The following is a 144,179-nucleotide window of genomic DNA, read 5'->3' on the forward strand; positions in this document are numbered from 1 at the left end:
AAACAACAACAGTGAATGCCTTGGAACTATTAATTCTAATTCCGGATTCCAGGAAAACAGAATCTCATTAACCCAACTTGGATCAACTGTGACTAGGGAGGAGTAAAATGAAGACAAGGAGGGTCATGGGTGGGCAGCCACCTCCAAAAGTATGTTACAACCAGGGTTGTTCTGGCATGGTATAAAGGGTGGCTTTCAGGAGGTGATAATAAAACCTGGACATTTCTGAAAGTTAATTTGACAGGCTTTGCTGCTTGCTCTTGTAGCTGAGAGTTTCCTGTAACAAATTGGGCAAGGGGGCTGAGATTTTGCTTTGGAAACCAATGTATTCATTTACAACTGGATGTGAAAACTGCCCTGGAAGGATTATGTTCTATCTGGCTTCTCATGGTTTTTAGATAATTGTAGACTTGTTACAGAGATATAACCCAACTTCCACTTCCTCAATTCATTAAAAAGGAAACTGAAGATCAGAGAGATTAAAGGATTACTAAACTTCTCTTTTTAATTAAATTATATTTTAAACCATAATCCCTCATCCAAATTGTACAGATCCTTTTTGGAATGGTTTTAGAAAAGAACCTTAGTGATTAGAACTCTACTTGACAGATTGGATTAATCCTCAGATCGTCAAGTGAATTGAGATTAAGCTAAATTATATATTCTCACTATATCTTAAAATAACTAATTTTCTCCCCAAAAGAACATGCATTTAAGCTGACAGTCTCTTGGTTCTGATTCTGCAGATGTCTCCAGTTTGAACATATGGTGATTGTACTTACCACCTGTGCTGAAATTCTTGCAAACACTGGGGATTTGAGACCAAATGTCAGCCCCAAGTTTGATATTTATTGGCTTCAGTAACTCTTTCTCATAACCTTCTCTCAACCTTAAAATAGTTTGAGATTATTATATTTCTCTGAATGTTAGTAAAAATGTGATTACCTTGTGGAGAACAGTATTTGAGCACTTGTGGTGACTTGTTTCAATTCTAGAATGTTATACTTTTCTTTGTCATTTTGGGTCTTTCTAAGTCACTAACTCCTTTTGTAATATATTATAATAATTTTTTTGTATTTTGTTATTTTCATTTTTATCATTTCATCATCTTATGTGAGTTTAAAGTCATTTGCAAATATAAAAAGAGTAAAAGATTCTCCTTAGGCTCCAACGCATTTAACTTTTAGTGCTGAAATACTTTTATGCTGTTCTTATTTTATTGCACCTATTAATATTTATGTATAGTTAAATTCCCTTATAATATTTTCCAAGAGACCAAGCTTTAATAGTATAGGCAGAACAATGTGAAACGTATCATACAGTGAATATTGAGGCAATTTACAATAGTTTGCCTGCAAGTAAGACACTTCTTAGCATAATATATCAGAACAAAATATGTCTCATATTCCATAGACTTGAAATGGCCACTGAAGCAGGTTTGAAAAAAAATGTTTATAAGCTTTAAAAAGGAGAGTGGAATGGAATTAATAGAATCAGGGGCTGAAACAGTGTACATTGACTTGATGTTTGTAGGCTGATTTTGGTCAGATGTTAAAAATATTTATATCTGATCAAAGTGGTATGTGTAGATACATTCCAATTAGTTGATTTTTGGTTCTTCTTTCATAAATGCGGAACATGAATTATAGACACATTAAGCAGCTTGAGCAAGGTCATTTAGCAGTGACCTGCCAAAAGAACTAATGGAAAGAACAAAGCATTACATCCTACTTCGTAGCTCTGTCTTAAATATTTGTACCACTGTAGGCAAATGACTTGCATTAGGTTGGCCCCTTCTAGAAACTCAGTAAACACTTGATCGACTGAGATACTCAGCCTCAGTTTTCTCATCTTTAAAATTGGAATGATAAAATCTACCCATATAATGGGGACAGGTTAGGACTTACGTGAAGATACTTGAAAAAGTTTAATGAGACAGCAAATAGCCATTATTTAGAAATTTAGAATTCTAGTTCCAGAGCTCACTTCCCATATTGCTTAACAAACGGAACATAAAGCAAGAGAAGCTGTGCCCACTTATGGTTAGTCAATATGTGATTGTAGAAGAATACTGAAAACACTAGAAAAATTATGGAAGAAGAAGAGAGACCATGTAGAAAAAGCCAACCTTGGGAAGAGCAGATGGTGATGTGAGCTAAGACTGACAAAATGCAAGGGTGATGCCCTCTCTACAGTGAAAGTCAGGAGATAACACTGCCCCTTTGCTTTTGATCCTCTGTGGCACTCTACTTTGCTTTCTGCCTTCAACTTGAACTAATTTATAAAGCAAGCCATCCATCATTCCAGCGAAGCTGTGGGTTCATTGGTCGGTTAGAGTTCTGTCTTCATATCTCATTGCCAGCATATGGTCTATGGTGAGTAACCCTTCTATTATTTGCACAGCTGTTGAGTAATATTACGTTAAAACATTACATGGACAATTATGTTCAATTATATAAAATGAATCTATTTTACCTAATGCTTATTCTCCAGGGTTTGTGCATCTTTAGTTACAGAAGTTTAGTACAGAGTGGCAGATGGCACAACACAGTGTTTGTCAGCTAATAAATTTAAATGTCATGGCATTCTACATTTTTTAGCATGTATATATCTATATACAGTATTTCAGTCAAATGCCTAAGCTCACTTTTGAGGTAGAGGAACAATTGTGTTAAACTTCATTCATCTATAACCTTCTTTTGTGTGATGATGTGAGTTTTGGGCTGGAGGGCAAGTGGCATTAAGCCAAAACATTTTCTCCTTCCACTTTGGCCTGTTGCTGTTCCCCAAGGACAACACCTGTCAGAAGCACTTCTGTGACATTGTCCTCTGGCCTTTCTCTAATATTGCTTTTCCAGTCTCTGTTCTTGCCAGGTGATACTGGCACTGCTGTCACATTTTCTCCCTCAGCCCAGTGATTCTAGCAAACTCTTCAGTGGAACACTAGTAGCATTGTATATTTAATTTGCATCTTGTCCCTTTTCAAATCTTCTTCTTATTCCGTTGGTTCAAGCTTTTGTTGGCAAGGCAGGTATTTATATTTGACTTGCAGACTAGGAGTCTGGTACAGTTGTTCCCTCTCTCACAGAGAATGTAGGTTGCCTCTTTTCCAGTCCTTCCCTCTTGCCTTCTTCCTTGAAAGGAAATATCTCTCCGTATAGGCTACATTGCTGGGAACTTGTTCTTCTTTGCTTTCAATCTCTTTTAAAACTGGCTGGCCAATGGGACTCATACTTTGTTTCTTTGAGACTAAGGGTTCACCTTTTACCTGGATCTGAAGACTTCCATGGGATCATCATGCTATAGAAATAATCCTGCTTCCTTCTTTCAGATTTGGCAAATTCCTTTCCATCCCTGACCACATGGCTGCGATCTTTATGAACTCATGTTGCCTTTGAAGTGCACCAGAGGATCCCAGTAAAACTCAGGTTGTGCACTGTAATCAATAGTAACATGCGAAACCTCAGCTGTTTCCGGAAGTCTATACTGTCCTGAAAGTCTATCTCTGTTCTCTCTCTACCTTTAAGATCCTCCACTGAGAAACTTCATTGTGAAATTGCTTTATATGAAGAAGTTCACCCTATCCCTTTCTCTCTTTTAAGCAACATTACCTGTTCTGTTTGATGGATTATAAACAGAGTTCCATTGACAGGAGGCAGGACAATGGAATGATTAAGAGCCCAGACCTTGGGGTATGGGTTTGAAGTCTAGTTCTGTCACATGTTAGTCTAAATTTGGTCAAATTTTTCCCCTTTGGAGCCTCAGTTTTCTCATTTGTAGAACGGGGATCGTAAATTATACCTTAGAGAAACATTGCGGAAATTAAATAAGCTAAATCATTTACAGCACATACCATGGTGAGTGACACAGGGTAAACAATCAATGAAGAGTAGCTATTATGATGATTGGGATGGAATTAATTTTGAAATCAGAAATTATTCATTTAGTAAATCATTATTAAGCTAATAATAACTAACATTTATTGAGCAAGGATGTGACCCTACTCTTTTTTTTTTTTTTTTTTTTTGAGACGGAGTCTCGCTCTGTCTCCCAGGCTGGAGTGCAGTGACACGATCTCAGCTCACTGCAAGCTCCGCCTCCCGGATTCACACCGTTCTCTTGCCTCAGCTTCCCGAGTAGCTGGGACTACAGGCACCCACCACCACGCCTGGCTAATTTTTTGTATTTTTAGTAGAGATGGGGTTTCACCGTGTTAGCCAGGATGGTCTCGATCTCCTGACCTCGTGATCCACCCGCCTCGGCCTCCCAAAGTGCTGGGATTACAGGCGTGAGCCACTGTGTCTGGCCGTGACCCCATTCTTATATGTTTATGTTTGTCTCTGGAGTTTATGTTCTAGAATTTCTGCAGTTACCTTGGAGTTCATGGATTTCTTGCACATGCACCCAGCTCTGTGGGAAAGGGACGACCACTGGCCCCCAATTAAAATGTGGCTCCATCACTAACTCTTGCGTGCCTTTAGACAACTCATTTATCTCTCTATGCTTTGGTTTCCTTATTTGCTAATGGTGACCATAACATCTCCCGTTTAGTGAGATAATAAAGGTGAAATTGAAATCGTACTCCAAAGAGATAAAGCAACCAATGTCTAGTAGAAATTCCTGAGCTTGCAGGATGGTAGATTACAAAAAAACAGAAACAACTTGATGAAACCCTGAAACTCCCTCTGCTTATAAGATAACAAAACTGGCTAAAATCAGTTGGAACCAATAAGACCAAATGAAGTCTGTGCAGACCAAGCGTGCCAACTTCACAGCCCAAATTTCTGCTGCATATTTCATATTAACTCTTCCCAAGTCTGTACACGGAACTCATAAGGAGGCATGAAGAAATAATGGCAGATGCTTAGGGACTTTCCAGACCTCCCCTTTCTTTCAACCAATCGCCTACTAATGCCAGAATCCACCCCTTAAACCTTTCTACTAAAATTATTGCCTTAAAGCCAGCACAGGGAGACAGATTTGAGCTGGACACCTGTTTCCTCATTAGTCAGCTTGCAATAAAAAGCTTTTCATTTTTCAAAAACGCAGTGTCATTTCCTTACTTCTGAATATATACTCAGGAGTGGAATTGCTGGATTGTAAAGTAGCTCTATTTTTAGTTTTTTTTGTTGTTGTTGAGGAACCTGCAAACTGTTCTCCATAGTGGCTGTATTAATCTACATTCCCACCAGTGTATGAGAGTTTTCTTTTTTCCACATCCTTGTCAGCATTTGTTTTTGTCTGACTTTTGCATAAAAGCCATTCTAACTGGAGTGAGATGATATTTCATTGTAGTTTTGATTTGCATTTCTCTGATGATCAATGATGTTGAACACCTTTTTGTATGCTTGTTTGCCATTCGTGTGTCTTCTTTTGAGAAATATCTATTCAGATATTTTGCCAGTTTTTTAATCTAATTGTTAGATTTTTTTTTTCTTATAGAGTTGTTTGAATTCCTTATATATTCTGGTCATTAATCTTTTGTCAGATGGGTAGTTTGCAAATAGTTTCTCCCATTGCGGAGGTTGTCTCTTCATTTTATTATTTCCTTTGCTGTGCAGACTCCTTTAAACTTGATGTGATCTCATTTGTCCATTTTTGCTTGGTTATCTGGTCTTGTGGGGTATTACTCAAGAAATATTTGCCTAGTCCAATGTTCTGGAGAGTTTTACCAATGTTTTATTTTAGTAGTTTCACAGATTTAGGTCTTAGATGTAAGTCTTAAATCCATTTTTATTTAATTTTTGTATATGGTGAGAGATAGTGGACTAGTTTCATTCTTTTGCGTATGGCTATCCAGTTTTCCCAGCACCATTAATTGAAGAGAATGTCCTTTACACAATGTATGTTCTTGGCACCTTTAACAAAAATGAGTTCACTGTGGATGTATAGATTTATCTCTGGGTTCTCATTCTGTTCCACTGATTGTGTGTCTGTTTTTATGCTGCTACCATGCTGTTTTGATTACTATAGTTCTGTAGTATGATTTAAAGTCAGGCGATGTGGTTCCTCCAGGTTTATTCTTTTTACTCACAATAGCTTTGGCTATTTTGGATCTTTTGTGGTTCCGTATAAATTTTAGGATTTTTTTTCTATTTCTGTGAAGAACATCATTGGTATTTTGATTAAAATTGCATTAAATCTGTAGATTGTTTTGGGTAGTATGGACATTTTAACAATTTTTATTCTAATCCTTGAACATGGACTATCTTTTTATTGTTTTCTGTCTTCTTCATTTTCTTGCATCAAAGTTTTATCTTTTTTATGGTAGAGATCTTTCTTTCTTTGATTAATTCCTAGGTCTTTTATTTTATTTGTAGCTATTGTAAATGGAATTACTTTTTTGGTTTATTTTTAAGATTGTTTGCTGTTGGCATACAGAAATGCTCTGATTTTTGTATGTTGATTTTGTATGCTTCAACTTTACTGAATTTGCTTATCAGTTCTAATAGCTTTTTGGTGGAGTCCTTGGGATTTTCCAAATATAAGATTGCATCATCTGCAAACAAGGGTAATTTGACTTCTTCCTTTCCAATGTGGATGCCCTTTATATCTTTCTCTTGTCTGATTGCTCTACCTAGGACTTTCAGTACTATGTCAAATAACAGTGGTGAAAGTGGACATCCCTGTCATGGTCCCGATCTTAGAGGAAAGGCTTTCAGCTTTTCCCCATCCAGTAGGATGCTAGCTATGGGTCTGTTGTATATGGCTGTTATTATGTTGAGGTACATTTCTTCTGTACTCAGTTTTTGAGGGTTTTTTTTTTAATCATAAAGGGATGTTGAATTTTGTGAAATGCTTTTTCAGCATAAATTGAAATGATCATATGATTTTTGTCCTTCATTCTGTTGATATGATGTAATAAATGTATTTGCTTATATGTTAAACCATCCTTGCATCCCAGGGATAAATCCCACTTGGGCATGATTAATTATCTCTTTAATATGTTGTTGAATTCAATTTGCTAATATTTTGTTGAGGATTTTAATGTCAATATTCACCAGGCCTATTGGCCTATACTTTTCTTTTTTAGATGTATCTTTGGTTTCAGTATCAGGGTAATACTAGCCTCACAGAATGAGTTTGGAAATATTCCCTCTTCCTCTATCTTATGGAAGAGTTTGAGTAGGATTGGTATTAGTTCTTAGATGTTTGATATAATTTAGCATTGAGGCCATTGGCTCTCTGGCTTTTTATTGCTGGAAAATTTTTATTAAAGCTTCAATCTTGTTACTTGTTATTAGTCTGTTCAGGTTTTAGATTTTTTCATGGTTCAATCTTGGTAGGTTATATGTCTAGGAATTTACTCATTTCTTTTTGATTTTCCAATTTACTGGCATATAGTAGCCATTAATTATCATTTGAATTTCCACAGTATCAATTGTAGTATCTCCTTTTTCATCTCTGGTTTTGTTTAGTTGAGTATTCTTTTTTATTAGTCTGGCTAAAGATTTGTCAATTTTGTTTATCTTTTCAAAAAAACAATTTTTCATTTCATCAATCTTTTGTGTCATTTTCTTCATTTTATACCAAGGCTACATCCAACTGTATTGCGTTTATTTTCTTGTATAGGATAGGTAAGGACTAGAAAAATAAAAATATAAACTTTTTGAGAGTGATGGAAATGTAGGTGGTTTTGTTGTTTATCTTTTTAATGTTTTTGCGTATAATGTCTTTGCAACCAGACCCTTGTTTTGGGCGATGCTATGGAGGAAGTGGTGATTGATTGTGTGAATAAAGGCTTTTAGTGTTTCTTATTTTCTGACTGGGGCAACTTAAATGAGATATTGTTTATTCTGTTCAGTAACTTTTTGCTCTTTTCTTTTGCAGGAGGCTGGAGTAAGTTATTAGGGTGAATTGCAGAGATTTAGATTCAAAAATCTCTTAGAAAGCCAAGAAAATATTTCTGTTTCAATACAGTTACAGCAAAAAGACACCAAATGTGGATCAATGGGCAAGGAAAATTGTTGTTTTCCTTGGAGATGACAATGAGAATAACAGGTGTGTTGACTGTCAGCTTTATCTGGCGATAGTGTCATGACTGATGACATGATGGTATGTGTGACCTTGAATATTCTCAGAATGCACTGAGAGTGAAGGTGTCACTGATTCGACATAAGTGGAAATTCTGGAGATTTTGCAAATTGTAATTATCCCAGTTAGTCAAGGGCCATGGTCAGATATGTCTCTGAACTAAAAGAATGTACCAGCTTAGGGACAAGAGGACTTGATTTTAATGAACCTTTCTAAGAATGGCAGGTTCCTAGTCCAACCAGGAAGTTGTCAAAAGTGGAAACAACTGGCAGGAGAGGAGGTAAGAGAAGCTGCCCTGGCGGCTGCAGGTCAGCACTGCTCACCTTTGCTTAAGCAGGTATGTGAATAGACGTGGTTGACCTATGATTTGGGTGTCATGGGTCTCAGGCCCCTCAGTGTGGGGTGAGGGAAAGCATGGAGGGAAGGAATGGTGGTGTTGCAGTTATTGTATTTTCTAATATGCTTGAGGCAGCACAGAACCTACAGAGAGCCCAGGGCCTAATGTCTTTGAGCTGTTCTTCCAGGGACCCCTGTGTCAGAAATTCTTACCTGTCCACAGTCTGCACTATACAGTGCTAAAAACAGAAATACAGGGATACATTTATTTTAGTGGATTCCTTTCCCTTTATAATGCTTCACTGTGACCATTAAGGAAAAAAGAGGAGGGGAAATTTGAGACTATCTAGTTATAACACCTTCACTTTTTAATGAGAATTTCTCTCTCTCCACACCCTCTTTGTTTTTCATTTCTTCTTGTCTTTTTTTTAAAATCAGAAAATAAAGTCATTCTGATGAAAAAAGAAATAGAAGCTCTTACAGCGTTGCTTTGTGAACAGAGAACGGTTCTTAGACAAACCAGTCCCTAACTCCTGGCCCAGCGGCTGCTTGCATCTGGCCAGGCCTTGCTGCCAGCCTGACAGTCACCAGTAGGAACTGGCATCTCTAGTTATGTTTTCTGACTTAGATAGGCAGAGGTTTAATGTAGTGGAATATGATTCGGCCAGGGTTTTGGACAGAATGAGACTGTGGAGATCTGTATTATTTGAGGATGAAGGACAATAGAGGCAGAAGAGACAGGAAATGGCCCAGGGAAAAGAAGGAGTGAGAGAGAATTGGGAGTGTGGTGAATGGGGGTGAGGGTGCCAAGGCATTGGCCTCTACTGGGAGCATAAAAGACTGAAATATTGACAGCTCAGGTACTGGGAAAATGGAACTGGAAGTGATAAACAAATGTTTATCAGAAAGACTGTGGCCCAGGCAGTCTGGCTCATGATCCTGTAGACTCCCTCTCTTGATCTGAGGTCCTGGGAACTGGGGTTCCTTTAGGATGCTTGCTGATGTACACTGGTTTTCAAAGTAGGAGACATTTCGGAAATAGGACCAGGTCTCCTTTAAGGGAAATCAATCTCTCCTCTTTTTCCTTTCTTCTTTTTGATTCTTAACCTCTCCCCATTTGTTCTTCTGATAGAAACAATCGCAGATGGGATGAAGATCAACTGTAGGCAGGGAGCCAGAGTGAATGCAGGGGAGAGGAGTGGACCTTCTGTGGGAAATGTGGAGCCAGGAAACATGGACCATATGTGTCTGGATTTCCATATCCTGAGTGAGGCCATTGAATCCTGAAAAGGATGAGAGCCCTGGAAAACCTGGGGGAGTGAAAGGAAGCCAAAGGGGAGGCTTTTTAAAGCAAAGGGGATGGAGATGGCTATTGGCACAGTGTAGTGGTTGGCTCTGGGAAGCCAGTTTTGATAGTCAGTGAGAGAAAGCAGTGTGCATTCAGGAAATGAGAGCAGTTCATGGTGCTTTGCACGAAAGCCCTTGTATGTCCTGAGAAAGCACTTAGACTTTATCTGAGAGTCAGAGTGGACCACTCTGGCATCAGTTAGCTCAATGAGGCAGGCAATGGATTGAGATGCTTAGGATAGAGGTATAGGAAAGCCAGAGTCAGAGAATGCTGTTAGGAGGATTAGCAGGAAACCATGCAAGAAATACAAAGGCCATAACCTGAAGCAGAAACAGAATGGAGAGGCAGGTGGTGAAGGGGAAAGGAGGCTCAGGGTTTATCCCAAGATGAAGAGAGGGAAACTTGGGTTTCGTGCTCCCTCTGGGATAAACATTTTCTCCAAAATAATTGATTCATAAGAGACTAAAAGGTATTAAATAAATAAATGTTATCTCTCTTTCCAAACTAAAGTTCTAGACAAGCTGGAGAATAGACAAGGAAGAAGAGAAGAATCCAGAAGGAAGGGCTGTCATTTCTAAACAAAACCTGAGGGCAATAAAACCCTCCTTGGGCTATGGCCACTGCCAGGAGAGGTTTGGGTCAGTGGTGTTTCACTAACGCCCCTTCCCTTAATCTCCTGGGTGAGATCTAAGACTGGAGCACTGAGATGAGTTTTTATGAAAGCTGGAGGGAAACAAAGGGGAAATAAACATATGGTAGCATGTAATCAGAGAGTCTGACTTATAAGAGATGACTGCCTGCTAAGGACACAGAATCAGTCACCTCAACTCCACAATGTCCAGATTTGAGAGAGAAAGATCCTGAGGAAAAAAGTAGTCAGTCCTGAAGACAACAATGACCTGTCCTCTAGCAATCAGCTCATCTTAGTTCTTGACATGCAGAATAACAACTTCCTGCTGGGGTGACTAGATGGATAGATGGATGCACGGGATCTACAGGATTTCCTTATTTTTAATTTTTTGGCCCTTTTGCAACTTACCTCAAATTCAAGGAAGCCTCAAATCCCAGGGAATGTGTCACCTCAGGAGGAGGGAGACAATTGGATGTGATATTTTCCAATGTTTCAGTGACTGGCATCAATTCTAGAGAGTAATTTCTAGAATCACTTTGATAGTTTAGTGTTTAGCGAGGCTAAACTAGAGATAAATGACTAAAGGTGAGTAGAGGGAATTCCACTGGTACCGGTGGGGTAGGCTGTGATGTGATCCAATTTATATATAGGACAGATGGTACAATGGGGATATGGATTTGGAACAGCAAAAGCTGAAACACTGGTCCTGCCTTTCTCTGATTTATATCTGAACCCCTATCTCCCCAGAGCTCAGCTGGGATACACAGAGAAAGTCTCTGACTTGCAGAGAAACAAACTCATTCCTGGCAGGGACTGGGTTCTCTCCAGGATATAGACCTAGTACACCAAGGGAATGATGTTTATTTTCCCTTCTCACCAGCAGGGGCACAGAGGGAACAGCTTTAAATCCAGATGGCCAGGACTGTGCTGGAAAGAAGGGACCAATAGCAAGCCATAAAAAGTAATACAGAGCTTTTTTTTTTTTTCTTCTTCTTAGTCCAATCTGTCCTTTGGACACTTGTGTAGCACTAACAACAACAATAGCTTTTAATAATTATTCTCTTAATTTGTTCAATGCTTTTTATATGTAATATCTCATAGAATTTTTACAATAATCTATAAGAAAGGCATTACCATCCCAATTTCATGCTTGATGAGTCAAGGTTAGAGAGGTTCAGTAAGTTGTTCAAGGTCACTCAGCTAATAACTGCCAAAGTTGTTCGAATCTCCAGTCAGTCTGACGTGGCGTCCTTGTTATTTGACCCAGTGCATTGCTGTCCCTCTTTTAGCCATTTTTGTCGCTGCCTCTCTTGGTCATTTATGACTCTGAAGGACCTGAATGTCAGAAGGAGAGAAGTACAGAAACAGCTCAGGGACAGCAAAAGCCCCTCTGTGCACTCAGATGATCCTGCATCCACTTCTGTGACATCGTCTGCAGATCTGCTCAGATGTTTCTCAGGGGAGCCCGAGACCCCAGAGAATGTCTCCAGCCTTGCAACTGGAATGGGAAGGGCATAGAAGTGCAGCTCTTCGTAAGGAATGAGTGAATCAACCATCAGATGTTGCTGCTGACTATAAGGACAATCAAGAAGCCATCATGCACATATTTGACGAAATTTTGTGGGGTATAGGGGTTTCTCTCTAGTCTAGACATCAGAAATACACTGACAGGGCAGATTTTGGTTTACTATAGAAAAGTAATTTCTAAGACCTGGAGTTGTCTATGGAAAAAATGGGCTGCCTCTCTTTCAATGTCTGTCAGGCATATTAGAAAGATGATTCCTGTTGTAAGAGTTTGGGCAAATGGCTTCCAAGATCCCTCCTAATATTAAAATTCTAGTATCTAAAGCTTTTGAAAACTGTATTTCAGGCCCCATCTGGCTAAATTTGTTGATGAATAAGTGAATAGGAATTTATACTTGAAGGCAGATCTGTATTTTAGATACTCTACCAGATTTGTTGATTGAATAAATGAATGACAAGCTAGACCCTGAGGTTCTCCACATGTGTGTACACCACATTCTCCTCATCCTCTCCCATGTTCCATGATCCCACTTCCAAAAGGCAGGGCTGAGACTCCCTTGCTCAGCACCACCCTGCAGGCCCTCAGGGCACAGATATCCTCAGGAATTCACACTGACTGTGAGGAGAAGATCAAAGTGAAAGGGCTAGGGAAGTCTGGCAGCTCTGGTGGGGTGCGGTTTTCATCTCCTTGGGGCAGAAGAGAGAGCAGCCTCTGGGTGACACAGCCTGACTGATGCTTGGGAGGAATAGGTTTGGGCAGAGCCATGTGCATGACAGGGAGAGGTGGAGACTGGGGATGAGGTCAGGATCTTATTGTCCTTGGAGGTAATGTCTGTGGTTCTGGAAAGCTCTTTACAGAAATCTTTCTCTCCCCAGCTTCCCAGGGGCTCAAAATCTTTTCATGGAGAAAAAGCCTTTCATCGTAAGATGAAACTCAAGAGTGTCAAACGCAAATGACTCTTGATCGTCATCTAAGCTAGAGTGAAGTGGAACCTCTCTGAGGTAGCTTATTGAGGTGAGAAATGGGGGAAAAGGTGGGAAGATTCTGCACTACTGAAAGGAGGCACTGTGGGGGAGGGAAGGGGCTCCCAGAGGACCAGAGCCCCAAGACATCTGAGGACTAATTTTTCTCTTACAGTTTTTCCTCAGCTAGAGGGAGAGGGTGATTGAGAAATGTCCCATTGGTCTAATGATAGAAGGTTGAATTTAAATAATGCTTCAAACCCTTTGACCCAGTCAACCATGCCTGGGATATTTTGGGCAATCCTGAAGCATCTCCTGAGGGATTTTTGAGAGCACAGTACCCAGAGGGTACCTTCAATGGTGTGGCAGATGACTGTCTCTGCTCCTGCCTCTCCTCATCGGAGCAGCTTTTAGCTCTCAGCCAGAGGCACCTTCCTCATGGGCACCTCTGGTGGACACAGAGCACCCACCATGGACCGACAGTGGCTTTGTGCCACCCCTCACAAAGCAAGTTTTAAAAGCTTTGTCTTGCAAGAAATTTTAATTTCCTTGGAAAATAGAAATGTCTGGTAACAAGTGTTTTTCATAACAACTTTCTGCTTTTTACAAAGTGGAGTCACAATTTTGGTTTGCATAGATATGAAAACTCTAGGCATGAAAGAAAACTTGATTATGCATTTAACCAAATGCTTTCACTAGTTGTAATTTTGGTTCCCACATGCATTTATCCCAGTTTAAGCCTATTACGTCTGGCCAAGGAACCTCTAAGGCTCCCTACTGCTTTCAGCTTGAGGCTATTAGTTTCTCTGATTAGTTGAAATTCATGTAGAATTTCACTACATTTCACTACTCCACTGATTCTCACCCCTGTGAGTCAGAAGTTTCCACTGTCTCCTTCACACTGCACTTCTGCATTCTGGTCGGCTTTTTCCCTTTTCAGGAATATCATCCTTTCCTTTTTTTTGCTATCCACATTATTCTCATTCCTCTCCTGCCAGAGGTGTCTCCCTGTCCCAGAAGTCTGCCCCGTTTGTATCATCCCTTCCCATTGCTTCCTTCTCTTCCTAGAGCACTTGCAGTTTTCACCACTCAACTGAGCTTCACTTTTTTCCTGAAAATCCTGGTTTGTGTGTCCTTATTTGAGTGGAACGAGAGTACTTCTTGCCTGGAGCTGGACTTAGTAGGCATATATGTTGTTTTCTTAAAGTGGGGGAAAATCCATTAGTCTAACTCTTATCTACCCTTCCACCTCCTAATTCATAAAGATGTGAGTGAATATCTGAGTGGTAAATTTGAGAAGAGCAAATTGGGTGCAGCTAGCCCTGCTCTTTTGTTCCCTCTTCTCTTTGGAAGGCTGCAGAAAATATTAATTCTCCACTCTTCCTCCAAGAGGAAGTCTCCAGTTCTCTTAGGAGAAGTGTGCAAATCTGCCTGATGTGATGTCTGACTTTCAGGCATATATGTTCTTGCTCACTAAGCCACATCTTTCAATCTAACCATAATCTGCCATTCCTTTGTTTTATTTTTCAGTTTATTCAGTGTTTGCGTGAGGAAAAAAGGTGGTGTTTGTTGGGAATGCTAAAACAAGGAAGTGACGGTCTTGGCAGAGGTCAGTTGATGCAGGAGGCATCCATCACCCATAGTGCATGGCAATGGCCCTGTATGCCTGCTGCATCTCATTTTACTTTGAACAGGCTAAATCTCAGCATAAGACCACTCCAAAACAGACTCTTGACTCCCAGAGGGGGTCATCTGGTAGGCAGAGTTTTTGGTTTGCATCCATCTGGATGCTCAGTATTCCAGCCAAAGAAGGTATCTTGGTTTTGGCACTGTAAACGTTTAGATTTCCTCCTGATGAAAAGTGTCCAAGAGATGCAGATGCTTGGAGATGCTGCTGCTGGAACCCAAGATGGGCCTAGATCAGTGGGAGATGCTGGTTTTGTTGTTTACCACAGCTGGAGGCCCCATTGTCTAGCCCACTTGAACCCTATGGTCAACTTTGAGTGAGAAACAGAGACCAGGATCAGGTTTCACATGATTCAGAATATAAATTTTAGATTAAGTGTTCCCTCAGTCAACAGCCTTCCCTGACTATTTGTATTGTCACCAGCACATAGACTTGTAAAGTTATAAGAGAAGATCAAGAACCATCTACCAGAGTTGAGATATTGCCATTAGGCTGATAAGAGATTTACTGGGTTTGGAATTAGAGGCCAATAACAAAGCAACAACAACTCAAGACTTTTCATAAAGTCTTAATTTGTTCTAAAGAGATTTAGGTATTAGGTGGATCAAAGAGCAAAAATAGTTAAAGGACGCATTGTTAAACTTCAATCCCTCCTCTATCTCAGGCAGGGTATTAGATTGAATGATGCAGACCTGCAGATGACTGGGAAAACCTGCTACCCAGGTTCTGGCAGATTCCCAGCTGACAGGTGGGAGTGTAATATAGAGTATCAGACATGGTTCTTTTAAGAGTTTGCATGGACATACCACATTTAGGTTTAGGCACACTTAGGATAGGGGACATGGGATTGTGCTCAAGAAGTGAAATAAAGTGGCTTTCAGAGAAAGTTTTGCATTTACAATCTCACTTTATAGCTCCATATGTCTCCTGCACTCCAGGTTTGCATACCCAGATCTCTTCACAGGTGGCTTAGGATGACCAAGTCATCCCATTTGGCCTGGGATTTTCCCAGTTTTAGCACTGCAAGTCTGGCATCCTGGTAAACCTCTCAGTGCTGGGCAAGCTAGGATAGCTGGTGACTCTATAATGTGACATATTAATGGGTGGTCATGAGATGTTTGTTGAGTGGTTAGGGCATGTGGGTAAGTACTGCGACACCAGTGCAAGTGTCATGTGGAGGAAAAAACACATGCTTCAGCCTGAGGTAGACTTGGGTAAAAATTCTCACCCTGACTTCCTGTGTAACTTTCAATAAGTTATTGATCTTCTCTGAAAGATAATGTGTATACAGTATCTGAGATAGAATATTAATATCAGCTGCTCAATTAATGGTAGGTGTCACGTGACTTGAGACATAACAGTGATAATAAGGAGAAGATTGTGATCAGTTGCTCCTGATTCATATGGAGGTACACAGAGACATAGAAAAGTCTGGTATGAGACCAAGGACCCTTTTGAGGTCTTGATGTCTAGTGTGGTTTTATGACCTGAGTCTTATGAGGAAATGCGGATTCAGAAGTATCTCTGTATTGCTTTTCATGCCACTGTGGAGACACTTAGGAGAAAAGAAAGCAGGATTCTCTCTACTCTTCCAATCTCATCCTTTCTGAGATTTTGTTTTCTAGGGGTTCATGCCACCTGATGGTGAGCTAGCATTTGGTGCTGTGTGGAAGGAAGGTGATTGGCTTATGCTATGGAGGACATAGTTTCACAGGCTTGAAGAATATCAGAGACTGGAGGGGCCTTGGAGTGTATCTAGGTCAATCCCTTCATTTTATGTGTGAGCAAACTGGGTAGGACTTGGAAATAAAGTGACTTGTCCAATATTATTCAATGAATTAGTGGAGAGCTAGGGCCAGAATTGAGGTCTCTTGATAACTAGTGAGAATATTCTCCATCATATGGGCAGCCTTTCCTCAGCCACATCTTCCTTTACCTTTGCTCTTGTTCGTAGCAACTTATGGACTCAAACTGAAAGTCTGAGTTGAACTTCCTTTATCTTTGCTCTTGTTCACAGCACCTTTCAGTTTGCTTTCTATTTCTGCGTAACAACTTTCCACAAACTTAGTGGCTTAAAACATCACACATTTATTATCTTGGTTTTTGTGGATCAAAAATTTTTGCACAGATTAGCTTGATCTTCTGCTCAGGGTCTCCCAAGGCTGTAATCAAGATGTTGAATGGAATGATCAAATCAGACAAATTAGCATATCTATCACTTCAAATATTTACCATTTCTTTTTGGTGAGAACATTTAAAACCCTCCTTTTCAGGTATTTGAAATATATAATACATTTTTATTAACTATTCAAAACATCACATTGTACCCCATAAATATATACAACTATTTGTTAATTAACAATGAAATAAAATGTAAAAAATGATATAGGATGATGTGTGTTCCTTTCTGAAACTCAGGGCCCTCTTTCAAGTTCGTGTGCTGGTTAGCCGAGTTCCTTGTGATTAGAGGACTAAGGTCTTTCTCCTCCTTGTTGTCAGGTGGAAGCTTTTCTTAGCACGTAGAGGCCATTCACAGTTACTTACCATGTGGCCCTCTCACAACATGGCCACTTCTTCAAAGCCAGTGGGAGAATCTCTCCCTTTAGGAAGCGATCTATCCCTCTTTTTAAAGGCTTTCACCTGATTAAGTCAGGCCTGCCTAAGATGATCTCCATTTTGATTAATTCATTATGGCCAAATGATTTGAGAACTTATTTACATCTGCAAAATCTCTTCACCTTTGCCAAATAATATAACCTAATCATGATAATGATATTCTATCAAATTCACAGATTCTGCCCAAACTCAAGATGAGAATTACACACATAAGTTATATATACCAGTAGGTAGAAATCTTCAAGGCCATTTTAGAATTCTCCCTACCACAGATTTCCTAAGATATCATGGCTTAATACTCAAAGAATTAAGTGTTGCTGTTTTAATCATTTTCAGAATCCTTGAAGGAGAACTAGGATTACAGTTACTGTTCTTTAGGCTTAAAATGAGCTTCAATCAAGAGGAGGAAGGAAAATTGCTTAAGTCAGACTCGACAGCTAAAGGTAAAAAATGCCTAGATTCTTTAAAACTTTAGTTTAAAAGCACTCTGGTGTTCAGCTCAGCTAAAGGAAAGGATGCTTTGTTACAGAATACAATGACAGCTCTGGAAAATAGCAGCCTCTATAGCTTCTGACACCAGGAACACAGATGTAGGAGGGGAAACAATTTTGTAAAAAGCTACCTTATTTGGAAAAAGTCTTGGTTTAAGTAAAAAAAAAAGGGGGGTGTGGGGTAGGGGGCTGAGCTTTGTATGTTTGGAAATGAATAGAAGCAGATGTTCTTCAGCAGACCCACCTAGTGTATGTATGACCAGGGTAAGAGGATTGCATTGCACTGTTTTTTGGTTTCTTTTGTTTTTTGTTTTTTCCTAGATAGGGCTGAAAATATATAATTCGGATGGATTTTTAGCTTAACTGTTTACCTTCCTTTTCTTCCATTTCCTTTACTCCAAATTATCTGGGTTTTTTTTTGTTTGTTTGTTTGTTTTGTTTTTTTTTGTTTTTTTTTTTTTTTTGCTTTTTACTAGTAGCTGGTGCAAAAATAAAATGATAATCTTGTACTTTATTAAAAACAGAAATAAACACACAACCACTACTGCCATCATTTAAGAATCTTTCCAAATATAGTGTCTTTGTTCTGTCTCTCTCTGTGTGTGTGTGTGTGTGCGTGTGTGTGTTTGTTTGTATGTGCATTTAATGGTTATAATATCAGCTATTTCTGCAATTTCATTGGCAAGATTTATCCCACAATAGGGTCACCCTGTCAAACTGAGGGATTATAGAATTTTTCTAGACCTAAAATTATAACTATTCAGCCTAGAAAACATAACCTATTGATTTCCTCTGCTCTTATGGGCTCACTACAGTAGCTAGTGTTTATTATGCCAGTTTGAGAGACTAGGAAAAACTAGAATTTCCCTTTAAATATCTGGGGCTCAGAGTTTCTGGAAGACCAAACATTCTTTTTTTTTTTTTCCACACAATGTTTTTGAACCTTGAATATGCAAAAGGATCTCCTGAGTTTTTGTTGAAAATGTAGAATGAGTAGATCTCTCTGGTGCACAATAATCTACTTTTTAAATAAGCTTTCTGGAAATACTTACTCAGGAAGTCCACACTTAGAGAAATATGATGAGTAACATAGTTTAAGGGTGCAGGGTAATTTTTTTTTTTTTTTAAGGACAAAAAGTTCAAGAAGGGCACTCATACTTGTAAACTTTTTGTAAATGCTGTATTTCATCATGAGGACCCGGATACACATTATTATTGAATCAGTGGTGGAATCAGCCACCATTGCCCATGCTGTTGTTTTTAGATATGTGCTCCTTTTTGCCCCATAAACTCCACACACAAATGCTGAATTTATATTCTCAGATTCCTTTGTGACACTCAGCTCTAAAGCCTTCTTCTAATAACGTTTGGCCTTCTGCATTTTCATCTTTCCCATGCTTTCGCTTACCTTCTTTTTTTGTTGGTCAAAGAGAGCTGACTGGTGTTCTGGAAAGTCCACTTGTTTAAAGAACAAGGGACTTCCTTCTAGCATTCTAAACATTTTCTTTCTTTAGGTTAGGGTCAGAAGCAAGGGCACCAACTGATGTCTTTAGCTTCTGCTAAGGGGATTTTTTTTTCCTTTCTGTAGAAGTGCTAAAGCATGCCCAGGGCCCTACTTTAAAAAATCTCTTTCTTTGTCCTTCTACTATTTTGATCAGATTGTCTGCATCCTGGAATCAAGTGCTCTAGGAATCCATGAACTAAAGTTAGACTGCATGTCCATAAAGTGAAAGGAAACCCCCCAAAACTTATTCATGCCTTCTGCTGACAATCCTTTTTGAAAAGCATTAATTCTTTAAGTAAGGCAAATGGTGTGTTATGAAGTGTATTGCCTTTTCAGTCTCTTCTTTGGAGGTCTTACCCACTCTGCCGACTTCAGTTGATTCATGTGGAAGCTTCCCAAACCTATATAGCAGTGGCCGTGACGTATCTTCTCAACTTCATCCCACATTTCTCTTTGACTATTGGCCATTTCCACTGGTCCAACATGCCTTAGTTGAGAACTTCAACAATAAGAAAACAAACTTATTATCCGCCTTTACGCAAGCCAGTGGCAAACCAGCCTCCTTCTCTACTTCTGTTCCTCATTCTCAACTCCCAAGCTGGGAAAGGTGAAATCATATTTTATTCCTCATTCTTCCGTAATTCTACAAACGGTCACTCTCAAGGTTCTATTTTCATTTCCAACAACTTTTATATACACCTCTTCTTTTCTATTTCAACTTCCTAACTCAAGCTCTTAGAATTTGAAATATTTTAAAAAGACCCTTAACATCAATTTTTATACATTAATAACTTGCTGACACAGATGTGCAAACTCACACACAATAGAGAAAACTGGATATTATTTAGCACTTGGGAAAATAAATTTTCTTGAGATTTTGATAGATTAAAAAAATTCTGGATTTCAAGTTTTACACATAGGAATTACCGATTTTACTGTTCATAACATAGTAAGTATTTCCACATTTTGGAAAGTCTCTCCTGTTGATAACCTAGGCTGAAGGTAGTTTAGCTCTCAGAGGACTCTAGTGAACACCAGTTTTCTGTTTCATACTTTACTGCTCTGTGCAAGCCAACCACAGTCGCTCCCAATCCCCTAGAGGTCCCTACCCTGGATCAGAGCCTTCAGATCTCCATTCAGGAGGAAGAGCAAAGTGAGACTGTTTTTAGAATCTCCTGGGAAGGCTTGCAGAGGCAGGTATCAACTGGCAATCAACCACTGGCCACCAGGGGACAAGAGCACAGAAAACCCGCAGAAACTGCATCATCTTAAACATGTGAAATCAGATATTAGTTGGGGTCCTATAACTTTTCAGATTTGAATTAAATTGCCTTCAGTCTACCAACACCATAGACTGTGGAAGTCTGAAGGCCTCCTTTGAATTTCTGTTATATCTCAAGGGGTATCTGTTTTGCTGACCTCATGGCTGTTTTCCTTTATGGCTCTGGCTTCTTTGTACACTACTTCTGTCCTGTTCTACCTGGGAACCCTGCTCCCCCTTCCAATTTTACCACGTAAACTCATACAAGTGACAACAAGTTGACTAGAATTGATGGAAAGTTTTGGTTGGTTTTGATGCATTATATAGCTTTTTGCCCTTATACTGAGTTCCTGTTTTCTTTACCTGGCCCACCTTTGCCCACCATAGCCTGCCTCCTAAATTGCTGTTAGGAGCTACAAACTCCTTCTTTTGTTTTACAGTTTTCTCCTTCCCTCTAAGCCTCAGTGCCAGCCAACCCTCAGTTCTTAGATTGTGTAGGGAGAGGTGGGAGGGCAGAGAGGGGGCCAGGGTTTATTTCCTACCCCAAGCACTTAAAGTGTTTTTTTCAAGGCTTCTTCTTTCCTTGACATTAATTATAGAGTTAGCTATTAAGATTAAAACATTTTCTGAGTTGCTAAATGCAAATACCACATATACATCCGAATAGATATATACATATATGTACAAAATACATACACATATGTAAAGGATATTCTATATAGAAAATTTTAAAATTATATATTTCTCTCTTACACACACACACACACACACACACACACACACACCATGTAGGAAATACACCAAAATGTTAACAATGGTCATCTGAGTAATGGGATTATGGCTAATATTTACATTTGTACTCATCCTTTACTGTAATTTTAACATCTAGATATGTATTATTTAATCATATAAAAAGCCATACAATATAATGGTAAGGATGCAGTGAGGTATCCCAAAGCCCACCTAGGGTCACAGAGTTCACTGCCCCAGTAGGCAGCAGAGGGGAGGCCTCATGCTTGCCTTGTGACTGTGGGACATCATTTCTATTCTCTGAGCTGTTGGGGACAGAGAACAGATCATTGAATTTGTAAGGATGGAGGTCACTGGTGACCTTGAAAAAGCTATTGCAATGCAGTGGTGCGGACAAGTCTGATTTTCAAATGGGTTTATTTATATTGTCTTCAAGAAATACTTGACATAATCTTCTAAAGAGATAAGTCACTTCAAAACCTTGAGAATGCAGAACATCTCTTTACTTTTCTGGATGTGGAAATTATAATGTGATCCACTGAGAGGTATGGGGGGCAGAATGGGCTTCTGGTAGATTTTTAAGTTAATTGTAATTTTTTCTCTAGGGAAGGCATATTGTAAGTTCCTTTGTTGTTCCTGATATTGAATGTATTTCTGCACCCTGCCCCCATCATTGATAAAGAAGTCTTACCTAGGAACTGGCTCAGGGAGTTGTTTTGGCTTTTGGAATATCCTTCACTATTTCTTATGTGTGTCTTCTTGTGACGAGGGGACCTACATTCAGGAGTGCCAACTAGGTGTAACAGTATATTTGTGGTATTGAGAACACAAGGTTTGACTTCAGACAGATGTGGAACTGAATTCCAAGATGATCATTTATTGGATGTCATTTTGGGAAATGTCACTGAGCTTTCCATAACATCACATGCAACTGCTAGTCTGAGGCATTTTTGTCATAATGTTATCTTTATCAGGCAGCTTTCTCACAATTTAAGGGAAAGCAGACTCATCTATATCAGGTAAAAATCACATATGGCTGGGTGCGGTGGCTCACGCCTGTAATCCCAGCACTTTGGGAGGCTAAGGTGGGCAGATCACCTGAGGTCGGGAGTTTGAGACCAGCCTGGCCAACATGGTAAAACCCCATCTCTACTAAAAATACAAAAACTAGCCAGGTGTGGTGGCGGGCACCGGTAATCTCAGCTACTTGGGAGGCTGAGGCAGGAGAACTGCTTGAACCCAGGAGGCAGAGGTTGCAGTGAGCTGAGACTGTGCCACTGCACTCCAGCCTGGGCAGCAGAGTGAGACTCCATCTCAAAAAACAAAACGAAACGAAATGAAATGAAATGAAACGAAACGAAACCAAACCAAACAAAACGAACAAACAAACAACAACAAAAAACAACAAAAACTACATATTGGGCCATTGTCTTCCCCCTCTGATAGAGGCAGAAGCTGACACATGACATGGTGTTCACTCTGCAAATGGGAGCCAACATGATGCATATCAACTTGAACAGGAATACCCATGGGGGCCTGCAGAAGATGCCATCAGGAGTCAACAAGAAAGTGTATATTTCCAATTTTGTCTTTCCCATTTCACACTGTCTCAAAACTTAGGCCCTAGAGATAAAGCATCTCGTTAGGCAGAGTACTATAAAGAAAGTATGTTAAAGATGGTCCAGTTGTTGATCCTCATGTAGGGAACAGAATCCCAAAGCGAGCAACTTCATTCTTTGATGCAAAAGCAGAGACCCAAAGACAACACTGCTGCAAACATTACTCGGTTACTAAGGGAAAACCAGTAGGTGGTGCTGCTGCTCCGTGTGTTCATTCTGAGGTCCTCAAGTGCGCATGCAGAAGAAACTTGCTTTTCAAATGGCGAAGTGTTTTAATGATGCTGATGCAAAGGTCTGCTAAAAAAAGTAGCCCCTGATGGTGTCAGTTAAAAGTAAGCTTTTCTTGGAAGGGGCTTAGCTCATTTGACCTCGGAAACTGAAGGCTTTGCTCTACCAAAGAGAACAAAAATCAGAGGGAGATTTGCAAAGAGCAGAGCTTTCAATTCCCCCATAGAGAAAATGAGGTTAGTGGTCTGGAGACAGCAAGCAAAAACAGCACAACTAAAGATATTAGCCCCATAGAGCCCTGAGGTTAATGTGGATGATAAAAGCCGAACTACATACTAATTTGGTTTGTTAACTTATTACATCCTTGAGAGAAATTCTCCCCCCCCGCCCCCGCCCCAGACAGGATGAAGAATTCCCTTGAGCAACAGAGGTTTTTGTACTAGGAGATTAAGTAGCATAGAAAATTACAGCCCTGCATTTGTGCCATTTGAGTTAAGGTGGTGTCAGCATTCCTATTTTAAGCCATTATTTTCAAGGATGTGAGTTTGCCTGGTACATACAGATTCAGCCCCAGAATCACACATACAGAACATGTGTTGTCTGAGTGGGCTGACACAGACAATCAAAACCACTGCAGGAGAAATGGGTCATTGGAGTTGACTCACTCTCATTCTTAAACAAAAAAAGACAATAGAAGTAAGCTTACAATTCACTGCCAAAATATGTAATGAGTTAAAAAAAATGTTGCAAGAAGATTTGTAGCGTAAAGACTTAGTGCTCATGCATGACAACCAAATTGAAAAAACACGCTCTTAATAGCTTTTAATGATTACTTGGGCCAATGGTCTGTGAACTGAGATAGATCTCCATGAAACTGTAAGAGGCCCTAAAGAGTGTCTGGGTAATAAATACATATTATTTTCCAAATTGGTTAGCACATGGAGATGAGCATTACTCTGAAAGGCCAGCAGGCTGGGTTGTACAATAACTTAGCCAAAATGTCTGACTGGATATATAGCCTCCCATTTTCTCTATGTGTGCCCATTGCAGTCATAAGGGAAGGAAGGTAATAAACACTTGGAGAGGTATTTTATGGTTCACACTCTATATTTGCTTACTTACTCCTACAATTATCCCTGTGTAGTAGGAATTACTGTTCCTATTTTAGAGGTGAGAAAACTGAGGCTTCATGAGATGAAGCAACTTTCCTTGGGGAATCAGATTGGTGAATGCCTGGGATTTGAGCTAAGGGTTATCCAGTCTGAAAACCATGACATTTCCATTACAATAGATTACATATTTGTGCCTTAGAAAATATTTCATTTCTTTTCAATTCATATTTGCTTTTGACAAGGCTAATCTCAGTTTTCTTACCTGTAGAATAAGGATAACATTATCAGCCTCACAGGGTTGTGACAATGACTTAGTATAGGGCCTAACACACAGAAAACACTCTACTAATGCTGCCCAACATTACTGAGGGGGCATTCAGCAAAAAATGAAAAACAAGGGCATAGTAAACAATGAGCTTTGATTGTAACTACACCTTGTAGCATTTAAGGGAATTGTGCCACAGAAGTGTTAGTTTCCTCATTTTCTCAGATTCATGATGCAAAGAGTAGAGTACATACATTGATTTTCCAGCCAATATGTAGACAAAGACCAAGAAAGAAAACAGGCATGGAAAATTGCATGTCAATACTTAGAGAAACAAGGTGATTGCAGTAATTGAGCAGAACCAGAAGAAGTCACATGTGTGATTATCAGCTGCCCTTAGGATATTGGTACTGGTCTTGTCTTCACAGTCATCGAATAGACTAGGTGGGACCGTGTAGATAGGATACCTTCGTCTCAAATCAATAGGGTCCATTTTAAATGGACATACACATACAATGAAGTGGTTTTAGAGAAACAAACACCATACCAGGGGTTTTTACAGTAAGTGTATATGCAACAGTGGTTCAGCCTTCTACAAGGCCCAATATGGGTATCCTGATGCCAGGGGGCCCCTCAGGCTTTTGTGATTTGGAGGTCACATAGATGTTTTGAGGACAAAGAGTTCCCTACTGGGGGAATTGGATTGGCTGTCTTGAAGGAGGTAGCATTTTGTGAGGCAAATAGCTAGGTAGAAGAGCAGAGAAGGTGGTGGGTGTGGGTTGGGGGTAGGGCCAGGGAGGGCAAAAGAAGAATACTGAAAAGAGAGAGAGGCACATGTGTTGTTAAGTGGAAGTAGAGAATGAAAAATAGCCCAAAAAAGAGTCTGATGAGGTCTTATGTTTTTAGATGAATCATGCCTGAGAATTTTTTGCCCAATGGTTTCAAACTCACATGTACCACAAACACACACGTGCACATCACGAGCTTTAAAGAGAGAGATCATTGAGAAAGGAACTGCCTTTTGGTGCCTGATACTGTGCTAAATGCTGCTTCACTCATTCGCTAAACTAATCCTATTACATGCATGTTGCATTTTTCCATATTAAGCATGAGGAAACTGACTCTCAGCCTTAGGTTGCATAGCTTATAAGAGGCAGAACAAAGGTTTAAACTTGCCTTAAACTTTTGTTTTTCTAACTAGGTCAATGCTGAGTTTTTGTTGTGGTGCAAGATCTTGGTAGGAGCACCTTTTTCTGAAGTTGGTTGTGAGAATAAAAATGGACAAGATTGCATAAAGCCCCTTGAACAGGGACTTGTACATAATAAATGCTTAGGAAGTGTGATTTTATCTTCACCATCTCATTGAACAGTCAGAATGTATGTAGCCTAATGCCTCTCAGTCAATTACTAAGCTGGGTTTGATTCAAACCCTTGTAGTATACTTTGGAAGAAAAAGTTTTTGTAGGAGAAAAACTTTAATTTTATGAAATAGCCTCTAAGAGACCCGGAGAGGTTGCTGAGAATTGAGTTCTGTTTCATTACAAATAAAAACAATAGAAGCTGCTTGACAAGGCAGGGTAATCAATTCCAGGTGACTGTCAGGAGTTGTATTTACTGGGAAGCAATCTAGAAGCACAGCAATATTGAAACACCATGTGAATTGCGTTGTTCCTTAATGGTTTTGGCCCTCTGGATACAGGCAGATGTGTGGGATGTGGGCTTCTTTAAATTATATTATTTTACCTCCTGGGGGATTTCAATTTATCTTCAAGAGCTCATCTACAATACCACACAGGTTGTTGCTGGTAGAACGTGTGTCTTTGGAGGGGTCGGTGGTAAGATTTGGAATAAGGAAGCATCTCCTGTTTAATGCAAAGAAACCAGTGATACTAAGTAGAGAACTGTGCAAATTAACACCATCCAGGTTAATAAGGCTGTTGTTGACAGAGTTTAGAATTACTTCTGCAATTATAGTGCCCAAGGAAATCTATATGTTGTGGTCTCAATGAGGATACACCAAATAGTGATGAAGATTCTTTGCTTTTCTATAAAAAGGAGGGCTTTATTTTCTCCATTTTAAGATAAAGGAGTGGAGTGATATAACCTGAACCAAGTGGATACTTCATCTAGCCTCACCTGCAGAAGTCTATTTGTAGAATACCCAGGTAACACCATTGTTTTCCCAGTAGATTCAACCAAATGTTGGCACATTCCTTGCCATGGAAGGAAGGCGACTCATTTATTCCAAGGTTCTGTGCCTTGCATTCAATATTTGTTGTTCAATGGTCACTATAGCTGCATTTTACAGAGTAGAAAATCAAGGTAGAGAAAAATCAACATGCTCAGAGTCATGGCCCATGAGTGGAGGGGTTTGTATCAGGATGTACTTGGCTGCTCACCTTCAGGGGAGGTGTGCATAAGCTCTAGATTGTAAAATCAGGCATAGTGGCACTTTTTGTTCTCTGTTGATTAGTGACTTTTGCAGGGTAGTCATGTAACATCTCAGTGCTGCACCAGTGTCCAGCCCCTGCTATAGGCAATTCATATTACAGTCACAGCTAAGGCTGGCCTAGTTTCTTTTTTCCTCACTCCTAACAGTATATCTTAACAAAGAATTTATTTGAAATGACTTAACTTTTGGAAATAAACATCAAATCAATCACTTCATAAGGAAGCTGCATGCCCCATGCCACTAAAATTACATGAAGTATTTTACTCATGAGATTGAAAAGGTTGGGCCTCTTTGGAGTCATCTTCCCCAGGTGATCTTACCTGAAAGCATCATCCACAGCATCTTCACCTTTTGTGACATGTTCTCAGAGGTGCTTAGATTCCTGGAGACTTTTTGAAGCTAGCTATTCATACCCTTCTTAGTGAAGGAAAGAGAAAAAAATGTAGTTCCTTTTCTCTGGGTGATGCATCTTTACTGTACCTTGTCTGCTCTGTCTTGCTCCTCTGGGCCATGGCAAGAGCTCTTAAGCTGGGGTCCATCATGGGCTTCAAGGGTCAACAAATCCTCAGGAATGGCATGTAAATTTGTATGTATGCACTTCCATATACTATGCACATTGATATGGTTTGGCTCTGTGTTCCCACCCAAATCTTATCTCAAATTTTAATCCCCACATGTCAAGGGAGGGACCTGGTGGGAGGTGATTGGATTATGGGGGCATTTCTCCCATGCTCTTCTTGTGATAGTGAGTTCTCATGAGATCTGATGGTTTAAAAGTGTTTGTCAGTTCCTCCCTTCTCTCTCCTGCTGCCATGTAAGCTGTGCCTTGTTTCCCCTTTGCCTTCCTCCATGATTGTAAGTTTCTTGAGGCCTCTCCAGCCATGCAGAACTTTGAGTCAATTAAACCTCCTTTCTTTACAAATTATCCAGTCTCAGGTAGTATTTTTATAGCAGTTCGAGAATGGACTAATACATGTGTGTTTCTGAAAAAAAGGGTCTATGGTTTTAATCAGATTTTCAAAGAGTTCATATATTCCATGGCAAAGTTACTTTGCATGGCTCTATGAATTTCTTTTGGATGAGCACGTAATTTCTTTTATGCTTTGGGTCTTTTCTTTTCCTAATATTTTATCTTTATTGTATATTCCATATCACTTTTTTTAGATTTCTGTAACACAGTGGTATAATAAGGATGCCTGTCACTGTTTACTTATAAATTTTGGACTCTAAAAACGTGGGAAACTTTTTGTATAGAGTAACTATATTTTTTATTACTTTCCTAAAGTAGAGATTGCATATTGATACCCATAGGTCAACTCATGAATGATGTTTGTAAAATGATTATTTTTAGTTGGGTACTACAGTCAGAAATTAATAGCTCTCACATTAAGATTGTTGGCTTTTCTTCAACATTTGGAAGACCTACCAATGCTGGATTCATATTCCTACATGAAAACACAGGCCAGAGCTGAGTTTGCTCCCCAGTGAGTCAGCCTCTGTCTGATACCAAGGTCACATTTGAGTATTATTATTGCATTTATTTGTTTCCCCTTAAAGTAGAGAAATAATTTTCCGTACCTACAGTTATCTTATTCATTTGCATTCCTCTTCCTGTAGAAATTTAAGTATAGAATCATTGTTCTAAACCCTAAGATCAGAATATTAGAAGAAGAAAGAGGAAAAGGGGAAGTTACTGTGGTCAAAACCCCTGCTGTCCAGGCCAGATCCCCCTTTCCAGGCTGGTTCTCATCCTCCAGGTGCCTTGAGTGTTGGCTGCTAATAGCCCACAGTTCCCCTTCTCATTTCTTCCACTTTGCTAGGACAGTTACTGCCCTTCCTCACCCTGCCACACTCCACAGCCCACAGCCAATGACTGGTGAACCCTGGATGCAAAAGTGAGAGGAACTTTGTTGCACAGTTTTTCTTCCAGTTTCCAGTGGGGTCAGATTAAGCAAAGGCTCCAGCTGATATGGCATCTTTGCTCAGTTGCTCTCCCCTACCCTCCCCTGCTTCCCTGCTCCCTGTATCCTGAGGGCACTCTCCCTAATCAATCACTTGCATGAGAATTCCCACCTTGGGCCCTTTCAGGAAATCTATCCTGGTAAGATGCTGTTTGTTTAGAGGAGACCTTAGGAATGATTGCAATCTTTTAGTTATCAGCTTCCATTTCATGGTGGAACACATGGGAACCAGAATTGGAAACAGAATATTCTAAAATCCTTCGATCATTTCTTTAACAGAATAATTCCTATTTCAGAGATGGCAAGCAAATTTCAACTCTCATCTTAATACTATTTCATTAGTATCTCCTACTTAGAGCACAGTGCTGAGAATGACTCTCAGGTGTGTTTTGTGTCTGGGTCTTAATTTATAAGGGTGACTGAGTGATAGCATGGAAAGGTTGATGCCATTGAAAAAAAAATTAATGTTACTTACAGTTCCTAGAAATGAAAGGTGCAGCTCACTATGGGAGGAACACCAAGTTTTGGTCAGGAAGCAGAAACAGGGGTGCTTAAACCATGGCCTTTACTGGGTTTTTTCCAGGAACGGGAGGCAAGGCAGGGTAAACAATTTAGAATTAGTTAGTATGAATAATTCTAGGGCCTTTGGGCTATTGGAGTGGTCTCTCTAGTTGTCTGGTGCTTGAATGATTTAGGTAAGGGAAATATTGGCTTAGTGTATGAGAGTTAGATAAGGAGGTAGTTGGAGGTAGCAATGCAGGATAACTGGGTTTGTATATAAAAGGCATGCTCTTAGGCAAGTAGTCTTAGGCTCTTTAGAATTTAGCCATGTGTAGGAGTGGAGGTCTCTCCCAGGGGTTTGTAAAGCTCCCAATGTCAGAGCATCAAGAACACAGAAAATAAGGAAATATAGCTAATACAATTGGCCCTGTGATGAATGAATGCCAAATAAACAAATATGAAATCTAAGAAAACACACAACAAGGTGACCTGTAAGTTCAAGGAGAGAGAATGCTATGAGTAGTGAAGAGGTCTACTGGTACTCAGGATGGGACAGAGTGACATGTACATCCTTCCTATCCTGCCCTTTTCATCAAGGCTCGGCTTGGGTGCCACTTTTGGGAACTCTCCCCTGACATGTGAGTCAAGAGTAGATGCTCTTCCTCTGAGCTTCCACAGCAACCTGTAATTATCTATACTGTCATATTTTTCAAATTGCATTTTAACAGTTATTGAGGTGTAACTGACATACATATTTAAATTGGACAATCTGATATGTTCTGACTTGTGAATACACCCGTAAAACCATTAACAATCATGATAATGAACGTATCTATCTCCCCCAAAGTTTCCTTATGCTCTTTGTAATCCCTCTTGACAGTCCTTCCCTGATCCCTATCCAACCTTGGCTTCCTCAAACCACTCATCTGCTTTCTGTCACTATAGACTTGTTAGAATTTTCAAGAGTTTCATATAACCGAAGTTATTTATTTATTTTTTAATTTGGCTTCTTTGATGCAGCATAATTATTTTGATATTTGTCTATATTGTTACATGTATCACTCATTCCTTTTTATTCCTGAGTAGCATCCTATTGTATGGATGTGTATGATTTGTTTATGTATGTATAGAAGTGACTGAGTGACATCATGGAAAGACTAATGTCATTGGGAAAAAAATTTAATGTTACTCGTAGTTCCTAGAAATGAAAGGCATGGCTTGCCACAGGGTCACAGGAGGAATACCCAGTTTTGGACAGGAAGCAGAAGGAGTGAGTGGAGTGGATATTTGTATTGTTAATGGACATTTGTACTGACCATTCTTATTGTTTCCAGTTTTCAGCTATTACAAATAAAGCTGCTGTGAACATTCATGTACAAGTTATGAGAATGAAAAGACAAGTCATAGATGAGAAAATAATTAATTGCAAAGCCTGTATCTGAAAAACAACTTGTATCCAGAATAAATTAAGAGATGCTCATAGCTCAATAAGAGGAAAGCAAACCACCCAGTAAAAAATGGGAAAAAGATTTGAACAGACACTTCACAAAAGAAGATATAAGGATAACAAGCACATGAAAAATTGCTCAATAGGGAACTATCCATGGTCAATAGGGAAAACAAAAATCAAAATGAGATATCACTACGCATTTATTATAAAACAGTTGGAAAGTTTCTTAAGTTAAACACACGCCTGCCATATGATTCAGTTCTACTTCAACATACTTACTCAAACTGAATTTTTATTTCTGATTATTTGGCTGTTTCTTTTATTAGAGTGTTAGTGTAAGAACCTTGTGTTTAGAAACATTGTTTTTTAAATTTTATTTTATTTTATCATATCTCTCTATTTCATGTGCATATTTCTACTTTTAAAGCAAAATAGGCTGGGCACAGTGGCTCACACCTGTAATCCCAGCACTTTGGGAGGCCCAGGTGGGCAGATCATCTGAGGTCAGGAGTTCGAAACCAGCCTGGCTAACATGGCAAAACTCTGTCTCTATTAAAAAAATACGAAAATTAACCAGGCATGGTGGTGCGTGACTATAATCCTGGCTACTTGGGAGTCTGAGACAGGAGAATCGCTTGAACACAGGAGGCAGAGTTTGTAGTGAGTCGAGATTTTGCCACTGCACTCCAGCCTGGGTGACAGAGCAAGGCTCCATCTCAGGGGGAAAAAAAAAAAAAAAAAAGCAAAGTAAGCAGAAGGCCATTAGCCTGGAGTTGTTTCTGATGAACCTTTATGCAAGTAAACTAAAACTTTATGTATTCTTTGTAATGGACTAATTTTGAATTAAGTTTCAACCAATCACAGAAAGTCAATTAGCTGATTGGTTACATAACTAAGGATCTACCATTGAACCACACCCAAGTAAGACAAACGTCTAGCTGTAGCCAGTCAGGTTGTTTATTTACTTTGCTTCCGTGCTCACCCAATGAAAGCCTGCTGCCCATGCTGCTGGCAAGGAGCTCTCTGAACCTCTTCTAGTTTTGAGTGCTGCCTGATTCATAAATCATTCTTTGTTCAAATAAACCGTATTAAATTTACTTTGTCTAAAGTTTTCCCTTTGATACTAACATCAGGTATCATATCTGGAACTTGATAGTTATGCAGTAAATGTAATCCCATAAATGAAAGGTGAACAATAGAAAATATTCCTGAACTTAAGTGTCACTGGAGGAGGATTATCATTTTCAAAAATGAAGGCAAAAACCTAAAACTGCCACCCTTCAGGCTCTGCCATGATTTTCTTTGCATTTCTAGTAAGAGATTTCCTAGGGTCCTATCAAAATGGCTACTGCCAGCTATCTATGTGTACTCTTCCCAAATTATAATGAACATCCTGTAGGTTCATTGCCTCCTTGGTGGCACTTCTTTTTCTTTATCTAGTTTCATGGTTATTTATGTATATGAGACTGTGAGTTATTTAAGGGTAGAATCCAGTTCTTATTTATTTTTGTGTCCCCCACCCAATGTTTTATTTAGCAATTTGTGCATATATTTGCTTAACTAAATATAGTGATTGAATGGATTAAACACAGCTTTATACCTTATATATGATCTTTTACTCTTGGGAAATATGGTAGTCATAAAAGAGGTAGACAAATTTACTATCTTTATTTGTTTTATGAAAGTATTGGTATTACCTCTAGAACTGGACTTTGAAAGATTTCTTCCTGGTCTTCTCCCTCCTCCCATCCTCCCCCATCTAGTAAACCCCAATGTCTGCTGGTTTTTCCTTTGTTCTGATAAGTTCTTACCATTTAGCTCCCACTTACAAGTGAGAACATGCAGTATTTGGTTTTATGTTCTTGCATTAGTTTGCTAAGGTAGATAGATAACTTCCAGCTCCATCCATGTTCCTGCAAAATATGTGATCTCATTCTTTTTTATGGCTGCATAATATTCCATGGTATACATATACCACATTTTCTTTATCCAGTCTGTCATTGATGGACATTTAAATCGACTCCATGTCTTTGCTATTGTGAACAGTGCTGCAATGAACATTCATATGCATGTGTCTTTATGGTAGAATGCTTTATATTCCTCTGGGTATATAACCAGTAATGGGATTGCTGGGTAGAATTGCTGGTAGTTCTGCTATTAGCTCTTTGAGGAATCACCATACTGCTTTCCACAATGGTTGAACTAATTTACACTTACATCATCAGTGTATAAGAAGTTCGCTTTTCTCTATAACCTCACCAGCATCTGTTATTTTTTGACTTTTTAATAATAGCCACTCTCTCTCTGACTGGTGTGAGAAGGTATCTCGTTACAGTTTTGATTTGCATTTCTCTAATAATCAGTAATGTTGAGCTTTTTTCCTTATGCTAGTGTGGCTGCCTGTATGTCTTCTTTTGAGAAGTGTCTGTTTATGTCCTTTGTCCACTTTTTGATGGGGTTAAGTGTTCATTTTTCTCTTGTAAATTTGTTTAAGTTCCTTATAAATGCTGGATATTAGACTTTTGTCACATGCATAGTTTGCAATAATGTTCTCCCCTTCTGTAGGTTATCTGTTTATTCTATTGATAGTTTCTTTTGGCGTGCAGAAGCTCTAAAGTTTCATTAGATCCCATTTGTCAATTTTTGCATTTGTTATGATTGCTTTTGATATCTTCATCATGAAATCTTTTTTCATTCCTTAGGTCCAGGATGGTATTGCCTAGGTTGTCTTCTAGGGTTTTTATAGTTTTGGGTTTTGTACTTCAGCCTTTGATTCATCTTGAGTTGATTTTTGTATATGATGTAAGGAAGGGGTCCAGCTTTAACTTTTTTGCATACGACTAGGCAGTCATCCCAGCACCATTTATTGAATAGGGAGTCTTTTCCCCGTTGCTTTTGTCAGCTTGGTCAAAGATCAGATGTTCATAGATGTGCAGCCTTATTTCTGGGCTCTCTATTCTGTTCCATTGGTCTATGTGCCTGTTTTTGTACAAGTACCATGCTGTTTTAGTCACTGTAGCCTCGTAGTATAGATTGAAGTCAGGCAACATGATTCCTCCAGTCTTTTTCTTTTTTCTTAGAATTGCCTTGGCTATTCCGGCTCTTTTTTGGTTCCAAATAAATGTTAAAATAATTTTTTCTAGTTCTATGAGAATGTCATTGGTAGTTTGATAGAAATAGCATTGAATCTGTAAATTGCTTTGGGCAGTATAGCCATTTTAATGATGTTGAGTCTTCCTTTCCATGAGCATGGGATATTTTTCCATTTGTGTCTTCTCTGATTTCTTTGACTAGTGTTTTGTAATTCTCATTGTAGAGATTTTTCAACTCTCTGGTTAGCTATATTCCTAGGTATTTTGTTTTTTTGTGTGTGGCAATTGTGAATGGATTTGCCATTTTGATTTGGCTCTCAGTTTGTTATTGGTATATAGGAATGCTAGTAACTTTTATACATTGATTTCATATCTGCAACTTTACTGTAGTTGCTTATCAGCTGAAGAAGCTTTTGAGCTAAGACTATGGGGCTTTTTAGATATTGAATCATGTCTGCAAACAGGATAGTTTGACTTCCTCTCTTCCTACTTGGAGATTCTTATTTCTTTCTCTTGCCTGATTGCTCTTGTTAGGACTTCCAATATTATGTTGAATAGAAGTGGTGAGAGAGGGCATCCTTATCTTGCTGGTTTTCATGAGGAATGCTTCCAGCTTTTGTCCACTCAGTATAATGTTGGCTTTGGGTCTGTCATAGATGGCTCTTATTATTTTGAGGTATGTTCATTCAATACCTAGTTTATTGAGAGTTTTTAACCTAAAGGGAAGCCTTTTCTGTATCTATTGAGAAAACCCCGTAGTTTTTGTCTTTAGTTCTGTTTATGTGATGAATCACATTTATTGATTTTCGTATGTTGAGCCAAACTTGCATCCTGGAGATGAAGTCTACTTGATCATGGTGGATTAGCTTTGTGATGTATTGCTGGATTTGGTTTGCAAGTCTTTAGTTGAGGATTTTTGCATCAATGTTCCTCAAGGATATTGGTCTAAAGTTTTCTTTTGTGTGTATGTCTCTGCCAGGTTTTGGTATTAATATGATGATGGCCTCATAGAATGAATTGGGGAGAAGTCCCTCCTCCTCATTTTTTTGGGGAGTAGTTTCTGTAGGAATGGTACCAACCTTTCTTTGTATATCTGGTAGAGTTTGGCTGTGAATCCATCAGGTCCTGGCCTTTTTTTGGTTGGTAGGCTATTTATTATGCATTCAATTTCAGAGTCATTATTGGTCTGTTCAGGGAATCAATTTTTTCTGGCTCAGTCTTCAGAGGGTGTATGTGTCCAGAAGTTTATCCATCACTTCTAAGTTTTCTAGTTTGTTTGCATAGAGATGTTCATAGTAATTTCTGATGGTTGTTTTTATTTCTGTGGGGCCAGTAGTAACATTCCTTTTGTCATTTCTATTTGTTTTTATTTGAATCTTCTGTCTTCTTAATTTGTCTAGCTAGTGGACTATCTATTTTATTTTTCCAAAAAACAATTCCTGGACTTATTGATCTTTTGAATGGTTTTTTTTGGTGTCTCAATTTCCTTAAATTCAGCTCTGATTTTTGTTATTTCTCTTCTTCTGCTAGCTTTAGGGTTGGTTTGTTTTGCTTTTCTAATTCTTCCAGTTGTGAAGTTAGGTTGTTAATTTGAGGTCTAACTTTTTGATGATCCATTTAGTGCTATGAATTTCCCTCTGAACACTGACTTAGCTGTGTCCCAGAGATTTTGGCATGTTATATCTTTGCTCTCATTATTTTCTAAGCACTTCTTGATTTCTGCCTCAATTTCATTGTTTACCCAAAAGTCATTTAGAACCATGTTGTTTAATTTCCATGTAATTGTATGATTTTGAATGATTTTCATTGTATTGACAATGTGATGCAAGAGTGTGTTTGATATGACTTTGGTTCTTTTACATTTGTTGAGGATTGCTTTATGTCCAATTATGTGGTCAATTTTAGAGTATGTGCTATGTGACAATGTCAATGTCTATTCTGTTTTTTGTTTTGGGTGGAGAGTTCTGTAAAGGTCTGTCAGAATATCATTGGACCATTTGATCCAATGCTGAGTTTAGGTCCTCAATATCTGTTAATTTTCTGCCTTGATGATCTGTCTAATATTGCCACTGAAGTGTTGAAGTCTCCTACTATTATTGCATGGGAATCTATTCTCTATGTCTCTTGGTAGGTCTCTAAGAACTGGCTTTATGAATCTGGGTGCTCCTGTGTTGGGTGCATGTATATTTAGGATAGTTAGGTCTTGTTGAATTGAACCCTTTACTGTTATGTAATGCCCTTCCTTATCTTTGATTCTTGTTAGTTTTAAATCTGTTTTTTTCTGAAATTAGGATTGCAACCCTTGCTTTTTTCTGTTTTCCATTTGCTTCATAGATTTTTCTCCATCCCTTTATTTTGAGTCTATGAGTGTCATTACATGTGAGATGGGCCTCTTGAAGACAGCATACCATTGGGTCTTGCTTTCTTATCCAGCTTGCCACTCTGTGCCTTTGAAGTGGGGGCATTTAGCCCATTTGCCAAGGCATTTAGCTCATTTACCAGTTAGCTGTTAGTAACCAGCTAATACACAATGACAAGATCAAATCTATACATATCAATACTAACCTTGATACATGTGGATTTGATCCTGTCATTGTGCTGTTAGCTGGTTACTATGTTGGCTTGTTCATGGAGTTACTTTACAGTGACACTACTCTGTGTGTTTAAGTGTGTTTTTGTATTAGCTGGTAGCAGTCTTTCCTTTCTATGTTTAGTGCTCCTTTCAAGATCTCTTGTAAGACAGGTCTGGTGGTAATGAAGTCCCTCAACATTTGCTTATCTGAAAAGGATCTTATTTCTTCACTTAGGAAGCTTAGTTTGGTTGGATATGAAATTCTTGGTTGAAGATTTTTTTTCTTTGAGAATGTTGAATATAGGCCCCCAATCTCTTCTGTCCTACAGGGTTTCAGCTGAGAGGTTCGCTGTTAGCCCGATGGAGATTCCTTTGTGGGTGACCTGCCCTTTCTCTCCAGCTGCCTTTTACATTCCTTCTATCATTTTGATTTTGGAAAATCAGATGATTATATGTCTTGGGGAATGATCTTCTCGTGTAGAATCTTGCAGGAGTTCCCTGTATTTCCTGAATTTGACTATTGGCTTCTCTAGCAAGGATGGGGAAATGTTCATGGATGATATTCTGAAATAGATTTTCCAAGTTGTTTGCTTTCTCCTCATCCCTTTTAGGGATGCCAATGATTCATAGATTTTTCCTTTTTACATAATTGCATACTTCTTGGAGGTTTCATTCATTCCTTTTTATTCTTTTTTCTTTATTTTTATTTCAGAGAGCTAGTTTTCAAGTTCTAAGATTCTTTCCTCAGCTTAGATATTTTCTGTTGTTAATACTTTTGATTGCATTGCAAAATTTTTGAGTTGTGTTATTCAGCTCTGTCAGACCCATTAAGTTATTTTTATATAGACCGTTTTGTCCTTCAGCTCCTGTATCACTTTATTGTGATTCTTATTTTCCTTGGATTGGGTTTTGTCATCCTCCTGAATCTCAATGATCTTTGTTTCTATCCATATTCTGAATTGTATTTCTGTCATTCCAGCCAGTTCAGCCTGGTTAAAAACTCTTGTTGGAGAACTGGTGCAGTAATTTGATGGACATATGACACTCTGGCCATTTGAGTTACTAGAGTTCTTGCATTGGTTCTTTCTCATTACCACGTGTGGGTGTTCCTTTAACTGCAGCATAGATTGAGTACAGTCAATAGACTTCTTTTTTGGATGTTTTCACTGGGCTGAGGCTTTGTATAGGGTCTTTATTTGAAGCTAACTTCTTGTCTCTGGTTTCAGAGGGGCGTATATTAGTGAGGTATTTTTGGTGTTGAAGCTTTCGGTATGATCCAGCAGGTGACACTTAGGCTTATTGGTCAGTTGGTTGACTCTTGCTTGGTTGTGTGGCTCCCCTGTGTTTCCTTATAGTTGGAGCTGTGTTCCCTCTCAGTGCTCTGAAAGTGTGGGTTCCTTTTCCACTTTAATGCTGGCTATAGTTCACAACATGGCATTCCTGGACTGTCCACTGCAGCTCTGGAATGATCTCAGGGTTTATGTTTCTTCCCCAGCTTAGAGGCAAAAAAAAAAGGGATCTTAATAGTGGTGGTAGCCAAGGGTCATTTGCTTGACTCCTGGGGGTTCTGCCCCCGAGAAATGCAGGTCAGCAATTGCTCAGTACAATCAGACCAAGGTGGAAGGTTTGTGCTGTGAGCCCAAGCCAGGGGTTCCATGTCTGGTGATGAGCTGATGGAGGGGTGTGGGACCCATGGAAGGTGGACTGGCCCCTTTTTCTTGGGTCAACTGCAGCTTGTTGGAGGTGCGGATAAAGCACTTAGGGTCTTTGCTCCTTCGTTTGTCCGAGGGTGGCAAGAGCAGTTCCACTGCAGAGGCAGTGGCCAAGAGACTTTCAGTTGCCTCTGGAGGCTCTGTCCAGGGAGTTGCTGAGGTGGTACTGGCTTGATAGCTCTGGTGGGGGGTGACTGGAGGCCCAACTCTGGAGGACCTGCTAGGTGAGGAAATACGGGAATGGGCACCCATGTAACAGTCTGGCCACTTTTCTGTAGAACTGCTGTGGTATGCTTGGGGTCCGCTCCAATTCCTAGTCACCTCAGATTTTCCAGAACCTGGAGGTGTCACCAGTGACAGCTGCAAAACAGCAAAGATGGCAGCCTATCCCTCCCTCTGGGACAAAGCTCCTTCCTTCTCAGCTTTGTTCCAGGGAAGCACAGACCTGTTGCTGGCTCTATGGCACATTTAGGGAGTGACTGGAGACCCCACTTGGGAGGTCCCACCCAGTGAGGAGGAATGGGATTGGGACCCACTTAAAAAAGCAGTCTGGCCACGTTTTAGTATAACAGCCATGCTGTGCTGGGGGTCCACTTCGGCTCCCTGTCACCTCAGACACTCCGAAGCCCAAAGGCTAGAATGGCTAAGTCACCCAATCAGCAAAGATGGCAGACCACCACTCCCTCTGGGAGCACCATCCCAGCGTTTCAGATCTGTCAGCTAGAGAGCTTGTGTGGGATGGCTGGAGGCTCCAGTTGGGAGGTCCAGCCAAGTGAGGAGGAACAGGATCGGGCATCCACTTAAAGCAGCAGTCTGACCACGTTTTGGTAGAGCAGCTGTGCTGTTCTGGGGGATCCCTTCCATCCCAGGCGGGCTCAGACTCTCCAAAGCCTGAAGGTTGGAATGTCTAAGGTGCCCAAACAGCAAAGATGTTTGCTGCCCCTCCCCCTGGGAGCTCCTTCTTAGGAGGGTGCAATGCCACTACCGGTAGCTGTTTGTGCGTTTTACCTTGTGAGGTGCCATGGAAATGGGGCCTGCAGGCTGTTGCTGCTCAGAACCCTGGAATCAGGCTCTTCCTTAGAAGTATATATAGGAATCTAACCTCCCACTTAGCCAGAGCTGTAGCTACTTTTGCTGGAAGGGCCAGGTATCTAAGGCTCCAGAGTCTCCATGCATGCCTGAGTGGCTGCTCTGCCAAGACTACACATAGATCTGTCTGTCAAACTGAAGACTGAAGGCCCTGGGGGAGTAGGTCCACGAGGAGATCTCCTGACCGAAGGGTTGCAAAGATCTGTGGGAGAAGCGTGGTTTCCTGGGGTCACATATTCACCCACCATTCCCTGGACAGGGGAGGATCCCCTGGCTCCATGTTGCTCCCAGGTGGGCCATTGTCCTGCCTTGCTTTTCTCCATTCTCTGTGGGTCCAGTTGTTTCCTTGATTAACCCCAATGCAAGTACCTGGATGTTTCAGTTTAAGGTGCTGTATTTACTTGCCCCTTCTATTCCTCCCTGTGAGAGCCACACACTAGCTGCTTCTAGTTGGCCATCTTGGCCATTCCCTCCTTGAAAGTTTTGAAGCAAAATATACTAGCTATTTTTCTCTGGTATAAACATTATCTATGTACACTATGGAATATGCAAAAATATGGAAAATGCATGGCTAGTAGGAAAGTATATGTACATGTGGTACAACACCTTTTAGGAGGACAATTTGGTAATCTACCAAAATTTGCTTCCCTTTTTTATCTTGTGTCTGTATTTCTACAAAATCATCCTGTGGAAAAGAAAAAAAAAAGCTTTCCAGGTTTTCTCCCTTTCATTTTTAATCCTGATTATACAAGAGACATTATTTTCATCAGCTTTTTTTCACTTAACAGAAGATGGTTATAAGATAGTCATTTCCTTTTGTTGTTTTAAAGTCTATTACATTTCATTTTTAATGGCTGTATACATGTCTCATGGGGTGGTTCCACAGTACTCTTATTGCTTATTATTTAGTTTCTTTTCATGGGATGGGAATGTGTTATCAATATTGCCTGGCAGATATCTTTGGAATAAAGCTTTTCTTTTATATCAGACTATTTCCTTATTTATGGTATTGTTAATTGCTCTTTAGAAAAATTTCTAAAAAGGCTGTGTCATTTATTGTACCTGTCAAAAATACATGACTGTTTTAAAGCAAATTTAATTGCTTTAAGAAATCCACTGCATTCTGAGTCAATTGCATGATTTTGTGAAGAGATAGGCTAGAACGGAGGCTTATTTTTCAATCCCTGACACCAGCTAAAGATCATCTTCCTGCTATGTGCATTTTATTTTCACTATTTGCTTATTAAATAAAGCAGAAGTTTAAATATAGCAGAAAACTAATGATTCTTTGCTATAGTTGATGTTCTGCAGAAGTTATAAGCACTGATTAAGCATCAAAAGAATCTTGCCATTCTGTGCTCTAATTTTTGCATCAAAGCTTTCATTTGGCATTCAAAACATTCTTAATGATATGAAAGTATGACAAGCAATATCCTGATTAATTTATTTCCTCTAGTTTATGCTTTTTCACTGCTTGTAACATTGCTACCAGAATATCCTGAAAAGCAAAATTGAAAGGATTTAATATCCATCTTACAGTTGAGCAAAAGCTCCAAATATCGAATTCAAGATTTGCCTTCATCCCAGTTACATGGCTTTTCAGGCCCATGATAATAGAAGTCCGACTCTAATAGGGATAAGTAAAATGACTATCATCAATATGGTTTAGGCTTCAAGCTCTGAATAGAAAAAAGAAAATTAAAAAATGCAGTTAATTACAATGTAGTATATATTTCAAAATTGCTAAATGAGTGGATTTTAAATGTCTTTACCACAAAGAAATGATAAATATGTGAGGTGATATATTAATTAGTCTGATTTGCTCATTTCACAATATCCAAATATCATGTCATATCCCATAAATATAATTATTTGTTCTTTAAAATGAAAATAATGTTAAAAAAGACATAAAAAGAAATATAGGAGAAAGTGAAGATCAAGATTTTATCTTTTCATTTGAATATGCTATTGGTTTTTACTTTGTGAAGGGATTAATATTTTCTTTGTTTTTCTGGGGATATCTATCTATCTGGTATGTATCCATCCAGCTATGTATCTATCTATGTATCTATCTATCAATCATTGATAACAGTGCTAGACATCAACTGATTGTCTCTCACCTCTAAATCTACTGCTGTTTGCCCTGTTTTGTGATTTTGGGGCTGGGCCCTATAACATTTCACATTTGAGAGTTGGTTCAGTGTTAGGTTTTGTCACTAGAGAGCCTAGACAGACACTGCAGACATAGCAACAACAACAACAACAACAAAGAGGCTTTTATTGTGTGCTTTTCTCTTCCTCCTTCAGCTGCACATCTGGCAGTGGTGAGTGACCCTCAATCTCCAGTGAGGGACAGAGTGTCTCCAGCATCTCAGTAGGAAGCTTCCTGCAGACCAACCATAATCTATTGGCACCCAAGTGGGAAGCTTTCTATGGGCCAGCTTCAACCCATGACACCCTAGTAAAAGTCACCAACATCCCAATATGTGACCTTCTGTAGACAAGCTCTGGTCCACAGGACCCAGTGAAGTTCTCTGCTATTCAGCAGGTAGCAGTTGTACCCTCTCCAGTGGGGTCAAAATTTCAGCCACTGGTATGAGCTGGTGCTTTCCAAACCTTTAGCTCCTTCTTTGGGTATTCTTTTTTACCTTAGGAGTATAACTGCCCCCAGCATTGGCTGTGAGTGCTTTTTAGTCTACTTAGTAGTTAATCACATTTTACCAGTTAATAATTTTTTTCTATAAAGTTTTCCCCATTCAAATTCCTGATGTGGTTTCTTTTTCTTGACTGGATCATGACTGATTCAATAACAACAGCTATTGGGCTCCTGTTAGGTAGAAGACACTGTGTTAGGTACTAGAGACACAGCAGTAAAGAAGACAGACAAGGTTCCCATCCTCAACACTCCTACAGTTTCCATGTAATAAACAAGTAAAGTGTTAGATATGGTAGAGAAACATTTTTGGGATGAGAATCATGGGTAGGAACAGAAATGTTCTGTGTAAAAAAGTGACACTTCCACCAAAGCTAAAGATCAGAAGAAACTGTTCGGATGAAGAAATAGAGAGAGCATCTCATCAAAGAGAATAGTTTGTCCAAGGACTGGAGTTGGGTCAGACTTGAGAGTGGTGGGTGGGAAGACCTGCAGCATGGAAAGCACACTGCTGAGGGCTGGGAAAAGGGGAGAAACAGGAGCAGGAGGTGGACCTCTGAAGGCACTGACAACTGTGCTCGGGATTCTGGATTTTCCCCAGCATTTGTAAGGGCTGTTGCATCATTGAAGGGTTGTTAGCAAAGGAGGAATATGATCATATGCTTATGTTCTCATAGTTTAGAATGGTGGTTGTTAATCCTGGGTGCACATTTGAAACATCTAGGCTATATAAACAAAACCTTGTTGGTATAGCCTGAATATTGGTGTCCTCCTACCCCCAAATTCATATGTTGGAGCCCAATACCCATTGTGATAGTATTAAGAGGTGAGGGCTTTGGGAAGCAATTAGGTTATGAGAGCTTTACCCTTATAAATGGGATTAGTGCTCTTACAAAAAGATTCCACGGGGATCTTCCTTGTTCCTTCCACCATGTGAGGAGAAGGTAGAAGGTAGAAGGTACCATCTTGAAAGCAGAGAGCATCTGCTGGTACCTTGATCTTGGACTTTATAGCCTCCAGAACTGCAAGCAATAAATCTCTATCATTTATAAATTACCCCATAGCATAAGTTACCAGAGGTATTTTGTTATAGTAGCTAAGCAGACTAGGACCCCAAACCAGTTAAATCAGTCTCTCTGGGAGTGAATACTAGGCATCTATTAAAGTTTTGTCTGTGATTTCAATATACTGGCAAGGTTGAGAACCACTGATCTTGAGAAGTAAAGACATAACAATATGGCATCATGAGGATTAAATGATCAATTTAAAGACAAGTGCATTTGTTAGCTGATGAAAGTTTTCTAGTGTATTACTTAAATTAATCCATAATGCTGCTTCATTATGCCAAAGCCATTTAGAATTTTAAAGGCAGAGATTTGGCATTTTTGCTAATTAGATAGTGGTTAAGGGGAACAAATAATTTTTATCTACATTTCCTCAAATGTTCACTCAAGGCAAGGGTAATGTCATTGGGAAGTTAGACAAATGTCTAAAATTAGGAAAATAAGTGCAGCACAGAGCTTTCTATTGAGTTTTGCTTTAGTTAAAAAACTCAGCTTCAAGTAGTTAAAAAAATTTGCTGAGTAAATGAATGAATGAATGACCTCTTTGTAATTAGATTCCAATTAAACAAAAATAAAGGAGGCATATCTGCTACCCCTTGACTTGATAAAATTAAACATTAATTTCTCATCTGAGATTAACCTCAAGATAAACCATCTTTTAGAGCTGTGTTTGACTAGTTTATGAAAATCTATATTTAGCATAAGGGTGAGGAATACTGGTACCTTTGATTTCACTTTTTTTTTCTGCCACTAAAAACCAAACTCAGTTTGAAAAGAATTTAAGCACTTTCTTTGGCTGTACAGCTGTTTCTGTTGCTTTCTAGCCTGCTGTGCTGACCCCCAAACCACACTGTTTACCTTACTTTAGAGACCGAATCAGATGCATTATCTCTGGAGACCATGCAGGTTAGAGAAAAATCATTAGGTTTTGCATTATAGAAGCATTACAGGAAACAAGGATTAAAATCATAACGTAGCCACAGTAGACTGGCTAATCTCACTCAAATGGGACATGGTTCCTTTGTGCCGATTTTGTAGCGTAACAACGGATGCACAAATGGATTGCTGTCAAGAGAGAATAAATTAATTGATTATCGGGGGTATTTTAGTCAACATGTAATGTGGATGAAACATGAAAATTAATGTTGTTAAAATTCCTGTTCAATATTGAATCCCCTTCTGTGGCACTTATTGTCTATTCTACTTCTTTTGGTTCTCTATTTCTCTAGCAGTTGGTTGCATACTTGTAAATCTTCATGAGAATAAAACCCCTTGAGATTACAGTAACATCATTATGGAATACTTTTCATTTACTCACGTGCCTGGTGAGAAACTAGGCCCAGAGTTGAGATCTTTAGTAAATGTTTTTTGAATTATGTTGGAAAGAGGACTGGATTGATAGGTCTCCATAAAGTAAACATGTGACTAAATTCATGGTATCATAAATTATTGCAATATGCTATAAAACAAAAGGCCACATAATTCCCTGGGGTTTGACTCTATCTTGTTTCATACATACTCAGCTTCCTCATACATATTCTTTAGCTAAATTACTGTACCGTAGGAAGCTATGCTTGATGGTATCTGCATGTTTTTAAAAAGTAGCAATCAAACAAGACCAAATTGTAATGTATGCCATTTGGGTAGTACCTGAAATAAGGCCCAAGAACAATTCTAGTAAGAACAAAAAAAGTAATTGGAGAACGTTATCTTAATGACTGTGAGAATGAGGAAATTTCCCAATTGCTTAATGTAGGCTAAGTCCTTTACAAAGTTTCCCTGGAAATTACAGCTATTTACATATCATTGTCTATACTGAATATTATTCTACTGGAATACAATGCTGGGTTCCTCATTAATCATCCTGTCACTTACATCTGATATTAATAGTCATAATAGAAGAAGGAAGTAGAGGAAAAAACTGGGACATGTAGGTTCTAGCTTTGGCTGAGTTACTGTAACTGTGTGGCCTTGGGAAATTCATTGGCTGTATTTGAAGGAGACACATTCATTCTGATTTTTCAGCCAACACAAAGCATTCTCTTCGGTAAAACCCCTTGTGAATTCAGCTTCAATGTAGACACTTTCTTTAAGAAAGAGAGAGCTCATTATTTTTCTGATATAGCTTATTCTTTTGCTGGACAACTCAAAAGATTAGCAAGATTTTAATTACACTGAACTGAAATCTTCTAACAGGTAACATTCATCTATTGGTGCTAGTCCTTTGGAAGACATAGAAAACATACTCTATGAATGTTAGCCATCATTATCATAACTGTCGTTATAAACTCATACAATATCCTCATCCCTGAAAAAAAATCATCCTTGAAAAGTTAATATAGCCATAGGGGGAAAAAATGTTTGGAGCTAGAAGTCTTCAGTATGCATCCTACCTTCAGTGATTAATCTGCATTGATTCTGAATCTCAATTTTTAAATTTCCCATGCAAGAATTTCTACCTCATAATGATATTCTCTGTAAAATGCTACCATTGCCTTTTTTTCTTCAAATTTTTATTAACATTTTTGCTGTGACAATCCTCTCATCCATTACAACCTCTTCCCCCAATTTAAAGACCTGTAAGGTAAATTCTGAAATGACAGCCCATCACAGCCTACATCATTCTCTGACCTGCACCTGTGTCCCATTCACCTCTCTATGAACATTTATCACACCATGTTGATGTTTATGTCTGTCACTGTCTCTTTGATTAGAGTGTGAGCTTGTTGAGTGAAGACTTTATATTACTGCTTCTTTGCATCAAACGGAATTAGTTTACCTATATTGGAGGATTTAATGTGAAGATCAAATGTGATAGTGCGTGTGAAAAGTAATTTGGAAAAGATGCTGTGTCATGCAAAGTTAAGGTTGAATTATTGCTGTTATAATTTCCTCACTGAATAAAAAGAACTCTCTAAGCAGCTAAAAAACCGTAATGAGGTGGTGAAGAGCAGAAGCATGTTATTTTCAACCGATGTAAGATGAATTTATAAATTTTGTGGTTCTGAAGATAATTTATAGTTGACATAGGATATCACACAAGATTTTGCTAGTTCTTTTCAGTCTTAAAGAATGTAGGATTGCAAGGATCCAGGGTTTCTCTAGAACCATGGAGTTCTGAAGTGTTTCTCTTTCAATTCATTTACAGTCTTAATCGCCTCTAAATCTTTATAGAAGTCATTCTTTTTTGTCAAAGCCAGAGTTTACCTCTTATTTACTGAAATTCACAATACAAGTTCCTTCAGCTCAACATAACACAATTTCTTCTTTTTTCTTAGCTTCAATAAAGGAGAAATATTCTGATCTCTATCCTAAAGAGACAGGTCAGACATTAAATGTATTTTAGGCTTTGTGAACAATAAAGTCTCTGTTGCAACTACTCAACTGGGTGCAAAAGTAGCCAGAGACAATATGTGAACAATTTGGCATGGCTGTGTTCCAATCATGCTTATTCACCAAAGAAGCAACTGGCAAAATTTGACCCACAGGCCATAGTGGGTCCACCCATGACCTAGTACATTGCTACTTAAAGTGCAGTCTGCAGACCCTGAGTATTAGCATCAACTGGGAGCCTGTTAGTAATGCAGAATCTCAGGCTCCACCCCAGACCTACTGATCAGTATCTGCATTTTAACAAGATTTCCAGGTGACTCACATGCATGTGCAAGATTGAGAACTGTGGTGGCAGATGAATAACACAAGGGAGACATCTGGGAGCCTATTGTGTCATGCTCACTGGGGTGGGCTGCCTTCTGGGAATGTAACTTGTGGGCCTTTTTCAGTCTCTTTTTCCTTTGCCAGTTTCCTTCTCCTGGTACATTCTCACCCACTAACCGCATGCTCTGTTCCTGCTGTCAGCTTGCCTTGCCACCTCCTTAGCCAAGCAGCTGCTCATTCCTCAGGTTCTGTGTCCTCAAGGGAGAGCTTTGGGAACTTGTCAGATGGAAAGGATTTGGCTCAATTAAAGCATTGCTGAATACACGACTGCACCTTACATATTTATACAATGCCCCTGTCTACCCACCTCTTTTCTGTACCTATCTCTCCTTTCTAGGGTCAATATAAATGGAAAAGGAAGCTCAAGGTGCACCTCTGCATCCTGCATGTTGTGATACTAAAGGGCCTACAATAATGTTGAACACTTTTCAATAATATAATAATGACAATGACAATGACAAAAAAAAATTCTAAGAGTGCTGGGGGGCAAAGCAATTGAGCTGTTCTTACATTTTCATAAATGGAAGCCGGGGCCTTAATTATGATGTATTTTTCTTCAGGTAAGACTTTTAAGTAATTTGGAAAAGGCAATTATGTAATTTTCCTGCTGTTCTCCCTCCCCCTTCTCTTTTATCCTTCTTTATTAATAGGCATCTATCAGAATGAAGTGGCCTACACACAACTTTGGGTTGATTCAAGAGGGTGCAAATTGATTATTCAGCCTTGTAATCCTATTAAAACAATCCTAGAATAGCCCACTAGGCTGTATGAGGTTTTCTGTGGTAAAAGATGCCCTGTGCTGGCTCCTGCTATCACCAAGTGGCTGCCTGGCCCGTACTTAAACACATCCAGTGGCAGACAACTTATCTACCTGAAGCCTACTGCTTCATATCTACTAGGTCCTCAATAAATATTTATTGAAGGCATGCCCTTTCTTCCAGGGCAGTACTTGATACTTGGTAAGAGACAACTTACTAAAATCTCTCTTTTTATAACTTCAACCGATTTATCTTTCTCTGATCTTGTGAAACCTTATCTTGGGCCCTATATAAAAAGGTAATTGAGAGAAATTGCTACAATTTTCCATGCCTGGCACTATACATTCATTTTCTTAATTAATCTTCACTATAAGTAGTTGCTATTATTACTATTCCTATTTTAAAGATGAGGAAACAGAGCCTTTGAAAGAGAGCAACTCATCTGAAGCTTCACAATCAGAAAGTGGTGGAATGGAGATGTGAATCCAAGCAGTATAACTGGAGGTAAATGCTCTAAATCATTAAATACTATAGGGTTTATAATAAAAATTTAGGGTGTAGAGGGTTCTCCAATGACTAGCATTTCCAGAAACTTGTAAGTATCAGTGGCACAGTGAGTCACGGACTCTTGAGGCCCATGTACAGGAAGCTATTATGCATGGGTCATCAGGAAAGGCATTGAAAGCTGATGCTGACATTCTATTAGTCCCACTCAAGTGCAGCAATGCAAAACTCCTCAATTTGTCAGGGGTCCCATTACAATCAGAAGCTCATCTCTGGTAAACACATAAATGGTGGTAGGTTCCCTGAAGAGTTAACTGGTAGAGTCCCTGTGATCACCTTTCACTTCCTCCTTTATAGTGAGGTCTCCAGGCTTTTCACCAAAACCTCTAATGCAATCCCACAGCAACTGGCTATGCTCCCTGGTGAAGGCAATGCATTAGTAGTGTGAAAAAATTGCAGCTCACAAGTCATTCCTTGAGCAACTGTGCTGACAGCAACAGGCCCCTTCTACTGCCACAGGGACAGGTCTTCTAGAAGAACATCCAATTCCTGAAAATTAGAATAGCCCAGCTCACCTCAAATGCATGAAAATTGACATTCTGTTTGGATTTCTGTGGTCATAAGCCTGAATATTTGTCTGTAGTCTTGCTGTTTCAGGCAGTTACTGAGGCTAATAGAGCTGGGAGAGAAGACTGAATAGCATCTCAGCTACTCTGCAAAATGAAACCTGAAAGAGAGGTGAAAAACTGCACACAATTTTTTCTCTTCCTCTGGGTGATAATGACAACAAATTATTATTTATGGTGGACATCACAAAGTTGCCTTTCTGGATGGTGGGATAAAAGACATTAAATCATTTTATGAAGTTCAAGTGTCATACAAATGCGAGGTTGATGCTATTGTTATCCACCTTGGATTAGGATGGTTACCGCTGGATTGGCTTGTGACAGATAGTGTCTAAGCAAACAGAAATGTCAAAGAAAACACTGTTGGAGAGACCAGAATGTATATGTAAGCTGATAGCATGTTGTGCCTGTAATGGCATGTACGAGCATAATGTTCAAGTATGATTTAAACTCAATTCAAACCAGGCTACTATAACTTGCAGCATCCTTCTTGGGAGACGTACATGTCACTGAAACGGTGTTTTAGTCAATTGGTCTCCTATCGATAGCATCTAACTTACCTAATTTTCCCATATTTCCAGTGCTGTCCAACTACCCTTCTCTTAATACTTACAATTTCAGATGCATTTATTTTCTCAATCGATATTGACAACTACCATGTCCCAGGCACTGGTCTACACATTGGTATAAAGCCAAATAAGATAGGAGTCTCCCCTCAGCATCTAGCAGGATGAAATGGATAAATACATACAGGTAAAAAGGTGTTACAGGTACTTTGAAGATCCCTGTACAATTTATAGTTGGAGAAAGAAGGAAGAAGAGACTAGTTCTATCAGAGAGGGAGTGAGACAGACACAGATTAGCAAGTCTTCAAGCAAGACCTGCTTTGGCCTGGAGGTGGTTATGGCACTATAAGGAAACTTTGAGTATTTCTGATCTGGTTCATTATATCCAACCCAGAGACAACCTTGTTTTCCTTATTTCCAAACATGTGCTGAGCACCTACTTTGTGCTAGAACTATGGATTTTGGAATTTGCAGTCTAACTGGAGGTAGACATATACTTAATTGTATCTACAGAATAGAGGTCCAGTCCAGGAAGAAATTGTGTGGCCTTCACACATGTTTTTGCCTTAGTCTGGAATTCTTTTCCTGAGGCCCCTGGCCACTTCTCCCACTTATGGGACTCACTGCTACCCTGCCTTCATGATGCAGTGGAGTCAGTACTTGTGCAGGTCATAACCTAGTACCTGGAAGGATTGTATTTCCTAGCTGGGTGAGGCCACATAAGTAGTCCTGACCAGGGGGTGTGAGCACAGCAGGGTGTACCACTTTTGGGTGGAGTATTTGAACATTAGTGCCAAATCCTCAGAGTCCTTTTAATCCCTCCGGGTTAGTAATTGGTGTCATTGGAGTTGATGGCTGTTCCATCAGCCTGGGTCCCTGAGTAACCATCACTAGCAGAAGCTCCTGCCAAACTGCATGGGACATCTAGGTGAATAAAAAATAAGGCATAAGTCCCTGAGATTTTGGGCTCTTAGTTAACAGAAAAATTCAGGGTATCCTGAGGATATGCAGTTTTGAGGGGAAGGCCTCCACAGTGCCCTAAATAATTTAGGCCTCTCATCTATATGTGTGCATTGCTCCCAGTGCACACTCTTAAATTTTTTTTAAAAAAACCACATTTTAAACATGTTCGACAGGTTAAGCTATAAAAGGAGATGAATCATACTTGCCTTGTTTATTAACATATCCATGGGGCCTACCACAATGAGTGAGAGACAGAAAACAAATTCTTGTTGAAAGAATAAATCAATGAATCAATGGAAAAATGAACCAGGAATTATTGCATGAAATCAAGTGTTTTTGAAAGGACTGAACTCTTCATGTAAATACTATACTGCTTAAAGCCTAGGGAATGTGTCAGAGACTTCAAAGCATTCCTCCTGCCCTTCCCTGACTGCTATCCCACAGTTTTAAACAAAATCAATGTCAAATAATCCTAATTTCAATAGGACAAGTTGTAGTTTCCAAAAGAATCAGTTATACCAAAACAGCATGGTACTGGTAACAACAACAACAACAACAAAACAGACACATCGACCAATAGAACAAAATAAAGATCTCAGAAATAACACCACACATCTACAACCATCTGATCTTTGACAAACCCCTGACAAAAATAAGCAATGGGGAAAGTTTTTTTAATTAATAAATGGCGCTGGGAAAACTGGCTAGCCACATGCAGAAAATTGAAACTGGACCCCTTCCTTACACCTTATACAAAAATTAACTCAAGATGGATTAAAGACTTAAATATAAAACCCCAAACTATAAAAACCCTACAAGAAAATCTAGGCAATACAATTCAGGACATAGGCATGGGCAAAGATTTCATGATGAAAACGCCAAAAGCGGCCAGATACCATGGCTCATGTCTGTAATCCTAACACTTTGGGAGGCCAAGGCAGGCACATCGCCTGAGGTTAGGAGTTTGAGACCAGCCTGACCAACATGGAGAAACCCTATTTCTATTAAAAATACAAAAAATTAGCTGGGCATGGTGGCACACACCTGTAATCCTAGCTACTCGGGAGGCTGTGGCAGAAGAATCGCTTGAACCCAGCAGGTGGAGGTTGCAGTAAGCCAAGGTCGCACCATTGTACTCCAGCCTGGGCAACAAGAGCGAAACTCCATCTCAAAAAAAAAAAAAAAAAAAGAAAAAAAAGAAAAGAAAATGTCTAAAGCAATGGCAACAAAAGCAAAAATTGACAAACGGGATCTAATTAAACTAAAGAGCTTCTGCACAGCAAAAGAAACTATCATCAGAGTGAACAGACAACTTCCAGGATGGGGGAAAATTTTTGCAATCTACACATCTGGCAAAGGTCTAATATCCAGAATCTACAAGAAGTTCAACAAATTTACAAGAAAAAAACAAGTGACCCCATTAAAAAGTGGGCAAAGGAGGGCAGGTGCAGTGGCTCACGCCTGTAATCCTAGCACTTTGGGAGGTTGAGGCAGGTGGATCACGAGGTCAGGAGATCGAGACCATCCTGGTTAACACAGTGAAACCCCATCTCTACTAAAAATACAAAAAATTAGCCAGACGTGGCAGCATGCACCTGTAGTCCCAGCTACTTGGGATGCTGAGGCAGGAGAATGGCATGAACCCAGGAGGTGGAGCTTGCAGTGAGCCGAGATGGCGCCACTGCACTCCAGCCTGGGGGACAGAGCAAGACTCCATCTAAAAAAAAAAAAAAAAAAGTGGGCAAAAGATATGAACAGACCCTTCTCAAAAGAAGACATTCATGCGGCCAACAAACATGAAAAAAAGCTCAACATCACTGATCATTAGAGAAATGCAGATCATAACCACAATGAGATACCATCTTATGCCAGTCAGAATGGCAATTAATACAAAGTCAAGAAACAACAGATGCTGGCAAGGCTGTGGAGAAATAAGAATGCTTTTCCATTGTTGGTAGGAATGTAAATTAGTTCAACCATTGTGGAAGACAGTGTGGTGATTCCTCAAAGTCCTAGAAACAGAAATACTATTTGACCCAGCAATCCCATTACTGGGTATATATCCAAAGGTATATAAATCATTCTATTGTAAAGATACATGCATGCATATGTTCATTGCAGCACTATTCACAATAGCAATGACATGGAATCAACCCAAATGCCCATCAATGATAGATTGGATAAAGAAAATGTGGGCCTATACAACATGGACTACTATGCAGCCATACAAAGGAATGAGATCATGTCCTTCGCAGGAACATGGATGGTGCTGGAAGCCATTATCCTTAGCAAACTAACACAGGAACAGAAAACCAAACACCGCATGTTTTCACTTGTAAGTGGGAGGTGAACAATGAGAACACATGGACACAGGGAGGAGAACAACACACACTGGGCCTGTCCACGGGGGCGGGGGAAGGGAGAGTATCAGGATAAATAGCTAATGTATGCTGAGCTTAATACCTAGGTGATAGGTTGATAGTGGCAGCAGACCACCAGGGCACATGTTTACCTGTATAACAAACGTGCATATCCTGCACATATGTATCCCATAACTTAAAATAAAATAAAAATTTAAAAACCCATTACAAGATCCATTTAGCAGGAACAAAGATTTTGCCTGAATTGACCTGGAATTTGCTCCATCTCCTTCATCACATTGGAGGAAATACTGCTCCTGGATGTTTGCTTGGACCCACAGTTAGACTGCATGCCTCTGATGTGGACAATAGTCCATAGACTATGGACTACCACATGTCTCTTGAAAACATGTCTTTGATGAAGCTGCTCCCCTCCCTACAAAAATGTAGCAATTAACTAAAGCAGATAAGATTATGTCTTGGAAAGGGAATGAGGTTTACTTCCCTGCCTATATAATTTTTGCCTGTGTGTGTCTCGATCCCAGCTTGGATCTCATCCAGCTCACTCCAGGGAAAACATAGCTGGTATACTCCCATAGTGCTTTAATGAAGTGCCTGCCTGTGTTAAGAAAACATCAAAGTTGCTCCAGCTTCAAAACCAGCTAAATTTTGGAAGCTGCAATTTGAGGGCAGTATGGGAACTCCCTTTAGCTGTCTGGCAAGTGAACTAATGACAAGAGAACAAGGATGACCACAATGTGTGTCCTGTGTATAACTAAGCTCTGAGTCTTCGCACATCTATTTTACACGTGATCCCTTCATTTAGTCTAGAACATGGGAGGTGTAGGAGAGAGACAAGCCAGAAAGACCTTTCACACTGGCTCATGGTCAAATCTGTGTTCCTTGAGGAGGCTAGACGGGCTGGGATATTATGTAAGAAGTGTCATGTGGCCCTTGTCAATCACTTCCACCCTCCTCTCCCCTGTTCTTCTAATGGGCCTCAAGTTGACTTGACAGTCTGTTTTGCCTTGGGTATAAACTTATTTCCAGCTCCCGCACTGAAGCCTGCGGAGCATTTATGCACAGAGCCACTGGCTGTGTGGCTGGAGCAATGGCCTGTGCTCACCGTCACTTCTCTTTGTTATACTTGCTTTCAGTACATTCATCTTGCTGCTAGTTTTTGTTTCCCTGATCATTTGTGATTGCCTGTGTTCTGCCACTGTATGGCTACTCATCCTTATTTTCCAGTGACAAGGACAGGACAGTCTCCTTTGGACAATTAGGGGCAAACAAATATAAATTGCATGATTTATAGACCAAAGTGCCAAAGAGTGAAAAAACACTGTGTAACCTCCATAATGCTAATCTGGAAATACACTCATGAAGTCAGGAAATACAGAAGTTAAGTTGTCCATCTCAATGCTACACCTTGGAAGGAAAATTCTAGGTTGTTTTGGAGAAGATACAATAAAGCTGTGTCAACATGATAGTGAATCCATTTTGGCAAATCTGCAGTATGTGGGGCCAGCTGGTTAAAGGATGATGCCAATGAAGGACATCGGTTCAAATCCTGTGTAGACCTATGTGTTTCTCTGATCAGGGATAGTAGGCTTCCTCCTGAACTTTACTGCTCAGAAAGGAGCTAGTCTTGGGGATGGGGATGGGAAGGAATAAATCAGCATCAGTATTATGATAGTGAACACAGGAATAGTTAAGAATTTCAAGCCATGTTCCTGATCAATATCATTTGGATATATCTCAAACCAGTTTTTTTTTTCTACTCAGTTGATTGGAGAATTCTGTTGAGAGTCAGTTTGTAGTTCCGAGCCTATCCTGTTGAACCACTCAGTCAACAATTCAATTCAAAGAACATTTACTGAGTGTTCTCTGTTTGTAAGCCATCAGAGAGCAAAGGACCAGAATGTCTTATATTTCCATTTATTCTCAACACTTAGAATAATGCTAGGGACACAGGTACTCCATAAATGTGTGATGAACGTAACTGAACTACTACACGGAAAAGGAGGGCTAACACATAGTAAACACCCACTGGGTACCAGGCATGCTAGGCACTGAGTAATCAGTGATGAATGGAACTGTCTCTGCCCTGAGGAGCCTATACTGAAGTCTTTCCTTGTGGATCTTACATGCAGATGATCTGGAAAATTAACCATTGAACTCAGACACTCTCGGGGCAGATTCAGAATTGCTCAAGTTCATGATTAATTAATGGCTTTAAAAAAGCTTACAGCACCTTTTTTGACCATCCCTTTTTTTTGGGGTGGCGGGGGAGGCATATTCTCAATCTTCTGAAAGAAAGAAGAGTATAGGCCTTCAGTATGGACCTAGATATGGCCTGGAAACCTGAAACCTGCATCTCATGTTTTCTTTTTCCTTGATTGATAGTTGGTTTATGTTGGTTCACAGTAAAAAAAAACTCATCAGTCAAGCTGGGTACCTCTTAGGAAGTACTGGCTCCCTGCATTGAGGTTGACTGCTGGGAGCATCTCACAAAACACCATAGGTCATACATGTAGACAATAGCTCTCAGGTCTAATTCCCTATCATCTTATTGAAAACAGAGCTCTTGTAGAAGGCATCTGCGAAACTCTGACTAATACCTTCTTGGAGCTACCACTAGCATCTGTACATCCCTCTCCTATAGAAGCTATTATTGAACAGCAATAATTTATTGCTGTCTCCTTCACTTGGCTGTGAGCTCCTTGAGGATCCAGACTGTTAGCATAGGTGGCCCAGAATCACCTGCAGGGGGAGCTCAGAGCCATAATGCTAGAAGCTGAAGTTTTCCTTGGAAGAAAGCAAACATGGAACTTTGATTTCCACTTTCTCTTTTGGGGTTGCTCCAAGCTTAAAGGAAATTTCTATTTTAATCACATCTTTTGTGCTGCTAATTTGCTGAGATATGCCCAGGAGTTCTCCCTACTCTATCCTTTAAAAAAGTCAAACACGAACCAGAGTAGGTCCTGGGAAAATCATGTATGAAGAGAGGTTCATAGAAGGCCACCAGTTTTAGTGTTGGGGGCACCATTCACATAGAATATAATGTGAATTTTGAACCCTAGAGATGCTTCTGTGAACACTTTCCTCCTCCGTGGTCACTTCTGTGCAAAGGAGCAGCCAATTCTGCAGGCTAAGAGAGGGCATGGGAATTTAGAACCACAGCCTGTGCTATGTTTGCTCCTCCCTGCAGGGTCTTTGAGTGGTGACTGTGCCTCAGGGCTTGGCAGTGGGGACAGTTTGCTGAAAGGATACAATCCAGCCACAATTTACCATCATTTAACTTACAATCATTTCTTTTTTTTTTTTTTTTTAATTTATTTATTATTATTATACTTTAAGTTGTAGGGTACATGTGCATAACATGCAGGTTTGTTACATATGTATACTTGTGCCATGTTGGTGTGCTGTACCCATCAATTCATCATTTACATCAGGTATAACTCCCAATGCAATCCCTCCCCCCTCCCCCCTCCCCCCTCCCCATGATAGGCCCCGGTGTGTGATGTTCCCCTTCCTGAGTCCAAGTGATCTTATTGTTCAATTCCCACCTATGAGTGAGAACATGCGGTGTTTGGTTTTCTGTTCTTGTGATAGTTTGCTAAGAATGATGGTTTCCAGCTGCATCCATGTCCCTACAAAGGACGCAAACTCATCCTTTTTGATGGCTGCATAGTATTCCATGGTGTATATGTGCCACATTTTCTTAATCCAATCTGTCACTGATGGACATTTGGGTTGATTCCAAGTCTTTGCTATTGTGAATAGTGCTGCAATAAACATACGTGTGCATGTGTCTTTATAGCAGCATAATTTATAATCCTTTGGGTATATACCCAGTAATGGGATGGCTGGGTCATATGGTACATCTAGTTCTAGATCCTTGAGGAATCGCCATACTGTTTTCCATAATGGTTGAACTAGTTTACAATCCCACCAACAGTGTAAAAGTGTTCCTATTTCTCCACATCCTCTCCAGCACCTGTTGTTTCCTGACTTTTTAATGATCGCCATTCTAACTGGTGTGAGATGGTATCTCATTGTGGTTTTGATTTGCATTTCTCTGACGGCCAGTGATGATGAGCATTTTTTCATGTGTCTGTTGGCTGTATGAATGTCTTCTTTTGAGAAATGTCTGTTCATATCCTTTGCCCACTTTTTGATGGGGTTGTTTGTTTTTTTCTTGTAAATTTGTTTGAGTTCTTTGTAGGTTCTGGATATTAGCCCTTTGTCAGATGAGTAGATTGCAAAAATTTTCTCCCATTCTGTAGGTTGCCTGTTCACTCTGATGGTAGTTTCTTTTGCTGTGCAAAAGCTCTTTAATTTAATGAGATCCCATTTGTCAATTTTGGCTTTTGCTGCCGTTGCTTTTGGTGTTTTAGACATGAAGTCTTTGCCCATGCCTATGTCCTGAATGGTACTACCTAGGTTTTCCTCTAGGATTTTTATGGTATTAGGTCTAACATTTAAGTCTCTAATCCATCTTGAATTAATTTTCGTATAAGGAGTAAGGAAAGGATCCAGTTTCAGCTTTCTACTTATGGCTAGCCAATTTTCCCAGCACCATTTATTAAATAGGGAATCCTTTCCCCATTTCTTGTTTCTCTCAGGTTTGTCAAAGATCAGATGGCTGTAGATGTGTGGTATTATTTCTGAGGACTCTGTTCTGTTCCATTGGTCTATATCTCTGTTTTGGTACCAGTACCATGCTGTTTTGGTTACTGTAGCCTTGTAGTATAGTTTGAAGTCAGGTAGCGTGATGCCTCCAGCTTTGTTCTTTTGACTTAGGATTGTCTTGGAGATGCGGGCTCTTTTTTGGTTCCATATGAACTTTAAAGCAGTTTTTTCCAATTCTGTGAAGAAACTCATTGGTAGTTTGATGGGGATGGCATTGAATCTATAAATTACCTTGGGCAGTATGGCCATTTTCACAATATTGATTCTTCCTATCCATGAGCATGGTATGTTCTTCCATTTGTTTGTGTCCTCTTTTATTTCACTGAGCAGTGGTTTGTAGTTCTCCTTGAAGAGGTCCTTTACATCCCTTGTAAGTTGGATTCCTAGGTATTTTATTCTCTTTGAAGCAATTGTGAATGGAAGTTCATTCCTGATTTGGCTCTCTGTTTGTCTGTTACTGGTGTATAAGAATGCTTGTGATTTTTGCACATTAATTTTGTATCCTGAGACTTTGCTGAAGTTGCTTATCAGCTTAAGGAGATTTTGGGCTGAGACAATGGGGTTTTCTAAATATATAATCATGTCATCTGCAAACAGGGACAGTTTGACTTCTTCTTTTCCTAACTGAATACCCTTGATTTCTTTCTCTTGCCTAATTGCCCTAGCCAGAACTTCCAACACTATGCTGAATAGGAGTGGTGAGAGAGGGCATCCCTGTCTTGTGCCAGTTTTCAAAGGGAATTTTACCAGTTTTTGCCCATTCAGTATGATATTGGCTGTGGGTTTGTCATAAATAGCTGTTATTATTTTGAGGTACGTTCCATCAATACCGAATTTATTGAGCGTTTTTAGCATGAAGGGCTGTTGAATTTTGTCAAAAGCCTTTTCTGCATCTATTGAGATAATCATGTGGTTCTTGTCTTTGGTTCTGTTTATATGCTGGATTATGTTTATTGATTTGCGAATGTTGAACCAGCCTTGCATCCCAGGGATGAAGCCCACTTGATCATGGTGGATAAGCTTTTTGATGTGTTGCTGAATCCGGTTTGCCAGTATTTTATTGAGGATTTTTGCATCGATGTTCATCAGGGATATTGGTCTAAAATTCTCTTTTTTTGTTGTGTCTCTGCCAGGCTTTGGTATCAGGATGATGTTGGCCTCATAAAATGAGTTAGGGAGGATTCCCTCTTTTTCTGTTGATTGGAATAGTTTCAGAAGGAATGGTACCAACTCCTCCTTGTACCTCTGGTAGAATTCAGCTGTGAATCCATCTGGTCCTGGACTTTTTTTGGTTGGTAGGCTATTAATTATTGCCTCAATTTCAGAGCCTACTATTGGTCTATTCAGGGATTCAACTTCTTCCTGGTTTAGTCTTGGAAGAGTGTAAGTGTCCAGGAAATTGTCCATTTCTTCTAGATTTTCCAGTTTATTTGCGTAGAGGTGTTTATAGTATTCTCTGATGGTAGTTTGTATTTCTGTGGGGTCGGTGGTGATATCCCCTTTATCATTTTTAATTGCGTCGATTTGATTCTTCTCTCTTTTCTTCTTTATTAGTCTTGCTAGTGGTCTGTCAATTTTGTTGATCTTTTCAAAAAACCAACTCCTGGATTCATTGATTTTTTGGAGAGTTTTTTGTGTCTCTATCTCCTTCAGTTCTGCTCTGATCTTAGTTATTTCTAGCCTTCTGCTAGCTTTCGAATGTGTTTGCTCTTGCTTCTCTAGTTCTTTTAATTGTGATATTAGAGTGTCAATTTTAGATCTTTCCTGCTTTCTCTTGTGGGCATTTAGTGCTATAAATTTCCCTCTACACACTGCTTTAAATGTGTCCCAGAGATTCTGGTATGTTGTATCTTTGTTCTCATTGGTTTCAAAGAACATCTTTATTTCTGCCTTCATTTCGTTATGTACCCAGTAGTCATTCAGGAGCAGGTTGTTCAGTTTCCATGTAGTTGAGCGGTTTTGATTGAGTTTCTTAGTCCTGAGTTCTAGTTTGATTGCACTGTGGTCTGAGAGACAGTTTGTTATAATTTTTGTTCTTGTACATTTGCTGAGGAGTGCTTTACTTCCAATTACATGGTCAATTTTGGAGTAAGTACAATGTGGTGCTGAGAAGAATGTATATTCTGTTGATTTGGGGTGGAGAGTTCTATAGATGTCTATTAGGTCTGCTTGCTGCAGAGATGAGTTCAATTCCTGGATATCCTTGTTAACTTTCTGTCTCGTTGATCTGTCTAATGTTGACAGTGGAGTGTTGAAGTCTCCCATTATTATTGTATGGGAGTCTAAGTCTCTTTGTAAGTCTCTAAGGACTTGCTTTATGAATCTGGGTGCTCCTGTATTGGGTGCATATATATTTAGGATAGTTAGCTCTTCCTGTTGAATTGATCCCTTTACCATTATGTAATGGCCTTCTTTGTCTCTTTTGATCTTTGATGGTTTAAAGTCTGTTTTATCAGAGACTAGTATTGCAACCCCCGCTTTTTTTTGTTCTCCATTTGCTTGGTAAATCTTCCTCCATCCCTTTATTTTGAGCCTATGTATGTCTCTGCGTGTGAGATGGGTCTCCTGAATACAGCAGACTGATGGGTCTTGACTCTTTATCCAGTTTGCCAGTCTGTGTCTTTTAATTGGAGCATTTAGTCCATTGACATTTAAGGTTAAGATTGTTATGTGTGAACTTGATCCTGCCATTATGATATTAACTGGTTATTTTGCTCGTTAGTTGATGCAGTTTCTTCCTAGCCTCGATGGTCTTTACATTTTGGCATGTTTTTGCAATGGCTGGTACCGGTTGTTCCTTTCCATGTTTAGTGCTTCCTTCAGGGTCTCTTGTAAGGCAGGCCTAGTGGTGACAAAATCTCTAAGCATTTGCTTATCTGTAAAGGATTTTATTTCTCCTTCACTTATGAAACTTAGTTTGGCTGGATATGAAATTCTGGGTTTAAAATTCTTTTCTTTAAGAATGTTGAATATTGGCCCCCACTCTCTTCTGGCTTGTAGAGTTTCTGCCGAGAGATCTGCTGTTAGTCTGATGGGCTTCCCTTTGTGGGTAACCCGACCTTTCTCTCTGGCTGCCCTTAAGATTTTTTCCTTCATTTCAACTTTGGTGAATCTGGCAATTATGTGTCTTGGAGTTGCTCTTCTCGAGGAGTATCTTTGTGGCGTTCTCTGTATTTCCTGGATTTGAATGTTGGCCTGCCCTACTAGGTTGGGGAAGTTCTCTGGATGATATCCTGAGGAGTGTTTTCCATCTTGGTTCCATTTTCCCCCTCACTTTCAGGCACCCCAATCAGACGTAGATTTGGTCTTTTTACATAATCCCATACTTCTTGCAGGCTTTGTTCATTTCTTTTTCTTCTTTTTTCTTTTGGTTTCTCTTCTTGCTTCATTTCATTCATTTGATCCTCAATCGCAGATACTCTTTCTTCCAGTTGATCGAGTCGGTTACTGAAGCTTGTGCATTTGTCACGTATTTCTCGTGTCATGGTTTTCATCTCTTTCATTTCGTTTAGGACCTTCTCTGCATTAATTACTCTAGCCATCAATTCTTCCACTTTTTCTTCAAGATTTTTAGTTTCTTTGCGCTGGGTACGTCATTCCTCCTTTAGCTCTGAGAAATTTGATGGACTGAAGCCTTCTTCTCTCATCTCGTCAAAGTCATTCTCCGTCCAGCTTTGATCCGTTGCTGGTGATGAGCTGCGCTCCTTTGCCGGGGGAGATGCGCTCTTATTTTTTGAATTTCCAGCTTTTCTGCCCTGCTTTTTCCCCATCTTTGTGGTTTTATCTGCCTCTGGTCTTTGATGATGGTGGTGTACTGATGGGGTTTTGGTGTAGGTGTCCTTCCTGTTTGATAGTTTTCCTTCTAACAGTCAGGACCCTCAGCTGTAGGTCTGTTGGAGATTGCTTGAGGTCCACTCCAGACCCTGTTTGCCTGGGTATCAGCAGCAGAGGCTGCAGAAGATAGAATATTTCTGAACAGCGAGTGTACCTGTCTGATTCTTGCTTTGGAAGCTTCCTCTCAGGGGTGTACTCCACCCTGTGAGGTGTGGGGTGTCAGACTGCCCCTAGTGGGGGATGTCTCCCAGTTAGGCTACTCAGGGGTCAGGGACCCACTTGAGCAGGGAGTCTGTCCCTTCTCAGATCTCAACCTCTGTGTTGGGAGATCCACTGCTCTCTTCAAAGCTGTCAGACAGAGTCGTTTGCGTCTGCAGAGGTTTCGGCTGTGTTTGTTATTGCCCTGTCCCCAGAGGTGGAGTCTACAGAGACAGGCAGGTTTCCTTGAGCTGCTGTGAGCTCCACCCACTTCGAGCTTCCCAGCAGCTTTGTTTACCTACTTAAGCCTCAGCAATGGCGGGCGCCCCTCCCCCAGCCTCGCTGCTGCCTTGCCGGTAGATCACAGACTGCTGTGCTAGCAATGAGGGAGGCTCCGTGGGCGTGGGACCCTCCCGGCCAGGTGTGGGATATGATCTCCTGGTGTGCCTGTTTGCTTAAAGCGCAGTATTGGGGTGGGAGTTACCCGATTTTCCAGGTGTTGTGTGTCTCAGTTCCCCTGGCTAGGAAAAGGGATTCCCTTCCCCCTTGCGCTTCCCAGGTGAGGCAATGCCTCGCCCTGCTTCAGCTCTCTCTGGTCGGGGTGCAGCAGCTGACCAGCACCGATCGTCCGGCACTCCCCAGTGAGATGAACCCAGTACCTCAGTTGAAAATGCAGAAATCACCGGTCTTCTGTGTCGCTCGCGCTGGGAGTTGGAGACTGGAGCTGTTCCTATTCGGCCATCTTGCTCCGCCCCCTACAATCATTTCTTAATCTCCTATTCATTTCAGCATCTGCAGCATCCAGCACCCTGAACTTCGTAGGTATTCAACAGATGGTGGTTGAAGGAAGCTGCTGAATGACTGTAGTTTCTCCTATATACCTCCTACACAGTGATGCATAAGGTGAATCATAAAAGAGATCAGAAGGCTTAAGGACTAAGGATATGTGAAGATATTTGACGCTCACTATTTGGCTTGATTTGATGATTTTGCTCTTAGAAATCCCATTTTGAGCACACTAGAAAGAAGAATCCACTAGAAAGAAACTGTCTTTAGAAATCTTCTAGAAAGAAACTGACTTTGAGTCAGTTTCAGATTCTGGTTTTCCTACTTGTCAAATGTAAGACCTTGGACAAGTTCTGAGCCACACTAGCCTCAAATGAAAAATGGGGATAATATTACCTACTATAGGTACTCAGTAGTTATTATTATGCTTATTATTATCTCCCTTCCTCCCTTCAAAACCTGGATCTTTATCTTCCTTTGTGACCAACACCTAGTTATCCTTTCCTTTTGTGTTTGACTGCTTTTCCACACATTGTTGGCAGGACCATGGCATGTCACTGAATTCCTAGCTCTTGTCCTGACATCCTGGATTTGCACTGTCCAGTACAGTAGCTACTAACTAAATATAGCTGTTTAAATTTAAATTAATTACACAAAACTAAAATTTCAGTTCTTCGATCACATTAGACCCACTTCAAGTGGTTAGTGGCTACCATATTGAATGCAACAGCTATGAAATGTATCCATTTTGCAGAAAGTTCTATAGGCCTATGGTGCTCTAGATATTATTTATTTCTGACATCTGAACTGTCACAGATGAATTCCACTAGGAAATGAGATCTCAATCTGTGTACTGTGTTTTTCAATGGGTTTAAAACTTGGGGAGGGAAGAGAGGTCTTCATATTGGGCTTTCTCAAACTCCAGCACATCTCTCTTATTTCCACATTTACTTCGCATATTTTAGAAATGAACTTTTTAGGTGGGGAAATAATTATCAGAAAGTGAGTGGTTATGACCCCCCAAAGCAGTCTTCTATACAACCATGACAGAGGTTATGTATTTGGAGTGAAATGATTGTTTTCATTAAATTGATCAAAAGATGGCTTTTAAGCCTGTAATTCTCATGGTGGTTGTCATGTTCTGTTGCTATCAATCTATATTCTTTTTAAACTGAATCTTCAGTTTAGAGCTGTTTATATGCCTCTTTAGGTGGAGCCCTGAGGATAATTTGGTTAAACAAGCTCTTGAATACATTTTCCCTAAAGGCCATGCGCTATTAGAAGTTTTGTTGGGCAGTTATGCAAGAAGGAAAGGAAAAGAGGGAAAAACAAGATATTACATGGGACATAGTTCAAGCCAACAACTGGTAGCCCTCAAGGCTATTTCAGACCATCAAATTATCTCTTACTCCGATTTTGATGCTCCATAATAAAATATGTGATCCAGCCTAAGCATATTTTATGCCTTTACTGCAGTCTAACTCATATTCTCTAGAAACTTAGAGCCAATTCAAAGCAGGTTAACCCCTTAATAATTATTAAGGTCATGCAACCTATGTCACATAAAAGTCAGGATATCAATGATGAGCCACCCTGTTGAGAAATTAATCTTCAATCAACATGTGTATATGTGCACCCTGGAAATCACCATCGATATTTCATGGTTTCTTTTATTGTAGAACTGTGGGTTATGTTACATGTCAAGATGAAATCAATGGGCTAAGAGGAATTTGGTCTTAAGGGCTTTGGAATGGTGTAACGATAAAGTTTTTCTTTCCCCTGCCTTACTAAACTATTATATTTGCAGAGCAAATTCTCCACATAAAATTCTATGTATTCTTCCAACCTAGCTCCTTTTTTTCCAAGTCCTCTTAACTTAATCATTATATATATTTTTTATTAGAACATGAATATATGCTCACTTTAGAATGCTGGAAAATAGAAAATAAGAAAGATGAAAAATTGTTTCTAATCTCACCACTGTAACATTTTAGACTGTTTCCTACCAGCTTATTTAGACTTAAAAAATAAAACTGAGTTGATTCTGTATCTGTAATTCTGCTATTTTTCCTGCTATTGTAGCAGACATTCATCATGTTGTTATACCTATCCTTTACCATAATTTTCAATAATTGCTTAACCATTCTCCTCTTGCTAGGTATTTTATTTGGTTTCAATTTTTCATGTTTATAAAAGATTCCATAATTTATAGAATTGTATTCATGACACTAAATTTCCATATTGCATGTTAAAATTATATGTATGCATATATGTATTTTTTTCTGATTAATTCCCTGAAGTGGAATTACTGGGTCAATGTTTCTTCTTAAATTTTCACTTTTTTTGATTCAGGCCCAAAATGATTTGCTGGAAGCTTGAGAAAAATACACTCCCTTGGCCTGAGATTGCTCTGACAAATAGAAGTGTGTTCTCCTCATTTCAGGGAAGATGATCAAGTCCCTTTTTGCTTTAGAATGTTTTGAGATGCTCTTCTTTCCCTGCCCTCCACTCCCCAACACATACAAAAACGCATACTATTCAATCATGGAAAATGGAAAGTTTCTGCTTATCTTGTCCTGGATGAGAAAGTAATCTCTTGGCAATTTTGAACAATACTGTTGAGAGTAAAGGAATTTTAAGTGATTTTAAGGTGTTTCTTTTTCCTTTTTTCTTTCCTCAGGCACGCTATACACATTTGCTACTGAAATCAGTGACTTCAAATGCCTGCGGTGTTCTAAACATATTGTGGGTCCTCATGGGATGGAAGAAAGTGCATTGGATTTGAAATGGGAATATTTGGCTCAGGCCCTGGTGGTCTGATGCCTCTATGTCTATTTCACACCATGTGAGGTAATTTATTTGAAATTCATCACCTTGTTCAGTCCTTGTGGTGATTCTCTGAGCTAGCAATTATCCCGATTAGATAGCTGGGGAAGCCAAGGTTTAGTAGAGTAAAACAATGATGCATGACTGGCACATGGTAGACTTTAGGAAGCTCAGTTCTCCTGATCTCAGTCATTTGTTTTTCCTGTTGTCCCAGACTGTTCTTATTATTCATGTTTCACTGGACAAGTACTTAACCTCCCTGAGTCTTAAATGTATCTACCTTAGAGGGCGTTTGTGAGGGTCAGATGAAAATAATTTAAATTGAATATGTTATTTAAGATGGAATATAAGTGTTAGGAATTAAGATAACTAATAAAATGTTTACTTAAATGGCTTATATTGACTTCTGAAAAGTTTGATACTTAATTGCTTAGTTTCTATTTTACAAATTTTCATTTTATCTGTTTTCCTTTTTTGCCTTCCTTTAATAAGCCCCGTGGACATTAGATGCAAAATCTTTTGAGAATTGTATGTTAAGGCATTGGATTCAAGCAACTAAAAACTTTTTAAGTTCCTTTAAGACAAGTTTCTCAACTTTGTCACTACTGACATTTTTGGGTAGAGTAATTTTTTGTTGTAGAAGCCTGACTTGTACATTGTAGGGCACTTATCAGCATTCCTGGCCTCTACCCACTCATTGCCAGTAGCACCCTCCCCCTAATTGTGACAATGAAAAAATATCTTCAGTTATTGCCAACTGTCTTTTGGGGATGGGCCAGGAGATGCAAGGCCACTTCCATTTCAGAACCACTGCTGTAACAGAATGTCTGTCTCACAAGAGGCAAATTTTATTCACTAGCATCTTGGTTTGATGTTTGTTTTTTTTTTTCCTTAATATGTCAAAAGTAGAATGTAGAAGAGTTAGTTTTGCAAAGGAAAATATCTTTAGCATGTGTTGCCTCAGTCTATTCAAATTTTACAACCTTGTTACTAGTTGGACATTATTTTTTTCCTTACTACCCAAGCAAATTTCACTGAAAGCCAGTATCAAGATCTGAACATAAGATTATAAAAAAAGCAAGAAATAAGAAAAATACAAGTTCACACAATTACAATGAGAAAACTATTCTGAGAATAACAGCTTTTGTAAAATTTCCCAGTTTTATTAAAATATTGGTTGCAAGAATGGATTTGTGTTGTGCCATTTTCAGTTCTTGTTACTCTCATTATCATAACAGGGAATGAGCCAAATTGCAATGCTTTGGATAGTCTTGTCACTTGGAATAGTGTGGAGATCTGCTCTGACCTTCTGTTATTCCAGAGCGACAAGGAGGCAAAGCCACTGACCAGAGAAGATGAAGCACTCTGGAGAGATCAAAGGCCATTGGGCCTGAGTGGCTGTACAATTTCACTCTGGGGGTTCTATTCAGCAGTCTAAATTGCAGTAGGTCTGTCTATCCAAAGCACAATATGACACACCATTATGTAGCATCACTCAGCCTAGCAAAAGGCAGTTCCTATCAAAGGAACAACAGAATAGGAAGAGACCTAATATTTCTTGAAGCCTACTGTGTGCTAACTACTTTATGTGTGGTTTTCATATACTCTTTGCACCAAACCTATGAGGTAAGTATTATTCTATTCAGGTTTTACTAAAGGAAGCAAAGTAACTTGCCTAAGATTAGGTTGAGCTGGAAGATTCGGATCATGGCTTTAAAGACTCTTAGCACGTCCAGCTAATATATTGATATATGACCTAATAATCTCACAAAAAGTCATTACTGTGTTATGAACTCTATTTCAAGATTTAAAACTGAAAACATTATTTTAACAAATGGTTTGTTACTTTTAGGGAGCAGAGAGTGAGCCCCAGTACCACTTCAAGAGTAGTCAGTAGGCAAAAGAAGTGCTCGGGCTGGGGAGCTGGTCATGATAGTGATTGAAAGTTCTGTTCTTCCTCTTATAGGCAATTTGCTCCTCAAACAACTACGAGTCTGTGTGGTGCTGCCTACGTAAGTCAGTGTTACCCTTCATTCTTCCTAAAGCAAGGTTTATTTATTTATAATTATTCAACAAACAATTATGAAGCTTTGTTATGCAAAGGGAACTGAACTAGGTGCTAGGAATAGATATAAAACACAGGTCCTTCCTTCAAGGTGGCTTACAGTCTTGTAGAGGATATAAAAATGTTTACTAATTTTTATAAAACAAGAGAAAATTGAAAGGGACTAAGAAATGTTGAGATGAAATAAATGGTATAGTTTAGAGAAGAGACACACACTCTGACTTGGAGATCACAGCATAGGCTTTGAAAACAATTACAAGAGCAGGTGCTGAGCTGAGCAGAGCAGACTGAGAAAATAAATTTTGTGTAAAGGCAAAGGTCACTGATGAATATCGGTTGATGACTCATTCCGCTTTTCTAACCTCACCCCTCTGAGAAACCTGAGTGTTCTTTCTTTAGCCATTGTAGGTTACAAACAAGCAGGAGCAGCTGCCTATCTTAACACATGCTGGCATTTCTTCCTGCAATTCTCTGGCCACACTTCTCTGTGACTGTCTACATCACATCCTCACCTCTTTCATAAATCATTTTAAACTTCTTCACTATCCACATACTTTTTTCCTTTGGACTTGCCCTTTCATCCCATTTCTACTGAAAAGATTGGCCTTAGACAACCCTATGTTCCATAGGATCTTCTCCTTGTCAGTTCATTGGACCAGAGGTTTATGTCTGTCCAAAGGGAAACCATTTGAGCCAAGCAGATTCTGTCTTTCAATAATGGAACTAAGTGACACAGAACATTTCAAATGGCAGGAGAGATGGATCTGCTATGTGAGATTGACAGCAATGTTGTTCCACCAAGGAGTTGAGAAGTAGAGAAAATAAGAAAGCTGAGAGACACAAACACAAGAGTGTGTGCAACTTCTTAGAAAACAACTGAAATTGTTGGCTTTCCGAGTTACTTCTGGGTTACTGGGGCTCAGTTGTTCTTAGGTCTCTGCTTTAAATTTTAAAAGTTTTATAACTTAACATCAAGTTTCTCTTTTTAATTAACCAAGGCTAATTCAAATGGGTTTCTCATCCTTCCCACCCAATGGGCTTGGATCAAGATACCTGGCTATACTGATATTCCAATTCTCTGAACTTCCATTCACTTAGTCTGCGCTATTCATTTTCTAAATCTATCAGGTATCACTGTATTAGCCAGTATAGCCTGGAGTATACTCCATTGTTAGAATTTGCAGAGGCTTAGTATAGCAAAGGTGAGGTTTTTGCTCATGCTAAATGTCCCACACAGGCTGGCAGGAGGCCTATGACCATCAAATTATGCAGAAACGGAGGTTGATGGAGTCTCCTTCCCCACACATACTTCAGTGATCACCAAACCAGGGCAAAGAGAACATGGTGAACAAAATGCTGGCTCTTCCAGATTCTACCTAGAGGTGATTCAGTGACTTACCTACATATTTCCTTGGTTAACACAAATCACACCACCAGACTAAATTTCAAATGGAGTGGAAGCATAATTCTATCCTCAGAAGAGACCTGACATATTTATTTTACAACTTTTAAGATTTTCATAATCTCCTATAGTGGTACAATGTGAGGCATATGACTTAGCCTCTTTCTGCCTCAGTTTCCCTTTCTTTAACATGAAGATAACAACAGTACTTACCTGTTATGGGGATTAGATCTGATGATATATGCTTTAGCATAGTGCCTAACTCATTGTGAATGCCATGTAAGTATTAGCTGGTGTTACTTGTAAATACATAGAGTTATTTGCTTGGAGCCATCTTTTCATTCACATTCCTACTGTGAATCAAAACTCCCGAAGAAACCACAGCTGGCATGCTCCAGGGATGACATCTTAGTAGAATTTCTTACTAATCTTTCATCTCTTATTCATACAGGGACAGAGATTTCAGCTCCTGGTTGTTTGTGCTGTCCTCTGCCCTTATAGCTTGGCTTACTTCTGAAAAATCAATTGTACTGCAAATGCTCGGCCATCACTTTTTCACTGCAGTACCCACCCTGCCTTCTGCATAAAATGGCATTCTAAATAACTGTTGATAACTCAAAGGAATACACGTCTATTAGCTACTCACTGTGTCCATAATCCCAGCAAGAAAATAAATATAATGACAAATGTTACATTGAATAATTGCAGAGGTTTGGTTTAGGGATTTTTGTGCTTGTTTTCTGGGTGGACTCCCTTGAATAACTTATCACATTCGTAATACTACAGGGAAGGAGTTTTCTCTTAGCTCAAATTGCTGTGCTCAGTATAGCTTCAGGGGGAAAGCATAGGATTACCAGCTGTAGAAGGCCTGACATTAATTTCAGAGTTTATATTAGAAAACTTTCTACTCAGACTGAGCACTAGTTAGGAAAAAGGAAAAAAAAACTCCTTTAGAAAAGCTGCTTAGAATAAAAAATGGCTTCTATTCTAATAGAGAATAAATGTGGTCTGGCATCAACAAGGGAATGGATAAAATGCAGTGTAATCAGAAAAATGCAGTTTCCAGCCTCATCCTGTGATCAAAGCAAAAGTCTGTTCTTTTGAACAGTTAGTTGCTCAGATATTTGCTTTAGCACACCCACCACTGAGGGGCCTCAGTGATTTTTTTTTTTTCCCAGGAAGGATGGTAACTAGCACTTTGTTCCCTTGGGGGAGTGTATATTTACATGGTGTCCCCAGCTTTGTCTCTCTAAATGCACAGAGCCTCCTTCTATTCTACCTGGAGCTGTGCCAACTCTAAGAGAACCAAGCCAATGATTGACCTAGTGGGGTTAGTGCCCGCTGTGCCCTGCCCTCAACTAGATTTCCACCAGGTTCAGCTGGTGGCTTTTTAAAAAAGTATTTATCTCTAATTCCTTGGGGATGCCACATTTCCCCTTTATTTTTCTTTCAGTGATCTTTTGTAACCTTTCTCCTCCCACCATTTCTCTTGATCTTGACTGGTCTTGCTTGGATTTCATATTTTGCTTGAGTGTCATCAGTCAGCAGGCTGGGTGTTATTTTGTACTCTTTCTTGATGGAGGAAAATAAGGTCAGACTAAACCAGAAGAAGGTGTGGGTGTCTTAGAGTAGCATTTGTTGGTAATGCTTCCCAAGTCCTCTAAAGATGTAGGGGATCTAAGTTGTAAGCTAACTAGTGGGCAGGTCATCCATTGACTAGGTGTGACAGTGAACCAGCTTGGGTGCTACCTGGTTTATGTGCAACATTTTAATTGGCCCAACAACCCTATGAAGTACTTACAATAGTTATCCCTACTTTACTAATATTGCAATGAAAACTTGGAAATGTTAAGGCACTTGTCCAAGTCCTAAATCATTATACTACACATTACCCTCTCTGATTCTCAGTGTCTTCCTATGTAAAATAAAAGGATTCATTTAAATTAGCTTCTCAAACTTCAGCACTATTAATATTAGGGGCTAGATAAGTCTTTGGTGTTGGGAGCTGCCCTGTGCATTATAGGATAGTTAGCAGCATTCTTGGTTTGTGATACTAACAGCACCTCCCTTCACCCACCTGGGACAAATAAAAATGTCACTAATCTTTGCCAAATGTCCCTTGGGGGACAAAATTACTTCTAGTTTGAGAACCCTTGACCTAAAAAAATTTCCATGATACTTTCTAGATTGAACTGTCTACCGTTCAATGTGTGCCTGCTTGGTTTCCCTCTCTCAGCTCTTCTTTCCTCTTACATTTTTATTCCTTTTCTTTAGTTTACCCATCTATAGATTAGGGATAACAAAAGAGCCCACCTTCTAGGAGTGTTAATTAGTTCAACCATTATGGAAGACAGTGTGGCAATTCCTCAAGGATCCAGAACCAGAAATACCATTTGACCCAGCAATCCCATTACTGGGTATATACCCAAAGGATTATAAATCATTCTGCTATAAAGACACATGTACACATGTGTTTACTGCAGCACTGTTTGCAATAGCAAAGACTTGGAACTAACCCAAATGCTCATCAATGATAGACTGGATAAAGAAAATGTGGTACATATACACCATGGAATACTATGCAGCCATTACAAAAGAATGAGTTCATGTCCTTTGCAGGGACATGGATGAAGCTGGGAACCATGATTCTCAGCAAACTAACACAGGTACAGAAAACCAAACACCACATGTTCTCATTCACAGGTGGGAGTTGAACAATAAGAACACATGGGCACAGGGAGGGGAACATTACACACTGGGGCCTGTTGGGGTTGGGGGAAAGGGGAAGGAGAGCATTAGGACAAATACCTAATGCATGCAAGGCTTAAAACCTAGATGATGGCTTGATAGGTACAGCAAACCACCATGGCACATGTATACCTATGTAACAAACCTGCACATTTGTGCACACGTATCCCAAAACTTAAAGAATAAAAGTGCCCACCTTCATATACAGTTGTTTTGAGGATGAAATGGGGCAATGGATACCAAATCCCAAGGGCAATTTTTGGTGCTCAAAGATTACTTTAAGCTTAAGTTCTCAGCAAAAGCCACCTGTATTGTTTAAATTCCTGTCCCCATAAGCAGATGAATAACTGCAATCCCACCTCATCTGAAACAAGGTCTCTCTCAGCTCACTATGGAAGGAGAAAAGAATGGAGCACAGCTACTCTGAAGACCCTGAAGGAAGCCTTCATCTTTTCTCTCACCTGCAGCCCATTTATAGAGCAGGCCTGAGGTTCTTGTCATGTGGGGAAAATTAGAACAGACTTTAAATGTAGTCAATTAATTGATGCAAATCACCTTCCTTTCAGTCAGATTTAGGTAATAACATATCTCAAATGACAAACCCTGCTATTTGTCATTTTCACTAAGAAAATTCTTTAGCCGCTTTCCATCTGTAAATTCTGAAGAGAGGCTGATAGGTTCGCTCATTTAAATATAGCATAGATGCATTTTTAAAAACCCATTGCTTCCAAAGGGAGTGGGATTGACAGACCTGGACCTTGAAGGCTCGTTTGATATACTGATGCTCTGTGGAGCTTGGCAAGGCAGTTTTTCAGCCCACCTGGGAGCATTTTCTGTTTCCTTCCTTGGTTCTATTTTAGACCCTTACTTTTCATACTACCTGCAACCAAGGCCATTGATTATCTTCCCAGAGAAAAAAACTAAGAATTTTTTTTTTCTGTAAAGTTTTAAGATCCTTCTCCCTCTCCTAGCCCATAGCCAGACCTAAACAATGTCCCCATCTTGTCTGAATGAATATTTGCCTTCTACTCATCTTCCGTGCTCTAACCATTGGGCCTTTTAGCCAAAATCTTTTCGGTAAATAAGCTTTGTGAGCAGCTGGGCTGGGTCACAAGTCTCTCCTTTGATGTGATGGTTTCACTTGCATGTTTGCCTTTTGAGGCACCATTTTTGGCCTCCAGGAAACAGCACTATACTGGTTTTCTAGCTACTTTGTACTCTCTCTCCCCATTTGCATCCTGTCTAATTTCTGTTATATCCTTTTCTTTTAGCCTCTTTTCTTTCTCACTTTTCTATGAACTGCAGTCACTGTCTACAAGGTGAGGAGGAAAGAAAAAGCAGTGTTTCCCATCTCTGTGCTCAGACAGAATTCATAGGTTCAGAAACTTCTACCAAAGATCTATTCCACAGATGCTGATTGGATTTTGTCATGGAATTAGGATTGGGTATTGGGAGGTGTATCAAATATGCTAGTTTAAACATTAGCAACTTTTAAAAATTGAAGCATTTCTCAAACTTTTAAACATGCTAATGTGAATTGTGAATATCTAAGAATAAAGACAACACATATGAATTTCTCAAACTCATCATGGCATATCCCTCCTTTTTGCAATGGATCATCTTATAGTGTTTAGTGCCGTGCATTTTGGGAAGCAATGTTTTAGGATATTCCACTTGTCATATTCCAAATTCTCCTTAAAGTTCTATATTCTTGATATTTTCAAATCAAATCTCCTTTCTTTGGGCTCAAACCATGGGCCTTCTGATGGCTAAGAAAAACATCAACTTATGAAAGGACAGAAAGCATAGCCCACACAGTGGGCTTGTTTGAAAATTATTAAAATACACAATGCTATATATTGCTGGTTTGATAAATGAGGTGTTCAAAGTTACTTTTTTGAGTCATCTTCTTACTCACATCCCTATCTGTATATCACAATTCTAGAAAATACCACAATTGGCAATGCTTCAGGATGACATCTTGATAGGATTACTTGTTAATCTTTTTTATCTTTTATTCACATAGGAACACAATTTTTAACTAGTGGTTTATTATTTGTTGTGTTGTTCTGTTGCCTTACAGCTCAGCTTTATCCTAAAATATCAATTTTATAGCCTCCCTATGTAATGAGGGACATCATTCTGTGGGTGTGTTTTTGAACCTCTCTCAATCAAATTGTGAGGGGAAGCACTCCCTCTTGTAGAAGCAACGAAAGGCAAGTTAATTGGAGAAAAGGCACACGAATATATTTAACATGTATCCACAGCAGTCTTCAGAATGAAGACCCAACTCCCAGTAGGGTGAAGAAACTTATATACCATCTTGAGGTTACAGAAAAAATGGGGGCTTGGATTCTGGCAAAACATGTTATGGGAGAAGGAAGAAGAGGAAATCTGTTGAGGGGCAATAAAGGATTACTAGGGAGAATTCAATGGGCTTGAAGAACATACAATGGTCTTAGACAAAGTCTGCTGGGCCTGTAGAGTAGACAATGGTTTGTGACAAAAGTCTGTCCAGGTTTATTGATAGAATTTAATTTTCTTTCCTGTGATATGGGTTCAGTTAATGAAAACTCATGGGAGGTAATTTCTTCTTTGGCAGGTCTGGACTTTAGGAAGATAAGGGAACTTCAGAGAACAACTTCAGCCTATGCTTTAGGAGAGATGGTAGGGAAGGGTGGGGAGAGTCAAGTAGACCTTGAAGCTCCTTTTCTGGTTCAGCATGTACAAAGTGTCATATTTTGGGATACTGGTTTCTGAGCCCCAACAGTCTTCTCCTCAAGGAGAGAATGGGAAAAAAGCCATTATATTTTCCCCCTCAGAAAACACTCCTACCAATTCTCTTCTGTCACCTTTTCAAATTTCTAGTTTTCCCGACCGAGTCTGTTTTGTAAGTGATGGTGTCAGAGGCGTGTGAACAAGAGCAACTGCATCTTGAATAGGGGCAGGGTAAAATAAGGCTGAGATCTACTGGGCTGCATTCCCAGGAGGTTAAGGCATTCTTAGTCACAGGATGAGCTAGGTCAGCACAAAATACAGGTTGTAAAGACCTTGCTGATAAAACAGGCTGTGGTAAAGAAGCCTGCTAAAACCCACCAAAACCAAGATGGAGATGAGAGTGACCTCCGGTTGTTCTCACCGCTGCACTCCTACCAGCACCATGACAGTTTACAAATGCCATGGCAATGTCAGGAAGTAACCCTATACGCTCTAAAAAGGGGAGGCTTGAATAGTCCACTCCTTGTTCAGCAGATAATCAAGAAATAATCACAAAAATGGGCAACCCACAACCCTCGGGGCTGCTCTGCCTATGGAGTAGCCATTCTTTTATTCCTTTACTTTCCTAATAAACTTGCTTTTGCTTTATGGACTTGTCCTGAATTCTTTCTTGCACAAGATCCAAGAACCCTCTCTTGGGGTGTGGATCGGGACCCCTTTCCGGTAACAATGAAATTAATAATCACTAGGACAGTTCTATTATTCTTAATATGGATGAAACTAACATTCTTCTTTAGAGTTATTTCCCATCTGTTGATGTTCTGAAGACAGCAGGGAATGATTCAGTTAACATTGTGTAACACATAAAAATTAATTCTTAAATGCAAATAATCTTAATAGTTTCTTTGTGTGTGTTGGTATTATATAATTTATAAAACAATTTCCATTAGGTTGAAAATCTTTTGTCCTTAAAGTTAATAGATAGGAATACCTCCCTTCATTCATATGCTATTTTCTTGTGCTCTATTCTCAGGAGTGGCATGTGTAGGTTAAAGGGCATTAAAAATTGTCCAGCTCTTGCAATTTTACAGCTAAAGTCCATAGTAAATGGCTTCTAAGTTTCTAGAAGTGAGTTCATTAAACTTTTGAATAAGACCATAGCACACATGCACAGAAGTTAGAATAGTTTGCCCTTAGTGGATTTTCGTACTCACTTTCAGTAAATGGAATTTGCTGATTAGACAATTCTCAGATAACTATTTTTAATTTTATCTACCTAGAGAGCTGTATCCCCTTACCAGTTCTATGAAGTGGCTGGGCTGGTTTCATATACATTCTTTCTCATTCACATTCTCTCTGTTTTCCTATTTAGTTGTTTGCTTAGTCACAAGTCTCTGATACTGTCATTTCCTGCTGGGTTCTCCAGCTGTGAGACCCTCCCTGGATCTCCCCCCTCCCCCCTCCTCCAGCTATCTCTACGGCAACATCAAACTACTGATTTTAACACATTTGGCTAGCATTTAGCAGGGGCCAGGGACTCCTGTTAACTTCTAAAATGTGTTTATGATGCAAAAACACATTTTGCTCCTAATTAAGCCTTTCACTAAGGATAAGAATAAAAAGGTGTAGGAGGTTTGAGATTTTAAGCAGCCGTCATTCCAGAAAAGGGCAGGAAAAAAAACATCAAATAAGTCATCCAATAGTTCAAAGGAACCTGAACCCCACAGTGCTGTGTCTTATGAGTTGAGGGCTCACATTTTCTTAGCTTCACTCAGGCTGGGCAGTCTACTGGGAAACTGCAGAAATACCTGTTAGGCAAGAACTCCTGAAGTAGGCAACACAAGCAGTTCCTTTCATGAGGGCACCGGTTTTCATGTGTTCTAGTGTCCTGGAGGTATGTTACCAGTTTTGAAACGTTCGCAACATGCAATAGCAAGAAAGAGACCCATTGTTAGCTCCATTCAAGGAGGAAAATTGAGATGCAGCTGGGAGAAGCAGGAAACATCCAGTCAGCAAGACAGTAAGAAGAATTTATATCAGGTGACAGACTGTGAACATGTTTAAGACAGACACAGTGGTGCTATAAGCACCTTGCTATAAGGCAAGATGTAAATTATTTTTTAAAAGTAAGTGTCAGCCCTGATTTTGTCTCAAGTTGGTGTCCTGTGAACCTTGATACAGTACTCAGAGTACTGTAAAAGTACTCTGAATGAATGAGAAAGTCACCAGACAAATGACTGATACAGAGTAGTAAGCCCTCAAAACATTTTTCCTGACTGTCTTGATTGCTACTTTATAGCATTTCTAACTGGGCATATACAAGGAGGATAATAATATGCATAGTAATAGAACAGTTATGCCTTATCCTGGCTGTGATGCCATCTATAGCAGGATTACAGAAAATCCATTATTCCTGGTAAACTAGTTCATCCCCGATCATAACATGTCTATGAGAGCCAAAAGAAGCCCTTGGAGTTCTGTGTTTCCTAGAAAAATCCACCACACTTTACCACCAGCTCTACAGCCTCTCCTTTGGTCCACAAGTGTGTTAGTTCATGTCCTTTTGGAAGCAGATGCCAAGACAGAGTTAGAAGTGTAAGATATTTATTATGGGAAGTACCTATGGAAGGTAATAGGGAAAGAGGGCAGCTATAGGTAAGAAAAATCTCTGACCTAGAAATACTTTTGACATCTGTGAAAAGAGGGGGAGATGGAAAGAGCATTTGGTAGGAAGAGCCTCAGCTTATAGGGCAGCCCTAAGAAAGGCTTGACTGGGCCAATAGGGAGGCCCAGAGCAAAGAGGAGTCTTACTTTGGGCAGGAATGGCCTGTTTTTAGTACTCTCCCATGCTCAGTCTGGCTGGGAGTAGACCAGGAAGAATGTGGCCTTGGGGTGAGCACAGTAGTGGATTTTGCTAAGGTGAGGCAGTGGGAGGCTGTCAGCTAAACACAACGTTCTGTTTTGCAAGGATATCAACACAGAGCACTCCTATGCTACCACACCATGACCATCCATCACTTCACTACCGACTATGGCACACTGTTCCTAAGAAGAACACTACTGTATTGCTAGAACCAACTTTCCACTTTCCCCTTGGAGACCATCAGACCTAATCTTAACCATGCCTTAAATTCCTGTTTACCTCATTCAACATCAAAAGGTCAAGACTCCCTGGTCATCTCTTATTTTCCAAAACATAAAACCTACATGGTATTCCAAATTTGCCAATGGCACTCTACCTTATACCACTCCAAACTCACTGCAGCCCTTCCACTTGCTCTCTTGAACTCTTACATTGTCACAAGCAAAACTGTCCACATCCTCAACTCTTCTCCAAAGGTTCCCTTCATCTAATTCTAACTATAAACCTGGCTCACACTAAGGACCCTACTTCTTTCCCAAGGGATGGTTATTTTTTGTCCTATATGTATATAGTATGTATATAAATAATATAAAGGAGAATAAAGTGTCCTGTTTACCCCTATTCCTACTTCCAATACATTTCCCTGTCTTCCTTTGTCAAAAAGCATCTCCTTTAAATAACCCATTAGAATATACACTCTGTAAATCTTCCTCATTGTAATCATCTTTCAACCTCTTCGTCACTCCTCATTCGTTGAAGATGTAGCACTATCTTCCTTTTACCACTAGTTCTGTTTTTTTGTTTTGTTTTTTTTATTTTGAGATGGAGTCTCGCTCTGTTGCCCAGGAGGCTGGAGTGCAGTGGTGTGATCTCGGCTCACTGCAAGCTGTGCCTCCTGGGTTCATGCCATTCTCCTGCCTCAGCCTCCCAAGTAGCTGGGACAACAGGCACCTGTCACCATGCCTGGCTAATTTTTTTTGCATTTTTAGTAGAGATGGGGTTTCATTGTGTTAACCAGGATGGTCTCGATGTCTTGACCTCGTGATACCCCCGCATCGGCCTCCCAAAGTGCTGGGATTATAGACTTGAGCCACCGTGCCCAGCCTCTGTTATTATTTTTGGCAACTTTATCATTTATGTAACTTGTCTATCAAATACTCTGGCTTCTCCATTGGATGAATTGTTCCTGTTGCTAACAAAGGACAGCATCTTCAGTTGCCACTAGATCATTTTTTCTCTCATCTACTCGGGAAATGATTCTTAAAATTGTTGCATGTCTTCAGTATTCCACATGTGCCCAATTACCACTGGATTATTCCAATCAGCTGTTATATTTCTCACCTTAATTACATAAGCAGTAATATTAAAATAAATATTTCCCATCCTAAGATAAAATCCCTGTCTTGACTCACATTTTTCCTTTCACCCTATTTCTATGCTCCCCTTTAAAGCAAAATATCTCATTTATGTCTTTATGTCCTCACATCTTTTCATCTCCACAGGCCATCCAATTAGAATTTCATCTCCTGTGCTTCCTTACTCACTAATACTGACTTTTCAAGGTCACCAAGAATCTCCATGTTGCCAGATTCATTGATGACTTCCTTATCTTGCTGAGCTCCTTAGAAAAATTTTGCCCAGTTTACTATCCTCTTTTCTTTGCAATATTTTCTTCTCTCAGGTTCATAAGCACCGTACTTATTGGCTCTTCCTGCCTACTCACCTTTTCTGGCTCCTTATCCCAGCTTTTTGGTCTTTAAGTGTTACTATGCCTTGGGGTTCAGCTCTTGGCTCTCATATTTCTAAGATCACACTGACATCGTGGCTGTTCTCATCTAGTTCCAAGACTTTTTTTTTTTTGAGACAGAGGGAGTCTCACTGTGTCATCCAGGCTGGAGTACAGTGGCACGATCTCGGCTCACTGCAAGCTCCGCCTCCCAGCTTCAAGCAATTCTCCTGCCTCAGCCTCCTGAGTGGCTGGGATTACAGACACTCACCACCATGACCAGCTAACTTTTGTATTTTTATTAAAGATAGGGTTTTACCATATTGGCCAGGCTGGTGTCCAACTCCTGATCTCAAGTGATCGGCCCACCTCGGCCTTCCAAAGTGCTGGGATTACAGGCATGAGGCACCATGCCCGGCCTTAGTTCCAAGACTTTAATACCCTCTATATATCTTAAGCTTAGACTCTCCACTGATCACACTCTACATACAACTGCCTAATGACAACTTCACTAAATGCAGCTGAAACTTACCATAGCCTAACAGCATCTTTACTTTTTCTTCACTTTAACTTTTGTGCATACATGTGCCCATGCACACACAACACACAAACATGCATGCGCAAACCCTGACCCCCCAACCCCACACACATGCTTCCTGCGTTTTTTCCCTGCTTAGGAAATGGCTACATCTCTCCAGTTGCCTAGGTCCTAGACCTAGGAGTCATGCTTAATTTCCCTCTTTTCTTCACAAACCACATTCTCATACTCTGTTGGTAAATCCTGTTGGTTCAACTTTCAAATTATATCTTAAATCTGACCCTTTGTAGCTGTCACCACTGCTAGCATCCAGCACTGCTGAGAGACACCATCATTTGTCTCCTGGACTACTGCAAAGATCCTATGTCCTCACATAGAATCTTCAATGTTCTTCCCCTTCTCACTTTTACCTTCATTACTGCTTATTCTCCACATAACAGACAGTAATTTTGTAGAAATCATATCACTTTATGGCCCAACAGGGATCACTGTAATCTTGCCAAATAAATATTTCAATCTAGTTGAAGGAGAACAATATTACATTTAACAAAATTTTACATTAATCTTTTCATAATTCCTTTTTTCTCATATATTAGCAAAATGCATATTCTGTCCTTGAAGTCCCAGAAGACTTTTTCCACTGCCAAACCCGTTCTTCTTTCACCTTTCAGACTCATGTCAAGAAATACCAACACTGTCATTTGTGTAAAAAAGGAAAAAGGGCTGTATGTATGTACACCCATGTGTGTTTGTATGCTTATGTGTAGCTTTTTCACTATACTCCTACCAGCCTTTGATGAGGGGAACTGGGAAGTCATCAGAGAAGGGTTGAAGGAATCTTACTTTTCACTGTATGCCTTTTTAAAAAACCTTAAAAATATTTTCCTTGTCCCTATAACTCTTATTCATATAAGTAGGTTACTAAATCAATGACAGATAAATAGAAGACATTAAAACTAAAAAGGAAATACCTCCTTCTCTAAGTCTAATAAGATTCTCCCAAGCAATGTTAGTTTTGGGATCATTTGTACCTTATCGTACATAGTGTACATAGTTTTCACTTCTTTGTGGATCTGCCAGTCTGTTTTCTCAATTATTTTTATGAGTAAGTTTTCTTCGATTGGACTTTTAGCTCTTATATCCTCATAGTGTAGCATGGTAACTGACACATAATAGGAGACAATATACATGTAACGAATAATTAAATACATAATTTGGCAAACAAATTACTTCTATTGTAGAAAGAACATAATCAGTTAGCATGATATTGAATAGGTTCCAAAAAAACAAAAACAGTCCATTGAAGATCAGTCACCAAGGGGAGCAAAGGTTGCCATCTTGTCAATAGTCAATTAAAAGAATTGATAAAGGAAAAGTACTCATGTCTAATCAAAGGTATTGTAGCCAGGTCTACCTAATGAGAAAATCCAGTGTTTGTCATATACACTTAGGCTAGAAAGAAATTACTGTAATTTTTTTGTCTTTTGAAATTAAAATATATGAGTCTACTGACTTATAACAGTTATTTTCTTAAATTCTGTGGCTTCATTGATAATGTCTATCTTGGTTTTGGGTAACAACAAACCAGAAAACAAAAATCATATGTTTGAAACAACCTTTCATTTCAAAATTATTGTTAAACTATAGACTCATTTTCCATTCATCTTTTAAAAACAGTGTCTGCCATGTGTAGTAAATAGTATTTTAATCTTTTCTGTAGAAGTGTGAGTCGTGTGCACACTAAGGGGTAATTCTGTAGGAATAGACTTTTAAATTCAATTCAGCACTTTTATCGAGAATGGAGAAGCTTAAAAATTAAGCCAGCAGGCATCCAAAGCCTGAGAGAACACTACTGGATGCATTCTTAATTAGAGCCAATAAAGTTTGTTTTTAGGGAGAACTTTCCCACAGAAAGCTCAATGGCAAAACTCAGAAGAAGTAAACAAATTAAATTCTTTATATTAACTGCTTGGCACCCTGCTTCTTACAGAGTTATTTAGTCCAACATGATAGTTGACAAAATTTCACTTTGAAAACTCCAAATAACCCTAAGATAAAGTACTCACTACTTATATATTTTCCCCAAATATAAAACAATCCATACTAATTTCAAGTCTTTCTAAGATACTAGCAGAAAAAAAAAATGTTGGAGCAAGAATGATGAGTTGAATGATGTATGAAGGCTTAAGAATCTTGGATTTTGAGTTCATCAGTAAGGTTTTTTTTTTAAAACTCATTAGGCATATTTATGTTATAACTTGGTATATTTAAATGTCATACTGTATGTGTTTGTGTAAGCATTAAAATAAGATCAGGAAGAATTAAAGAATAGATCCAGATTGTCAACAGTGAATGTATCTGGATGGTGGGATTGCAAATAGGACTCAAACTGGCTTCCTTGCTCCTCAACTTGCAGATGGCCTCTTGTGGGACTTCACCTTGTGATCGTGTGAGTCAGTACTTCTTAATAAACTCCCCTTCTTATATACATATATCGTATTAGTTCTGTCCCTCTGGAGTACCCTGACTAATACTCTCATCAAGACTTATTTTCCTCTACAGAGGCTTCCTCAAAGTTCTTTTTGTAGGAAGTATGTTGAAAAATTATTTGACTATCTCTCTGCTCCAAACATAGTACTTTCCAATCCAGTGACACTTAAATATTTATTTGAGGAAAAACTTAAAACTATGTCAAATGGGTAATTAGTTGGGGAGGAGAAAGCTTAGGTCTGATAGTATGGAGGTCTTCAATTAACTAAAATACTGCATATGGGAGAGTCTTATTTTATATTATTGGAAGGGTTTTAGTGAAGGCCAGTTAAAATTTTCCTGCACATTTCAGATTATGATCTAAGGATGTCCTAAACTGCTTTGGGAGACAAACATTTCTACTCACTGGAAGCGACAGCTGGGTAACATGTTGAACAAGCTGAGGAGAGCATTTCAGCCTCAGATGGGTGATTAGAATAGATGACTCATAAGATCTCTTGTAACCTGAGAATTCTTTGGTTGAATGAAGGACAGTACTGTCCCCCAACTAATACTTCACTTGAGTATAAGCACGAGCCATTTTAAAAATGTATAAGTCTTTCCACAGCCTTTTTGAAAAAAAAATTTCTGTTCATCTTCCCAAAGACTCAGGTAAATGAAAAACCAGGGAGAAATATTACTTGGAAAATATACCAGTTTTCTCTGATTTCTTTCAATAATTTAAGAAAACACTTAAGTTTGTCACGGTTTTAGCCAGTCTAGTATAAATTGTTAGTTGGTACTGCTTCTCCCAAAAGTGTATGTGTTTGTGTGTTTGTTAGGGGAGATAGGGATGGTCTTAGGGGTTGGAAAGTTCTTCAAAGGGGAAAAAGTCCATTTATATTGGTATTTATGGTTCTGTAAACGAGAAGTTACATGAGGCTAAGAGCTGTTGCTTTCTTTTCTTGATGACTTTTTCTACCCGTATCTTTAAGCTCATGTATATTAAATGGGCGATAAAGAAAAATAATTAGCTTCTATGTGAATCTTTTCAGCATATTAATCTAATTATGTTCTGAAGAATGTCATGTGAGTTTTGAGTTAATTATTAACCAACAATATATGTCAATTCTTAATATTTAAACTGTTATTGGTTTGCAAATGATTATTATAAGCAAAAGTGTTAGTTATTATTGCCCAAAAGGCAATATTAAAAAGAAAGTAACATTATTATTTGTAAAGTTCTATTCAAGCTCAATTTCTACATTAAATTGTCAGTGAAGAATTTAAATAGACTGCACTTATGTTTATTGCACAGCATAAACCATGTAAGCAGAATAATGCCATGTACTTCAAAATAAGTACCTACTAATGTAATAAGTACCTAAAGAAATACCTAATTATTTTTTATGAACTCATAATGGTACATGTGGTATTTCATTATTTTATTGCTTCAATAATCAATTATTCTTTTACTTGTAAACTGAAAAAGGACATTGATGCAATTTCAGTGAAAACCATTCAAATTCAAACAAAATTATTCACGTAATGAAATCAATGAATAAAGTATCACAAAATTAGAGAGATCTAAAGGAGCCAAGAAAAAGCAAATATAAAGAGTCTTGTGGAATTATTCCAAAAGGTAGAAAATTAAGAAAATCCACACTTTTCAGTTGCAAAGACTAGTGCAATAGGAAGGAAAAACAACTCCCTGCGGCTTTGTGGTTCTGAGTAACAACTGTAATTGCTGACAGTTTTGATAAATATAACAAACAGAACTTGATAGAACTTAGTAATAAAAAATACATATAAACAATGTAAAAATTAATTGATAGAAGTCTTTTACATCTTATTTTTCATTATACATCATTCATTATTTGTTTAAAAATGTTTTAAACTCATCTATTTTTGTCTTTGTAATGAATTAAATATATAGTGGGAAAAATTCAAGAAAGATTTCTGGTGGTAGTTTTGGCGGAGCAGCTTATTGCAGATCATTGCTATCAATGAGGATAATTAAAAATGGTAATTTAAAAATCTGTTTAAAGACACTAGAGAGCTGTTAAAGTAACTAGGTCTACAAGAGCCAAGATTGTGGAGAGAGGGGAACTGCGGACAGGTGATCTAACCTTTTGCAGCGACATTTGCTTTCTGGGGACATTTGCTTATGGGGGGTACAGGGCAAGAGGCTGAGAACTCATGATTTTCCTAGGTAGAGGGACTGTGCTGAGGGTTGAAGTAACCAGTAGAGTTTCGGCAAATCTTGTGGGGCTGGAGAGGCAAAATTGGAGACTTTGGGGTCCAAGATCCCAAAGAGAAGGGAGGTGTGGAGAACTGAGCCTGATAAAGGCTCATTTCTGTTTTAATATATTTGTTGAATTTTGAAACTACAAGAGGCAGGAGGCCACGAAGCCAAGCAGAAATCCTCTGAAAAACAAAGCAAGTTATGTTAGCAGCTATAAGGCGTTGATGTGGAAAGATTCGAGTTTAGGAACTACCAGGTGAAACAGCCCTGGTAAATGCACTAATCTCAAGTCTGAAACCTGGAAAGCTCACACCTTAAGAGCAGAGGTGAACTAAAGGAAAATGAAGCCTTATCAGAATTGCCAACCAGTTCTGATTCAACTCAGTCTCTAGTAGAGGAAAGGAAAATAATTCATGTAGACTGTCTCTCTCTCTCTCTTTTTAAAGATAATACCTAACATTTAATAAAATATTCCTAGGCATGCCAAGATACAGGACTACAGCCTAAAAGCTAAGACTAAAAAACAACAATAAAAATCAACACACAACAGAAAGAGATGCACAGGTGATTTAGATATTGGAATTAGAAGAAGGACTTTGTCATATGCCGCCAAGATAGGGGGAAAGATGGGCAAAATAGTTGAAGAGATGGAAGGGCCGGGCGCGGTGGCTCACACCTGTAATCCCAGCACTTTGGGATACCAAGGCGGGCGGATCATGAGGTCAAGGGATCAAGACCATCCTGGCCAACATGGTGAAACCCCGTCTCTACTAAAAAAACAAACAAACAAAAATAGCTGAGCGTGGTGGCACGCACCTGTAGTCCCAGCTACTTGGGAGGCTGAGGCAGGAGAATCACTTGAACCCAGGAGGCGGAGGTTGCAGTAAGCCAAAGTCATGCCACTGCACTCTAGCACAGAGTGAGACCCTGTCTCAAAAAAAAAAAAAAAAAAAAAAAAAAAAAAAAAGAGAGAGAGAGAGATGGAAGAACTCATTAAAGAATTGATATATATAAAAAAGAATCAAATAGGTATTTTATGTTAAAAACTCTCAGTAAACTAGGTATTGATGGAACATTTCTCAAAATGATAAGAGCTATTTGTGACAAACCTACATCCAATATCATACTGAATGGGCAAAAGCTGGAAGCACTCCCTTTGAAAACTGGGACAAGACAAGGATTTCCTCTCTCACCCCTCTTATTCAACATACTGTCAGAAGTTCTGGCCAGGGCAATCAGTCAAGAGAAAGAAATAAAGCATATTCAAATAGAAAGAGAGGAAGTCAAATTGTCTCTGTTGGCAGATGATGTGATTCTATATTTAGAAAACCCCATCATCTGAGCCCCAAAACTCCTTAAGCTGATAAGCAACTTCAGCAAAGTCTCAGGATATAAAATCAATGTGCAAAAATCACAAGCATTCCTTTACACCAACAATAGACAAATAGCCAAATCATGAATGAACTCCCATTCACAATTGCTACAAACAGAATAAAATACCTAGGAATACAACTTACAAGGGACATGAAACTACTGCTCAAGGAAATAAGAGAGAACACAAACAAATGGAAAAACATTTCATGCTCATGGATAGGAAGAATCAATATTGTGAAAATGGCCATACTGCCCAAAGTAATTTGTAGATTCAATGCTATTCCCATCAAGCTACCTCTGGCTTTCTTCACAGAAGTAGAAAAAACTACTGTGCCATGATGGTTTGCTGCACCTATCAACCCATCATCTAGGTTTTAAGCCCCACATGAATTTAGGTATTGGTCCTAATGCTCTTCCTCCCCTTGACCTCCACCTCCTGACAGGCCCCGGTGTGTGTTGTTCCCCTTCCTGTGTCCATGTGTTCTTATTGCTAAATTCCCACTTACAAGTGAGAACATGCACTGTTTGGTTTTCTGTTCCTGTGTTAGTTTGCTGAGAATGATGGTTTCCAGCTTCATCCACGTCCCTACAAAGGACATTATCTCATTCTTGTTTGTGGCTGCATAGTATTCCATGGTGTATATGTACCACATTTTCTTTATCCAGTCTATCATTGATGGGCATTTGGGTCAGTTCCAAGTCTTTGCAATTGTTAATAGTGCTGCAATAAACATATGTGTGCATGTGTCTTTATAGTAGAATGATTTATAGTCCTTTGGGTATATACCCAGTAATGGGATTGCTGGGTCAAATGGTATTTCTGGTTCTGGATCCTTGAGGAATTGCTATACTGTCTTCCACAATGGTTGAACTAATTTACACTCCCACCAACAGTAAAAGAGTGTTCCTATTTCTCCACAGCTTTGTCAGCATCGATTATTTCCTGACTTTTTAATAATTGCCATTCTGACTGGTATGAGATGGTATCTCATTGTGGTTTTGATTTGCATTTCTCTAATGATCAGTGATGATGAGCTTTTTTTCCTATGTTTGTTGGCTGCATAAATGTCTTCTTTTGAGAAGTGTCTGTTCATATCCTTTGCCCACGTTTTGATAGGGTTCTTTTTTTCTTGTAAATTTGTTTAAGTTCCTTGTAGATTCTGGATATTAGACTTTTGTCAGATGGGTAGATTGCAAAACTTTTCTCCCATTCTGTAGGTTGCCTGTTCACTCTGATGATACTTTCTTTGCTGTGCAGAAGCTCTTTAGTTTAATATGATCCCATTTGTCAATTTTGGCTTTTGTTGCCATTGCTTTTGGTGTTTTAGCCATGAAGTCTTTGCCCATGTTTATGTTCTGAATGGTATTGCCTAAGTTTCCTTCTGGGGTTTTTATGGTTTTGGGTTTTACATTTAAGTCTTTAATTCATTGAGTTAATTTTTGTATATTGAGTTAATTTTTGTATAAGGTGTAAGGGAGGGGTCCAGTTTTAGTTTTCTGCATATGACTAGTCAGTTTTCCCAGCACCATTTATTAAATAGGGATTTTTTTTCCCATTGCTTGTTTTTGTCAGGTTTGTAGAAGATCAGACGGTTGTAGATAAGTGGTGTTATTTCCAAGGTCTCTTTTCTCTTCTGTTGGTCTCTATATCTGTTTTGGTATCAGTACTATGCTGTTTTGGTTACTGTAGCCTTGTAGTATAGTTTGAAGTCAGGTAGTGTGATACCTCCAGCTTTCATCTTTTTTCTTAGGATTGTCTTGGCTATATGGGCTCTGTTTTAGTTCCATATTAAATTTAAAGTACTTTTTTCTAATCCTTTGAAGAAAGTCAATGACAACTTGATGGAGATAGCATTGAATCTATAAATTACTCTGGGCAGTATGGCCATAAAATATTTTTTAACTCAAAAACTAAAAAAAAAAAGGTGATATAATATCATGTATTCATTAATAAAAATGAAGATGATTACATTCATTTTTGTTGAAAATACTTTTCTAGAAAATATATCTTATGAAAGCTATTGCTGTTACCTCAAGGGATGTGACCAATCTCTTCATCTTATTGGATATTTTTACTTCATGATACATGTAATTTGGAGGCAGTTTTTCCTTGGTGGCAATAGCACATTTAGTTTTTCATCCATTGAAGCATATTTATTGATTTCCTCCTATATACCAGACACTATGCTAGATAACAAAAAATAAGGGTAAACAAAACAAACATATTTGATGCCTTTATAGAATTTAGTGTAAAATGGGAATATAGACATTTAAACGTAATTATAACAAAGAGGTGTTTTACAAAAGGAGCACTTCAGGGTGCTCCAGTAATGAATAGCAGAATGGAGTATAAGGAAGGTTGATGATGATGTCCCCTAAAGAAGACAGAGTATGAGGGAAAGTTTCTACATGACTAGAGATGGGAGAAGGATTTGTATATGTTGAAAGAGATGACTGGATTCAACGAAGCCTATTTCACATGATCTTAAAGCCTCATGCAACAAAATTTCAAAAAAAAAAAACCAGTAAATTTTTTCTAGAAATTTAAGGTGTTAATATACATGTTATCCTTCCATAGAAAGTTTATTGACTGTGTAAGCTAGTGAATGGTTCACATGTCATATAAATTGCATCCTGATAAACATACTCATTTTTTGAAAAGATTTTAGAACATGTATTGACCAAAAGTCATAAGAATGTTATGGCCTAAATAAAAAAAAATTTCCTCAAAATTTGATTTAAGACAGCCTGTGTTGAAAATACAATTTGCAAATATCTCTTTATTTTAAAAAGCAGCATATCATAGGCTATGAAATGAAAGTGAGAAATGTGCAGGTACAAATGAAGGGAAATGTTCCACATACTACATTCTAGGGCACTGTGTGGGTGGATGTCACACCTGACCAAGCCCTCCGGGCCGCACAGTGTGAGGGTACTATATACTGTCACTGAGACCAAACAGTGCTGTCAGCTCACTCATAGTTCTGGCAACAAGCTCCAGTAGATCTCAATGCAGCCAGAATTCACAGGACTAAGACCTAGTATAATAGCATGACAATACAACTCACGTACCTACACAGTATCAAGCATTTTTTTTTTCTTTTTTTACTTTTTAGAGTCTTCAGATAGTTGCTTTTTATATTTCGTCAAGTAGTTTTTCTTATAATCAGAGAATAATATAGGCCACAGTGGGGTTTTCCTTCAATGCTGGGAGGTAATCTCTACTTCCTTTTGAAAAATATTTGGGGGCAAGCTGAAAAATACCTTTTTGTTGTCTGATTACCAAGAAAATGGAGAAGGCTTCCTGAGTTGGAGAGGATGGAGGAGGAAAATAACTGTCATATGGGCTCTGGGAAGCCTTAGGGAAGGGGGATTATAAAAGATTCAGGCACAGCTTTGCCTTTGATTGCTTTTCCTATTTCTTTTTCCCCTGTCCAAAGAAATTTACTGATTTTTGCCTGTGAAACTATTTGAAGAAACTCTGAGCCCTGCATTTTCACAAAGGATATAAATTTGTTCTTCCAAAAAGTCTATTGCCCAAATTTGAAATTGTTCATTCAGTTGGTATATCGCCCCTGCAGGACTACTCTTTCTTTCTTAGGGTGGGAATTGATTTTTCTTCTCTTATTTGTCATGTGAGAGTACTAACTATATTACTACATCAGAATTTTCACACATTATTTAAAAACCTGTTCTCGATGCGAGGAGGTCTTGCATAGGCTTGTCTATACCAGTGTGTAAAAACCTCAGGTTGCCTTTAAAATTGTGAAGGCAAGCTATGTTCCTCATTAAGTATACAGACTATCTGGAAAGTGACAGTTTTCTACAGACATTTTCCAAAATTTGAACTTTTCTGTATTTCAAGTGATTTTACCCTAACGCCTAAGTTTATGCACACAAATTAATGGATCTTTTAAATCTATAATTATAATATTTGCTTATAAAAATACATCTAGGCATTTGAAATTATCAAGGATGTTGAAATTTATTTATATAAGTAAATGCTTTTGAAATAAGCATGTCTAAATATTTATACTCACTTGTTAGCACATTAAAATTAGAATGACAATTTAAAAACTGTTTTTGGAATTGAAACACTAACTGATCTATACTTTTAGATTTATCTTTGCATATAAAAATCTGTGTTCTATTTAGTTCCTTGTCTACCCCCTTCCTCCCCACTTCAATTTTCAACTTTGAAAAGGTAGACAGGTAAAACTTTTATCTGTTAGTAAAAAAATGGAGATATCCAAAAAGGAAAATTAAAGAATAAAGTATGAAGCCATTTCCATAGTATTATTTTTTTTGAAATGGCTTGTATGAACATAGTACAGACTGGAATTCACAAAAAGAAGAGTCAGAACATGCACAGGTCTCCTGGCCTCTCAAAATAGTGTTCCTGATCACAGCAGGACACATCCTGGGGATAGGATTGTATCTAGAAGGGGGTTCCCACCCCTTTGCTGTGTATTTTTATGGCGCAAGTGTTAGAGTAGCCTTGCCACTGGAGACAAATGTTTTGAGATAGACTGCCAAAGAGTCTGGGCTTGAGTGCCAGCTGTTTATAGGAATTACTAGAGTCTTTGGGAGACATTGAAGTCAGGTGCAAACCTTCCTTCTGTGGGGAGGGCAGCCCCTAATCTCAGCTAACTGATTGCCAGTTAACCTAGAGAAAACTGTCAGGGGCTTTAGATAATCCTGCTTATCCTTCAATACCTATTATTAACTGTTATTAAAAAAATAATTTTAGACTTACAAAATCCAGTCAGGAGTATGCTGTGTTAACATCTCTTTAAAGATTGGCTTACTCCCAGTGCTGGTTCTTGATCAGAATTATTTGAGATCAGGGATTTACTGTTATACTATCCATTGGACTTAGCACAGTGACTTGCACAATGGAGACATTCAGTCCATATCATGAAGTTCATGAGCAAATGAGTGCCACTGCCTGAAGCTTACTCATCATGACCTAGCCTAATGTTTCAGCATGTCAGTACCGTTTTTAGAATGCAGATGGTGTCCTGATGAGTCTTTAGTTTCATAACAATATAAATTCATAGGCAAAAATGGAAAATAGTCCATCCTGTTTTTTTTTAAAGTGAAATCCAGTAAGTAAAACTGTAACTTGAGCCATTCTTCATACATAATACAGATTCTGCTAGATATTGCCACCACCACTACCTCCTCCTCCTTTTTCTTTTTAAGGAAAAAGCTAACTTAGTGAGATTATCAAGAAGTTAGATACTCAACAAATTTCACTTGGCCCCTCCACTTAAATGGATGAGATGTGGTTACAGATTTTTTCAATGATTTCAGTTACAAATGTGAAGAGATGATGGGTGAGCTAAGTTAGGATGATCAAAAACAGTGCTGAGATTTCTCTTTCTGATAATTGGGTATATACATTTGTAAATGGTGTTGCTGTCTCTGCCCAAGACACACACTCTCTCTCTTAATCTCTCAAAATCAACAGCTCTGTCAAAAACATTTGGAAAGAAGCTACTTTGAAAGGAGTAAACAAGGCAGTGAACCCATTAGAAAATGTGTTCACAATATAGCGCTCACTAGCTACATATAACTAATTAAATTAAAATAAAATAAAGATCCAATTTCTCAGTCATACTAACCACATTTCAAATGTTCAATAGTCACATGTGGCTAGTAGCTACTATATTGCACAGCAAGAACATTTTCATTATCTTAGAATGTTCTATTAGACAGGGCTAAATATAAAGTTACTTCTGGGACATTTGATATCATTTGAAGACTAAACAAATGATTCTGAAATCAAGTTTTCTGAGATCAAGCAGATTTGGTTCATTTGGTTAAGTTTTAAAATTGTACTTTAATCCTGCTTAGGTTCAATCAGAGTAAATAGCCATAATGGGTGTGAACTACTCTAACGAGTACTTTCAACTTGAATAATACCAACTTATCCATTTGCAAGGCCACTTGCAAATCGACAAATTTCCTATATAGGTCTAATATTCCATAAATAAATTTGTGTCTTTATACTCTAGTCTATTCCAATACTGTTGCATTCTTCTTGGTTCATTGTAGTTACATACTGTGCTTCAGTCTCACTTACAGCTCTACATTGCTGTATCTCTACAATTTTGTTTCTGGTCCATAAAGATTATTTTTCAAGCCCAGCTATCTTTTTTACTTTACCTTTTCATATTTTTATCTATCATTGCCATGTGTTTGGAAAAGGATGGTGGTAGTGGGCAGGAATATACATGAAAGCATTAACTTACTACACCATCTGTTCAGAGAATAGTTAACATAGCACTCCTGCAATAGCTATCTTTAGAGTCCTGCTTGTAAGGTGATTTTTGGCTGGCATCTGGGAACTTGGCTGTCAGAGCAGTGCCCATCAACAGTTAACTGATAAGGTTGGTGGACTGTGCCTAGACTATACTAACAATATGATTATGCTAAATACCTATGTTCCTTCTGGGAGACTGGAATTTTGATATGTATTAGGCAGAGGGTGCCCATGTGACAGCCCCCAATAAAAATCTTGGGCACTGAGTCTCTATGGGCTTGCTTGAGCGGACACATAATATGCATATTGCATTTTCATTGCTGAGCAAAGTGTACTCTGTATGACCCCTCACAGGAGGGAAGAGCCTAAGCAAACCTGCTTATGGATTACTCTGAATGCATATGTCCCCTTCTGATCCGACTGTTTATCCTTAGGACTTTGCTGTAATAAATCTTAGCGATGAGTACAACTATATCTGAGTCCCATGAATCCTTTTAGTGAATCTCTAAACATGGGGACTCGACACATCCTCTTGAAGAGAATTTCCGTTTTTATTTGTAAAGGAATAGTAAAATGACTTTTATTATGGGCAGCTAATAATCCCAATGCTCAAACTGAGACAGACTTAAATTCCACCCAAACCTCGAATGTTATGGGAGGTTATATGAGGAGGTTACAGATAATGAAGTAATATTTAAAATATATGTCAAGGTACCTGGCACATAGTAGGCATTCAAATGACATTACTTGTGTTTTTTCCCTATTCCTTCCACTCCCAGCCCCATTAGAATGCAATGTTTTTTTAAGTTGGTGGGCCTCATGACATATTTATGTTGCCTGTTTTCCTACTTCTGTTTTCTTTGCTAGAAAGAGCACAATATATTTAAAAGTTAGATCATTAACCAGTTTTGTTCTTTTGGCATCTGGTGTTTGAAGCTGTTTCAGTTTTCGTTCCAATTTTTTTTTTTTCCATAATGCTCTTTCCAATTGAATCTCACTTGCTCTTTCTAAAAGGAGAACTATGAAACATAGAGAGACATCATTTCATGGTTTCAAAGCCAGCAGGGTCAGGCAGGAAAGCTCATAATTGAAGTCTAAAATGTGTGTTTTTTCTTTACAAGCAAAAGGGAAGAGAAGAGGCCATGACCTGAACCACTAGCACTTCTGTTGATAGAGAATGGAAGATATTGAGGCAATTACTAGAGCTTAGATTTCAGGTCTGGGATGTGTGGGAAAGCACATTGGCACTTATGAGGGAAAGAAGTCCTCAAAGAAATCTCCTTTTCCTAACACTGGGCCCAGTGACTTAAGTTTTTAGCTGCCTATTTTATCATAAAATGTATATAATAAACACAGTCCATAGTCAGGTCACTGACCAACTGGTGACTGAAATGTAAGTGAGAAGGCTAAGGGCTTGCAGGGTGATTCTCAGTCCCCGAGAAAGGACATATGACCTCTAAGTGTACAGTTACCATTGGCTGTCTTCTGCTTCCATCCCTTCCCACTTGTATAAACCTGCTTCTCAGTTTTGAACTTGAGCCATATCTTCAGTACGATCCCACTGAATACTGACAACTCCATGTAACAGTCTCCTAGGCATCGCAACTTTGCAGAGAAGAAAACTGAAATGAATTCAGAGATTAAAGTTACCAATTTGTTGTGAATACTTATTATGCATCCCTTGCAATGCTGAGGATGTCTATGTATACAATCTTATTTGATTTCATTCCATGTCTGAGATATCTTGTTATGCCCCTGTAGAGGTACTGGTCCTGGCAGTAAATATTCATGGGGTAAGAAAACGCCTCAGTTAAGAATCTTGGGATGTACCTTCAGTGGTGCACTGCCTTTGTAGTGATTGCTTGGATCAAAATGATGACTACTGGCCATCTTTCAGCTTTGTGAAGCAGTCCCATGGAGGAAATGGGAGGCCTTCATCTCTGTCCCTATGCCATTGCTGGACAAATTGTAAGTAGCTTTCAGTCAGCAGACAAATCACTCAATCTAGCTCTCCATTTCCAGTGTGGCTTATTTGATGAACAACACAATTATAAAAGGGTCAGAAATAGTAAAACTCAGTACTTCGGGATTCCAGCCCAGCAAACACCTAGAGGCCATTTTCCAAGTCAGAGGCTGTTTGATAGTTTTTGCTCCTTATCTATTTCCCCAGAAGAAGCTGCTGTTTCTTCTGGCTTCCTCCTTACCTATTCACATATTGACCATTCTGATGCTAGACAGTTCTAAGCCCTGTAGCTAACTTCAGATGTTATTATCCCTCCTCCGAATGCAAAATTGCCAAATGTTCTACTTCAAAGAGCACTGGCCAGGAGCATGTTTGGTTATCTACCATTCTTCACACATGCAGCCTGCAGCACATCCATTCTTCCTCAATAAAGATCTTTATTTTCATACATTATGACTCATTGGCTCAAAGAAAAGAAGAGGGCAGATTCAGGTACAGGAAATTTCTTTTTTTTTAAAGACGGTTATGTGACTTGATGTAGCTCTAAGCATATTTAACATAAAATTAAAATTGTACATCTACAGCAGCTGTAGAGTTTTTACAGATCATAAGTGTCTTGGGACCCTAATACACCACCCTGAAGACATCCTTGATATAGCTAAATTTAGATAGCTCTAGAAGGAATGGCAGAGTAGGATTTGTTGAGTATCTACTATGGTTTCATTACCTCTCAGATTGTACCTGAGTACACATAAATGATGAGATTTGGTTATTCGATCTGAGACTATTACCTCAAGTGTCTATGAAAATAAATGTGTATGAGTAGAAAAAGATGATGCTCTAGATTAAGGTGTTTCTTTAGCAAGTGCTATACAAACATTTTAAAATCAGTGGGATCTTTTATCCTCAAATAAAATACTAGTAAGAATTAGAAAACAAATACCACTGGACATGTTCTGGATAACCTCTAAATAAAGACAGAGCTGGACCTTAACTCTTATTCCGTCTTCTTGGAGGGCCCTGAAATAAGACTCCAGAACTCTGAGGCTTCGCGGAATATAGGAGACTGTATGATCTGGTAGAAAAAGGAGAAATGCTGAAGTCATGCAGTCTAGGAGTTTGAATCCCAGCTGTCCTGATAATACCTCTTGATTTCAGCAATTTATTTAACATCCCTGAAGATCAGTTTTCTCAACTTCAAAAAAAATAAAGGGAAATAGGATATATGTCAAGAAAAAGCTGTAATGAGTATTATATATAACATTTGGTAAGGAGATTCTGAGTGCTGCCTTGGACCTCCTTCTGGGTCTAAAGACTGGTTTAGATGGAAGTAGAGAGCTGGCCCAGAAAACATAAGAATGAGAGCTGGTCAGGCTAGGCAAGGAATGGGAAGAGGAAAGCTAGAGATGGGAGGGGGAGCTAACATGAACCAACTGAAGTCAAGTCTAGTGAGGGCTTCTTTATATTACTAAGCACAGAGAACAGTGAAAAGAATCTGGACTAAGAAAAGGAACATCACAGATTGATGTCTAATGGAGGGGATCCTAAGTAGATTGTAGGGCTATTTCCAAGATAAATTTCATTAATCGAGATTGGATATTGAAAAGATAGACAAATTGTGTCATGGAATCACAGAACTTCCAAGCTGGAAGGGAATTTATCTTTCTTCTCATTCACTTCCCTTGGTTTGTAGATGAGGAAACTGAGGCTCAGAGAGGTTAGGTGACCAGTACAAAGTTTCTTAGCAAGTGGGTAATGGGACTACTTCTGGTATGTTTCCTATGTATATTGCCTACTCTTCTGGACTCTCCCCTTATTTCCAGGTCAGACTGCTTTTCATTTCAGAGTCTCCCTTAGCAACTGGTTATAATGTTCATGGCCTAGAATGTACATTCTCAAGAAATTCTGTTTCACATATCTTCTGATCTTTTCTAAAAACCAACACATACAATAAACCTAACTACTTTAAATAAATTAGTGGTATGTTAAAAGCAATAACCTCTTACACATGAGTAGCAAATTTACGTTAAAAAAAGGAGTTTTGATAAAGGATAGAATCACATTACAAACTCCCTGTGAAAGAGGGACCATGGCAGCCTGATCAGGAGTAGGAACATTAAAATACCTCCCCAAGTTTAGATCAAATTCAATTACAATCAAAAATAGATTCTGGCTAAATCAGGAAAAGTACAGAGGTTTGTTAGTTGTTAGGTTTTTGAAGGGAAGGTGAGGATTAAAGACACACACACAGAAAGAGGGCGGCTCAACAGCAAATGCAGGCTCTATGTCCAGCATAAAACCTACAGAAGTGGGGGACCAGCCTAATGCCAGAGCCCACCACTGCCTACAGGCTGTGGCAATATATAGGTATGGGTGGGAGGGGTCTGGGCAGTATGGCTTGCTGCCTGGCAGGATATTGATAAGATGTACCCATGATGAGGCGGTTCTGGCTCTTGTTCCAGAGGGATGTCACTGTGGTGTTCCATGGAACTTTGTCCAGCAAGATATGATAGGGATGTTTCTTTAGCTGGGCCTTTGTCCACATTGTGGTCATGTAGTTAGGAAGGATGTTTCTCATGGCCCAAACCCCTGTAAAATGTTTCACTTTGACCAAGGTCTGCAAAATAGCAGGGAGCTTACAACATAGTGTACTTTGGACTAACATTCTTGCCTTCTACTTTAATATAAAAGGAAGAGTGGCATTGTGGATTGTCTGGCTGCTTCCTGCTGAGTAGGGGCACTGTACTCAGGGTTCGGGTTTTGAAGTAGTCGGTGTTCGACTTCAGAGCTGTTTTCCTTGAAGCACTGATACTGAACTTGGTGGAGGAGGAGGATGGCATTAATGTGTTTCTGGGTGGTTGTCTGGATAAGGGAGTTTAGCCTTTGGGAGGTAAAGCGGGATATGAATGTGAATACATATGGGCCAGTTGTTAGTATTCTGAGGAAGAAAATTAGGGGCCATAAGAAAGGGGCAACCTGCTCTCCCGGTGCTAAGTGCACAGAGATGTTTAGTTCTGCTAATGGGAATGAAGTGTACAGCCTGCTTGGTGTGTGTGGAGGAGGAGGAAATAGGGATTACTGAAGGAACCTGAATAGTTTGGTTGTTAGGCAAAATGTTAATATTTGGAGATTGAAACACCAGGGCTCATGTTCCTGACCAATTGACTGGTAGGCGGAGTTAAGTGTTTGCACTGCAAAGGAAGAAGACACTGCAGGTGGACAGACAAAAGTTATCGGGTATGGTGGAAAGCCATGAGAAGGTGGGGGTTGACTCTTGAATGAACTTTTTGTCCCATCCTTTTTTTGTTTTTCCAAGTTGAATAGCTGCCAGCAAGGGTAGCCCCTGTAAGGGCCTGATAGGGAATGTTGGTGGGAGAGGAGGTGAAGGCTGTTTGGTTTTGGAGAGAAAGAGATAAATGGGTTTTCATAACTAAGCCATTGAGATCCTGATGGGGCAGAAGGATATAGATTGCAGTTGAGGAAATTGTTTGCGCAGTTTCTCCAGGGAGCGCCCTTAAGTTGACTACATGGAGAGGGGTGCCAGCAGAGAGGGGAAGGTTAGTAAGGGGTGTTTTATAGAATCCAGCTTAGAGGCCATGAGGCGAAGGAGGGTGACAGCCCTGTGTGATGATGTGAGTGGATTCAATAGGTTGCAGGAAAGGTGTTTAGCCAAGCCAGATTATAAACAGGTTTTGGGAATGGATTGGCAGAGTACATGAGATGCAGGTTTATTTGGACTGGGCTTATGCGGTCAGGTTAGCAGGATGGGCTGTGAACTGCTGGATTTGTATGAACAACAAATTTAACAGTTGGAAGAAAGACGGAAGTTTGACTGATTTAAGAGGTGATGTTTGAGGTTGACAAAGTGGACTCAATTGCCAGAGGTTAGGGGTGGGGACTTAGAGTATCCCATAGACAAAGAAGACAAAACGAGGACAAGGAGATTTGAGTAGGAGTGAAATTTTGGAAAGTCCTGCAGTCATAGCTCCTGGATTAATGTGAGAAATCGGAGTGGATTATCCAGGGACTTGGGGAGGGAATACCAGGAGAGATCGGAAACAAGCTATGAGATAAAATATTTGAAATTGGAGGCAGAGAGTGTTATGGACCACGGCCTCCTGGATTGGCAACTTCTGGAACTTTTGTTCAGTGAAGTGAGGTTGGTCCTGTGAGGAAGGGAGAGAAATTTGGGGGGAGGACATTTCTGGATGTGGATCTGATGCTCTTTTAAGTTTGGAATGGTGTATCCAGTGGGGAAAGGATATAATCTTTGCCCTTGTGGGAGTGGCTAGGATAACCTGGTGAGGACCCTCCACTTAGGTTGGAGAGGGGAGGAGGAGTCTGTGATCCAGACCCAGTCTGGACTTTCCGGATGGGGCAAGTAAGCATTTGCGTACTGTCTTATACTGTCTTATTAGATGTTGAGTAAGGTATAATGCCAGCCAAGTATCTCGTATATAAGGGGAAGAAGATACAGGGAGATTCTGGAGGATAAAGAAGTGCTCGTACAAGAGTTTAAATGGCCTTAGGCTGAGGGGTTTTGGGGGAATGGCTTGCAAATGCATGAGGGCCAATGGGAGAAGTGAAGTCCAGGCCATTTTAACCTCTGGAAAGAGTCTGGTTAGTTATTGTTTTAAAAGGGCATTGGTCCATTTAACTTTACCTGAAGATTGGGGGGGCAATGAGAAATATGGAAAGGTATTTAATGTTTAGAGCCTTTGCCAGCTGTTGGTTAACCTGTGAAACAAATGTTGGCCTGTTGTTTCACCGGACGGAAGAGGAGAGTTTGAACCAGGGATAATATGAGTGAGGAGAATAGAAGCGACAGTGTGTGCCTTTTCAGTGGTGGTAGGAAAAGCTTCTACCCATCCAGAGAATGCATCTACTATTGTCAGAAAGTATTGGACTCATTTTATGGGGGCATGTGTGTGAAGTTGATTTGCCAGTCCTGCCCTGGCAGGTGTACTTGGGCCTGGTGTGTCAGGGAAAGGAGGTAATTTGATAGCTTCTTAAGGGGAAGTTTGAGTGCAAAGGAAATATGCCTTAGTAATATCTTTGACATTGGAAGCCATGGTGGAAGACTGTGTGTAAATTTTTAAGAGCTGGAGTAGGGGTGGTACGGAAATGGTTGTGAACATATAAAAGTACAGAAAGTTTTAAAAACATGGGCAAGGCAATTTTATCATTGAGGTAGAACCACTTTTTCCTGAATAGCATCAGCCTGGGCAAGTGAGGTTTGTTCCTCCTGGGTATATATAGGGTGTATGTTGGGAAAAGGGTGCAATAATGATGGGGTTTTAAGGGCTGCCAACTGGGTTGCCAAATTTGCCAGAGAGTTTCCCTTGGTTATGGCATTTTGGTGGTCCTTGCAATGAATAATGACAGCCTGTAGTGGTAGTTTAGCCGCCTCCAGCAGTTTGTGTATGAGTTTGCCATTTCCTATGGAGGTTCCTTTTGTAGTTAGAGAACCCCTTTCCTGACAGATTAAGACATGAGAGTGTAGGATGTGGTATGCATATTTGGAATTGGTGTAAATGTTACTTTTCCTTTGCCAGAGTGAGGGCCCTGGTTAGGACAACTAGCTCCACCTGTTGAGAGGTAGTTCTGCCTGTTGAGAGGTAGTATGGGGTGGGAGAGCATTGGATTTTAGGAGTTTATATCAGCAATGATGGCTGAACATGGCTCCCTAAAAAAGGTTCCATTAATGAACCATGTAGGGGTTTTTGAAATGTGTTGGAAGGTGGTAGAGGAGAGGGAGTCTAAGAGGTCCAGGCAGGAGTGAGACAGCTTAGAGTTGGAGGTATTTACAGGAAGGAGGGTGGCTGGATTGAGAACTTTACATCTCTGGAAGGTGATGAGAGGGTTTCCCATGAATAAGGCGGGCGCCTGCTGTAAGGTGGATGGTGGGAGAGTTAGAAGAGATCGCTGACTTGTAAGGTTCTGTAGGCTATGGGAAGATGAAATAGGAATGTGTTGGTAGAGAGTGAGTTTCTGTGCCTCTGAGGCCAGCAATTTGGCCACACCCATGGTTTTTAAGCAGGGTGGCCAGCTTTGAATGACAGTTCAGTTGTTTTGAGAGGTTTGCAATGGCTTGTGGGGAGTTGCTGTATGTTTTGCAAAGTGGTCCAAGAGCAAGGCCTTAGTCAAAATGTACATACAGAGTAAAGGACTTGGTGGGGTTGGGAAGTTCCAGTGCCAGGGCCGTTACAAGGGTTTTTTAGATTTTTAAAGTGTGAGTTGATGGGGTAAGCTGGGTTTAGGGGTTCCAGAATGGGCCCATGTGAGGCCGTGCAGAGTGGCTTGGCCAGCAAGCTGAATTTGGGAATCTACAGTTGGAAGTATCCCACAAGGTCCAAGAAGAAGAGGAGGTCCTTTTTTTTTTTTTTTTTTTTTTTTTTGGTTGGCGAAGGGACATGTCCTGAATTAGCTTCTTTCTTTTGGGTTGGGATAGCCCAAGAATTAGGGGTTACAACCAGTCCAAGGTAAGTGACCTGGGTTTGGGCTACCTGAGCATTTGTGGGTGAGACCTGCTATCCTCAACTATGGAGGAAGTTTAAAAACTGAGTGGTGTGTGGGATGGACAGGTTAAGGGAGGAGCTACAGAGAAGGAGGTTATTGATGTGTTGGAGCAGAGAGGTTAGTGACTTCCTGAAGAGTTTTGGAAGGTATTTGAAATCTTAAAAAGTCAAATGAAATAGAAATTTGGTATAAAAACCACAATGATTTAAAAGTCATGCCTGTTGTAGTTTGAGGAAGCAAATAATTAGAGTCTCCAGAGGGAATGGCGTTTGGTAACACATGGGTGTGACTGCCATCTTGCAGAAGAGGTTATCATAGAGATCTTGGGAAGGTACTCATAATAAAATTCATGAGTGATGGATGCACAAGTCAGATGTCATTTTATTAATTTTCATTAAAAATATAATTGTTTTAAGGACAAGAAAATTTAAGCTTGTATGACACATGCATATTCTCAATCTGGGACGTCTATAGTTTATATCTAAAAGCTAAATAACTAAAAAGTGACTTAGAGAGTATAGTCAGCAAAATGAATGTTATTTAGATAATCTTAATGGCCAGTGTCATAAAGCTATGATAATCTCATGAATGCATCTTTCTGATATAGGAGTGGTCCTCCATTCTGACCTGACATTTATATTCATAGGTAGGAGGCCAGTTTTTCCAGCATGGTGCTGGAAACACAGTACTCATTGCTGTAAACTTTCAAACAGCAGAACATCCCATTTCTGATTGATGCATTCTTTTTTCATTCATTGGTTCAATAAATATTTAATGAAAATGTATTTTCGGCACTACGCTAATGCTGTGCATAAAAGAGGGAGCAAGAGAGACACAGCCCCTGCCCTCACACAGATTAACATCTAGTGATGACAGATATACAATTAAACAAGCTGTGATCACAATTGGTATGGTAGAGGAAGTACAGGGCAGCATAAAAATGAATAAGAGGGCCACCTAACCCAGAAAAAGGGATCAGAGAAATCTTCCAGCAGGAAGTGATGTTTTACTGGGGACTTGAAAGTGGAGTACAAATTAGCAAGGTAAGGGAGAGATTGTCTCAGGCAGGGGACCAACATGAGCAAAGATTAAAAAAAAAAACTGAACAAATAGAAAAACCTCATATACTCTTTTTTGACAAGTGTGCAGAGATATATTTTTTAAAAAAGATAACATACATTGTTGATGACTATATGAGTAACCCCCTTTTCGATTTTTATCGTTATTTTTCTCTAAATTCCGGGATGTGCAAAATGTGCCGTTTTGTTACATAGGTATACATGTGCCATGGTGGTTTGCTGCACCTATCATCTCAGTTTTAAGCCCTGTAAATACATACACCTCTAGCTAGACTAATAAAGAAGAAAAGAGAGAAGACGCAAATACCACAATAAAAAATGATAAAGGGGATATCACCGCAGACCCCACAGAAATACAAACTACCACCAGAGAATACTATAAATACCTCGCCACAATTAAACTAGAAAATCTGGAAGAAATGAATAAATTCCTGAGCACATACAGACTCCCAAGACTAAACTAGGAAGAAGTTGAATCCCTGAATAGGTCGATAACAAGTTCTAAAATTGGGGCAGTAATTAATAGCCTATCAAACAAACAAACAAAAAAACCCCAGGACCAGATGGATTCACAGACGAATTCTACCAGAAGTACAAAGAGGAGCTGGTACCCTTCCTTCTGAAACTACTCCAAACAGTTGAAAAGAAAGGACTCCTCCCTAACTCATTTTATGAGGCCAGCATCACCCTGATACCAAAACCTGGCAGAGATACAATAAGAAAACTTCAGGCCAATATCCCTGATGAACACTGATGCAAAAAATAAATAAAATACTAGCAAACTGAATCCAGCAGCACATCAAAAAGTTTATCCACCATGATCAAGTTGGCTTCATCCCTGGGATGCAAGGTTGGTTCAACATATGGAAATCAATAAATGTAATCCATTACATAAACAAAACTAGTGACAAAAAAACCACATGATTATCTCAAAAGATGCAGAAAAGGCCTTCAATAAAATTCAACATCTCTTCATGTTAAACACTCTCAATAAACTAGGTATTGATGGGTCATATCTCAAAATAATAAGAGCTATTCATGACAAACACATAGCCAATATCATACTGAATGGGGAAAAGCTGGAAGCATTCCCCTTAAAAATCAGCACAAGACGAGAATGCCCTCTCTTACCGCTCCTAGTCAACATATTATTGCAAGTTCTGGCCAGGTCAGTCAGGCAAGAGAAAGAAATAAAGTGTATTCAAATAGGAAAAGAGGAAGTCAAATTGTCTGTTTGCAGATGACATTATTGTATATTTAGAAAACCCCATTGTCTCAGCCCCAAAACTCCTTAAGCTGATAAGCAAAATCAGCAAAATCTCAGGATACAAACTCAATGTGCAAAAATCACAAGCATTCCTTTATACCAACAGTAGACAAGCAGAGAGCCAAATCATGAATGAATGCCTGTTCACAATTGCTGCACAGAGAGTGAAATACCTAGGAATACAGCTAACAAGAGACTTGAAAAACCTCTTCAAGGAGAGCTACCACTACTGCTCAAGGAAATCAGAGAGGACACAAACAAATGCAAAAACATTCCATCCTCATGGATAGGAAGAAACAATATTATGAAAATGGCCATACTGCCCAAAGTAATTTCTAGATTCAATGCTATTCCCATCAAACTACCATTGACATTCTTCACAGAATTAGAAAAAACTACTTTAGGCCGGGCACGGTGGCTCAAGCCTGTAATCCCAGCACTTTGGGAGGCCGAGATGGGCGGATCATGAGGTCAGGAGATCGAGACCATCCTGGCTAACCCGGCGAAACCCTGTCTCTACTAAAAAAATACAAAAAACTAGCCGGGCGAGATGGCGGGTGCCTGTAGTCCCAGCTACTCGGGAGGCTGAGGCAGGAGAATGGCATGAACCCAGGAGGCGGAGCTTGCAGTGAGCTGAGATCCGGCCACTGCACTCCAGCCTGGGTGACAGAGCGAGACTCCGTCTCAAAAAAAAAAAAAAAAAAAAGAAAAAGAAAAAACTACTTTAAATTTCATATGGAACCAAAAAGAAGCCTGTATAGCCAAGACAATCCTCAGCAAAAAGAACAAAACTGGAGGCATCACACTACCTGGCCTTAAACTATACCACAAGGCTACAGTAAGCAAAACAGCATGGTATTGTTACCAAAACAGATATATAGACCAACGGAACAGACAGAGACCTTGGAAATAACACAACACATCTACAACCACCCGATCTTTGACAAACCTGACAAAAACAAGCAATGGGGAAAGGATTCCCAATTTAATAAATGGTGCTGGGAAAGACTAGCCATATGCAGAAAACTGAAACTAGGTAACCCCTTTTGTCCACTGCTGATAGGAATGTAAATTGTTATACATATTTTAAAGGTTATTTCAGAAGTTTAAAGGTATAAACTCTGTAAACTTGACACTGTAATTTTAGATATTTGTTCTGAAGAAATAATTGTGGATGTATCAAATGATACAAAATATATGAGATCTTGACTTTATAAAGAGAAAAATTGGAAACTGGAAAATGGGTTCAATAAATTCTTATATTTAATGAAAAACATATTATGCAGCTAATAAAAGTATTATTATCAAAACACTTAATGACCTAGATCTTGGGGATAGCAAACTATAGCCAAACTATGGCAAAATGGCCTGCAATCTGCTTTGTTTTTTAATTTTTTATTTTGAAACAACTATAGATTCACAGGAAGTTGCAAAGAGTACAGAAAGGTACCATGTACCCCTCACCTAGTTTCCTCTACTGGTTAAATCTTACTACAGTGCAATATCAAACTATAAAATTGACATTAGTACAAGGTGTGTGTAGATTCTTGTAACCACAAGTACAATCAAGATACTAACTCTTCCATCACCACACAAATCTCCCTTGTGCTACCCTTTTATAGTCATACCCACCTCTTCTTTTTTCCTTGGTTAGTCTAGCTAGCAGTTTATCAATTTTTAAAATCTATTCAAAGAACCAACTTTTCACTTCATTGGTCCCTTGTATAATTTTTTTGTCTCTATTTTGTTAATTCTGTTCTCATCTTTATTATTTCTTCTACTAATTTTGGGTTTGATTTGTTCTGGCTTTTCCAATTCCTTGAGGCGCAACTTTGGATGGTTTATTTGTAATCTTGCCACTTTTTTGATATAGGCATTTGGTACTATAAACTTTATTTTTCTTTTCTTTCTTTTTTTTTTTTTGAGATGGTGTCTCACTCTGTCACCCAGGCTGGAGTGCAGTGGCATGATCTCAGCTCGCTGCATCCTCTGCCTTTTGGGTTCAAGCAATTCTCCTGCCTCAGCCTCTTGAGTAGCTGGGACTACAGGCATGTGCCACCATGCCCAGCTAATTTTTGTGTTACCCTGCTATCAAAACACACAAGGATTATCCTGCTTTATCCTGCTATCAAAACAGATAAGGATGCCACATCAAAAAGACAACTATAGGCCAATATCTCTGATGAACATAGATGTATAAATCTTCAACAAAATATTATCAAACAGAATCCAACAGCACATCAAAAACAAAACAAAACAACAAGAAAACCCACAACATGTTCAAGTGGGATTTATCCCAGGAATGTAACAATGGTTTAACACATGCAAGTCAATAAATGTGATCCATCACATTAACAGAATGAAGGACCAAAACCGTGTGATCATCTCAATAAATTCAGAGAAAGCATTTGATAAAATTCAATATCCCTTCTTAATAAAAATTCTCAACAAATTAGGAATAGAAGGAACATACCACACAATGTAATAAAAGCTATATATGATAAACCCACAGCTAACATCATGCTAAATGAGGAAAAGCTGAAAGAAAGCCTTTTCTCTAAGAATTGGAACAAAACACAGATGCACACTTTGACTACTCCTATTCAACATAGTACTGGAAGTCTTAGCCAGAGCATCAGGCAAGAGTAAGAAATAAAAGGCATCCAAGTTGGAAAAGAGAGAATAAAATTCTCCCTATTTGCAGATGATGTAATCTTATATCTTGAAAAATCTAAAGACTCTACCAAACACTGTTAGAACTGATAAATGAATTTGGTAAAGTTTCAGTATACAAAATTAACATACAAAAATTAGTAGCATTTCTATATGCCAACAGAAAAAAATCTGAAAAAGAAACCAAGAAAGCAATCCCACTTACAATGCTAATGAAATAAAATAAAATGACACAGCTAGGAATAAATTTTCCTAAAGAAGTGAAAAATCTCTACAACGAAAACTGTAAAACACTGATTAAAAAAATTGAAGAGGATATGCCAAAGAGGAAAGATTACCATGTTCATGGATAGGAAGAATTAATATTGTTAACATTTTCATACTAACCAAAGGAATCTACAGAATCAATGTAATCCCTATCAAAATATCAATGACATACTTCACTGAAATAGAAAAAAAACCCTAAAATTTGTATGAACAACAAAAGACCTCCAGTAGCCAAAGCAATCCTGAGCAGAGCAAAGCTGGTGGCACAACATTACCTGACTTCAAACTATAATACAAAAACTATAGAAACTAAAACAGCATTGTACTGGCATAAAAATGAACACATAGACCAATGGAACAGAAGAGAAAACCCTAAAACAAAGCCATGCATGCGTGGCCAACTCATTTTTTTACAAAGGTGCCAAGAGCGTACATTTGGGGAAGGACATCATCTTCAATAAATGTTGCTGGGAAAATTTAATATTTATAGAAGAACACTATAACTGGACCCCTATTTCTCATCAGTGACAAAAATAAACTCAAGATGGATTAAAAACTTAAATATAATACTTTATAACGTATAAAACGACTAGATAAAAGCATAGAGAAAACACTTCAGGACATTGGTCTAGGCAGATATGTTATGGCTAAGACCTCAAAAGTGCAGGCAACAAAAACAAATATAGACAATTGGGAATTATTCAACTAAGAAGCTTCTTCACAGCAAAGGAAACAATCAACAAAGTGAAGAGACAGACTGTTGAACGGGAGAAAATATTTGCAAACTAATCATTTGACAAGGACTATTATCCAGATTACAGAAGGAATTCAAATACCTCAATAGTAAAAAAGAAAGAAAGAAAGAAAGAAAAGAAACAAATAATCCCATTAAAAAGCTAGCAAAGGACATGAATAGACATTTCTCAAAGAAACACATTCAAATGGCCAATGCTATGTGAAATAATGCTCAAAATAATTAATCTTCCGGAAAATGCAAATCAAAACTACAATGAGATCTCATCTTACCCCAGTTAGAGTGGCTATTATTAAAAAGACAAACAATAACAGATGCTGGTGAGGATGCACAGAAAAGGGAACACATATACTCTTGCTGGTAATGTACTAGTACAGCCAGCCTGGAAAAGAGTACGACGATTTCTCAAAAAAACCCAAAATAGAACTACCATACAATCCAGCAATCCCACTACTGGATGTTTATCCAAAGAAAAAAAAATCCATGTATTAAAGGAATACCTACACTCCCATGTTTGTTGCAGCACTATTTACAAAGCAAAGGTATGGAATCAACCCAACTGCACAACAATGGATGAATAGATCAAGAATATGTGGCACATATACACAACAGAACACTATTTGGCCATAAAAAAGAATGAAATGATGTCATTTGCAGCAACATAGATGGAAGTAGAGGCTATTATATTAAGTGACATAGGCCCGGCAGAAAGACAAATATCTCATGTTCTCACTCATGTGTAGAAGGTTTAAAAAGTTGATCTCATGGAGAGAGAGAGTAGAATGATGGCTACCAGAGGCAGAGAAGAGTGTGTTGGGTGATGAGGGTAGGAAGATAAAGAGAAGTTGGTTAATGGGTGGAAACAAACAGTTATAAGGAATAAAATATAATGTTCAGGCTGGGCGAGGTGGCTCACGCCTGTAATCCCAGCACTTTGGGAGGCCGAGGCCCAAAGTGGATCATGAGGTTGGGAGATTGAGACCATCCTGGCTAACACGGTGAAACCCTGTCTCTACTGAAAATACAAAAAATTAGCCGGGCGTGGTGGCAGGCGCCTGTAGTCCCAGCTACTTGGGAGGCTGAGGCAGGAGAATGGTGTGAACCCGGGAGGCAGATCTTGCAGTGAGCCGAGATAGTGCCACTGCACTCCAGCCTGGGCGACAGAGCAAGACTCTGTCTCAAAAAAAAAAAAAATATATATATATATATATATATATATAATGATAATGTTCAATAGCAGAGTAGAATGAATGTAGTTAACAACAATGTATTGAATGTTTCAAAATCACTAGAAGAAAGAACTTCAAATGTTTGCAACACATGAAAATGACACACACTTGAAGTGATGGACACCTCAAATACCCTGACTTGAACATTATGCAGTCCATACATATAAAAAACTCACACATACCTTATAATTATGTACAAATATTTGTATCAGTAAAAAAGACCACACAAGTTTAATTACTATAGCTTTAAATATATCTTAAAATTAGATACATTGATTCTTTCCTTTTTAGTTTTTACCTATAAAAATTGTTTTAGCTCTTCTAGTTCCTTTGCATTTCTATATCAATTTTAGGATAATCTTATCTGTATCTGCAAAAAAATATTTTGCTGGGAATTAATATGAGTTATGTTAAGCCTATACATAAATTTGAGGAGAATTAGTATCTTTATTATGTTGAGACTTTCAATCCATGAACACAATATGTCTGCTACCTGTTTTTTTAATAAATAAAGGGCTATTGGAACACAGTCATGTCCAATTATTTATATATTGTTTATATTATATATATTTATGGTTGCTTTCCCATTATAATATCAGAGTTAAGTCATTGTGACAAAGACTATGTGACTTACAAAGCCTAAAATATTCACTACCGGGCCCTTTACAGAAAATTTTCCCACATCTGGATCAGATAAATGTCTGTGCTATATTGTTAAGTGAAAGAAAGCATATTACAAAACACTATAAATGGTATGTATCATTTTAATTTTAAACATAAGTTTTAATCACACTCATATGTATATGCATAATAAAATGACTGAAGTAATATAAAACCAAAATTTTAACTACTTTTTTTCAGGACAGCAGTATTAAGGGTGATTTAAAAATATTTTTTTGATTTTCTGCATTTTTCTTTTATTCTATCCTAAGTGGCTAAAAGGAATTTAACACGTTAAGAAAAGATTTTCCTTTCTTTTTTTTTTTTTTTTTTTTTTTTTTGAGACGGAGTCTCACGCTGTTGCCCAGGCTGGAGTGCAGTGGTGCGATCTCGGCTCACTGCAAGCTCCGCCTCCCGGGTTCCCGCCATTCTCCTGCCTCAGCCTCCTGAGTAGCTGGGACTACAGGCGCCCGCCACCGCGCCCGGCTAATTTTTTTTTTTTTTTTTTGTATTTTTAGTAGAGACGGGGTTTCACTGTGGTCTCGATCTCCTGACCTTGTGATCCGCCCGCCTCGGCCTCCCAAAGTGCTGGGATTACAGGCTTGAGCCACCGCGCCCGGCCGATTTTCCTTTCAAATTTCTCTCTCAACAATCTTATGAGACTCGTTCCTTTTAGGTGAAAAAAAAGACTTTCAAATTACAGAAGATATAATGATCAATTATTTCTGTTCAAGATAGTTAATTATGCCTTTACAATATGTCTTTTCAAAACATGGATGAATTATTGCAGGTTCATAATTTAAGCCTACTTAGTCAATAAGTACAGATAAGAAAATGCCATAGATATAAATAATCTTAATCCTTGGTTTATTCTTGATGATTTACTGATTCACACCTGAGGTTTACTTACTGGTAACTGTAGGCAAATGTAACATGCTTAAGCCTGAATACTAAGATGAGCAAATTGGTTACTGCTAAATGACCATTTCAAATGATAAGTACTGGCAAAATAGTTATATTTTTTGCTATCCTCACCCTCTATTAACTATTACTTCAGAGTGACAGGTTTTTTTCAGTTCTGTTGGTGGATCGACATAGATATAGACAGCTCAAATAGCAAGTCACACCAGGAGTGTCACCTGCTATTTGAGAAACTGAGTGGATGGCATAAAATACAGTGATTATAGCTATACTTTCATCTGGAAAGAACTCTGATAGGGCCATAAAAGATCAAAGGAGTGCTTGGAAGGGACATAGGTACCTGACAGGTTAATAACCCACTTCACAAAGTCAAAATGCATCTCCAGCAACTCCATTCTTTTCCTGAGGTGATTATTTCTTAAACCCTAATCTTGATTTTTAACCCTACTCTAAATCCACCTCTGTAAGTACTCCTTCACATGGTACAATTTAATTATTTTAATAACTATTAACTATTTTAATAACTCTAGAAATTATACAGTAATAGTTCCTTCATCATAACCACTGAAGAAAGTTTGTATGGGGACAAGGTATGAAATTCTAAAAGGCTCTGATCTTGCTCAGAAACAGGCACCAATTTTCTCAAATGAAAACATGTTTATTATATAAAGACTACAGATGCTTGGAACAGCTTGTCATCCCTTTGCTTTTAGGTGATGCCCACACAGCACTAAGAATGGCAGAGATCTGGCAATTTTCTAATTAAATGTGATCAATATTGACAACTAAACGGCATCATTCCGGCCCAGGAGTAGATTTCTGGGCCACAATTATCCTATTTGTCTGCCTACATTGCTCACATTAACTGGGTAAATTGGCTGATCAAATCTCCACTTCTGTAATACCAGACTGAAAGAGAGAGGCTTAGGAATTCACGCAATAGTAGAGAATGAATAAAAGGTGTTCATTTGTTCATCCATTTTTTTTTTTTAAACAAATAAAGGTTGACAACTACCCACTTCTACTCTGCTCGGTATGTGGAATTTGCAATAAAGAATAAGGCCTTGATTCTTCCCCACAAGAAGCTTAGAACTATGGGGGAAAAAAAAACACACAACAAACCCCAAATGTGCAATGATAAAGGTGTGATCTAAGGCTGAGGTATCATAAGAAATATACAGATAAAGTACTGCAGGAATTCGTAAGATGAAGACATTACTTCCTGGAATCAGAAAGAGCTTTCTGGAGAAAGTCACCTCGGGCACAAACTTGAAGGCAGGCTGTGGGACGAGGCAAAGGCACAGAAAGCGAGGCAGATTCATTAAGACTTGTTGGTAACCCAAAAAGAGTGTGCTTAAGAGAAGGGGAAATTACTGTTAGCATTTAGGATGTTCAAGGGTAACTTACAGACAGACATACAGCCAGCCCTTAGGAAGTAATTGGAAGCAAGACTGGTATACAATCAGGAACCCGGGTATTGTCCTTCTGCTTCAGCTTCATTCTTTCTCTCTGCAGACTTGCTTTCTCTGCTTTTCCATTCACATGGTCGACTACAATTACCCCAACTAATTGAAAGGCAGCAAGGAGAATCTTCTTGCCCCACATTATGTCAATTTTATGAACTATTGCCAGGAGAGTGAAGTCACAAATAAACACTGCTTCCAGGGGAAGAAGATCCAGAGGTTCCTAGATTTGGGGAGATGACTTGTATGCTGGTCAGATGTACCCTGAAGAGTGTCTACTGTGCTGTGCAAGGAGAATGGTAGCACAGTGCAACTAGAATACAAGTTTGGAAGGGCAGCTAAGAAAAGATAATGAAAGACTTTGGGGAGAATAATTGAGGATAGTAATGTAATCTGAACTATGCTTTGGACAAGTTCATCTGACAACATTAAGTATAATGAAATGAAATAATAGATTTCCTTTTGTCTCATTTTTTTGTATTCATTAATCTCACTGCATTATAAACACTATTATAAGCCACTTTAACTTCTTTTGGAGACAAGATACAAGATGATACAATAATTGTTATTTTTTTTAAAGAGAGTAAAGATGAGAGGTAATACAAATTCAACTTAGAATTGTGTTACTTATCACTTTTCTTTGTAAACGTAGCATGAACCCAAATAACCACATTCTGAACCCTAATTTTAAAATGTGAGGATTCAACTAGAACAAACATAACAACTAGAACAAACATGGCTCTTGTGTGCTCGTCGTCTCAGTTACCCCATCCAGAAACGTTGCTAAACGTTTTCGGATGTTTCCTGCTGAGCCTGGTCTAAGCCACAGAATCTTTCTCCATCCTCCAGGCAGCTCATAAATATCAATTCACTGAAGGTGTTATTCAAGGTTCAAATATTTGCCATCCCTAGACAACAATTCTAAATTGCTGTGTCTACAATTCTAAATTGCTAAGGATAAAGATGAAGCCTTTAGTTCAACCTCCTTATTTTATAGATGAGAAAACTGAGGCCCAGAAAGAGTAAGTGATTGGCATGTCACACAAACAAGTAAGTTATATCCTGAGATTATATTCTTCTTTTAGTAATTTTAATGGAAAAAATGTCTTCACTATTATAATCCTTTCTGTGTGATCATTGAGCAGTGGTTTGAAATTGTTTTTCTTAATACATGCAATTGAACTTTCTGAATTTTAATTTTTTTAAAATTTTATACTTCTAACAAACTGATCAGACATTACTGCTTGAATTTACCTTTTCTAGTTAATAATATTTGACTTTTAGTGGACCACTACTGGCATACTGGAATTTAGCAATTAGATGAAAGCTCATAGATATTTCCTTACTATTGTAAAATTGGAACATTGACCTATTTCTGAATAAATTTTATTGATGGCATGTTAAAAAATTAACATTAACCTTTAGTGAACATTACCTGGTCTGCTTGGCAAAGCTGAGTACTGTATGTAATCTTCTGTCACTCATGTATTATTTTCCTCTTCTTGCCTATAGAGAAAGAGGTCCTGATTTCTCAGTTGCTAGGGGAGTGCAAAAACAGAATCCTAGAGCTTCAAAGTTCTTCAAGAGGTCACCTGATCTGCTCCTTGGAGTACAGAGAGATGAACATTTTAATTAACCAAGACAGAAAACTACTAAAATTATTCTGAGTGAACTCAATAGATGTAGACAGATTAGGATTTTACATCCTCCCTTGGTACAAACATTTGTTTAGTTTATAAGCCCCCTTTAGGTAGTACTCATTGCATTGTGTTGCAATTATTTGTTCAACTGTGGATTTACCCTTGGAGGCCCTTGAGGATAAGAATGTGTATCTATCATCTTTTAGAGCATCCAGTACATAGAGGGGGGTTGATAAATGCCCACTGTTTAATGCATAGTGCAGGTGTTCAATTGAATTCTATTTTGCTACAAAGTAGGGCGGAATCCCATGTCTCCCTTTGTTTTGCCCCTTTGGAGGGACCTACAACTCCAGTGACCCAAAACAGAAACCATGCAAAATGGCCAATCAGGAAATGTTTGTTGAATGAATTTAAAAAAAAATCTTCACAGCTTTTGAAAGTCTACTCCTACACTCATTCTTGCATTATCTCTCATTTTCCCGTCTTGTACGCTACGATATTTAAGATATTTTTCCCCCTATAAACGTGTTTATGCCCTGTGAAACTTTAAAATATTAGCCAAACTGGAAGATATAATCATCAAAGATCCCCAGTTACAGAATTGCTTCTCATGTTGGGGCCTTTTCTTACGTTGCCAATTAAATTTAATAAGCAGTCTTGAACGTCTCTGTGTGCAAAGTACAGAGGATGTGGCAGATACTTGAAGTTTTTCAGCAGAGGAATAACTTGATCTATCTCCTATGCCCCATCGCCCATTCAATAGATCTGATCCTTGCTGACTCCTTTCCTCCCATGTCTGGGCTTCCTCTCATACTGTTCCTCCACCTAGGCAGTGTAGCATTACTGTGTGGTCAAACATTTGGAGCTTCAATCCTGACTGCTACTATCTAGTTAGGTGACCTTGGAAAATTACTTAATCTCTCTGAGTCTCAGTTTTCTCATTTGTAAAAATGGGTAGAATTACACTTCCAAGGGTTGTTGGGAGGATTATACGAAATAATGCATGTAAAGTGCTTTCCACTGTGCCCAGTACGGAATGAGTGCTAGTTGTTCTCATTATTAGTACAAAAATGCATCCACTCTTTGTTTCTTTATCTCCTACCCTGTCTTCAAGGCCCAGCTGAAATGTTACTGCCTCTATGAAGATTTCTCTGATGCCAGCCAAACTGATCTTTACCTTTTCATATCGTTTGTACTTACTAGCTCTTCCCCACAATCACTGTCTAGCTACATGGCACTGTTATTCTTCAATGTACACGTGTATAAACATGTTCAATGGCACCACTTTGTTCATAAAATAATTATTCCCTGCATTTATCTTCTCACGTGAGGCTTAAACAGCATGTGGGCAAGGACTATGTAAGGCAAAACATAGGATCTCAAAACATACCTTCTGACTTAATGATTGAAGGGGCTAGACCACGAATGGTTTAGCTTCCCACCAGCCTCCACCCTCTCTCTACAGTATCTTCTATTGTTAACTTCTGCTTTCAGTTAGGCGTTTGATTTAAATGAGCCCCGTCTTTCTTTGAAAAGACTGCTGCAGTCAATTTCTGGGCATAAAACACTGGCACAATCATTGGTTTGTGAAGGTTTTCTGTGCCAGATTCTCCTGTTTCCTCAATCAAAACCCTAAGCATTCTGCACAGCGGTGTGGAATTGGCATTTCTGTCCTAGCCACATCAAATTAGTTTGGAAGACGGCCAAGTCTGGGGTCTGTATTCATTAATTCCAATGGTCCAATTAATGGAACCATTAATTCCAATGGTTCATATTTTTCCAAAGGAAAATAGTCTCAAGGTCTTGCCAGTGAATTGTAGGTCATGCATGACAGAGAGCTGCCTTTTCAGTTAGTGGGGTCTTCATCCCCCTCTTCGTCCAGTTTCCTGGCCTTGATTAAAGGTATTCTGTTAAATTGTGACAGGAAGGATGCACACAAATTCCAGATAGTGGTTACCTTTTGGGGTGGAGGTTGAGAGAGAGAAGGGGGATATGAAGAGAAAGAGAAACAGACACAGTTTCAAATGCAGTGCTAACATTTGATTTTGTTAATTTGTTAAAGTTTACTTGGATGTTAGTTGTATTTTTTATACTCTACAGTATACAAATGTATACACTTTTATATACATATATTTAAAGTATAAATACTGAGAATTGCAAGGCTATTGAATATTAGTCTTTTCCTTGCCATATTATTCCTGCATTCAAAATGCAGAGTCATCTAGGAATCTAAAACTTAGTATTGGAAAGGTCACCTAGTGATCTTCACTTAGTCAACAGGGTTTTCAAATACCAATGCCTTGGATGCTGTGGGAGGTGCCTCAGGCATCACCACGAGGATCAAGGTGAAGAAAGCAGGTGGAGTCTTGGCCCATCATTCCTTTCAATCACATTTGATTTTATTTTACATTATTATGATTCTGGGTAAGAAATGGTTAAAGAACCAGGAGGGATGCCAGAATAGCTATATTCTGATTTAAAAGAATCTCAAAAGAAATTAGACTGATGGTTATAGCTCCAAAAGGAAGAATGAGGATAAGTGGGTGTAAGTTTCTGGGGGGGAGGCTTTAGTTTGCTCCAAATAGAGTGCAGTTTGCTTGAGGCAATCCCAGTTTATTTATGCCTGTTGTTCCAGGGTAATTTAGTAATTACCCTACAGCACCTCCTTTCACACTCTAAGGGTACCAGTTTGGATGATAAATTGTTAAGGTCACCCTAGCTATAAGGAGCACTCTCACAACAAATATATCTAAGATTACAAAAGACTGCTTCCTGAAGCAGAAGCAAGAAGTAAGGTAAATGCAGAGGACCAGTTAGGGAGCTCCGCTTGAACAGTTGTTTTCAAACTTGAGATTTTTATTTCGTGTCTCTAGGATGGAGCCTGGGAAGCTGAATTTCCAGTCTCCCCAGTGATTCTATTGCTTGGCCATTTTAGGACACATTAAGGGGCCTATTGATCCTCAAATTGTGGACTCTGGATTCCCAAGGGTGGGTGGGATATACAATTATTTTAGTTATTCTAAATGCTGCCTTTTTTTCATTCTTTATTTTTAAAATATTTTTAATTTTTTTCCATAAGTTATTGGGGTACAGGTGGTATTTGGTTGCATGAGTAAGTTCTTTGGTGGTGATTTGTGAGATTTTGGTGCACCCATCATCCAAGCAGTACACACTGCAACATATCTATAGTCTTCTATCCCTCGTCCCCTCCCTGCCTCTTCCCCTCAAGTCCCCTGTCTTAAGAGTCAGTGAGAGAAACATGGGAATCTTTTAATGCTGCCTTCTTCCACTGCCTCAGTTATCCATAGCTTCCTCGAAAACAGGCTTCCTGACATGAAAGCCCCTACAGTCTGCCTGTGTTCCACCCAGGCCATTTGATGATTGCCAATCATTTCACCTACAGCCCACTCACTGTTAGCCTTCTTATTCTAATTCTCAAGCCTTCTCTAGTCAAATCTTATTTCTTTCTGTGTTTATCTCCTCCTGCAGTGTAGTATGGTTACTGTGCACTCACCTTTGGGGCTTCCTAGGAATTTATTCTCTCACTCATGTTTGATTCTTAAACAGAGGCTACTTAATTTGGAGAGTAAGTGTTAAAACCTCCTTAATCCTTTGGTTCCCTTGTGACCTAGCTGTTCCTAGGAACTCCCAGTGGAACTGACGGGGAGACCATGGTTGGAGTTTTAAAATGAGTTTAAAATAAACTGTTTATTTTAAAAACACTTTAAAATAAACTGTTGTATCCGGTACACCACAGGCATTAGCTGAGATAAATGCCAAGGTGCTTTGCATAGGTTTAAATCCGTACCATGTTTTCCCTGTCTGCCTTCTTATCCCAGATCTGATATTACAGCTGGCCATTTTATCTACAATGTTTCTGCAGGCACATGGTGGCTCAGTCAAAAAGGGCCTATACTTGTTATTTTCTTAAGACTCCTTTTAATTTATAGTGTACCCACTGCCGCTTGTTCGTCTCCCTGATACTTTGATGTCCGATGCTGTGATTTAGTGTTCACTATTTGTTTTGGGCTCCATGGTTTTTGACCCAGTTGGAATCTTCTCTGGCTTATGAACTTCTTAAGCTCTTTGCTTGGCATACTGTCTGACTTACATATTCCTTTAGATGAATAATGTTAATATCTGTCCTGACCCATGTAGAGTCCTGCAAGCTGGGGTGGGCCTCCTAGGAGGGGGTTTTGAAATTTTATTTGCAAACCGAAGGTCCTGGGTCCTTGACTCATCACCAGCCCAGGGACAGGACAGTGATTGAGGCCATCAAGATACCATAGTATTGCAGGCTGTGTCATAGCCAGAGGCACTCATGGCTCAGCTAGTGGAGAAAAGTTTGGAGTTACTGAGAATTCATTTGTAAACACTCCTCTGCCTGGTAGTTTGTTAGAACTGTACTTCTTTGGCAGCTTTACATGCAAACTCAGGGTTTCGGGGGAAACACTGTAAGTAGTTTTGCTTTCTGTTTGTTGAGATTAGGAGGTGCTGAGAAATACATGATTCCTGCCAACAGCCTGAGATCATCCCTCTATGGTGTTATACCAAGTTCTAGCATGTCTTATGATTGACATGGGTGTTGACCTCTAATGAAATTGAAATGAGAATGTACTCACCTAGCTGAAGGGATAGAAGTTTGGCTTTTTTGCGACCCTTCATGTTCTTTTGTTGAGTTGTTCATCTGCTTAATACATTTAAATCTTCATTTTAGGATAGGGCCATCTGCTGTCATTCTGCATTCCTTTTGGCTTGAAGAACTTTTTAGATCCCTTTGTGACTGAATTATAGATAATCACAATACCCCAGCGGTGTATATGTAAATCTGGAGCTCATGTTTTAGTGTATGGATACTGGGTAATGGGGAGGACATGTTTGCCTTTAAGAGACAGCCTTAGTACTGAGACAGATGAAGCACCTGGGTCCATCTGGAAGTATTTAAATTGCTAATTGGCAGATGCTGTACATCACAGGATAAAGAACTCAGGAGAAAATAAGAGGAAACCCTTATTTACAATCATCAAATACTCCTCCTGATTTCCTTAATAGGTTCTTTAAATTACAGGGCAATGAGAGAAGTGAAATAAGCTGAATTGAGAGTGGATGGCAAAGGACATTTTTTAATTTAAGTTTTTATTTATTGAGCTAATTCTAGGTTCACATGAAATTATAAAAAAAAAAATACAGAGAGATCCCCTGTATATTTTGCCAAGTTTCCCCCAGTGGTAACATTTTACACAACTATAGTGTAATATCACAACTAAGATATGGACATTGATGTAATCTACTAATCTAATTTAGATTCCTTTTAGTTTCAATGGTATATCATATCTCTCTTTTTTTCTCTCTCTCTTTATGTGTAGGTGTGTGTTAAGTTCTATACAATTTTACCCACCTGCATAGGGTCCTGTCTCCATTGCCACGGTCTAGGTTCTGAACAAGTCCAACACTGTAAAGATCTTTTGGGTTGCCCTTTCATAGCCACACTGACTTCCTCCTGTTTCCATTCCCCAACTCCCCAACTCCAAAACCTTTGGCAACTACTAATATGTCTTTCATTTCTGAAATTTTGTTACTTCAAAAAATTCATATAAATGGAATCTTATAGTATATAATATTTGGAATTGTCTTTTTCATTTAACTTATTCCCTGGAGATTCATCCAAGTTTTTGTGTGTATCAGTTTTTTTTTTTTTTTTTTTTTAAATTGCTGACTAGTATCCATGCTGTGCACATACCACAGTTTATTTAACCATTCATCCCTTGAAGGCTATCTGGGCTGATTCCTGTTTTGGGCTATTACAAATAAAGTTGCCATAAACATTAATGGGCAGATTTTTTGCATGAATATAAATTTTCACTTCTCTGAGGTAAATGCTCAAGAGTGCACTTACTAGGTCATGCAGTAGTTGAATGTTTGGTTTACAAGAAATTGCCAAACCTTTTTCCAGTGACCATACCATTTTACATTCCTACTGCATTCTTGATGGTGTTATTACAATTTTTTATTTTAGCCATTCTGTTAGGTATGCAACGATACCTCCCCATTGTGGTTTTAATTTGCTTTTAAATAATGGCTAAGAATATTGAACATCTCTTCATATGCTTATTTGCCATCTGCATATCTTCCTCAGTGAATGTCTATGTCTTTTGCCTATTTTCTAATTGGATCTTTTTTTTGTTGTTGTTATTTAGTTTTGAGAGTTCTTTATATATTTTAATAGTAGTGCTTTGTCACTTGTGTGATTTGCAAATATTTTCTACTAGTCTGTAACTTTTCATTTCATCATTTCATCCTCTTCATGAAGACTTTCATAGAAAAAAAGCTTTTAATTTTGATGAAGGTCAACTTCCTGATATTTCCTTTTTTTTTTCTCCCTTCCTTCCTTCTGACCTCCCTCCCTCCTTCCCTCCCCTCTTTCCTTCCCTGGCAGGGAGTGCAGTGGCATGATCATGACTCACTGCAGCCTTGACCTCCTGGGCTCAAGCAAGCCTCCCACCTCAGCCTACAGGTTCACACCACCACGCCTGGTTAATTTTTAAATTTTTAGTAGAGACAAGGTCTTGCTTTGCTGCCTACGCTGGACTCAAACTCCTGAGCTCAAGCAATTCTCCTGCCTTGGCCTCCCTAAATATTGGGATTACAGGAGTGAGCCACCAAACTTGGCCAATCTTTTTTATATGTAATACTTTTTAAAAACATTTTTATTTATTTTTTTGAGATGGAGTCTCACTCTGTTACCTAGGCTGGAGGGCAATGGTGCAATCTTGGCTCACTGCAACCTCCACCTCCTGGGCTTGAGTGATTCTCCTGCCTCAGCCTCACAAGTAACTGGAATTATAGGCACACGCCACCGTGTCCAGCTAATTTTTTTTGTATTTTTAGTAGAGATGGGGTTTCACCATGTTGTCCAGGGTGGTCTTGAACTCCTGACCTTCAGGTGATTCATCCATCTCAGCCTCCCAGAGTGCTGGGATTATAGGCATGAGCCACCATGCCCAGCTTCTTTTATAGGTAATACTTTTATTTTCAAGTCTAAGAACTCTTTGTGTAGCCCAATCCCAAAGACTTTCTACTAATTTTTAAAGTTTCATAGTTTTCTATTGTATACTTAATTCTATGGTCTACTTTGAGGTAAGTTCTTATATAAGGTATAAGGTTTAGGTAGACATTGATTTTTCTTTTTTCGCCTATGAATATCCAATTGCTCCAGCACTACTTGTTGAAAAATAATTTGATATTAAAAAGACCTAAATTATGTTAGTGTTAGGAAAATATTATCCTTCATTCTGGACTTGAGAAGCTGCTATGCTGCTCCACAGTGCTAGCGTTCCTCATGAGATTCATAAAGCTCTAGAAGATCCCGTAAAGAAAGATACTAATTTATGCTAGCACTTAATTGTAAGGGCTTCCAAGTGGCTTGAAGCTCAGACCAGGAGTGTCCTAGTAACTATCCACTATAGAATAAGATTGAGTGGAATAAGATGAATCCATAGGGCTAATTCCAGAGGGACAGAAAGGCCTCGAAGTCCACTGCATGATCAATAGCACAGGTGAGCAAGCCTCCAGCTTTAGGGCCTGTGGATCTGTAATCAGCCAGGTCACCCTCCAAGCGGTCTTTGTGCAGCCTCCATGTCACAGAGGCAACATAACAGTTGAAAACGTGGCCTAGTCAACTGGCCAATAGAATGAGAAATTATTTCTAGCATCTGCCTATGCTCTAGGTTTTCTTAAATATTAGCAAATAAATTTACCCTCGTTTCAATGATCTTGGCTTCTCTATTACCTCCCATTTAAAGGTCTTTCACTCAGCTGTCACAATAAAGGGTGGCAGGAATGTATTTTTTCAACTCTAATGCTAAAAGTTTTCTGTAGCAGTCAAATAAAATACATACCATTACTGATCAAAACTCAAAAATACCATTTCTTGGAAGGGTCTCAATTTAATTGCCTTTTAGACAATTGCAACCCAGCTAAAGTACCAAAGGAATAGTGAGCTGCATTGGAAACAGTACTAGATTACAGCTGACAGGTCAGGAAATCTAGTGTAGTCCTCATTAGCTGTGGGACTGCAGGGAAAGCCCTTGACCTCTTTGTATTTCCATTTTCCTTTCCTCAAAATGGCAATAAGATTTGTCTTACATACTTCACTGTGCCATTGTGAAGCTCAAATAAGATCATATATGTGAAAGTGCTTTGAAACTCCCACAGTTATCCAGACTGAGAAGGCGCTCAGTACAACAGGCTATTCAAGAACCCTGACTGCTGCCAACACCCTCCCCACCCTCCTACCCAGCATTGTTTAATTTTTAATAATCTAATTTCGAGAGACTATAGGTAAAATGCTGAGTACAGTGCCTGGAATCTAAGTGTTCAATAAATCACAGCTGTCATAATTCTTCTGCCACATGTCTTTATGCTTCACGCTAACCGACTACGTGACAAAGTTTGGCAGAGCCCATTGGCTGTGGCAGAGGGGGCTGTCTACCAGATATCTGTGCTACCTTTCTCTAGCATACAGTTATCACTGAGAAGTGGCTGCTCATTCATTGACTACATTTCCAAAACCCTCCTGCAGTTAGTTGTGGCCATGTAACTGAGTTTTAGCAAAAGATTGTGAGCAAAAATAATGTGTGCCACTTTAAAGCTTGGTCTTGAGAACTCTCAGGAAACTGAGCTCTTTGACCCTTCTCACTGCTTGGAATGGTGGATTCCCAAGGAGACTCTGGAAGGTATGTGTTGAGGACTGCAGAGCCTCTGATTCCCCGACACTCCTAAATATCTACACAGAGAAGGACTGATCAGCTAACCTATTTAAATGCCCAGGAAAACTGTTGCTTGAACAAGAAATATACTTCTATTGTTTTTGATTTATTATGCAACTGTATGTATACAATTTGTTTGTTTGTTTTTTGTTCCTGTGTTTACGGCAGTTAGCCTGTTCTAAGGAAGTAATGGCTCACTTTCTCATTTTCTTGTGAACATGTTGTATATACGTATAACTATGTATCACCTTACTCAGACTGACCACACCAGCTTAGGAATCCTCTGTGTCTGAGGGGACAAGTACAGAGGCATCTGCCATCAGTCTCTACTCCATCTGTTCTGAGGACTCCAGATCCCACCCAAGTTACTCATTCTTGGGTGGCTTACTTGGATATTTCCCTTATTTAGAGATTATTATAGTCAGGAAGGGAAAATAGTGTAGCAACTGTACAGGCTTCCAGGGTCTATGATGATGGCTGAGGTTGACTGCACAGATGGGTCCCCAGTGTGCCCTTCTCCCTGTGGGGCACCTCTGTCTCTCTGTGTTGGCTGTGTGCTCTCACCTACTGCTCTGCCAAGCCTTTCCACTTTTACAGTCTCAAAAGGAAAGATATTTTTTCTTGTGAAGGGAACTTTTTCTACAAATCTTAAAAAGATCTTATCCCTAAGTGATTCTCCTTTTGGGACCCATAAAGTAGTTTGGCATCTTCAGAATCCCAGCAACATCTGTTGAGAAAATTATATTTCCAAAGTCTAAGCCTGAGGACTATTTGAGTGACACCATTCAATATCATGTGGCAGGCCTGATATGGTTTGGTTCTGTGTCCCTACCCAAATCTCATCTTGAATTGTAATCCCCACATGTTGAGGGAGGGAGGCGATTGAATCATGGGGGCAGTTTCCTCAGTGCTGTTCTCAGGATAGTGAGTGAGTTCTCATGAGATCTTTTTTTTTTTTTTTTTTTTTTAAATGGAGTGTCGCCCAGGCTGGAGTGCAGTGACACGATCTCAGCTCACTGCAAGCTCCGCATCCCAGGTTCACACCGTTATCCTGTCTCAGCTTCCCAAGTAGCTGGGACTACAGGCGCCCACCACCATGCCCAGCTAATTTTTTTTTTTTGTATTTTTAGTAAAGATGGGGTTTCACCGTGTTAGCCAGGATGGTCTCAATCTCCTGACCTCACGATCCGCCCGCCTTGGCCTCCCAAAGTGCTGGGATTATAGGCATGTGTCACGACGTCTAGCAAGATCTGATGGGTTTAGAAGCATTTCACAGTTCTTGCTTCCCATGCTCTGTCTTGCCTGCCACCATGTAAGATGTAACTTCTTCCCCTTCCACCATGATTGTAAGTTTCTTGAAGCCACCCCAGCCATGCAGAACTGTGAGTCCATTAAAACTCTTTCCTTTATAAATTACCCAGTCTCAGGCATTTCTTTGTAGCGGTGTGAAAATGGACTAATACAAAGCCTTTGCATTCATTGATATGTGTCTTTCCTGTCACCTTCCCTCATTTCAGAGTAGACTCCTTATATTAGTAGAGACACTTCTACCTCCTCTTCTTTTTATTTTATCTTATTTTAGGTTCCAGGATACATGTGCAGGACATGCAGGTTTGTTACTTACGTAAATATGTGCCATAGTGATTTTCCGCATCTATCAACCCTTCACCTAGGTATTAAGCCCAGCATACATTAGCTATTTTTCCTGATGCTCTCCCTCCCCCTGCCACCCCCCACAAGCCCCAATGTGTGTTGTTCCCCTTTGTGTGTCCATATGTTCTCAATGTTCAGCTCCCACTTACAAGTGAGAACATGTGGTGTTTGGTTTTCTGTTCCTGCATTACTTTGCTGAGGATAATGGCCTCCAGTTCCATCTCTGTCCCTGCAAAGGGGTGGGATGGCCACAGGAGGGTTTTGGAAATGTAGTCGATGAGTGAGCAGCCGCTTATCAGTGATAACTATATGCTGGAGAAAGGTAGGTAGCACAGATATCTGGTAGACAACCCTCTGTGCCACAGCCCATTAACCAAACTTTGTCATGTAGTCGGTTAGCATGAAGCGTAAAGACATGTGGCAGAATTATGACAGCTGTGATTTATTGAACACTTAGATTCCAGGCACTGTACTCAGCACATTACCTATAGTCTCAAAATTAGATTTTGAAAAATTAATTCATGCTGGGTAGGAGGGTAGGGAGGATGTTGGCAGCAGTCAGGGTTTTTGAATAGCCAGCGAAGGCTGTTGTACTGAGTGCCTTCTCAGTCTGGATAACTGTGGGAGTTTCAAAGCACTTTCACCCTCATTCATTTTTATGGCTGCATAGTATTCCATGGTGTATATGTACCACATTTTCTTTATTCAGTCTATCGTTGATGGGCATTTAGGTTGATTCCATGCATTCACTATTGGGAACAGTGCTGCAATGAACATAAATGTGCATGTATCCTTATAATAGAACCATTTATATTCCTTTGGGTATATACCCAGTAATGGGATTGCTGGGTCAAATGGTATTTCTGATTCTAGGTCTTTGAGAAATCACACACAGTCTTCCACAATGGTCGAACTAATTTATGTTCCCACCAACAGTAAGAAAACTCCTATTTCCTCACAGCCTTGCCATCATCTGTTGTTTCTTGACTTTTTAATATTAATAATTTCCATTCTGACTGGTGTGAGATGGTATCTCATTGTGGTTTTGATTTGCATTTCTCTAATGATCAGTGATGTTGAGCCTTTTTTCATGTTTGTTTGCAACATGTCTTCATTTGAGAAGTGTCTGTTAATGTCCTTTGCCCACTTTTAATGGGGTTGTTTGTTATTTTCTTGTAAATTTGTTGAAGTTCCTTGTAGATTCTGGATATTAGACTTTTGTCAAGTGGGTAGATTGCAAATAATTTTTCCAGTTCTGTAGGTTGTCTTTTCACTGTGATGATAGTTTGTCTGTGCAGAAGCTCTTTAGTTTAATTAGATCCCATTTGTCAATTTTTGTTTTTTGTTGCAATTGCTTTTGACATTTTTATCATAAAATATTTGCCTGTACTTATGTTCTGAATGATATTGCTTAGATTTTATTCAGGGATTTTATAGTTTTGGGTTTTATGTTTAGTTTTTAATCCACCTTGAGTTAATTTTTGTATAAGGTGTAAAAAAGGGATCCAGTTTCAATTTTCTGCATGTGGCTAGCCAGTTTCTCCAGAACCATTTATTAAATAGGGAATTTTCCCCCCATTGCCTGTTTTTGTCAGGTTTGCAGAATATCAGATGGTTGTACATGTGTGGTCTTACTCCTGAGATCTCTACTCTGTTCCATTGGTTGATGTGTCTGTTTTTGTACCAGTACCATGCTGTTTTGGTTACTGTAGCCTTGTAGTATAGATTGAAGTCAGGTAGCATGATGCCTCCAGCCTTGTTCTGTTTGCTTAGGATTTTCTTGGCTATATGGGCTCGTTTTTGATTCCATATGAAATTTAAAGTAGTTTTTTCTAATTATGTGAAGAATGTGAATGGTAGTTTAATGAGAATAGCATTGAATCTATAAATTACTTTGGGCATTATAGCCATTTTCACAATATTGATTCTTCCTATCCATGAGCATGGAATGTTTTTCTGTCTGCTTGTGTCCTCCCTGATTTCCTTGAGCACTGGTTTGTAGTTCTCCTTGAAGAGGTCCTTCACTTCCCTTGTTAGCTGTATTACTAGGTATTTTATTCTTTTTGTAGCAATTGTGAATGGAGTTCATTCATAAATTGGATCTCTGCTTGTTTATTTTTGGTTTATAGGAATACTTGTAATTTTTGCACTTTGATTTTGTATCCTGAGACTTTGCTGAAATTGCTTATCAGCTTAAGAAGCTTTTAGGCTGAGATGATGGTGTTCTACAGGAGTAGGATTATGTCATTTACAAACAGAGACAGTATGACTTCCTTTCTTCCTATTTGAATACCTTTATGTCTTTCTCTTGCCCGATTGCCCTGGCCAGAACTTCCAATACTATGTTGAATAGGAGTGGCCAGAAACGGCATACTTGCCTTGTGCAAGTATGTGGTTTTCAAGAGGAATGCTTTCAGCTTTTGCCCATTCAGTATGATACTGTCTGTGGGTCTGTCATAAATGGTTCTGATTATTTTGAGGTATGTTCCATCAATACCTAGTTTACAAGTGTTTTTAACATGAAGGGATGTTGAATTTTATCAAAGGCCTTTTCTGTGTCTATTGAGAAAATCATGTGGTTTTTGTCTTTAGTTCCGTTTATGTGATGAATTGTTTATTGATTTGCATATGTCAGACCAGCCTTGCCTCTCAGGAATGAAGCCGACCTGATCGTGGTGGATAAGCTTTTTGATGTGCTGCTGGATTCGGCTTGCCAGTATTTTATTGAGGATTTTGCATTTTTGTTCATCAGGGATTTTGACCTGAAGTTTTCTTTTCTGGTTGTATCTTTGCTAGGTTTTGTATCAGGATGATGCTGGCATCATAAAATGAGTTAGGGAGGAGTTCCTCCTTTTCAATTGTTTTGACTAGTTTCTGAAGAGATGGTACCAGCTTCTCTTTGTACTTCTGGTAGAATTTAGCTGCAAATTCGTCTGGTCCTGGGCTTTTTTTGGTTGGTAGGCTATTTGTTTTTGTCTTAATTTTAGAACTTGTTATTGATCTATTCAGTGATTCAACTTCCTGGTTTAGTCTTGGGAGGGTGTATGTATCCAGGAATTTATCCATTTCTTCTAGATCTTCTAGTTTATTTGCACCAAAGTGTTTATAGTATTCTCTGATGGTTGTTTGTATTTCTGTGGGGTCAGTGGTAATATCCCCTTTATCAATTTTTATTGTGTCTATTTGATTCTTTTCTCTTTATTATTCTAGCCAGTGGTCTATGTATTTTATTAATTTTTTTTTTCAAGAAACCAGCTCCTGGCTTCATTGATTTTTTTTGAAGGTTTTTTTGTGTTTCTATCTTCTTCAGTTTCACTTTGAGCTTGATTATTTCTTCTCTTCTGCTAGCTTTGGAGTTTATTTGCTCTTGGTTCACTAGTAGTTTTAGTTGTGATGTTAGGATGTTGATTTGAGATCTTGCTAATTTTTTGACGTGGGCATTTAGTTCTGTAAATTCCCCTTAACACTACTTTAGCTGTGTCCCAGAGATTCCGGTACATTGTCTCTTGTTCTCATTGGTTTCAAAATACTTCTTGATTTCTGCCTTAATTTCATTATTTACCCAGGAGTCATTCAGGAGCAGGCTGTTCAATTTCCATGTAGTTGTGTGGTTTTGAGTGAGTTTCTTAGTCTTGAGTTCTAATTTGATTATTTCTTTGCATTGGGTTAGAACATGCTCCTTCAGCTCAGCAAAGTTTGTTATTACTCATCTTCTGAAGCCTACTTCTGTCAGTTCATCCATCTCAGCCTCAGCCCAGTTCTGTACCCTTGCTGGAGAGGTGTTGTGATCATTTGGAGAAGCAGCAGCACTCTGGGTTTTTGAGTTTTCAGTGTTTTCATTTTTTTTTTTTTTAAATCTTCAGTGAGTTTATCTACTTTTGATCTTTGAGGCTGCTGACCTTTGGATGAATTTTTTTTGTGGGGGCTTTTTTATTGATGCTGTTGTAGTTGTTGCTTTCTGTTTTTCTTTTAACAGACCCCTCTTCCATAGGGCTACTGTGGATTGCTGGGGGTTTACTCCAGACCCTATTCATCTGGGTCCCTCCTGCACCTGGAGGTGTCACCAGTGGAGGCTGCAGAACAGCAAAGATGGCTGCCTACTCCTTCCTCTGGGAGCTCCATCCCAGAGGGGCACTGACCCAATGCCAGCAGGAATGCTGCTGTATATGTTGTCTGGCAACCTCTGTTTGGGGGGTCTCACCCAGTCAGGAGGCATGGGATCAGGGACCCGCTTCACAAGGTACTCTGGCTGCCCCTTGGTGGAGGGGCTGTGCTGGGCTAGGGGGGAATCCTGCTCGTTCGGATTGCCCAGATTCCTCAGAGCCAGCAGGGGAAAGACTAAGTCTGCTGATCTGCTGCATAGACCACAGCCGTCCCTCCCCTCATGGACTCCATCCCAAGGAGATCAGAGTTCTGTCTGTAAACCCCTTGCTGGAGTTGCTAAAATTCCTGCAGAGAGGCCCTGCCCAGTGAGGAAGGATGGGTTCAGGTTCAGCCTGTTCAGCCTAAAGAGGCAGTCCACCCATGATCTGCCAAAGACACTGTGCTGCACTGTGAGAAATTCCTCCTGGGTCCGAACTGCCCAGTCTCCCTGGCACCGGCAGAAGAAAATGGCAGACTGGTACCTCCTCTTCTTTCACTAAGTCTTAATGCCCCATCAACCATGTCTAAAGTTCCCTTTTCCTTTCTTCACAGAGTCCTTGAGCCCTTCTAGCCAGGAGGACTCTGGGCCATCTTATTGAGCCCCCAAGAGCCCCAGGGTGCATGTGCAGATAGAAACCTTGCAAGGCCCTTGTTGCTGAGCTATGACAGATGGGCGTTAATTTGTTTTCATGGCTTAGATGCAGACATGAAATCCATCGGCTAGAGGGACTGACGAGCTGCTTGGGAATAAAATCATTCTCAGAGGAAGAGAGTGAGATGCCCAGGCTTGATTCCGCACAATACTCTCACTGTTGAGGGGCCAAGACCGTTCAATTCAGAATACAGCATGCGTAGTGTTAAATAGAGGCCAAGTTCAAGTGTAAAGTGGATGAAGATAAAAATGTAAAGCTATTTACACACAGGGAGTTCCTGAGGTTTGGAGCATAGGCCAGTATTGTTTGAGGTCAATTTTAAAAGAGAATAGCATGAAGTTGGGTTGAGGGATTATTTTACTTTTATCCTTGGCCGCCCAGGTACTCAGATGTGGGGGCATCTGGGGTCAGTTAGTGGTGTTTGTTTTCAGAGACACTGGGTAAGGAGGGACTAAAACAGCTGAAGGCCAGGTACAATGAGTGGATAGGAGAAAGAAAAGATCAAGTCAAGAGGCCAAGGGGCAGAATGAGAATGAGAATATCAACAACAAAAGTAATTAGAATGAGGTGTCTGGAGAAAAGCGTAAGAAAAAATTGGAGAGTAGATTCAGGAACAAATCCTGCCAGGGAGCTGAATAGCAGTGTTTCTCCCTTAGTCTGTGATAGGGATCAGATGAAAGTCTTCTCAAGTTAGTAAAAGAATGTTGGTAAAGTTATTTAACTCTGTGCACATGATGGAGAAGTGGAATTAAGTTGAAAAAAGTATTCTAAGAGCATAACGGACAATCATGGGACTCTGAACATGGGACATACTATTTTTTTTTTCTAATTTTTCCCTTATGACATGTAAAAATCAAATTACACAGAGCAGCAATGTCTGAGAATCTTTGGCTCAAATAAATCAACCAGAAATAAGCTTTTAAAGTGTAGTCTATTTTTCAAGAGTTGGCTTTATTAAGTAAAATGAGAATGACCTACAGATATTTGCCATATCAATTTTTGTGACATGTTTGATAAAAGGCATTTTCTCTCCATGAGGAGTTTTATCTAATCAAATTTTCTTAATGCAGCCCACATTTGTTGCAGTCACAGAGACTCTAAACTCCATCTTTACTGCTTTTCCCCCTCTGAGATTGTTAAACACAGCGCAGCCATCGGCCTTGTAGAAATCTTTATTTGAACAAATGAAAAAACAGAAACAAACAAACAAACAAAACTAAGGACTGGGAAACCCTAACATATCACATGGGCATTTTTGAGGGGAAGATAGTTATCACCACAGTCTCTGGAGCCAAGGAGATCTAGCCTTAGCCCAGCTTAGCCCAGCTTAGCCCTCAGATCAGTCATGGACCTAATGAAAACTGACTTAAGACTCAAGTTTCCTCAGTGAAAAGCAGAGATAATAATAGTGACAAATGTAGTAATGCATGTACATTGCATAGAACCTTAAAATACATTTAACAGAAGTTAGCTCTTATTTAATAACTGCATCTACAGCGATTTAAAACATTTCTGCCTCTTTGTCCAAATCAAATTGGCGCAGTTATACCACCAGCCATAAAATCAACAAAAAATTCTACTGGAGAGACTCCTACCTGGGTGGTGACCAATGGTATATATAATTCTGTGTATGTACATGCCTGTGTGTGTGTGTGTGTGTGTGTGTGTGTGTGAGAGAGAGAGAGAGAGAATGCAAGTGAAAGACAATGACATCTTTAAAGTACTGAAAGAAAAAAAAACCCCATCAACCCATAATTCTCTGCCCAAATGAATTTTTACTTAAAAAATTCAGTTATAACTTTCTTAATTTCTTTGTGTAGATCCTGGCATCATAGTCCTGATACCTGAAGAATTTATCATTTATTGTAGTGCAGGTCTTCTGGCCATGAATTCTCTCAATGTTTCAATGTTTCATTGAGCTGACAAAGTCCTTATTTTGGCTTATAATTGCCCATGGTAACCACCTAGCATGCTCCCTGGTATAAGGGGAGGAACCGCATCACTACAGGACAGGTGACAATTGACTCAAGGCAGAGGACTATGCATTTTACTCTCTGTTTCTTGTCTTTTAGAATGCCAGGCCCTTGAAAGCAGGAGCAGTCTTAGCACATAGCTCAAGTCACACTTTCCTCAGCAGCTACCACTTCGGCCACTTCTGACTTAGCAGCAGCCACATTCCCTTTCACTGTCCACTTGGCTGCCCCACCATTGCCTCTATATATCCCTGTGCCAGGTGTCACCATTGACCCACCCTACCACAGCCCTGTTGGTCAAAGGTTGAGGTGACAAGGGCTATACTATCACATCTGCCCTAGAGACAGCAAAGCAGCTAGCTGGGATTGAGAAGCCAACAGAAAGTGGGGGTGGAGATGAGATGATGGGGTGGAGATATGATAGAGGTGACCCAGGGCAGGAATGGTTGCTTCAGAGATGGACAGGATGGGGGAAATTAGTGAGCTGAGGACACCTGTGACCCCCTGGAGGCAGAAAATGCCCTTCAGAAGGAAGAAATATGGGTGCAGAAGTTGGTGGGGAGGGATGGGTGTAGGGACAGGGATGGGGAAGGCTGTGTGTGTGTTTGTGTGTTTAAGTTTAATATCATTTGCTGTGAACTGATAGGCTGGAAAAAGTCTTTTAAAATAATAACAAGCTATTTACCAGCAAAGGACAGTTGCATCTAGACTAGTAAGAAATATGTTGGAAAAAACTTAGTTGGAGCCCTGGACCTGCCACTATGGAGCTTTCTAAGCTCTAGTTAAATCTTATGTGACTATTAAATAAAATAATGTATATAATGTCCTATAACATTGGAGCTACACAGCAAATACTATTACTATTAACCACATAAACTTGGAAATCATGCAGACTTCTGTCAAAATATTATTCACCTGCCTTTCTATTTAAAAGAGAGATTTTCATATTCCCAACCCCCATAGTTCTTTTGGGGTTTATCTACTCTATGTGAATTCTGTAATATAATTCACTATGATTTTAAGCATGAGCCCCAATTTGCATGCCAGCCAGACATAGATAAATGCACTTATAGAAAAGGCTTGAATAGTCTTCAAAATATTCTAATTATTCTTCTTGGCAATTTTGTTTCATACACACACAAAATTCCTCCAAGGATTAAGCAACATTATCATTTGTCTAAATCAAGTAGACTCGGAATGTTTGGTGGGCTGCTTGCCACTGGAAACACAACTACCGTTGCAGAAATGTCAGAGAGAATAACATAGTCTGTATTAAGTCACCTCCCTGCCTCAGATTTCTCCACTTTCAACATATGACTTTTACACTTTACCAAACTTGTATTTCCAGAGCACAGATCTGTGCATGTCTTGTCTCTCACCCCGATCCTCCAGGGGCTCCCCATTGTCAAACAGCTCATCTGACATGACTGGGACACACTTCTAGCCTCAACTCTTATGATGCCTCCTCAGAGACCTTATGTTCTAGAAAAACTGAGACATATCTTATTTCTTGTCCCATGCTTTCCCAGTGGGAATGTTTAAATTCCACCCATGCATTGAAGCTCAGATAAAATGGCATGTCTTTTTGAAGCTTTTCCTAATTCCGATGTTGAAATCCAAGGTGATAGTTTTTGTCTCTAAACTATCATGGAACTTTATTTTACCCGTTTTGTACTGTACTGTGCCTACCTGTGTAATTGCTTGCCTTTCTCCCTCCTCTCCTTCCACCCCTTTCTGCCTCAAACACCATGTGCACCTATGCATTTCACAGGCTGAGCATACAGTGATGAACAACGCAGAAAAGATCCACACTCTAGTGGATGTGACGTGTGGTTGGGGCAAAGATAGCCATGAATCTCATAACCAAAAAGCAAATTTGTAATTACGAAATGAGTTGAGTACCACCAGGGAAAGTATAGAGCACTATAGTGATATGCTTTGGCTGTGTCCTCACCCAAATCTCACGTTGAATTGTAATAATCTCCACATGTCAAGGGCGGGGCCAGATGGAGGTCATTGCATCATGGGGGCAGTTTCCGGCATACTGTTCTCATGATGGTGAATCAGTCTCATGAGACCTGATGGTTTTAGGAATGGGAGATCCCCTGCACAAGCTCTCTTGCCTGCTGACATGTAAGATGTGACTTTTCTCCTCATTCGCCTTCTGCTATGACTCCCAGCCATGTGGAGCTGTGAGTCAATCAAACCTCTTTCCTTTATAAATTACCCAGTCTTGGGTATGTCTTTATTAGCAGCATGAGAACAGATTAATACAATAAGCTAGCATAACAGAAGATGGAATTTAGATTTTGAGGTAGAGAAGAAAGAAATTTTGGACAGAGAAATGGCGCGGACCTGTCATAACCTATATAAAGGTACTAACAAAGGACAAAAAACAGGCATCACATATTCAGGTAGCCTAGCCCGTAATTCACAGTGAAATGGTCAAGCTCTTCTGGAGAATTCGTAAGAAACTGACAAGGTTGTCCTTGATGCTTACTCAGCTGTCTAAGAGCAGAACACTTTGATTAGCCTTTCTTCTAGTTAATTATCAGTTTACCCATTTATCCAAATTATCAGTTTGAAAATTATCAGTTTTCAAACTGTCTTTGGTTTTTCCTTCTCCTATCCTCTTTTTATATTCCTGGTTTTGTTAAATAAATTAACAATAAATAATTATTATTGGTTTTCACTGCATATAATAATATGTTAATAAATAACAATATGCCTGTCAGTTATTTTTGGCAGAAGTTAGCATTTACTGAGATTTTGTTATGTGCTAAACATGGTGCTAAGAGCTTTAAATTGTTTCATTTGATCCTCATAATTCTAAGATCAATTATTATTCTTTTATCATCAAAATGGAAACTAAAGCACAAAAAGATAAGTCAAGAAAATACCAAATTTGATTCTAGTTCTTTTATTTCAAAACCTGTGCTTCTACTCACAAATCACCACTCCAAAGTCATACCACTTTTTCAAGCTTCTTGAAGGGATACATAATGTTTCATCCATAGTGAGTCTTGACTGGTGAGATGAAAAATCAGGTAGATTAAACACACCTGATGCCATGGTATTACAGAACTATAGGGGCTTATGCTGATCTTCTGAAAACATGACTCTCAAATTTGAGGACCCAAATCAGTCCAAAATTTAAATGCCAATTTTCCACAATAACATCATAAGTCGGCTCACAAGCAATAATTCTATGTGATTCTCTAAGATAACCGTTAGATGACATTGTGAATATATTATGGTTTCTTTTTTTTTTCCGGCTCACTTTTACCAAATGCATTTTATTTTGTTGTATTTATTTTATAAGGATGTTTATTGCACAGATTTTAATCTATGTTTTCCCTTCCCTTCCCCCCTTCCTTCTTATTCTTTCTCCCTTTTTATCTTTCTTTCCTTGTTGTTTCTTTTCCTCCTTTTGTATTTTCTTTTTTCCTTTCTTTCCCTTCCTTTCTTCATCCTTTCTATTTATCCATGCATCCATCCATCCATCCTACTTTCTCATTCTATAGTAGCAAAATAGTTGTAATTTCCAGAAATTGTAAACATCATTCTAACAAGAATAGTTCTCCATGTGTTAGCATTCTCATAGCTGAGTTCAGAAATTGGCATGAGTTAGCTTACTAGTGCAAGCATCTCTTGTTGAGGGCGATTTGTAACTTGATTTGAAAAGGATTTTCATTTTCTAAGCAATATTCAAAGGCACTGCTTGCTCCCCACCACAGAGAATTTCTAAAGCTTTCAGAAAGCATTCCACCTGAATAAAATATCAGGCTATATGATAAATAGGTAGACCTTGAAACCTTGAACATTGAGATACTTACCTAATCCTAAACTATGCTTAGTAGAATAACTTGATTAACTTCCAAGATTTGACACTGTTTCCAGTTAAGCCAGAATGTCTCTTAGGAACAACTACTTAGCTGTCATATTGGTGCTATGCTTCAAAAAATCAAAATAGTACAGATGATAGAAAGTAATTTTTAAAATTTTGTAATGTACACTTGTGGGTTTACGTTTAGATATATGCACTCAGGATTAACCTTAGATATGAGGACATGATGGGCAGGCTAATAATTTGGTATCTCCTTAAGCAATATTCTTTACATGGTTGTTCCAAATTGATTTAGTGGTAAAGAGGAGGACCTAGTTTTCTATTAGTAAGAATTGTATTTTTCTGCTATTCTGTCATAAAAAGGAACGAGATAATTCATTTGCAGGGACATAGATGGAGCTGGAGGCCATTATCTTTAGCAAAGTAAGGCAGGAACAGAAAACCAAATACTGCATGTTGTGGCTTATAAGTGGGTGATAAATGATGAGAACACATGGTCACATGGAGGGGAACAACACACAATGGGGCCTTTTAGAGGGTGAAGGATGGGAGGAGGGGAGGATTTGGAAAAACTAATGGGTACTCGGCTTAACACCTGGCTGATGAAATCATCTGTACAACAGCCCCCATGATGACACAAGTTGACCTGTGTAACAAACCTGCATTTCTCCCCCTGCAGTTAAAAGTTGTGTTTTGTTTTTTTCTTTCTAGATTCACGTTGCCTGACATTTCTAAATGTATTGTGGCTCTAGTTCTTTCTCTATTTTTCTATTGTTGTTTGTTAATCTGAAAAAAATTATTGGAATGTACTTAAAGGTTTTACATTTAGATTAAATAGTAACATTTCACTACAGCATGCACTACATCATATTTCTTGGCTTTGTTTCAGATTTTTCTTTGATTTTATTTCGTTTCAAGGGCCTACTCTCAGTGTTGGTGTCTGAACTTGCTGTGTGTGGAACAGAAGATTTTTAAACCTGTAGATTTATAGAAAACAACGAATCTTTAAATAGTTATTCACATCTGGAAGTGTTCCCACTTATTAATTAATTTGAGAAGGTTTTGCCAGATCTGAGGGAAATTTTCATATTTTTTCTTCTCACATGGCAAAGAAGTTCTCAGGCCTATGAATTTATAGAAAGGAAATGAAATCTGGCAAGATCCTCAGAGACTGTTTAATTGGAATTTTTGTGCTTCAGATATAAAGAAAATCAAGCTCAGAAATGAAGTCAGGTGTTCCAAACCTCCTGAAAGGAGTCTTCCTGTTCTATATTCAGGAAGGCATTAGTCACGTTGAGGTCCTTTTGGGATTCTCTAGTTTTCATGTTTCAGTGGTAGACAAAGGAGTGTTTGAAGCATCAAGAGCATTTTCGATGTCGCTATTCTCTGTCTTAATTCTCCTGAAGCACCAATTATGATCAAGCTTGCAGTCTGAGAGTAAAATGTGGGAGGAGACAGAAATGAAATGCAATTACCCAAGAAAGTATTTAAATACAATTGTATTAAATACTATTATGGAGAGATACAGGCTACTGTGAGCGTGTACATAAAAACAGAGGGTTCTGATCTGGTCAGGTGGACTGGGGAAAGCCTCCAGGAGGAAGACAAATTTAAGCTGAGACCTGAAGGGTGATTAGAAATTGTGCAACTGAGGGAGACAATTCTGTTACTAGCGCTATCATAAAAACATCCCCTAGTGACTGGAATGTAGGGTTTGAGACCTTGGGCTCAAAGACTGACTGCCTGAGCAAAATTCTCTCAGCTCTGTTTTCTGTGGGCAAGACACTGAGATTTTCTGTTCCTCTCCAGTCTTTTCTGTGAAATTAGGAAGCAATACTATTAAGGTATTGTGCTCTTATAACCATTATCACACAATTTTTATAATCCCATGTGAAACTTAAATGCAATAATGCACATAAAGCATTTTAACACAGTGCCCAACACTCAGTAAACAATCAACAAATATTGGCTATTATTATTGCAAGATTCTGCAGCTTACAAAACATTTTCATAGGCATCATGCATTGTCTCATCACCAATGCTTTCCTGTAGTACTAGTTCTCGGGGCACTTCCTCCGCTGATGGTACTATGATTCTATTTGGAGAAAATAAGCAAATGCTGTGAACCCCTTGTTAGCTTTATCAGCAGCTAGGAGTGTTCTATAGGGAGAATCAAGACAGAGCTTGGGTCTCAGAGTCCCCAAGAATACTCAAGAATCCTCCTATGGAAGTTTGCCAATACTTAAAATTCTAGCAGTGTCTTAGACGAATAGAAGCACACATTTAAAGGACTAGGTTACATTAAGGGTTTTGACAACATGACATTTATGGTTTAAGTGCTCCTCAGGAATCATGTCCTCAAACTGTTCAATAATGATGTAAGATGGGTGAGCAAACAATTTAAGCTTTACTCTAAAATAATCTCAGCGGGAGCACAATATTGTAAACAGTCATTGCTGCGTCTCCATTCTGTGAAGTACCCTTTCATTGTTGTCCATTTATTCCTTTAAACTAAAGTCTTTGACCAAGTTACTTAGCATCTTCTAACAATTCTTAAAAGTTCTTCTAAAGAAATTCAATGTAAGGCAGTGTGAGCTATTATCCTGACTATAAAGAATGTCATTTTTATTGAAAAGAGCAAACTTTCCACTATACACATTTGACCTCCTTCTACCTGGTATTGTGGCTTATCTGAGAATAGGGATGGTGGCTGTATTAGTTCATTCTCATGCTGCTAATAAAGACGTACCTGAGACTGGGTAATTTATAAAGGAAAAGGGTTTAATTGACTCACACAATTCAGCATGGCTGGGGAGGCCTCAAGTACTTACAATCATGGTGGAAGGGGAAGCAAACATGTCCTTCTTTGTATGGCAGCAGCCGGGAGAAGTGCAGAGTGAAGCAGGGTGGGTGGAAGTCCCTTATAAAACCATCAAATCTTGTGAGAGCTCACTGTTATCACAAGAACAGCAGCATGGGGGAAACTGCCTCCATGATTCAATTACCTCCCATGACATGTGGGGATTATGGAAACTACAATTCAAGATGAGATTTGGGTGGGGACACAGCCAGACCGTATCAGTGGCATTTATTATTGCAATTTGACAGCATTTAACGTTGGTAAATTATTTTACAGCTTGCAACATACTTTTCCACATTTGGTTCTCTCAGCAGCCTTTCTCAATTTTTAGTTAGTGAAATTGAGACCCAAAGTTCAATAGATTGCCCAAGTTCAGAGAGCTGGCCAGTGACACAGCCAGGACTTGAACCAACTGTTTCACTTCCAAATAGAAAGCTCTTGCCACCAAATTTTGATTTTTGCTTCATTTTCAAAGCTTGCACATGAACACAAGAGCAAGTATGTTACAGTTCTAAGATTAGTAGGACCCAGAAGAGGATCTTTTGCTAGTATGTCGCTGAGGACCCCACTGAACTACATTCAGTTCCCAGGAAGTATTAGGACTTCAAAGACCAGGCAAGAGAATATTACTGTGTCACTGCCAAGCAACAGAGACAAGGTCGCAGCAGCCACCTTGGGGAGAACTGTTGGGGATACAGAGTTACAGCAGGCCATTAGCCTCTGTGACACTTTCTATACCTGAGAATTCCCCAGAGGCCATGAGGGACTAATCCTCCCAAGGCCTCTGGGAATTTTCAACCCTGTGTGGAAAAGACAACCTCCAACCATTTAAGACAGTCAAGAAAAGTTGTTAATGATTCCCTTAGGGTCCCTCGCTTCAGGCAGTTTAAGAATTGTTTCATTTCAACCTAAATCAGGACATCTCTTTAAGAAAATCCAGCTTGCTATTTTACTGCCTCCTTTGGGATTAAGTTAAGGAAACTAAAGCCATTATCTGCTTGTGGCTTTGCTGAATCAATGAATTTTACTCACTATAAACCCACATGAAGTGATTCTTTTTCATGAAAGTATGGCATAGGCATTTTTTGAGCCTTGAGTTTTGAAGGATACACAGAAGGCTCTCTTAGTCTGATAATTAGAGCAGACATCATGGCAGTGCACATGCACAGTGTCAGGGGCTTTTCCATATTGGACATGCTGAAAGACAGAGATACAGATTCTGTTTAAAGTAAAATAATAAAAAGAGGGGCTAAGAAGGAATTTAAAATATTTGGAAATCATAAAAAAAATAGTTTGTCTTTCTTTGGATGTTGCTATCTAAATTGTACCTTCCCTTTAGACTTTTGAAACATCTTTTGTTAAAAGCAGATACAGATACAACAATTTTGCTTCTTTGGTACAAACCTAATGGACTGGCACACGTGGCTTAGGGTCAACAGTCACAGCTTGACAAAGCTACCATGTTTTCTTAAATCTAGGACTGCATTGATTCAAAAATGCACCACAGTATTTTTATGCACCACTAAGAAAAAAAAAAATACCAACAGCTGGTCACACCAGCCTCTTATGGCTTTGTATCTTGTCTTTTCAGTGGTACTGGTGATTTTTCTTTCCTTCATTTCATTGCCTGGCAAGTGAGAGGCACTGCCTTTTGCATGTGCCCCAATAACAAAATGTAACACATTTTCATCTACATCTATAAATAACTTGATTGTTGTTTTGCAAGAAATTAGGGAGTTTCAATCATCACTTGGACAGTAAGTATTTATTTCCCTAGTAATACCAAGTTTACATGCAGTGGCTCATTTCAACAAAATGACTTTGTTTCCAAAATGAATCATAGCGCAGTCTTTTTGAAGACTGACAAGTTATAATGTTTGGTATGTCACCACTGCCACCCAGATAACAGCAATGGTAATAAGACACATTTAAATTTTGGAAAAGTTAAAATGTGAAAAACAAGTGTGATTTAGAATTGATGAACTATGATAATTCATCAGCCTAAACAGCCAAGAGATGAGGAAACCGTCCAGATGTGGGAATTTCCTGTCCAATGATGAGGAATTGAAGAAGTAACCTAGTGACAAAGGACTTAATGTTCCCCTCAACATGACTAAGCTTTAGATAGGTTTCTTCCTGACCTCCCCCTTTCCTTAAAGCATTTACTTTAGGAAACTTTTACATTCTTTCTCTGCCCCTCTGAGGTGTACATCTTCTATAACTCAGAAGTGTTATTTCTTACAGTTATACATTCTTTCTCTGCCCCTTTGAGGTGTAAATCTTCTGTAACTCAGAAGTGTCTTTCTCAAGGTCCTGGGAACCACCCCCTTTAAATGTAATAATCTAAAGAGAAGGGGCCCCTGTCTCCCAGTCTCTGTGGGAGGGTAGGAGCCTAACTTTTGATGGGATCTCATTAACAAACACAGACGGCTTCACACATTAATCAGCCTTCACTCCTAATGTCCTCTAGTGCTTTCCCACTAACTCACTCCAGCACTTACAAATCCTCCCCTCTAGCCTTTTGTTTCAATGGAGTTGAATTTAATCTCTTTCCCCATTGCAACAGTCTGGAATAAAGTCCTCCTTGCTTGTTTACCTGGTCCAGCGCAACTTTTCTTTTACACTAGTAACCCAGTTGTAGAGAAATGGTCAGCGTTAACGTGATACTGCTTACACACTTAGCATGTGTTATTTTGAATTGTGATTTTCTCTGTTTATGCATAAGTTTTGGTCTCCCAATTAGCTTATATAGTTTATTTTCGGAGAGTAAAATCCCAGCAATATATATTCCCCTGTAGTATTTTCATGTTGTAAATGCTGAGTGAAAGTGAAGGTGTGTCGAAAATTATAATTTATGATTAGAACTGGTCATTTTTGGCCGGGTGCAGTGGCTCACGCCTGTAATCCCAGCACTTTGGGAGGCCAAGGCGGGCAGATCACAAGGTCAGGAGATCGAGACCATCCTGGCTAACAGGGTGAAACCCCGTCTCTACTAAAAATACAAAAATATTAGCCAGGCGTGGTGGCGGGTGCCTGTGGTCCCAGTTACTTGGGAGGCTGGGGCAGGAGAATGGCATGAACCCGGGAGGCGGAGCTTGCAGTGAGCCGAGATCACGCCACTGCACTCCAGCCTGGGCAACAGAGCGAGACTCCGTCTCAAGGAAAAAAACAAAAAGAATTGGTCATGTTTATCGTTTAGAATCATAGGAGTTTAGAGGTGAAAGGAAATTCTAATCCAAATATCAAATTTTTCAGTATAATATTGTGACCTAGCGGGATTAATATCTTTTTCAAGATCACACAATTAGTTAATGGTTAGCCAAAAACAATCCAGTGCTGTTTTCACTAGACCAGTGATGCCCCACACTGAGCTACCCGTTGCAGAGACCTATGGAGCTTTAAAAAATGCTGACGCAATTTTTTCATCAAGATCAATTGATTAAAAAGTCTCTGGTTGTGAGCCCTCATATTTGTGGTTTGTAAAAGCTCTCTAGGTGATTATAAAATGCAGTCAGGTCACGAAACTACTAGAATATGCTTTCTCCCTATGTGTAACCTAAAAAGAAACTAGTTCTTAGTTTGTGGTCCTGCACAGAGTGGCAGAGGAATAAATTTTTAATGCTTTTAGCACTTCTGAGTGGATTCCCATTTTAACAGCACTCATCATTTATTATTTTTATTCCTTCTGTTGCTTTCATGGCTAGAAGTTTATAAAGTTGCGTGTGTTACAACTGCCTTGCTGGTTATGGTAGCTCACAGAGCCTGGGAAAGTGGCCTTTGTACTAAAGCAAACAGTACTTGATGTGCCTCTGGAGCTGGTCTATTTGCAGATTGGGCTGCTTGGCAGAGGGAAAAAATTTTCAATGAACATTTCTATAATATTACCAATCTATTAGACTGCTGGCCTACAAATCTGTACCAGTGATAGAATTTTTGTACGTCAGTAAGATATATACTTCATAAGACTGTGAACGCCAAGGAAGAAAGAAATTGGATAAATGCAAATGATTATTTTGGTTATACAAATAAGTGAGCCTAATATAGTAATAATTGCAATTAAAAAAAAAGCCAGGTTCCATTGCATTAGAGAACAACACCTTCATAAAGAAATTTAGGAAAGAAATTATTACATGCCTTAGCTGTAAGCTTTGAATAAGAACCACATTTTTAAGGTTTTTTTTTTTTAAAATTCATTAGACATAAATTAAACCAGATTAGGAGATTGAAGTGTCTCCTCCCTCACTCCCACACCACCGTGGGCCTAACCTTAATTTGCTGATGTTCGCAGTATTTGTACAGTACTGCTCTTCTAGAGCAACAGCAATGCTACTGTGATGATTCAGGGAAAGAATTAGAAACTATATATTTTGAAAATTTCCCTTTTATGAGCAATTTAAATTGGCAGGAAAACACAATTAAGCAATTTCAAAGGTATAATTTCATGGAGATTTAAACATCACATATCCAAACAGTGTTTTTTAAAATAGAAATTTGTAATTAAATTTTCGTATTATTTATAGTTCTAGTCTTCGGGAGATAATGGTGAAGAAAATTACCAAGAACGTGATTTTTACAAAGAACTATTTGAAAAGTCCCAGCCTAAAATGTTGAAACAGAAAAAGGTGAGTGACTGGTGATTTTGGAGGCAGAAAACAGTGGAGCCGTCCATTTGGCATTGCTCTAAGGTCATTAACTAGGGGAGATCTGCAGGCTCCGTTCCTCAGCTTAGAAGCCAGTGGCTCATGGAAAAAAGTCCTCCCAGCAAATAAGAGACTATGCCATAGATACTGCAGAAGGAACAGGGAATTACCAGGTATCTTTAACCCTTCCATTTTTACATCCTATGTTTGTAATCTTCAAATGCAAGGTTTCATTTTACAGTTTTTTTTTTTTTTTTCCTGACAGCATCAAAGTTTGCTTCTATTTACGTAGAGTCTTGGGAGCCCCTAGTTTTTGAACAAGTCAGTTCCATTGCACAGCTTTACTTGTTTGAAAATTCTCCAGTGCATCAATAAAAATCTGATTCCAAATGTTTTTACCTGCTAGCCTGAAGTTGCCTGTCTTTCTAGGTCTACATTTGGTAATATCAGGTTGGGGCTTGAAATCACCCACAGTATGAGTATTTATACGGAAGAAATCTGCAAGTGATACGAATCAGGAAATCTCTGGAAAGAGTTGGTTGTTAAACTTTACCAGCACACCGATACTTCTGGAGCTGAGCAAAATAAGTCTACCCCCTCATCTTCACAACAGTCTTTCAAACATATGTAAGGTTCCTTTCCCATTCTCTCAGAAGTCCAGGCCATACAAGGTAGGAAGGACCCTGGGAGGGGCTCTTGCTGGGCAGTTCTAATTTTGAGCAAATGGTATGTATATTTGCCAGTGTGTGTGTCCTCATCTAAGATACACTGCTTGCTTCATTAAACTGTTTCAGAAATTAAAATAATGTCTGCAAAGTGCTTAGCATGGGACCTAGCACGTCATAAGACCTTGGACATTTTTAGCTCTTATTATCTTTAGTGCAATGGTTTATTGAGCCAGAGAACAGCCTTTGCTTACTCTTTTCTCCCAGTCAAGGAGTTTAGGGAAAAGTGCATCCTAACAATAGTTTTTACTTTTTTCCAAATGGCTTTATTTGACCCAAATTTGTACAATTTTGATTAGGCACCAAGGCTTACATATACATTTACTTTCAACTTCAAATTTAATGTTGCATCCTATTAGCACACTTGGATTGTCAGAGTGGCTATCCCAAAGCCTTCTTTTTGTCTTACAAAGAGAGTGCCAAACCATTTAAAATGTTTGCTTGAACAGGAGCATACCCTCAGGTTTGAGGAGAGGTTGTGGAGTGTGTGGTCATTTCCTATACTATCAACTCTTCTCTGGTTCATCATTCTGTCTCTCAGAGCCTAACACATTTGTCCCTTTGTGCATGATTACTTACTCTTCCTCTCCTAATGTCTTTAAGGCTCATGGTACTCTCCACATGAAAAGGGGAACCCAGCTGTTGTTGTGGCATGCTAAGGTGGTCACCAAGTTTCCCTCCTCCTCATGTACATGTCCTGTATAATCCTATCCTCTTGAGTGTGGGCATGAACTGTGAACATGATGGGATAGCACTCCCTTGATTAGGTTATTCTGTAAGGCACAGGTGATTTCAGAAAAGGCGATTATCCTTCTTGGGACCGGCTTAACCTTTAAAGGGATTGGATTTTTGCTGAAGTGAGAGATTTGAAGCATGAAACACATTCTGCATGAAGGAGATTGTCTGTTTCTAGCTTTGAATTATGGAGGGGGCCAATTTGTAAGCACTTAAGAGCAGCTTCTAAGAGCCTTCAGCCCACCAGAAATCAGAATTTCAAACACACAGCCTCAAAGAACTGAATTCTGCCAACAGCCTGAGTGAGCTTTCCCCTATCCTATAAAAGAAAGTGAACCCACCTGACACCTTCATTGTGAGACTCTGGGTAAAAGACCCACTTTAACTAGACTTGACTTCTGAACTACACAACTGTGTGAAAATAAATGGCTATTGGTTTTGGCTGCTATTTTTTTTTTTTTTTTTTTTATGCAGCAACAGGAAACGCATGTACCAGCTATCATGTGCCCTCAGAATTTTCTTCTTCAGTCTAAACAGCTTTAATCTCGTCACCATGTTGCCAGACTCTCTCAGCAGCCATGGGTGCCTCCTTCTCGATTCTTTCTGGTTTCATCAAAGTTTCTTCTAAATATGGGCTGTCTTTTCTCCACCTCTGGCTCAATATTCACTTGAATCACAGGTAGAATGTCTTAAAATGATCCAAGAGATGTTCCACAATGAGGTAAATGAACTAAGACATAACATTTTGAGGAGGCATGTGTATGTTATATCAACACAGAAAAATGTGAATCTGTTCTGAAACAAGGCAGATAAATAATCGAATAAAAAAGCCTCTGACCCATTCCTCTACTGAGGCATTTTTCACACTGCCGTGTGATTATTTCCATCTGGGTCTAGTCTGTGAACTCATTGGGGGTGAGAGACTGTACTATTTTCATCTCTAAACTCCAAGGATAGGTGTTCAGTGAATGTCTTCTACATTTACCTGAAATAGAAGCACTTGCAAATGATAGGAAGTACAGCTTGCTTAGATTGATTGAAGATATTCTCCGAAGTTGAGAAGCAGCAGAGAGAACTATCCGTTTGGAAAGATGTGAGCGACTGAGGAATGCACCATGAAGTAAATGCTTTTTCAGGAACTGAAAGCAATTTTAATGAAGCAGTTGTTGGCGAGCTCTTCCAGGGTGAGAGATGAAGAATTGAACAAAAATAAAAATGAGACACCTTAGAATTTGCCATAGAACAAACAAGACAGGATGTGATAACACTGGTAGTTTAGAGCCACTCTCAAAGCATATTTTCTCTAGTTCAGAAGGGCACTGTCTTTCTTTGAGAGAAACTGGGTTATACACACAGACATAACCAGGGGGATTTGTCCAGGGTAAAATAGCCAAACTAATATTAAGAGAAGAAAATCTACTCACAGTTGAAAGATAAATGGAATAAAGAGAAAGAAGCTGAAGAGCCTAGCCTTCTGTAGGGAAGTCTAGGCTCCCAACAGGGAACCCAATTAAGTTCTCTCTCACTTGGGTTGCCAGTTCCTCAGAGCACAGTCTGGGGAACAATCATCTGAAGAAAGTAAGCAGTTGAGAAATAGCAGCAACCAAAACCTAAATTTATGTTGTTACTTGGAGTGCATATGCTGCATGAATACATGTGAGATCAGTAACAGTTTCACCGTTCCTTAGTTGGGGAAACAGGCCCAGAAGGTATGTGACCTGCTAAAGGTTGCACAGCTGATAACTGGTAGGGTCAGGTAAGGACTAGAACCTGGTCCAAGAATTTGATGCCAAATCCTGTGCTCTTTCAGAACATCAAATTATCTCTCCAAGGAAGAACAAAGACTAAAAAAAATTTATGTATTTTGAGATCAACACCCAGGTTGATTTTTTTTTTCTTTTTTGCGAGATGTAGATGAGTTATGCTCCTGGGAAAGTCATTTAATTTTCTGGAAAAAAAATCCAATAACCCATTCAACTCTAACATCTTTGATTGCCCGATTCTAAGAATTTATTGAGCACCTAAAATGGATAAAGTTCCAGGACTGAGACTTTATAGGAAATACAGAAAAACTATGACTCTCTGTTGTTGTATATTCATTTATTTAACAGACATTTATTTAAACATCCTTCTGCCAGGCAGGTACTAGGAAACAATTCTAGATACTAGTATATTTTCCTCCATCAGCCAATTATACAAAGGTTTGCATTGAAAGTTGGCTCATAAATTCCCTCCTACTTTGATATCAATCCTGCATCAGCGATGTTCCTACAAATGAATCAGATGATATCTATTTTATAGATTTCTTTCTAAAAGCAGTTACTTTCTAACTCAATGTTAAAGTGTTCCATTTACCTTGAAGGTACAGATAATGTTTGTATTTGTTTTCGATAGTTGCTAGGTAACAGAACACTGCCCACCACTTTTCATCACAGAAACTATCAGTCAATTTAAGATATTTGTTTTTTATTTTATGTTATATTTTGGAAAGTGAGGAATGTATCTAATTGAGATCCACACCATTAAAATAAAAAGCTTTGCTAGGTAATTAACAGTGAATATCTGTGTAGTACCAAAAAAACT

General features: G+C 39.1%; 1 long non-coding RNA gene across 2 annotated transcripts; it reads right to left on the minus strand.

Annotated features, from left to right (window-relative positions):
- Positions 1-42,116: 42,116 nt before the first annotated feature.
- LOC105493873 (uncharacterized) lies at positions 42,117-111,492 on the minus strand. Of its 2 annotated transcripts, XR_011613070.1 has the most exons (6): positions 111,395-111,492; positions 92,637-92,786; positions 86,928-87,083; positions 49,134-49,242; positions 43,774-43,980; positions 42,117-42,873 (listed from the first exon to the last, which is right to left on the minus strand). It is a non-coding gene; the product is annotated as an uncharacterized lncRNA (long non-coding RNA). The 2 variants fall into 2 exon arrangements; XR_011613071.1 differs by lacking the exons at positions 49,134-49,242; positions 86,928-87,083.
- Positions 111,493-144,179: the final 32,687 nt, after the last annotated feature.

The sequence above is a fragment of the Macaca nemestrina genome, chromosome 14 (genome assembly GCF_043159975.1).
Source record: "Macaca nemestrina isolate mMacNem1 chromosome 14, mMacNem.hap1, whole genome shotgun sequence".
In the NCBI taxonomy this organism is placed as follows: Eukaryota; Metazoa; Chordata; class Mammalia; order Primates; family Cercopithecidae; genus Macaca; species Macaca nemestrina.